Source organism: Chrysemys picta, chromosome 1 (genome assembly GCF_011386835.1).
Source record: "Chrysemys picta bellii isolate R12L10 chromosome 1, ASM1138683v2, whole genome shotgun sequence".
Lineage (NCBI taxonomy): Eukaryota > Metazoa > Chordata > Testudines > Emydidae > Chrysemys > Chrysemys picta.
In genome coordinates, this window is record NC_088791.1 from 267482861 (window position 1) to 267627039 (window position 144179).

General features: G+C 40.8%; 1 long non-coding RNA gene across 1 annotated transcript; it reads right to left on the bottom strand.

The window, feature by feature from the left end:
• Nucleotides 1–26717: 26717 nt before the first annotated feature.
• On the bottom strand, nt 26718–93153 carry LOC135983982 (uncharacterized). The gene is made up of 4 exons (XR_010601878.1): nt 93059–93153; nt 47999–48086; nt 39672–39866; nt 26718–27761 (listed from the first exon to the last, which is right to left on the bottom strand). It is a non-coding gene; the product is annotated as an uncharacterized LOC135983982 (long non-coding RNA).
• Between the last annotated feature and the right edge of the window lie 51026 nt (nt 93154–144179).

Here is a 144179-nt window from a genome sequence, read left to right on the forward strand (position 1 = left end):
GTAATTTTAGTGCCATGCTTGATGTTTTAACAATGTTGTAGCTTTTCTGTTTCTGTTCAGACTATTAGAAGGATATAGGCTTTAAAATTCAGTCTTATATCAGGACCCAAAGTATGGTATAATTTCCTAGACTGTACTGCCTTTCTTCCCATGCTGTGCAATTCTGTATCTCTTTTTGACTGCTGCTTGCTTTTCCAGGGGATGCTACAATAGGCATGTGGCCAAATTCTCAGTTTTACAAGCTATACCTACAGGTGCGCACACACATACACATACACACACACACACAAACACATGAGTGCATTGCACCCCAATTTTATATTACACACACACACAAAGTAAAGGTAATTTTGCATGCAAACTAGGCACATAGTTACTTGAGTGCCCTACGTACAACTGAAAGATTTTGAGGGGGAAATTGGGTATGCACTTTTTATTTTTTTGGCAGATTTATCTTCTTCAACCATGTCTAACTATTTGGTGCATAATATTTTGTTTTGTGATATACCTGAACTATGATATGACATTTTTAAACTACTGAGTATTTTGATGAGCTCATGCATAACAGTAACATTTCAATTATATAGGTCTCAGTCATGAGCTGCCATATGCACTCATGCAGATAATTAAGGTATCCCCTTTCCCGTTAAGTGAATTACACATATCACTAATCTGTACCTTCTGGGAGAGAAGAAGCAGCCTCCATGCGACTGGAATCCTTTACGTCCATCACAGTTGGGCAGACAAGGCACAGCAGGAAGTTAGCTGAAGGAAGTTAGTTATGCCACATAGGTACAGCTCAACATAGGTTGATGTACTCAGTAGACTTATTGATTCTACTCAGTATATGGGTAGCAGAATCAGGTTCTTTATAAGGACGTCTTTCAGGAATGAGATGGAGGTAAAGGATTATCTTTCTCTAAAGAGTGAGTATCTCATTTTTCCCAGAGATGCCTTCACATCTCATTTTGAGGCCCGCGGTGTTCTATAGCAGTGGTCTCCAAAGTGGGGTGCGCAGCGCCGCTTCAGCTGTTCAGGCGGGAGTCCACGTGCCTTTTTTTGTTTTTGTTTTTTTCGAATGGTGCGGCAAAAATGGTAGAGCCTGCCCTGTGGCACAGCAGGGGGTGCATGCTCAATTTTTTTTTACTGATAGGGCTGCGCGATCAAAAACGTTTGGAGACCACTGTTCATAGAGTAGCCTTCTCAAGGCTACAAAAACTAATAATAGCATCCCCCAAGCATCAATTCATTATATTTAACTAACCAATCTTCTTTAATGCACCTATATTATGTGACAGAGAATTTTCCTGGTAGTTTTAGTATGCCATCATTACCCACATATCATAAATACTGTAATGCATTAGGTTATGCTGTAGATTTTCTTCTTGTTTTCATTGAGATTTTTTACATGGTAATTTGGATAACTAATCTGTTTACCTTTGCATCTAAAGATAGACTGACCTCTCCTCTGTGTTATAGAGTTTACATCCATCAGCCATCTGAATGAAGCCTAAACATTCAAATTCCAAAGAATACTTACACTTCTACTCTTTCCCCACTGTGAATATGTAGCACTTATTCACATCAATAGGAGTTATGTTTTCAGAAGTTAGCCATTTCCTACTATATTAAACAGATAGCATATGTTCTATGATGACATGGTAGAGTAATGTGAGTAAGGATTTCCTCAAGGAGTAGGCAAGATGGATTTGTCGAGACCAGGGATTGGCAACCTTTGGCACGCGGCTCGCCGGGGTAAGCACCCTGGCGGGCCGGGCCGGTTTGTTTACCTGCTGCGTCCGCAGGTTCTGCCGATCATGGCTCCCACTGGCTGCGGTTTGCTGCTCCAGGCCAATGGGGGCTGCGGGGCGAGAGATGTGCTGGCTGCCACTTCCCGCCACCCCCATTGGCCTGGAGTGGCAAATCACGGCCAGTGGGAGCCACGATCGACTGAACCTGTAGATGCGGCAGGTAAACAAACTGGCCCAGCCCGCCAGGGTGCTTACCCTGGCAAACCGCGTGCCAAAGGTTGCCGATCCCTGGTCTAGAACAAATCATACCAAACCAAACCAATTTCCTTTTGTAACAGGGTTACTACCCGAGTGGACAGGGGAGAAGCAGTAAGTGGACTGATTATATCTTGATTATAGTGAGGCTTTTGATGCAGTGCCACATGATATTCTCAAAAGCAAATCAGGGGAATGTAGTCTAGATTAAATTATTTAAGGTGGGTGCACAACTTGTTGAAAGACTGTACTCAGATTAGTTATCAATGGTTCGCTGTCTAAATGGGAAGACATATCTAGTAGGATGCCACAGGAGTCAGGCCCTATTACATATTTTCATTCATAACTTGGATAGTGGAGTGGAGATTATGCTTATAAAATTTGCAAATGACACCACCCTGGGAGGGGTTACAAGCTCTTCAGATGACAAGATTCAAAGTGATTTTGATAAGTTGATAACTTGGTCTAAAACCAACAAGATGAAATTTAATAAAAACAAGTGGAAAGCACTAAGCTTAGTAAGGAAAAAAATCAAATGCACAATCACAAAATAAGGAACAACTGGCTACATGGCAGTACTTCTGAAAAGGATCTGGGGATTACAGTGAATCATAAATATCATATGAACCAATAGTGTGATTCAGTTGCAAAAAGGCTAATATCATTCTGGACTGTATTAATAGCAGTGTCATATATAAGAAGTGGGAAGTAATTGTCCCACTCTACTAGACACTAGAGGTAATTGTCCCACTCTACTAGACACAGATGGAGTACTGTGCCCAGTTATGGGTGCCATACATTAGGACAAATGTATACAAATTGGTTAGAGTCCAGAGGAGAGCAACAAAAATGATAAAAGGTTTAGAAAACCTGACCTATGAGGAAAGGTTAAAAAAACGGGGCATAGTTAGTCTTGAGAAAAGAAGACTGAGAGGGCAGGGGACTGCTAACAATCTTCAAATATGTTAAGGTTGCTAAAAAAAGGATGTTGATCAATTGTTCTCCATGTCCACTGAAGGTAGGACAAGAAGTAATGGGCTTAATTTGCAGCAAGGGAGATTTAAGTTAGATATAGTTAGAAAGAGTTTCCTAATAAGGGTAAAAAGAAGAACAGGAGGACTTGTGGCACCTTAGAGACTAACAAATTTATTAGAGCATAAGCTTTCGTGGACTACAGCCCACTTCTTCGGATGCATCCGAAGAAGTGGGCTGTAGTCCACGAAAGCTTATGCTCTAATAAATTTGTTAGTCTCTAAGGTGCCACAAGTCCTCCTGTTCTTCTTTTTGCGGATACAGACTAACACGGCTGCTACTCTGAATCTAATAAGGGTAGTTAAGCTCTGAAATAAGTGTCCAAGGGAGGTTGTGGAATCCACATCATTGGATGTTTTTAAGAACAGGTTGGACAAATAGTTGTCAGGGATAGTTTAGGTTTACTTGATCCTGCTTCAGTACAAGGGACTAGCTTTGGTGACCTCTGAAGGTTCCTTTCATCCCTATATTTCTATTATTCTAAATGGGGCACTGTTAATTTTTTGGCTATTAATATTTGTAAGGGTATATAATGTTCTCAGCTTTGTAAAAGATAGAGGAAGATACTCTGTATATGCAAATAACAGTAGAGCTTGTATTCCAACAACAGGTATTACCCATGTAATTGTAGTGCAACTGTGAGCTTCTACTTTGAGTTTCTCCCTCAAACTTTTATCAGGAGTAAGGGAAAGGTTTCCCACCCATGCAAATAGCAGGATGCAGACCCACAACTCACTGTGATTGTCTCAAAAATGTCTCATGATGCATTTCTCATCTGCATGGAGGCCCCATGCTTCAGCACTGGAGACTGGCCAGCTCTAGTGACTTTATCACCAGATTTGTGATATTTGGTGTTTTTCTTAATGCCCCAGCTCCTGGAGGCTAGTGATAACATGAGAATTTCAGATCAGCTTTCATTAAAAAAGGGGGGAACAGATTTCTAGCCCTAGTTTCTAGCCCTTATTGTTGGGGAGAACAGTTTGAAGACATGTCCTGAGAGCTCATTAAAGGCTAAGGAACCAGAAGGCAAAAAATGTACTGCTCAACAAATTATTTTTAATTTTCACAACTTTTAAGCCAATCTCATGATTTTGGCAGGGCTGACTGGATTTGTACCATGATGGAACCATGTCCGGGCCTGTAAATGGGGCAATCTGACCTAGTGGTCAGAGCTGCGAGGGGGGAGGAAGTCACGCCAAAGATCAAAGCCAGAGTCAGAATACAAAGTCATGTGAAGAGTCAAGCCAGAGTCTGAAGTTACACGAAGGGTCAAAGATGGAATCAGCAGTGCAGAGTCAGGGCAAGGAAGCAGGAACCAGGAAGAAGGAGCAAGGCATAGTAGCAGGAGTGGGGACAAAGCGTGGTAACAGGAACAAGGAGTAGGGCAATCAAAGGTGTAGGAGCAAGTTAAGAAGCAGGAACTTGGTCTCTGGGGTCTTGGCAGCACCACCCCAGCAACTGATGCCTCAGACAAGGACGGGGTGGGAAGGAACAGGAAGTTTTATGCCCAATTACTTTGAGTCAACAGTCTGCTTCTAGTCACCTGATCCATCTGAGTCAATAGGCATAGCCTCTTGTCAATGAGTTTTTTTGCTGCTGTTCCCTCATCTAAGCCTGCATCACAGTGGCACAGAGGGTAAGTCTCTCACATAACAGGTCTGGATTTGAGTCCCACAGCACCTGACAAACAGCTCCTGTAGCACCTATACTTCCAAATGGGCTCCACATGATCAGGGGCCCCAAATCCATTGTAACCTGCAAAAGGGGAACACAAGCATAGTCCTGTTAATCAAGTCAGTGTCAACTTGCACCAGGATTTTCCATGGAACTAAGAAAGTAAGACAGTGCTATGGAGACTGACCATTGCCCAAGCACTGCCTGTTCCTACCTAGCTTCCTCACTCCAAAAGGGTGGAGGCCATATGTTGAGGACTGATGTAGGATTTAAGATGTCCATAGGCCTTCTGCTGATCTTTCTTCTTCTTTCCCCCTTACTCCATTATTTGGGGTTGGGTCATCATGCATGCATCATTGTCTGTCCAAGGTGGCACTAAGGTCCACCAGCTTACCATCTTCTTACATGCAATCCATCCATTGCTTCTTCATTGTATCTTTCCTACCACCTGTTCTTGCCATGCTATCTTCAGCAGTTCCTTTTCACTCACCCAGTGAAGTTGCACTTCATAGATTTTGTCAGGCACATCACAAAGTTTGACGTCCATCCTAATGCTTTCATTTCATAACCTGTCCCTTCATGTAACACTTTGGATTGTGCAAATACATCTCATTTCAAACACCTTTAAGTGTTGAACCTGCTGTCTCTTTACTGCCCAGGCTTCTGTGCCACATAGCATTGTGGAAGGCACCATTGTTCTATATAATTGGGCTTTCAGTCTCAGCAGCTTGTCAGGCACAACATCTGAGATGTTATTCTACACTCTTCCAGTACTCCCCAATCTGGACTGTATCTCAAATTGAATATCACCATTTCCTGTAACCCAACTGTCCGGGTCCTCTAGACAGGAATGAATTTCACCGAACATGATGAAGGCTCTATGTTCACCAGTGTGTAGATTTCTGATTTTGTCCTTTGAAGTCAGACAAATTTAAAACAAAAATGAAAACAAAATCTGATTCTACAGTTCTGCTCTAAGATTCCAAACTGAATAGGCACAAAAATAAATATTTCCAAGGTCTGAATGAAAGAAGTGCACCCATCACCCATTTTGCAAAATAACTTGCTATTGTGTGTGTGTTTTAAGACTGAGTTCAAATGTAGAAAATGGGAAACTAAGTTGTTGCTAACCAAAGCTACACTGCAACCACTGGCAGCAGTGTGTAGGGATGTCTGTCTACACACCACAGTGATAAGCAAGCAGTGTGTAGCTATACGTGTCAGTGAAAGGCTCGGTCAGGAGGGAGGCACCAAGGAAAGTCTTCACAGTGGGGAAACTAAAAATAGCAGTGAACGCAGTGGAGGCACTGTTTAAGAATGTAGAGAGCCATGTAGGGTACATATCCCCAGTGTTCAGGCATGTCTTTACTCTCCTAAGCAGTACCTCACAGTTTATACTGCTATTTATACACATAGTATGGGTGTATGTGTGGTGTATGAACTCTACACAACACCAAAAGCAGTATGCAGTGTAGATGTTTTGAAAAGTTTATAACTTGGCCAAATCTGGGTGGGTTTTCATGGGAATGGCATAAAGGCCACACCCTGCCAAATTTCAAATCCCTGCTGCAAAGCATTGGGGAGATAGAATTTCTCAATTAAAAGGTTTCCAGCGTGTTCTAACATGGGCAAAAAACAACATGTCTTCCCCAAAACCTGTTCTTGCAAACAGCTGACCAGTTTTGGCTGAAAGTTTCCAAACACTATCATAAGTAATAAAATAATAAAAATAATTAATAATTCAGACTGAGGCAGACACCAACCATGGAAAATTTCAGTCCAAGTGGTTAGAGTTTGATTCAGCAAAGTTATAAGCAACTCAAAATGGAGTCTTATTAAGGGGAAGTTTCAGGCAATCTTAAAAATAGGAAGTGACATCAGCCCTATATATATTATATAATGTAAGCCTTCACCTCCTAACTGCAAGCATCCTCAGATGCCTGCAAATTTTAATGTACAAATCTACTAAATAAGTGCATGGCTGGCATACATTATACCTTCTTAGCCTAATTCCACTTAGGAAAAAAAAATAAACTTCAGTTTCCAACCATCATGCTCTTTGTAAGCTATAAATTCCACATCAAAAATGACATTGTTTGAGGACTAAACAAGCATAATATTAACGATGAATGTTTGTGTTCTCTCTCTCTCTCTCTCTCTCTCTCTCTCTCTCTCTCTAACAGTTGTTTTTATGACAGTGTGTTGATTACAAAAGGACAGGCAATCATTTTAGTACTTCTGAACTAGCTCATGCTGTTAGATAGTCTGCATTAACTCTCTACTTCTAATATACACTGCAGTGCACAGTAGTTGTTCCACAATTAGCTTATGATATACAGCTTATGATTCAACAGAGAACAGAAAAAGTAGGCGAGGAATCAAGATTAAACATGAGCTACTGCAGAGAATGCTGATATTTGCTACTAATATTTGTTACCAGAGGTAATTGATTGAAACCAAGTTAAAATATTGACTAGTGAAGCATATGTAGGGAAATTACATACAGATAAACCATCCATAGTTGATTGGAAGTAAGTACTTTCAGCATTTCATGCATCTGTTCAAGTAAAGTGTGCTTAGACTGTCCTTGAACACATTTGGAGGGGAAAATAAACTACTCATACACCTTACAAGGTTCTAAAATAACTGTATCAGCTCAGAAAAGGGAGCTGGATGTCACTATACATAGCTCAATGAAGACCTGTGCTCAATGTGCAGCTGTGCAAAAAAACTAAGATGATATTAGGATGGATAAGGAAAGGCATAGAGAATACTATAAAGCCATTATAGTCATCAATATTGCAGCCTCACCTGGAATATTGTGTTCAGTAATGGTCACCCCATCTCAGAAAGGATATTGTATCATTAGATGTGGGTTCAGATAAAGGACACAGGAATGATCAAGGACATGAAAAAATTCCCATATGCGGAGAATTTGGGAAGACTGGGGTTGTTTACCTTAGAAAGGAGATAAGAGGATACATGGTCTAGAGAAGGTAGATTTGGGAGATCTGTTCTTCCTTCCTAAGAACACAAGAACAACAACACTAAGAGGAAATAAAGTTAAAAAAATGAGAAAAAGAGGACTTCAAAAACATAGTTAGACATTATGGGCTTGAGCCAAAGCCCATTGAAGTAAACAGGAGTATTTACATGTCCTTCAATCAGCTTTAAATCAGAAGAATAAATCTCATAAAAACCTTGAAAAATGCCAATCTTTTTTAGCAAATGGGCTGCCCATCAGCTGAATACAGAGTGACCTGTTGTAATTCAGGTGCTGGTTTTATTAACATCAGAATCGAGAATGACATCAGTGTCAGCATATTTCACCACATGCTATTCATGTGGTTTGAGTTCATTCACTCATAATTTATCTACTCTATTATGAAGAAACAGTTACTGTGGAGAATTTCAGTCAGTTCAGTTGCATTCAACTATACAATAAAACTGATATAATAGGAAAAGCAGTGGTTCTTTTTATTATTCCATAATAAAGAAAGCATACTTTTCATCATAAAATCCCTCAAGCGGAACCAAGATCTAAAATCTAACTCTGCTATAATTAAGGGTCTGTCAGAGTTCCCAGTATATAAATCCCTATTATCAGGGGCTTCCGCAATTCAATTGTAAAATATTCTCATTGGTCTCATTGGACTGAACTTTGCCATTCAAAGTTCCCAGGCCGAAGCAAAGACATTTTACAGTTTTGTAGAACATCTGTTTTGCCATAGTTAAGAAAGAGGAGTTATGAAAAGAGATGAAATGAATACTTGCCCCAGTAGAGTTTTCTAAAAGAAACAGCTTGCAGATGTACAAAGGATAATTATATATTAAAACATATGGGCCAGCTTCGGGTCCTTGTAACACTTTATGGGCAAAATGACACCATTGACTCCAATGTTTATTGGGCAAATTGTTGATATCTGAAAACCAACTACTGTTTTTATTCATTTTAAAATTCTGTGTTGCTTTTCTCATTATTATATAAAACATTTATTAAATGGTGAATGAAATACAGAATTTACCTATTTAACCACACATGGGCATTGCAAAGATTAATAGGTTATTGTTTGTACAGCACTGGAAATCTAAAGTGCTCTATAAGAGCTAAGTATTATTAAAGACCTGACTAATACTATTTGTATCTATAGAAAGACATAAAATGTTGCTTTTAGTTGAATAGAAAAGCTGTACAAATTGGGAATTTATGCCATCTCTGTCACAATTTTTTCCCCAGTTCAATAGAAACTATGCAAGATCACAGTAAATGCTACAAACCAGCGCTACTCATTAGCGGAAGACATTAGGTTTTGTAATATCTCCAAACCCAGCATGGAAATATGTTAGGCTGTAATGACTCCTTTAGATTCAACAGAGCCTAACATGCTTTTCCTCTATAGTGTTTAATTTAATGAAGTATCATAATATTTGGTAATTGGTTACTCCAAAAGGTTTGGTTGCACTTGGATGCTTATCTGAAGTTTATCCAAACTCACTAAAACTTTTGAGATTCCTCATAGCAACCTCTCTGGCAGCCAAAATCCCACTTCTCAGAGAACCTGTCGCATTTTATTTGCTCATATATATGAGTAGGGCAGTACCCAAAGAGTTGCGGCATTACAGAAAATGGATGGGGGAGCAATGTGTGACAACACCGGCAGCCAAGATGTTGGGGTCAGCTTGAGGTTTCCAGTGATAAACCACATTGCGGTATTCAGCTGGACATCAATAAGTCAAGTGTGGCTACTTCTGGTCCATAACAGGGCACAGTACTTGGCTACGGAGAACGCAAGGGCCATCACTGATGTCCGTAATACTGATACTGATACTCCCCAGGTTGTGCATACCAGTTTCTGGACCTTGTTTTTGTCTTGGTGGCTACCTTCTTCAGATGGTCATGAAAGGTTAGTGTGCTCATGGGCAACCCTAAAGTGCATCCACACAAACCATGGCAGATGAGGATACATGCGCCACAAATGGAAAATTAAAGCCTCTCCAGTGTGCGACTGTGGTCACTCAGAACAGACCATGGAACATATAATAACTGAATGCCTGAGTCACAAATATGAAGGAGGCATCACAGTGATACACTGTTATTCCTGACACAATTATCTGGCTTAACCATCTGAATGTAAAACTATAGTTGTTGCTCTAAATCTACGTCAGCCATACGAAGAAGGGTAATGACACAAGTGTCACCACTGAGTTATGCTAGGTACATCAAATCTAGTGTAATGTATTCAAACCACACTATCTCTGTACAAGGGTGATGATAGGACCCTGAGCTCACACTACCTCTGGTTTTCTATATCCAGGAGGTGAACACTGTTTGGGTAGATTCATCCCTCTGTCTGAGTCCATAGAAGCTGATCCACTTCCAGGGCTGCCAAAGTTCAAAAGGACTATTAAACCCAAATCAAATCACTTAAGATTGTGGCAGGACTGTTTTCCTTCAGGGAGTCTCTGAAGAGCCATAGTCTCATTCAGGGTTCACAGGCAAATCTCCATTATTGGTGTCTAAGGACTGTTTGGTGTTGGGACTCTCCTTTTCTTCAGGAGATGAACCAACATCTCCTGTGGTCATCTGAGGAACTCCAGCCTTCCACCAGGTCCTCCCCATGATCAGAGGACTGAAGGTCTGCTGCCTCCTCAGTCTACCACCAAGTGAACTGGGTTCCTGCCTTTTACAGCCTCCCTCCAGGCTTGACAATGCCCTGCAGATGTGGAAGAGTGTGGCTGGTATAGCCCAAAGCAGATCCTTAACCCTTGTCTGGGCAGCGTGGAGTTTGTACACTCCATCTCATGCATACCCACTATCCTTATAGCTAGGCCATAAAATTGAGCCCTTTTTCATGTGGGGAAACCTGAAGGAAGACAGCCATAGGACTCAGATATGAGGGTACATGATCCTCACCCTGACTTTTGCAAAGTTTAAATCTGAACAGAATCCAAACTTTTCAAGGGGTGGACAAAATTCAGGAGGGTGTTTGTCTGTTGAACCAAAAGACCAATTCTTGCTGTTAAGATTTTAGCTCATATACTCAACGGGACTTGAACAGATATATTGCCTTTGGTCAGCTTTACAATATTTATAACTGAAAAAAATATTTTATTCAACTATCATTTTAAAGGAAGTGAGTTAGTATGGGAATTATGATTTAGATTTACAGATCCATTTTTTCCTATCACTGAGTGAATTTCATCCAGTTGCAGAATACCACATTAAGCCCTTCAGCGCCACCTCAGGCCTGTGGCAGGATTGCTGTGGGGATTGGCTGCCGGTACGGTGGCACTACAGAGGGTTCTCTGCAGCCCTCCACTCTGCAGAATGGGTCTCTTCTCTATCCCCAAATACACCAGTGCAAGGGTGGGCACTTAGAGACAGTGCAGGGGAAGGGCTATGGAATAATGGATATGGAGAGACTGTGGTGCATCCCGGCAGGCTGCTCATGGGTTCTGTGTATGCTAATTTCATCTAGAATACTGCAGAATCTCATACTCAGACACCAGGTAAATGACTTTTGTGTAGGGAAGAATTAATTTCACTCCAGTGTGCCTAGATAATACATCTACCCTTGTCCTATATCATGGGCTTCTTAACAGTGTGTGAACTTTTATATCATACTGCATGTATTACAGCACATCAGCACAGTAGAAGGAATAAATGATGGAATTCAAGTCTGATCTCTGGATTTACTAGCTTTTGTTAATTTAAGCCAGATGCTCCTTTAACTTAGCTTTTATAGAAAATGTGAGTATTCCCAGCTCCTTCATAAAACTGTGTTTAAGTGGATTTCCATTTGTGTTTCAAAGAAATTGCTTAGACCGTTCGTGCTGAGTTCTGCTGCTGCCTCAGAAACACGCACTGGTCCTCAAGGCACAGTCAAGAGAACAAAGTATTCCCAGCACTGCTGGGAGAATATACAGAAAACACTCTTGAAAGAGAACAAGGAGGTAAGGTTATTAAAGCACATGTAGGGATATATTAATCTGTAACCATACGCCTGTTTATTACTATATTCTCCATAAATAAAAGTAGCCATATAGTTTGATGAAATAAAATCACCCAATAGATTAAAATGCAGTCTACCCCCCCATAACACTGAGCAGAACTTTATTTCACAAAGAGATTGAGATCAATGGGTTTATTCAGAGAATAAGATGCTACACAGGGGAGTTTCTTATGTTATACACAAGTGAGAGGAGAATCAGATCCACTGCATTGGATGATAAATGGAATATGAATCAGAAAAACGGTGTTGCAAAAAGAAAACAAAAAGAAAACAAAAGCATCTTATTGAGATATATAGTAGGAGTATTAAAACCAGAAAATCTGTAGCAATTTTATTTTCTGTTTAAGTGCCAGACCATTGTGTTCCATTTGGGCCATATTTAAAAAAAAAAAGTTAAAGTCAAACTGCAGAGAAGAAAACAACAAAAGTTAGAAAAGGTTTGGGAAAATGCACCCTGGGAAGAAACATTAAGAATAGTGGCCACATTCATTCTGGGAAAAGGAGAAAGGAAAACTTGCTTCAAATACATAAAGGTGAATCATAGAGAGGACTTCAATCAGTTATTCTCCATGGTCAGTGAGGACAGAACAATAAGGAATGGGTCTCAGAGGCAACAGCAAAAAATTACATTATGTAATCAGTAGGGCTGGCTGGAAAACAAGAATTCCATTTCAAGAAAAAAGTCAAGATTTCAAAGTCTGTTTTAATACCACATTGGAATAAGAGTGAGACCTTTTGAAATTTCTCATGAAGAGACCTGGGAGAGAAGGAAAGAGTGAGAGATCCACCCCAGAATTGCCAATCACCCAATTGTTAGGACACTCACCTGGGATATGGGAGACCCAGCTTCAAGTTCATACTCTGCCTGATTCTTCAACCTGGAGCTCCCACATCTCAGGGGAGAACTCTAAACATTCAACTATTGGCTATTCTGATGTATGTGTGTGTGTGCGCGCATGTGCATGCACACAAATGCTCTTTCTCTCCATCCACCATCCCCTCTTGCACCCCAAAAATTCACCCTGAGAAACCTTCCTATTGAAACTGATACAAATCTGCAAAATGTTACAGTTTTGATGTCATTTTCTGAAGAAAAAATATTTCATCAAAAATTTCCCAACCAAGTCTAATAATCAAAAACAAAACCCCTAAGAATGGTTTGATAATGAAATATGCTGATGAGGAAAAGTGTGGAATTACAATAATAGGAAATATTCAAGGCTGAACTACTCTAATAGGTACGCTCCAGGAATCATTTAATCAGTCCTATCTTAACGAACAGGGGTATTCTTAAAGTCTCAATTCCACCTAAGGTGTCTGTCACCATAGAATTAAGTCATCTGTAATTTAAATGATTCTGTGATAGGTTTATTTGCATACAACGATGTTATCTTCATTTCCAGTGATTAAACAGGATATACTATTTGAGTTATGTTATAGACCCCAGCTCAGTAAAATATTTAAGCACATCTTTAACCTCAGGAATATGCTTATATCCCATTGAAGAAAATTTAGCTTTAGCACATGTCAAAGTACTTCACTGAATAGGGATGGACTGCTGAAACTTGGGCATAGACAGCAGTTATGTAAAAAAGGAGTAATATTTACTTAACCTCATAAGGGTATTGCGGGGATTAGCTGATGTGCTTAGAGCCTTTTGAAAGTGAAGAATTATGATTACTATATGCATCCTTTCATACAAATGTACAATTGTAGACATACTGTATGTTCACATTGGAATAATGAATTAATCAGGCCTAATCCCATAAGGTTTCAATGCTAACTATTAACCAAATCTGTTTAGCAGTATAACACACTGTATTTAGTCATACTGCAGTCAATTCACTGTGTAGACAATTATCTCTTTACTTAATCCATTCAAATTCTTATAGACTTATAAAAATAGTCTCTGAACAAACTAAGAATTTGTACATAGTTTTAAGTGAGTGAAATATATACATCCAGAAGGCCAGCACAAGGCCTATGCATAACTTAAATCCCTTTGAGAGTTTAAATCTCTTGATGATTACCTGATTCTCTATGAAACATCTGGCATTGGCCACTATTGGAAGACAGGATACGGGGCTAGTGGACTTTAAGTCTGACCCAGTATGGCCATTCTTAAGTTCTTATGGTGCTTAGGACTTGTACTGGCTCTCTACAAAGTGGTGAGTTGCAGCCATTATGTGATGCTCCACTGAGCTTTAGAATTGTATCCTCTGTTTAAATAATAAAAAAAACATGTAAGACCTGTTGAACTGTCTTCACTTTTTAAGTGCTGAAAATACTAAATACAGGCATAATATAACAAGCAAATATAATTTAGCAAATACCTTTGGCCTGTCAAGGCACTTACTTTGATCTTAATTTGTTAATTTAACTTAGTATTAAAAGTCAGAGGAACAAACAGCTTTTTAAAAATGTCTTCCATCTTTTTCTTTAAAAAAAAAAAGATTGGAATCTTACTATCTTGATTATTTATAATTTTTACATTAAAAAAAAATCAAGGGACCATGTCTAGTCACTAACTGATCCTGGATTGTCAGAGATGAGGAGGGTTCACATAGGGCTATCATCTTTTAAATAGAAATCTCCATCAGTCTCAATGGGGAATTCTGCTTCAAACTGATGGCCTGGCCGTAAAGGCCTAAACTAACTCCTAGTGAAATCAATGGGAAGACTCCCACTATCTTCAGTAGGACTTGAATCAGGCTGTTAAATGAAAACAAAACTGACTTACAGTGAAGGTCCTTTCCACCTCTAACTTTTATGACTATTTGTGTGGGGCCTAGGCTTTGAAAACTCTCAGGCTTTCACTGGCTGGTAAGACATGTGGCTGGTGAGACGAAGGCAGCTGGTAGACAAAAGGAGTTAGCCAGTTGAGTTTTGTTTTGTTTCCTTAGTACTCTACAAGGAAGAACCTGCCCTGGGAGGAAATTGGCTTGTCACCAACACCACAGCTAGCTCTTCCACTGCCTTCACCTGTGGAGGTCCCTGCCAAACAGGCACCAGAACCTGGAAGCTTCCACCCATGTTCTGGTCTTGATTTGCTCAGAATGTGGCCAGCATATTCCCGCCCACAAAAGCCAAGCAGGAGGAACCACCAGGTATAAGAGGTGTCTGTTGGTGTAGTCCCTTGGGAAGCAGGTAAGAGAGCTGCAGGAGGAGGTGGCATCTGCACATCATCCAGGAGCACCAGGACTTGGACGTGACACACATAGATATATCTGGTATGAAGGATGTTAGCCGATTACAAACGACTGCAGCAGCACCAGGCCACCTCGGTCAGTAGACAATGCTCCGTCCCCCACTCTGGTCACCTGTCCATCAAGGTCAAAAACCGTTATGCTGTACTGACAACAGGAGGTGAGGACCAGATCCTAGTGGCTGAGGAGGAGGAGCCATTCACTCCCAAGCCTGGGAGGCTCACTGCCATGGCACCTGAGAGGAGGAGACATAGGGTGTTGGTGGTCAGGAACTCCCTTCTGAAGGGAATGGAGGCATCCATCTGTGGACCTGACATGATGTCCTGGGATGTGTGCAGCCTGCCTGGAGCCTATGTCCAAGACATTGCATAAAGGTTGTCAATGCTCATCCATCCCTCTCGTCACTACCCTATGCTGCTTATCCGTATGGACACTAATGATACTGCCAGGTCTAACCCTGAGCAGATCAGCAGTGACTACAGAGATCTGGGAGCCAGGGTGAAGGAGTCAGGGGTGCAGGTTGTGTTTTTGTCCATCCTCCCAGTTGAGGGTTAGGGCCCAGGCAAGGACATGCACATCCTTGGGATGATATGGTGTATATGGTGTCGCCAGGAGGGCTTCAGCTTTTTAAGCATGGGATGCTGTCCTGGGAAAAAAAGGTTTTCTGGGAAGAGATGGAGTCCACCTGACCAAGAAGAAGAAGATAATCTTCATGCACCGACTTGCCAACCTAGTGAGGAGGGCTTTAAACTAGGTTCAATGTGGGCCGGTGACAAAAGCTCACAGGTAAATATAAAAACCTTAATAGAGGGTAAGATGTTGGGGGGTGGGGGGAAGATATGGAATTACAATAGGATCAAAGAAGTAACAGGAAGGAAATCAGTGTGGGAATCTGATCAACATTGAAAATGTCTCTACACAAATACAAGGAGCATGGGGAATAAACAGGAAGAACTGGAAGTATAAGTACATAAGTTAAATTATGATTTAATAAGTCTATGACTGGAATATTGGTATAGAGGTGTATAACTTTTTCAGAAAGGAGAGGCAGGGAGAAAAGGCAGGAGGGTTGCATTATGCAGAAAGGATATATACATTTGTCCTACCACTCGATGCTTGTTCCCAAGATCAGAAACAGTGCACAACCATGTTCAGCTGATGTGCAACTGCAACCAGCAACTGCAAATTGTTTTGCTCTATGGCTTGCAGCAGGGCTGATTATGAGACATTGCTATATTCTGTGCAGCGGCTCCTATCTCAGCTCTGGAAATAGTGGAGGATAAGGTGAAAAGTTTTTGTAATGCTCACAACAAGAGTGCATAGCTGAGCGGGTCCACGCTTCTCGGGATGTGGTGTACTCAGTGGCTAAACCAGACTTTTGAAAAAAAAAAGGTGTGAAAAACCTTGGTTTGTTTGCTGTTGATATCAAGGAGGGAGGGAGGAAAGTGCATCATGAGAGGCTAAGGTCATGCTCCCATTACCACCAATGACAATGTTTTGGTCCCACGAGGCATTGCAAGCCCCACCCAAAATCCCATTCAGCTATTTGCACTGTGGGATAGCTACACACAATGCAGTACTCCATGCATCAATGCAAGTGTTGCTAGTGAGGACACACTCTGCCGACACAATGAGTGTGGTGTGGACATAGAAGATGGACTTGCTTAATTCGGAGACTGGATGTCGACGTACATAAAGTCAACTTAACTTTGTAGCGTAGACATGCCCTTAGATAGGGGGTGCCAAAGGGCACAATTTAGCATAGCATTTCCTGAAGTGGTGGATCATTCTTCCTTAATGCATCAAGTTAAAATGTTCAAAAAGTCAAAGAAAAAATTAGAAGGCTTTTTATTATTTGAGAGATAAAATGTGAAGCTGAATATTTCACAGAGGATGCAAGTCAGAACTGCCAGCATCTGCTAACAACACCAGCTGTAAGCATTAAGGTCACATTTGTCGTTTATTTCATTTACATTTTAACTTCAAGAATATTGGCTTCTTTTAGGCCAAGATGAGCAAATACCATTAATCAAGCATGTAACACATGACAGAATCTGCAATATCCAACTCACAGAAGACTGAGTACTCTTCATGATGTTGGACATTTAAAAACGATCTGCTGCATCTGTGAAGTCTCATGACATTGCAGTGTTTACTGAAGATGCAACTTTAAAATTAAACATCTTGAGAACTGGCGCCATGCTTTGTGATGTACAACCATATTTCCCAACATTCTTGTTTTCCATGTGGAGAGAGTAGTTTATCTTCTAGTTTAACAAACACAAGGCCTTATTCTTCTCCCACTGAAGTCAATGGGAAAAAAAAAAACTCATTTAAAAAAGAGTAGAGTCAGGACCATAGTAATTCACTATTTAAATGTTTACTTTAATCTTTTCTGCAATTGCAGACTCAGAAGCAAAGGCTATCAGTGCCATGGATTTCTACTATCAAAACTGAAGGATAATTAGCTGAATTTAATACTCTCTTATGTGGATACATCATATATTGACTTCAAAAAATAACTGCACTAACTTATGGCAGAGTGCAGAATTTACTACGCAACAGAGACGAGAGTTTAGTGAAAGGTTTAACATGCAGACTCATTTTCATCATAAGCAAGCAGTAAGGTTTTGTTAATAAAGTTGTTTAATTTTAGGATAAGTTAGACTAGGGACTCCCAAACTTGGTTCATGGCTTGTTCAGGGTAAGCCCCTAGCGGGCCGCGAGACGCTTTGTTTACCTGAGCGTCCCCAGGTATGGCCACTCGCAGCTCGCAATGGCTGCGGTTCGCTGTTCCCAGCCAATGGGAACTGCGGGAAACAGTGGCCCAGCTTCCTGCCAGGAGCTTACCCTGAATAAGCTGTGAACCAAGCTTGGGAACCCCTGAACTAGACTCATGAAAGTTGTGGGTTTATGAGTTTCCACAAGACTTCTGGGAGCAGAGGTTTAACATGCTATTCACCTGAAAGTCAGAGCCACAACCAGTACTAGATAGGGAAAGTTCCAGTAAATCCAGGTCCTGCTTAATTCTATACAATCTCACCTTGCTATCATGAATACAGGGAGCATGGTCAGGACAGCAGAACTAGGGGCAGTTCTCCTTTATGGGAGGTCCCAACCTCATCATTCCTTCCAACGAAGAAATCCCCTGTTTCCTGGCCAGAACCAGTGGGAATTTGAGCACCATGCTTATGGTGCTTCTGTATGTGGATTTCCAGTATCACTGCTATCATACTGAGAAAAATCAAATGAGAATAAGAAGAGATTTCAGGGAAACAAACCCATAAATTAAGCTGCATGAGGGTTTCTACAATGTTTAACTGAAGTCTTTTTTGTTGAGACATTATGTCAACCCTAACAGGGATTAGTGGTTTTTCTCTGTAATCAAAATAGATACCACAAAACAGACTATGCATTTGCCTGAGTTAAACCACCCGGTTTAATATATACAATACATATACACACACAAAATATATGGTTGTTTCTCCTCAAATCTCTCCATATTCCCATTTGATTCGTCTCAGTGTGACAGCAGCAATACTGGGCATTCACGTACAGAAGAGCCATTAGGACGGTGCTAGCCCATCAGAGACATAGCATTCACAAGAGTTCTCTCTCTCATATTAACAACTTAAACTGAAAGGGAAAATACTCTTAACAATGGAGTCCCTTTCATGATCATCATAATCCCAACAAAACCCAATATGCTAGAATGCCAATTATGCTCTTTGGGATAACATTGCTATGCTATTCAGGACAGCAAGCTAGCCTTGAAGAGGAATGGTTTTATGATTTCTTTGTGATGGGAACATGTTACATGATATCTGGAAAACTGTTTCAAAGGGTTCAGTGTAGATAACACTGATTGCATGAATGAAAATATCACTGACATGTCACAATTCAGAGTTCTTGGGGGCACAAGAATGAAAAATAGCACTTTGTTGTCCCCAAGTTATTAGATAATCAGGTGCTTGAAGCTACCCATTAATGAAGTGAATAAAGTCAATCACAGCAGCGTTGATAATAACCTCTGGTAAATGATGAGCATGGATGTTTTAGTTAGTACTGATAGGCTGTCTCTCTCCCCTAGTTTTCTGCAAAACTTTTATGATCATTAATGCTAAATAATGCTTGACCTGAGGCTTAGAAAGAGAACAGATCTGTGATCCAAAAGGACAGTATGAATCACAAAAGTGAAAAGAGAATTGTTTGTAAACAGGGAATGAGAGACGGCAATATTTATGGTTGATGAAAATGGAGAGATTGGCCTATTAATTGTACTTACTGGGCTTTATGCTTTGTTATGCATTCCAAAGGTCAATAGCTTTTGGAGAAATACCTGATATTTTCCCCAGTATTTGTATTTTCCCATGATAGAGGGAGCAATCTTTCTGAGCTCTGTTCAGAAAGAAGAACACTAATATTTCATCAAGGTCACCTCTAGGCATTACCAAAATGAAGTTGCAGCTTGCAGAGTTTTTAAAAACGTAAATGCATTTTCATTCATGGTGTGTTACAGATATATTTTTAGGAGCTAGATTATGGCACCCTTACTTATGATGAAGAGTATCTTCCACTCCCAGTAGTCTCATTGAAGTGAATGGCACTGCTCACCGAGTAAGCTACTACTTTACATGAGTAAGGAGGCAGAATTTGGCCCTAATAAATTGCACATCCATTGAAATTTTTGAGTGAAGCTGTGCAATAATATAACATTAATACACAGAGAGAGAGAGAGAGAGAGAGAGAGAGAGAGAGATGCCAAGCTGCTCATGAAGTAAGAACTTGTCAAAGCTGTAGAAATATTTTTTTTCTTTCTAATCAAAGTTACCCACTGTGGAAACTAACAGTTAATTAAGATAATAACATATTGTAAAACAGTCTAATGTGCCAAAGTTCAGTGTTTTTATTTATGAAGGATTGTGCGAAAAAAGCATAAAGCAAAAAAAAAAAAAAAGGAGACATGATTTAATGTAATTAAAATGCTTTAGACTCCTGAGAAATTTGGTTCAAATCTCTTTTAGATTACAACTGAAACTGATTTGATTTTTTGGACCCAGTCACTAGTGGAATTTATCTTCATCAGAAAACTGAACAGTCAGTTTCTATTGAAAATTCCAGCATCAGAACAGTAGCAGTAGCATGTCACAGGAGTGGGATGCATTGGCAAGACTGAGAAGCTAATAGCAGTTTCAAGCAATCTGTCTCTCACAGGCAGTGTTCAGCATATTGCAGATCCAAGCCCCTGGTGCTCAGCTTTATTTTATTTACTTACTTTTAATTGTTTAATTCAGTGTCCCCACATTTATTAGGTAGCAAGAAATGGACAGAAGGGAGAACCCTACTATGGAATTTACAATCTATAGTCTGGACTGAACCAGTACTATCCCTCTTCAACTACAATTCACAAATATTTTAAAATAACTTCAAAGAATAACTTGAAAAAATTATAAGGATTTTTTTTCTGAAAAGTTTTCTGCATTAGTTCATCTCCCCTAAAACACAACAACCAAAACCAGCAGTTTACACATCATTGTTCAATCCAGTCACATTTGGTTTAGCTTGATATGTTGCCAGCTCCTCTGGATTTTTTAAAAGTTACACAACATTGTTTTTTTTAAACTTACAACTTCAAAAGGTAATAACCTGCCCCCACTCCAAACCTAAACTCTGCACAGCATTTGAACATATTGGCAATTGAACAGGACAAGACCTTCTGTTGGCTGATGTTCAGATGTCTGTGCAGAAAATTTCTGCTGACCTCTACAATGTCAATCTTGCTGAAGGAATTTTAGCTTAGTAAATCAAAAGTTTAAGAGTCCACTCAGCTGAAACTTCTTTGGGTAGAGGTCAGTTAAGATACACTGAAGATAGATATAGCATGGAAAAAATAAAAAACAAAAATCAAGTACAGCCTGCTGTGTGTTTGATGGCAGGATGACCCAACCCCACCACTGTTTTGATTATCATCTATTTTTCAATCAGAACTATGTGGGGATAACTCCTTGCCCACCTGGAGACCGATTAAACTCAATGGGGTTCCAGCTAAGCACAAATCCCCTGGCAAGGAGGAGCTTGCAGGGTCATGTCTTCAGAGTCTTTGGATGATCTTCCTTGTGTTTCTTCTTTGTGTTCTCTTTCACAGTTTATGAAATAGTTCTGAAATCTCTACTGAAAAACAATCAACAGCTTTGCATACAATGAACCAAGTGCACAGCTCGTTGATTTACCAGGGATCCAGGCCAATGGGGGCTGCGGGAAGTGGCGTGGTCTGAGGAATGCACTTGCCGCGGCTTCTCGCAGCCCCCATTGGCCTGGAGCGGCAAACCACGGCCAATGAGAGCTGCAATCAGCCAAACCTGTGGACGTGGCAGGTAAACAAACCGGCCCGACCCTCCAGGGTGCTTATGCTGGAGGGCCGTGGGCCAAAGGTTGCCAATCCCTGATCTAGGCCCTGCCTAAAAGAGCATGTAGATCTTAATTCTATGATCTTGCAGACCTTTTACATGAAGCATTCCAACTGTGGTCAATGAGTGTTGTGTGTGTGAAAAGACAGCAGGATTCTCTGCTAGCAGCCTTTCCTCAGCCACATTATGGCTACACTGTGCATAGCAGTAATAGAAGAAGAAGGATCTCCTTTTGTCCTTTCTGCAGACATCAGTACTTTTGGCATACTTGAGCTAAAGAGTTGTCTAATATCCTGGGACCAACATGGTTACAACACTGCATACTTGAACTAGGACAGTCATAATATGGTCTGAAGTATTTATACCCTCCTCCAATTATTCGGGCATTTTGTGGTAAGAATATGCAATAAAACTGGCTTTTGATGGTATTTTCAGGGAAAAGATCAAAAAGCTGGTGCTGAAAATGGCTATATAATAATATTTATAGGGGAAAAGAAACAGACACAGGAAAGATTTGTGAAGCCTCATAAATAAGACTAGAAAAAAAGTTATGATAAATTAGGAGTGTTCCTCTAAATATCCAATTATTGTTGCATCTAGATGTGACCTTTTTCCATTTAATCATATTTTGCAAACCGAATAAAAATGCTTTTAGTGTAGCTTCACAGGAAGTTCAAACCCTTGACATAATTGCTGATGCTATAAAAAGAATCACTGCTACTATTAGCAAATGTGTCTGAAAATAAAACTTAAATAGTACTTTCATATGAAAAATGTTTTGCACTAACCCACTGCTTCACTATTAACTACTTTGTTTCAGAATTATAAATATTTATTTGAACCTTTGTGCTTCATACTGGAGCATATGATAACAAAGTTCAATCTAGTGTAATATGCTGCCATTCCATTTAAATCAATTAAAATTTTATCATTGACTTCAACGGACCCAAAAAGTCACCTAGATTGTTTGTGCCCATGTACATTCTCACATGAATCTACTCCTGACAATACTTTCTGCTTCAAGAGTAAAAGATTGACCAGGCTAATGATAAAATTAGAGACTTTACCCGTTCTAGCCCTACACATTTGCCTGCTCTAAATTCTGCCCTCAGATGTACACATGAGACTTCTATTTTAAGACACAAAGCATCACCATTGTGTCAGCATGGAGGGAAAAATATGGTCTATTATTCCAAACTTAGCTGGATTCATCATTCTTTTTAAAAAAAAAAATATCATCTGCCAATATGCACAGCCCTTTTTGTCAGTTTTCAGAAATATGCATGTTTTTACATGTACCATGGCAAAATTGTGTGCAGGAGTAGAAAGGAAAACTGACAGAGGTTTACAGGGACTTGTATTGCCCAGGAAATATGGTCTAGAGAAGCATGAAAATTTAATTGGGATGCCAGCCAACAAAATCCTTCGGTTCTGTAAAGTCTGTAGAGCAGAGATTTTGGTCCCTACTGTAGATTTTGCTGTGTTCTGCAATCTAAGTGTATAATAAGCAATACTTCTTCTAGACTGTCTGGCTGTAAAAATAGCTTTAATACAGTATATCAATGCACTGCAGATTTTTTTGTTCTGGTGCCAGACACAGGGTAGCAACATCACACCAACAGAGGTGTGCACCTCACTTAATCATCATAACAGTGTTGGCTTCAAAGCCTGGTTTTGCCCATGTAAATGCTTACAATTTTATGACAATTTCTCCAAAAATGGAACAGTCAGCTCCAGTCACTGAATGTTATTTAGAAGATATCTCCATTGAGGTTGCTATATATCACAATCCAATGTTAACACTTTCAATCTTGTAAATTACAAAGCCCATGATGCTAGTAAAGGATTTCATACATACGGAGGCGCACAATAAATAACGTCCTTGGTTTTAAAATTCTTCCTGTCCTTCAAGAGATTTTGTGCCCTCCAGGTGATTGCTGTTAAATAACACTGAATTCCTTTTAAATAAGACACTGAGGCCAGATCCTCAAAGGTATTGAAATCAGTGGGAGTTAGGGGCCTAAATACCTTTGAGGATCTGGGCCTTAGTTCCTGCTGGGACATATGGAAATGTAAGCCTCCATCAATTAAGAAAATGAAATTCTGATGCCATAGGCATGATGCTATAGTGCTCAAATATTTACATTTTTGGTGTTTTTTTGTTTTGTTTTTTTGTTCTTCACAAATAAGTCTGTCAATTTAAGTCTATATATTCCTCTCCATTTTGTATATTGAGGCAACAAAGAGTTATAGTGCCAAGGGGAGTAGGAGGGATTATGCCCCAGAAGAAATAGAGGAAAAGTACTGCAGCTGCATTGTCCCTTATGCTTCTTCTTGGTGTAGGGACTGTGACTTTGCTTAGTCTCGGTGTGATGGTGCACAAGGAGGGAGAAATGATTCTACCAAGGAATAGTCAACCTATGATGGATGAAATAAAATAGATGAGATGAGCCAGAAAAGGATTCAGGGAATATGCTAATCTGTGGGGCATTTTCCCCTTTGAACATACTATACCGAAGGGAAGACAGTATGCTCAGAGCATCAATAATATATCCTGTATGTTATGTGAATCTCATCACAGGGATCACATGGGCACTGGTGGCAGTGAAGCAGGCATCAGGAGTGTGGCATCTGTACCAACTGTACTGCCATTGCCTGAAGAGATAGAAAAAGAAAATCTTATCATGTCAAGCTAATTCTGCTGATCTTTGGCCTCTGTGCATCCTGCTGCTCAACCTCCAAGCTGACACAGGTGAATTTTAAAAACAGATGAGCTAACTATTTATTAAAATACTACTTCATATTATATGGGGACGAGTATTTCTGGTGTGGGGTTCTTTTTATAATATTGGATGTTATTTAGGTTTCTACATAATTCTGAAGGAACATTTTACCTCAGTTTTCCCAGTCTTAAGGTTTTACTCACTGCTGGGTTGAATAGTGGAATTTATGAAACCATCTAAGTGAGTTTCAATGGGACTTGTGTTCCCAACTTACTGAGGGAGCTCTTGAAAACCACACCTTAAGCTAACATATTTTTTAAATAGTCCCTTTATTCTTCCTTTGGGAATTACAAATAGAAACTTTATTTTACTTATGAAATGTAACCTTAAAAAAAAATCAAGGAAGGAAAATAAAGAAAAGAAGATATGGAATGTATGTTGGGCAGCTGTAGTGAACAAGTTCTATATTAAAAATCTTCCACTGTAAACACCTCCACATTACAGAAATGGGCATATTTCCCCAAATTTTCAATCTATAAACAATATTTCTGGACACACTTAAGCTGCTCAACTGAAAATAATTCAAAGGTCCCATGTGCTGGAGTTTGATAGTCAACAATAAAAGTGAAGACATAACATCCTAACTGAATAAGTTTGACTTTTACACTCCAGCACTTTGGTGTTACGAGAAGTGTCAAGTGATACTGTGTGATAAGCTAAGTTCAAAACCTGTATCACACTCTGTAAAACTATCTGAAGAAGCAGCTGAGATTGTCTAATTCACTGGAAACTCTTGGAAAACACGAGAATTAATTATGAAGTGGGTGATAGAAAGATGCTGTCAAAGTATAGAGGTTATTACAGGCTTGATTATTACAGACTTGATTTTCTACCACATTGCACATGGTGTAACAATTTTCTGAGTACTATTTTACACACCCTTTAGATTCATTGGACCAAGTTTACAGATACATGTCTTTGTACCACATCAGCCAGGGGAAGAGGTGAAAGCCTATTTTATGGAGCCAAATCACCTGGACTTCAGTTCAGAAAAGCACCTAACCATGTGCTTAACTTTAAGCATGTGCCTTAGTCCTATTGACTTCAATGTGATTTAAGCATGCACTTAAATGCTCTTCCTAAATGTGTGATGCTTTCTTGGATTTGGGCATCTGGCATTCATTGGGGAGAATACAGAAACCATGGTAGTTTTTTTGGTACAATCACCAAAGTGGACAAACAGGAGAGGAGAAGCACTGTTACCATGACAGTTGTACCTGTGGGTGAGGGAAGAAGGGAGAGAAAGCACAGCCAATAGGACTAGCTTAAGTGCAATTTGCACCTGTTTGCACCAGCTTTGCTGAATATGGGCTTCCATTCATAAAGGTCCATTGAGTCCTCATTTTGACTGCTTCATCCCTCGTTGCTGGCTTGGGACTGCAAATTCCACTTTGATGTGAGAAAGGGAAGGATGTGTTTGTGTCTGGGAGGCAGCTTTGAGATGCACTCAGGATTCTATAGAAGTCTCAACAGTGAAGGCTACCAGGTGATGTTGCATGTCCAGTTGCTGGACAACTCCACCCACTTTTAGGTCAGTGCTAAATAACACAACCCACGTCCCGAAGGATTTTATGCCAACGGGCACTGTGTGTCCTGGTTTATATTAGCTTGAATTATGTTGGGTATGGCCAGTCTAGTCCTGCATGTTTTGTTTTGTTTTTTGAGTAGTTTTTCAATGCATTATATAGCCAGACATTTTGATGGTCTATTCAGTCTAAGGGAAAAGAATGAGAGATGTTCCCTCATATATAAAGCAGCTTTTCAAAGACTGCATGGAATTACCACAGAGTGACAGGTAAAAATGGTGTTCCAATAACTAAGAGTACTGTTATAGATTCCTTAGGTTGAACAGAAAGTCAATGACATTTTTTTTCTAGGAGAGAGAACTTTAGTTTAAAGTCTCAAAATCTCTTTTTTAACAGCACAGTGCAATCTGCTATACCGGCAATTTAAAGAGACCAGCATAAAAAGCAATGACTGGAAGGCTGAGTAATACAGAACATAGTCTCTGACAGACTTTTGGAGTAGCTGTGAGGATTCTGATTAAACAAAAAATGCAGGGAGCCAGTACACAGGAAAGTAGCCACTACTTCAAAATATTTGCAAACAGAATTTCACTAGCACTTACAAGAGGAATTTATTTTCCATCTGTGAGGGGTAGAGGTAATCACCTTTGGGGAAATCCCCAGGCCAGGGAGGAAGTGCACAGAAGCATGGATAATGACTAACTGTGGAAGTGCTAAGCTTGCTCTTTCACTCTCTTTGTTCTTTCTGACTGTTCTTCAGGCTAAATGCAGGTTGAATGGCTCTTTACAGGATTGCCTGTTCACAGCATTACTGTTCTTTAGGCTTCTAAAGACTATTAAAATGTATACCTACCAGCTACTTGTGCTTCTTTGTGTGTCACTGTAGGAAGGCTCTTCCTCATCCCCCAAATCCCATCCACTGAGGAACATTATGATGCCAGAAAAGAAATTGATTGTGTAACCTCTAAAGGATAACCCCCCACCCAAACACACAAAAACACAATGCTGTTGTCTAAAAGACATTAATTTACTTGTTCTGGTTCAGTGGAGATCAAATTAAACCCTGAAGAGACACAATCTTTGCTTTTAATGTGATCTTTTGCAACAACAACAAAAAAAAAAGGAATATACAATATGTGGTAAACTATTGTCTAGGGGCATATTACTTTCATATTGTAGCAGCTGCAAAACCTTTCCCAATTCCAGTAATAAGAAACCTATCATCCCTCTTCCTGAGGCTGATAATTTTTTAGATCTGACAATAATAATTAAATATATGTAGAACTCATGAGAAATTAGTAATGGGAAACCTGAAAAACAGTATGTAGTTATCATACCCAGACCTCTTGACAATCTTTGAAAATCTAGGAATTTGGAGATTTTCTATGATTTCTGGGTGTCTTCCTGATTCCCCCAATAGAGTTGTTTATTTTCACTGTAGCCACTGGAGTCTGTGGAAACCCACACTTACCAAGTACCAGGGTATTATACTGGAAAATGACATATTGATAATTCCATCCTGAGGAAACCAATAGATTGCAATAAGGTTACCTCTATTGCTCAGGCCAAAATTTCTTCCACTGTCCTTATACAGATTTAGTTGAGTAGTGTCTCCCTCCTCCCCACCCCAATCACTTCCCCTTTGGTCATATACACACACCACACTAGGGGCTGAAAGTCTCTTCTGCTCAACTCCTAATGTTTGTGGGCAGAACTATATGGTAATATCAATTAAATGGTCCCATATTAGGAAGTTTACACACTTTTGCCAATTTTTTGAATGCCAGCAGTACTTGGAAGCCACAGATAATGGCTTTAAGTTTTTCTTACCCAACATTTTTCTTAAAAATATTCAGTGCAAAAACATCAAAGTTGCAAGGGAAAGACTGAAAAAAAAATCTTCCCCCTTGTGCACCTGTATTATAATACAGTATTTAAATACTTGTTAAATAACATGATGTAACACAATTTGAAACAACATTTTTTTCTTACAACCTTAGATACTCATATGTAGTATATATTGTATAGCTGTGTTTATGGGATTCAATCCTGTTCCTCATGTTGTTGGTGGGAGTTTTGCCATTGACATCAATGGAAGCAGAATCTGGCCATATCTGAAAAACATTCATAAATTACTTTAAAAGAAAAAGCACACCGTCATATTTAGCAAATGTACTAGATCATTTCTAAGTAGAGAGTCTAGAGTAATGTTTGCTGCCATGCCATCTAAGTTCACTAAGTAGTGTATTGTCTCATAACTGCACATAAGGGAAGCTATGATATTGACTGAAGAGAAATTTCTAGTGTGTGGCTGCTGGCAAAATATTTCAATACATAAAGAAAAAATAACTTATTCAAACAAGTCTGAGCCAATAATGGTATTGTATATCCTTGTCCTGGTCACCAAAGGAGGAAAGACAAGACACCAGGATTGTGGTTACCTGTGCTTCAGTCAGCTTCCCACCCCTTTAACCTGCTCTCAGCATGATTGCTGGGCCCCCACTGCTCTCTCTTCACACAGTTAAGGGGCTGGGGAAAGTGGGTTGTTTCCTTGCAGTGCCAGACATTAGGAGCCACAATCCCATCCCCCACCTTCTTTAGGAGATGCCTTCTCCTAATCTGCTTCCAATTCCAATTTATCAGTGTCCAGGATGCCTGGTGAATAAATATCTACCCTGGTCCCTGCCAAGTTGTGACAACATTAATTTTACATCTACCTACCCACTGGCTCCCTAGGCTGCTGAATTGAAGGCAAAAACCCCAAACCAACCAACCAACCAACCAACCAAACAAGCAAACAAAAACCACACACACACTCTGCTCAGCCCAATCTGGCAGTGAGTACCAAATTTCTTCCCAGCTCCAAAAGGGTGACTAGCATGATGCCTACAGCAAGACCCCCCAAACACCAGTCCTACTCTAGTCCCAAGAGGGTGGGTGAAGAAAGGAGGGAGCTTTTCTTCCTGGCCTAGAAAGACACCCCGGGCAGTGGGGAGGGTGTGACACTCTGTACCCCAAAGCAACACCCTGGCACCCCATATTCACCACTGTCATATAATTATGATATATTTTGTACAAAGTATGCCTTGTGAGGTATCATTTCAAAAGTCTTGATCTGTTGAATATTAATATTCTGTTGGATCGTATGTGCTTTCATTGTATGGGAAGTTATGGAGTTTTGCTATGTGTCTGTTACTGAAATATATTGTGAAGTTGAAAACACCAACAACCAGCCTTTCAGATACAACAATGGAGAAGCCAGACAGCATTCATGGCCTATTAAGGAGAATGCATATGACCCAGGACTATCACAGGATCTGTATATAATGAAGACACAGACAATGGACACTGCCTGACTCACATCATAGCAAAAGAATAAGATCTTTCCAATAAGCTGAAAGAAGCTATAAAAGGAGGAAGTGACATCATCATGGGGCCTCCCTCCCCCCACAAATCAACACATGGAAACATGTCTGGAGGACAAAGACTGAACTGGGGAGGTAGTCCTAGGCTGGAAAGGAGAATCTCAGTTTCTGTATTAAGGAACTATACCATCACGGTGAGACACCACTTGATTCAAATTCTGTCTAGTTTATAGAAATCAGATTGTTATTTTACTTTTATTTTTTTTTAGGTAACCAACTTTGATCAGTACACTTTCTACTTATAATCAGTTAAAATCTATCCTTTTGTAATTAATAAATTTGTTATATATTTTACCTAAAACAGTGGGTTTTGCTTGAAGTTCCTGGGAAAGCTGCTCAGTGTACAAAAAATGGTGCATGTCCTCTCCACATTAAGGGCAGTGGGAAGTGGCGGCCAGCACATCCCTCGGCCCGCGCCACTTCCTGCAGTCCCCATTGGCCTGGAGCGGCCAGTGGGAGCCGCTATCGGCTGAACCTGCGGATGCGGCAGGTAAACAAACTGACCCGGCCCGCCAGGGTGCTTACCCTGGTGAGCTGCGTGCCAAAGGTTGCCAATCCCTGGACAGGGTAATAAACTTACAGTGGTCAGGCTTCTGACCAGGGCAAGATGGTACAGCTCTGGGGTCCTAGGCTGGGGAGCTGTGGGGAATTGGCTGGAGCCTCTCTATTGTTAGTTCATGAGTGGCTGTTGAAAGCATTCATGTAAGTCAGTTGGGTGTGTCCCTGTCTGTGGATGCCTGTACAAATATAGTACCTGGAGGGGTTTTTAGCTTGTCACAGCATCACAGTGTGAGAGGGAGACCAGGTTGGTAAGACAGAGGGCTCAGCTGCGTCTCAGTTCCAGGTTGCACCCTGGGAAACCCAACACAGAGGGCTTTTAAGTTCTCCTTTTGTTTGTGCAGGAGCCAACAAACTTATTCTGGTTCTTTTATCCAACCCATCAGCTACAGAGCCACCTTCCTCAAACCCATGAAGAGGAGAGAGGGTTATAATCCTTAAAATAACCAAGGGTTTTCTTTGCCCTGCTGGCCCAGAAAAAGCCTACCCACCTCTGAGGCTGTGGGGAAGAGGGCATTATGGAATTAGTTTAAGTAAAAATGAATTACAAGATGGTACACATGTATTTTTACACAGCAGCAGAGATGCTTAAGTGATCAGGTAGATAAACATTTTGTGTCATAAGGAACACACACAGGGTAGAACCTTAATTTAGCATTTCCTGAGGTTGGAGTGCTGAACTGTACAACTTGAATTTTCCCTTAATGTAGGGTTTTTTATGCAATTATTCTGCATTTTATAGCTACATACTGTTCTGACCCTGAAATAGTTATTAGTTTAAGTGGGTTTCTTTGTATATGCTTCTAAAAGCGGGGATAGTGTTAGATGAGAGAGAGGTTCATGCTGTTCAGGGAGGCACCTTAATTCAGTTCAACAAGAGTGAACCTAAATATGGTACCTTTTGCCATTTATATCTGGGCCCTGTTAAGGATTAAGATCTGTACTCTGCTGCTTTAATAATAAGCAGTGAAAGTGATTTAGAACTAATTTCCATTAAAGGCTCCCTATGTCTACACAGATCACTGAGTATTTTACCTTCATCATCCCACATTACTAATTTATTGAGTTCATTCAATGTGTGTACAGATAGCTGGATTTTCCTTTTATGAAGTCCAAGTCTCTTCAATGAAATATAAGCTATGATTATGCTGGAAGATCTAAAATTCATTGTGTTTTTCTGTAGACTTGTCTTTCACAGATTAATGGAGAAACTGACTTTCTAAGTGAGCCATGCACTTCAAGACCAGAAATTCAAGGAGAATTTAAAAGTAAAAAAAGTGAATAGGTACTAATGCTGGCCTTTTCAGATGAATATTTATCTTCTCATTGGTATATAGTTACATTGTTTGGATTATGATACATTTCCAAAATCTTTTAAACCACATGTAATATTTTTGTAGAGATGGAACAGAATTAAAACACCTGATAGCTGTGGATAGTGCCAGTCTACCACTGGATTAGGTGTCTTGCCTCATATGCAAAGCAGCTGCTGATCATTCTTAGAATGATGGGCTTGACAATTGACAATTTCAAAGTCTAATATAGGAGCTACTGAAATTTTAAACAGCCTACTACACAGTGGGCTTGCTCGTGCACCATTAAAGTTAATAGGTTTTTTTTCCCACTGAGTTAAATGGGAACATAATCATACCTACCATATTTAGGCTGCTACAAAGTCTATTGGGCAGATAAACTCTTATTTTGAAAGAAATGTTTTCTGGCCATAGCTTCGTCTCAGACCACAGGCTAAAGGGTTGATCTGCTTATTAAGGTCAAAGGTGTAGCAGACCTATTGGTTTGATTAATATCTATTAGAATAACTTAAGGGGCAGTGTTCCCAGTGACAGAAATCTCTCCTAGAAGAGAGGCATGGATTTGGGGTGCTTAAGCAGCACAAAACTCTTGCTACCCTTAATCCATTATAGAGGGCCAACTCACATCTGGCATGTGTAACACTAAAAGTAGGTCAGGAATGGGATGTGGGTAGTGAGGGGATGTGAATCCTTGAGTATCTTTCTCATGCAATGCTCCAATAGCAAGCCAACCACAATTTCTAGATGTATTCTCTGAAAGACAACACGGGGAAGGGTAAGCAGTGTAAATACCATCTGCCACCCTCCAGAGTAATTCTCCACAGTCCCATCATGCAGTGCTACACAATGGTACATGGAGGTGCAATTGTCACCACCATTGGGCAATGTAAAAAGCTCTATATCTGGCTTATTTCAAAGGCTGCCAAGCATGGTCACCTCTATCTTCAAAACATTATGGCTGCCACTGCATGAAAAGGTATGCCGAGTTTTCTTGCCTCTGCGCTGAAGCACTCATTGTAGACACATTTTGATTAAAACAAGGAAAACTTCTTTGTGCACTAAAGCATCCAACTTCATCCCCACATTTCCAATTCTAGCCTTTATTTTTCCGGATCTCTGTTGAGAAATCTAAAGTTGAAAAATTATTTTCTTTAAAATGATCACTAATGTGTTAGTTAATATTTTTGTTCCTTTCTTCCTGTGAGGAGTAGGCTTTCTTGTGTGCATCAGAAGAAAAGATGCCTTCTGTTTTCCTCATGGTAAATCTAAGCACTGCAATAGCAAGAAAAAATGAGAATTTAAAGTGTGTCAATTGCTCAGAAGATACAAAGCAGAGAAAGAGGCAGATTCAGTCCTTTGTACTTCAAGTGCCGAAACAGGAAAGGAAATGACCAGCAATTCCACATTTGGGAATTCCTCTGGTGGGTGGGGGTCCCCACATCACAGTGATGACTATGTTGGCTCTTCTATGGCCCCTCCCTGTACTCCTGACACAGGGCATGGGGAAGATATAGGGAAAGAACATAGCTGGAGTGCTCTACCCTCTGGCAATGCCTTGTTGACAGACAGGTCTTTGGTGACTGTTTCCAGCTGATGTAGCAAAGCAGCACTCAAGCTCCCATTGACTTCAGTGGAAGGTCCATATGTGGAAGCTTTACAAAATTGGACCCTTTGGGCATTAGTGTTTGTGATCCCACAAACAGTTATGCACATGCATGATTTCACTCATGCAAATAGTGCCATTGAATGTAATGGAATTAATACAAAGAGAGGAGGATCATACTAGATTGTGCTGAATGTGTAGAAACACACAATTTCTATGAGATAAGCTGGATAGAGTCCAAAGAAGGTTATAAAAATAAAGTTGACTTTGATCTGTATTCTGAAGATAATGGGAAACTAGTATTCTAGTTTGAGGATGGGGAATATTTGGCTACATTTCTTTAAATGTATAAGAAGGCAGGACATTACATATTGTGCATACTGGACACAGGTCTATGCACAGTCATCCATTAGAAGGATTATTTATTAGAGTACATCATGGTAAATTTCTGAGGAACAAAGACTTTAAAAATGTATTTTGTTGTTGTTACCCAAATAAATATGTTGTTAAGGTAAGCTGCATTTCAGTTCATGCAAAACAAGAGGGTTCAAATGCTAAGTCTGCTTTATACCTTTGTAACCACAAAAACTCACAAAACAAAGTGATTGGGCAACAAAATGGCAAATGAAATGTAATGTGGATAAATGTAAAGTAATGCACATTGGAAAAAATAACCCCAACTCTACATACAATATGATGGGGGCTAATTTAGCTACAACGAGTTAGGAAAAAGATCTTGGAGTCATTGTGGATAGTTCTCTGAAGATGTCCACATAGTGTGCAGAGGCGGTCAAAAAAGCAAACAGGATGTTAGGAATCATTAAAAAGGGGATAGAGAATAAGACTGAGAATATATTATTGGCCTTATATAAATCAATGCTACGCCCACATCTCGAATACTGCATACAGATGTGGTCTCCTCATCTCAAAAAAGATATGCTGGTACTAGAAAAGGTTCAGAAAAGGGCAACTAAAATGATTAGGGGTTTGGAACAGGTCCCATATGAGGCGAGATTAAAAAGGCTAGGACTCTTCAGCTTGGAAAAGAGGAGACTAAAGGGGGATATGATATATAAAATCATGAGTGATGTGGAGAAAGTGGATAAGGAAAAGTTATTTACTTATTCCCATAATACAAGAACTACGGGTCAAAAATGAAATTAATAGGCAGCAAGTTTAAAACAAATAAAAAGAAGTTCTTCTTCACGCAGCACACAGTCAACTTGTGGAACTCCTTACCTGAGGAGGTTGTGAAGGCTAGGACTATAACAGCGTTAAAAAGAGAACTGGATAAATTCATGGTGGTTAAGTCCATTAATGGCTATTAGCCAGGATGAGTAAGGAATGGTGTCCCTAGCCTCTGTTTGTCAGAGGATGGAAATGGATGGCAGGAGAGAGATCACTTGATCATTGCCTGTTAGGTTCACTCCCTCTGGGGCACCTGGCATTGGCCACTGTCGGTAGACAGGATACTGGGCTAGATGGACCTTTGGTCTGACCCGGTACAGCCGTTCTTATATAACCAATTTACTTGAATTGCATGTGCTCACTTATTTCTTCTATTATCCATACTATGAAAACATTGTCTTTGCTAATGTGTTTCCTGTGGTATATGGATGGGGTTGGGAATATTTTCCAGTATTGACCAATCAGCCAAAGATTTTTATTCCCTGTTTACTTTCGGTATTCATGGAAAGGTGTTTTTAGAACTCTGTAACATAATGTTTGTGACAGATGCACATTCACTTTAATCCAGTACACAAACAATAGATTACCTTTGATTTTAAGAAAAGATAATTCTCTTTCTCTGAGTTGAATAAACACACATTTTTCTGCCCTTGGACATTTCCCCTCTCGAGGCTCACAGCACCTTACATACTCATGAATTGCTAGTTAGGGGACCTACTTGTCTAAGGAAAGAATAAACAAATTAGATTCCAAAGACTAGAGGCCTAGAGGTAGCATCTGCCTTGCCTACATATTCATGAAGACTTCTGAACTAGAAAACTAAGTGCCAGCACACTGGAACTTCCTGATACAGTTATCTCAGCAAACTGTTATTTAAATGTATGTACACATAAATAATACTACATAGAAAATAGATTTTACAGAGCACAATAACTACAATACAACTTCATGGTAAATAGAGTAATGCAGAAGAATAGCAGCTGATGGGCTCAGCAGCAACACATAGAGATGCAGCCTGTTTTGATCAGGTGTGGCACCATAGATGAGCCCTGCCTCCCTGCCCTTTACCCAGGTTATAAACAGCTTTAGACAGATCTTTTTTGTCAAAAGCACTCTGTGATGGAATATACAAACCCCACACTGGGCAACGGAGGATTAAGGAATTACTTTGAGCTCAGCCAGCCCTGCCCCACTACACTTGTAGGAAATGCACTAACTGGAGAAAGAGTTAAAAGGACAACTCATTTGATGGCAGATCTGTGTAGAGAGCAGACCTCCTATAGCTGCAGCAGAGAAGAGCTGAAGGAAAGGCAGAATCTCTCCCTAAAACTAGTGCCCAACATTCCATCCCTGAGGGAAAGGAAGACCTGCTGCAGGGACAGCCTGAGAGGCGATCAGTCTCCTCTCCCTCTCATATGACCTCTGGGTTTTATTACTCCCCTTTGTTTTGTCTGGACAGCTCCAGAAGGGGAAAGCTTTAGGACTGACATGGTCCCAGGGGAAGGCCATGCTGCAGGAGGAAGCAGTTGCTGCGCTGAGAGAGGGGGAGCTACTATGCTCCATGCAGCTGCCAGGAGGTGTCTTGTGGTGAGCGGACACCTTTCACACCACCTTAACCCAGATGGCAATCTTGGGACAATTATGGGGGGAGGGGGAATAGGAAGTGGCCCAGGGAGGACAGCCTTAAGTGCCCCTGGTTGTCAGGGCTATCTGCAATCTTAAAGCACCTTGGGTCACAGCCTGGTGAAATGTGGGGGCTGGGGCTACACTACCAGTCATGGGCCAAAGCCTCTGACCACTTCTCCCCTACCCACCCACCCCCGAGCAATGACTGTCACACACTCCCCTTACTAAGGGTCCCATTCATTAATGACAGCCACAAGAATAAGGAGGAGCTTGCACACAGCGACATTAATCTTCTCAGGCTCCAGCCAGATAGAAATCTCTGGGCCCTTCCTTCAGTTTATTCTTTCTTGAACCTGTAAATAGCCTTTGTTTCTGGAGTCCTTCCCAGTTCCTTCCTGGGGTTTCTCCTTTTCAGCCCTTCCTTAAGCAGGAGCCCTCATCTCTTGTTTCTGGGTTTAAGCTCTGGCTTAGCCAAGCATGGGTACCATTGCCAGCTTCTCCCTCAGCTGTCACCTTTTCCATAATTTGCCCTCAGAATGCTCACTAATTCCTAACGTTTATTGGTGTCTGCCTTGCCATGAGGAAAAAAGGCAGCATTTATTCTGTTTTCCTTCTCCTAGTTCATCACCAATTGGTTGGACAAGAGGGGAGGTTTACTTCCACCCTCACTGCAAGGCTCCTGGCCCCAGGCCCTTAAAAAGACAATAATGGTATTTCCTCTCTAACACTTCTTATTCCTGAGACTGCTTCCTCTCCTCCAATATCTTTCAGGTCCAGATAATTATTTCTCTAGAGTGTCCTTTCACCTTGTGTGGAGTTTTCAAAAGCTGATATATGACTTGGGACTCCAAGCACAAATCCAACTGAATGTCAATGGGAATTATGGACTGAAGGCATGGGGGGAGGAGTTTGTAGGAGAGATGTTGAAAATCCCCTTACCCCCCACCTTCCCTCCCTTTTGTCAGTTTTATATAAGCAGGCTTTCAGAGAAAATCGACTTGCATATTCATGTCTACCAGTTCTCATTTTCAGTAAGCAGTTTGTGACAGCACAAGCTCAGACCTCCTTTCTCTCTTCCATTGGATCCATTTGAAATTACAATTGACAGAAACAATTCCTGCTGGCCAATAGGAAAGTTAAAACTACCAATCAGGTTGAACTGAAGTTTCTCTCTTCCCTGCCTCCCCCACTCCCCCAAAACATAGTTTCTATATAAGATTGTTCAGGTTTGTATACACTTAAACATACACATTCATACTGAGAGATTATCTAATTCAGGAGGTTCCAGTATGTTCATACGCAGAGTTTCCTAGTACAGAAGGCTTCCCAAATATGTAGAAAAGGCAACTGTTACCTTTAGGCTTCCATTCTTCAGAGTCTAACATGTTTATTCTTCTCTCTGATAAGCAGAATCTCTAAATTGCACACCATATGTTTACAGTTATGGAAACCACTGCAACATTTGATTTCCAATATGGAATCATTCCCATACACCAGGGAAATACCATTCATCTCTTTCATAGAATGAAAATTGGTGCTGTGGTTAAGAAACAATGGGTGAAATCTGTAATCAAGCAGGGTCAAAATGAAGCATGGAGAAGCCAAGAAGATTCCCAGATGGAGGAATTTCTTTAACATCAAAGAAGCAAGTGTCGATGTAATCCATGCCTGCTTGTTGGGATGCTCTGTCCCCCACCTAGACCTTCTGGAGATTGATGAGTCTGCTACTGCCTTGTTTATGAGCTCTGTGGCTTTTACCTCATGCAGTAGAGGCTCATGCACTAAGTTTCAGCGGTCCCAGGTTCAATCCTGCCAGCTGAAAACTGGGGTCTGTCGGTGTGACACTGTACTTTGCGCTAAGAATAACTAGAATAAGAGCTGGTTTGAAAGTTTTGAGCTCAGTCATGCTTTATAGATGTTGGTCCTTTGGGCTGTCTTGTTGCCAGGGGAAGCACAATCCCTAGCAATGCAGGAACTGCTTTTGTGCCCAGGTGATGTGTGTGTATTTTGTGCCCTTTCTAAACTTGCATATGAAGCAGCTGGGCACAACCTAGATCTGTGTATTTTCTATGCCCTATATTAGTGCATAGTGTGTAATTATGGATTAAAGCAGATTGGTGAGTTGTGTCTTTTAGAGTATGGCTACACTTGCAGCTGTACAGCGCTGTGAGTTAAACCTGTCTTTGTACAGCTGAGTAGGGAAAGCGCTACAGTCTGTCCACACTGACAGCTGACAGCGCACTGTTGTGGCCACATTTGCAGCATTTGCAGCGGCATTGGGAGCGGTGCATTATGGGCAACTATCCCAGCATTCAAGTGGCTGCAATGTGCTTTTCAAAAGGTGTGTGTGTGTGACAGGGAGCGTGGGGGGAGAGAGAGTGGATTTTTGGAGTGCGGACACTGTGTCAGAACCTGCCCCCAGATTCCTCCCACAAGCATATTCATATGATTATTATTCCCACCCCCCTTCCATTGGGCCATAAGAGGTTATAATGTGAGACACAAAGCATCTCTGACTTCTGCTGTTTGGGTGCAACCAGCTCCCACAGGGGTAGCTGCACTTTCTGGCTCAGGGTACTGATATGGTTTCATAAGCCAAAGCAAGAGGGGGTACATTGAGTCTCCCAGGATTACAGTGGGGCAGTAACACCATTTATGTCAATGCCATTTGGTGGGATAATGTCCCAACCTGTCCACGAACATAGACTCCTGAGTGGCAAAAAAGCTCTGTCATTGTGAACTTTTCCTGTACAGCTCACATTGGCATCCATAAATCTGCCTCTGAGTTCCACTAGTGCCTGCATAACAATGGAGTATTACTATAACACTCCGCACACCAAAGCACCCCATATTTACCCTGGTGATGTAATTATGACATGTTTTGCCTTGTGAAATATCATTCTAAAAGCCTTGATCTGCTAAACATTAATATCTTGGTGGATTGTATGTGCTATCATCATATGTAAAGTTATGAAATCTTGCTATGTGTGAGTTACTAAAGTATGATGCGAGGCTGGAGACACCCAAAACCAGCCTTTCAGGTACAACAATGGAGTAGCCAGACAGTGTTAATTGCTGTCATCAACACCCATCAAGGGAAGAATCCACTAACATAAGAAGTCTAAGTATAAGGAAGCCTCCTCGGAGGGAGCACAGAGACATGTCAAAGAATAGACTTTACAGCAAGCTGGAAGAAACTATAAAAGATGGGGAGTGACATCATCACTTGTCTTCACTCTCCCACAACTCAACACCTGAAAGAATCTCTGGAAGAAAAAGGACTTTGAATGGGGAAGGGGAACCCAGGCTGTAAAGCAGATGCAGCCCGTGCCTCAAGAATCTGTAAGCCTGCTTGTATCATCAGTCATAGTGAGACATTGCTTATTCAAATCATATCTAGTTTGTAAAAGTCTTAGATTGTGATTTTGTTTGATTTCCTAGGTAACCTGCTTTAATCTTTTGCGATCCTTTATAATCACTTAAAATCTGTAGTTAAATAAACCTGTTTCATGTTTTATCTTAACCAGTGTGTTTTTCAGTGAAGTGTTAAGGAATCTTAGCTCCGTTAACAAAGGCTGGTGCATATCTTCCCCAACATTGATGGGGGAACAGACTAATTAATTAGCTTGAATTGCACAGATCTCTGTTCAGTGGAAGATGATATAATTCTGGGTTTATACTCCAGTAGGGGTGCATGGCTGCGGAGCTAGGAAATTACCTAAGCCACTAATGGACCAACAATAGAGGCACCAGCCAAAGCACTCAGGGAACTCAGTTAGGGGTGTGGAGCCACCTGCTGTCATGTTGGGTGATAATAGGGCCCAAAGGGGCTGGATGTGTGGCACCAGCACAGCAGGGGGAGAGGCCAACCCAACTGAATAGTTAGGGGGCACTGTGATTCCAACAGCTTCCACACTTCACCCCGGGGGTACATCCCATCACAAGTACCCTTTGCAGTTTATGTACTTATGTGCTCATTGAGGAAATCAAACTATGGCCCTATAAACCCTATCAATGTCTCTGGCCGTTAGAAAACTCCATTCTCCAAACACCAGCAATTACCTCTAGAATGTCTCTAATGTCCACCAGTTTGTGGTAAACCACAAGCCTGACTGCATAGAAAACACCACCACTTTACCCACAATCAACTTTCCAACCCCAAACTGGTTGGTAATGGACAGTGTCCAGTTATAGCAACTTGCTTCTGGACCGGCAAGGGTGACCTCAGATGTGTCTCTTTATACTGGAAGAGTGCAAGCTGCTCAAAAACTCCAGTAACATGACTTTCTTCATGAAAAGTTCTGGACTTACTGCTGGTCATCCCAAGTCTGCATGATGATGTGGTCCCACCTGTCTCTGTGTGTGGTTCTGCAGCAGAAGCGGTGGTCTACATATGAGGCATCAGCATCTATGCCACTTATACTGAGCAGCATCTTCCACAGCAAGTCTGCGATGCCAGGGTACTCCTCCTCCTCCTGAAGTTCCATCAGGAAATCCATCAAGTGCCTTTGGTGGGACAGAAAATACCACCACAGTAAATAAATCCAGAGGACACTGGTGATCAGGAACAGCAACAAGGTCAATAAGACTGTGTGAGAGCAGAAGGACAAGAACTGCATAGGAAGGGTAGTTGATTTTTAGTATCAACAAATGGCATTTAAATCTTTTCAAATTCCAAGCTTCACAAATTCTATCATCTCAGGTTTGAAAGTCCTTTTATTTTAGCTATTTTCTCCAATCTATATATTATTTAATGCAAATGCCTATGATCCAAAGTATATATTAGCAATGTATTTATTCTATTTTAGAAAGCAGTATAAAAAAGTTCTTATGAAAATATATGAATTAATAAATAAAAGATTTAAAACCAGACCAAACAAAACACATTTTAAACATTTGTTTTGGGTCCTGGGCAGACTTTTCAATTTATAATTAGAATAATGACATACTGGTGAAATGTATGAAGGGTAGGTCAAGTTGAATCAGCAACCTGAACAGTGGCGGAGGGTGCTGAGCCAAGTGCAGCTTAGGATACAATATTCTGATAGCCATTTAGAGATGACAGAAAGCTTTGTAGTCTGTCAGCCCAAAACAGAAACTACATAGCAGGGGACATGGACCATCAAATTGAAGAGCTGAAGCTACATGGCCTCCAACACAACCAGAGAAAAGAGTCCAAAACACCAGAGGTGAAGCCAAGCCCAGGTGTGTGAGGCCTACTGGATTTTTTACTATTGACTTCAGTGGGACCAGGATTTCAGCCTAATACTTAAGCTCCTTTTAAACCAGGTATGGCATCAAGGGACATCTTGAGCAGTATTGGGTTTACAATGGCACCAATGGCCCACACTCAGAAGGGGCCCTGGTGTCCAGATTGTAGTCCTTCCCCCACACTCCATCCCCACTTGGCTTCTTCTCCCCGAGGCCTCGCCCGTTGCTCACTCCTCTCTATCACTCCCCACTTGAGTGAGCAGAGGGTGGGGTCTCAGGGGGAAGAGGCCAAACTGAGGAGGGGCTTCGGGGTGAAGTGTTGGCAGAGCGGGGAGGACAAGGCCATGGTCCAGGCGTCAGGGCTCTCAAAAGCTGATTTTGAGTACCTAACCCACAGAATCCTGAGATACTAATCTAGCCCTTTTCCATTCTAGTGGATAGGCGATGATGGACATAGTGAGAAATTATTCCTCAGCTACAGCTTAGAGGCCTCAAGTGAGAGCAAGCCCCATTGTGTTAGGCATTGTACAAATACACAGTAAGAAACAAGCCCTACTCTGAGGAGTTTACAGTCCAAATAAACAACATAGGCCTTGATCTCGGTTGGCGCCTCCAGGAACTACTGTAATACAATCTTTAATTATTAAAAGGTAGGAGAAGAACAGAGGCACAGAGTAGTTGACGTGACTTGCCCAACATCACAGCAAGTTAGCAGCAGAGTCGAGAACAAAACCCATTTTTAACTATCAAACCCCTGTCCTCTGTTGCATCTCAAAATATGCTGTAATTAGCCAGTAAAGTATTTTCATCCTTTCTTTTGTGTCAGGCATATATATAATCCTCTAGATTATGTGTGTAAGAGAGAGAAGGAGAATACATATAGTATTATATATATGTATAGAAATATACATATAAAGCTACTATATGGTAGGTGTACAACTGGTTGGAAAACCATTCCAGTCCTATGATTCTATAATTCTATATTAGGAACCTTTCAAGGACTAGAGGCTTATAGAGCTGCTTGCTTAGATCATCTGTTATGTTTTCCTCTGAGATCAAAGTTACTGAAAGAATTTGGTGTACCAAAACCATTGTATCAAAAGTAAGGATGACATCTAGAATTGGGATGGTTATAGTACATATCTGGCATTTAATACACACACAGAAACGTGAGCTACTCTACTAAAACTACTGTGCATAGGTTTTCATGTTCAGAGGAAAGATACTAGCTAAAGATTACTGCACAGAAGGCTTTGGCTGTGAGTTTTCAAAGCTATCTAGAGGATTTGGAAGCCAAATTCCTATTAAAATGAATGAGAATTAGGTTTCAGAAAAATCCCTCAAGGATTTTGAAAAGCCCAGCCTTCGTGGCTTAGTATCTAGGAAATTACTATGATCCCTGCACATAAAAGGCCTGATTTAACATATTTCCATAACTCAGTAGTTATACCAACCATACAAGAGATGAAATGTAAATCAGGCCCAAAGAACTCTGCCACAGAAGTCTTTATGTACACAGAAAAGCTGCTACCGCAATTGTAAGTATATACATTTTAATATGCCAATAGCTGTTGATTAACTATGAAGTCATAGAGCTTTATGGGAAAAAAATTAAGCAGTTTATCTCTATGCATAAGGTATCCAATTAGCATTAGATACAAAATTTCCCCCAAAGTGATATCTTAGAGAAAAATGGCTTTTTATTTTAATTAAAATTGATATTTTTGCAGAAAGTATCTGTTTTCATCACATTTCTGTTTTTTCTTCAAAAAGCCTGAAAAAATTCAAATAAAATTTTAAAGAAAAAGAAAACAAATACTTTGTAATTTTCACAAGCAAAAAATTCCTTAATGAGACCTAATGTTTATAATTTAACATTGAAATAAATTTCTATAAAAGATTAATTTTAATTCTTTATATCAGGGATTGGCAACCTTTGGCACGCGGCTCGCCAGGGTAAGCACCCTGGCAGGCCGGGCCAGTTTGTTTACCTGCCGCGTCTGCAGGTTCAGCCGATCGCGGCTCCCACTGGCCATGGTTCGCCGCTCCAGGCCAAGGGGGCTGCGGGAAGCAGCGGCCAGCACATCCCTCAGCCCGCGCCGCTTCCCACCGCCATCGGTTTCTTGCATTACAGCTGCGTACAATGAAAGCAGCTAAATATAATAAAGGCAAGGCAGTGAAAAAGGGCAAGCTAGCCCTATGGGCTACAAGCCTTAGTTTGTAGCAAGCTGGGGTGTGAATCTACCCCACATTAGTATGCTGGGGACTAACTGTGCATATGGATCCTGCTGTCATACATTAACAGTTTATAAATGCACTTTGATCTAGTCCTCTTTGAAATGGGATTAGATCAAAGTGTGTTAACAAGCTGGTAATGCGTGTCAGCAGGATGCACACTGACAGTTAGTGCACCACAGGCTAGTGTGGGGTAGATTCACACCCCAGCTTGCCATGAACTCATTGTAGACAAGCCCTAACATACATCTGACCCTATTAGAAATATAACTTGTATTACACACATATGAAACATTTTCCATGCAACCATACTGAGCTATTGTTTTTCTTCTCCATTTCATAGTCCCCTCCCACCTGCCCATTTTTGGCATATAAAAGAATTAGATTCTCTGTACCTGGGAGGGTGGGTAGAATGGCTTAGTCCCTCCTGAGACTGATATTAATGCTGCTTCATCATCAAATTGCATAAGAATTATGCAAATTGTAAGTGATTCAAAAGGTCACCTCTGGAATGCTTCCTGTTTATGTTAGTTCAGTGAGCAGTAAACCTGAGGCTAAGTAAACATAAACTCATGTCCCTAATAAAATAGCAATTAACCCTGCCAAATGAGTCACTAGACCAGTGGTGGGCAACCGTCAGGGTAATCTGCTGGCGGGCCATGAGACAGTTTGTTTACATTGGCTGCCTACGGCTCCCAGTGGCCACAGTTCACCATTCCCAGCCAATGTTGCTGCAGGAAGTGGCGCGTGGCCGCAGGCACATGTTGGCTTCTGCTTCCCATAGCTTCCATTGGGTGGGAACAGCAAACCGCAGCCACTGGGAGCTGTGGGTGGCCGTGCCTGCGGACAGTCAATGTAAAGAAAGTGTCTTGCGGCCCGTCAGTGGAGTACCCTGAGGACCCACATGTGGCCCGCAGGCTGCAGGTTGCCCATCATTGCACTAAACTCTATTTTTAACCGCCTGCTTTGGGAATCACCTAAACATAATATTATGGCTGACACCATCATTATTATTTGTGATCAACTTAGACACATTTTCCTGGTTCTACATTCCAGAACCTCAGAGCTGGGGCCACCAGAACCCCAGGCGAAGATGGGGTCAAGTACCATTTAGAACATTTATGTATGCTACAGGCAGTATTCAAATAGTCACAGCAAAGTAGACGTTGTTCAACTAACAGGTCTCATTGCCTCATGCATGAAGTTCATGTCTAGCTTATAGAGGCATAAAAACCTTTGCATGGAGACAAAGTTCAAAATCTACTACCTGTATTGCTATATGGGTCAGAAATATAGGCCCTATTACAGGCAGACTTGGAGTGGCTAGAGACATTCCATATGCTCTGTCAATGCCAAATCCTGAGTAAAGTGGTTTGACTTTGTGTGGGATGTCACAATCTTGCAGAGTTTTGGCCTTCCTTCAGTTGCTCATTACATTCAAAAGTGTCATTGCAGTTCTTTAGCCATGTTGCCAGGATAGGCAAAAACAGCTCAGCTCACTGTGCTCTCAAAGTCTCCACAGAGAGTGGCAGCAGGGGGCCTGAACAGGGAGGGGGGGAGGAGGGACCGGTGATTGGCGGCAGGGGAACTGAGCAGAGAGGAGTGGGGAAGGAGAGGAGGGATGCCTGTGGCGAGCAGGGAGGGGGCTAAGGGGGGGAGGGAGGACGGACTGGCGAGCAGCGGTGGGGGGGTGGGTCACCAATGGGATTAGAACCTTTAGATCAACAGCACAGACCTCTATTATTTGAGCTAACTGAGTAATTAGTAGTAATACAAGGTTGTATTCCTCTGCATGGACTAGCCACTAGGGTTACGATCCGTCCATATTTCCCCGGACATGTCTGGCTTTTGCGTCTCTAAACAGCTGTCCGGGAGGAATTGGTAACAAGGTTAAAATGTCTGGGTTTTTTTTTCTCCCTCGCCTCCCTCCCTCCCTTCCATGCAGAGTGCGGCTGCTGATTGGGTGTCTGGGCCAATTGACCCACTCCCATTGGCCTCCAGCAGCCAGAGCCCTCCCCTACTCCCCCCTCCCTCTGTCTGCAGCCCTGTGTAACACACAAACCGACCCACCGGGCAGCGTGTTTTGCAAACATGCGGAGCCAGAATGGTAAGGGGAGTCGGGGGGGCAGTCAGGGAGCGAGGGAGTGTTGGATGGGTCCCTGGCCTCCACCCGCCACCCCACCTCCGCGCACCCACCTCCTGTGGGCCCCCCATCCCTGCCTGCCTCTCCCTTGTCTGCTTGTACTGCCAGAGCCAGCAGCAACGGCTGTCTGCTGCCCCCGGGTCCTAGTGCCCCCATACACTAATGGGAAGACAAGCTGCCCTTACCCTGCCCTTCCACCCTAGCCCTGAGCCTCTCCAATGCCCCAAACCCCTCAGCCCCAGCCCTCATCCCTCCCACACCCTAATCCTCTGCTCCATCCCTGAGCCTCCTCCTGCATCAAGAACCCCTCATCCTCAGACCCACAGCCCTCACCCCTGCATCCCCTCCTATCCCCAAACTCCCTCCCAACCCCCCTCCCCCTTCCCACACACCCCCTCCTGCCCTCAAACTCCCTCCAAAAGCCTGCACCCCCTCCCTTTGCACCGCCTCCCACCCCCAAACTCCATCCCAGAGCCTGCACACCTCACCCCCTCCTGCACACCCACCCCCTGCCCCAGCCTGGAGCCTGCACCCAGCACCCAAACTCTATCCCAGAACCTGCACCCTGCACCCATCCTGCACCCTAATCCCCAGTCCAGGACCTGCACCCCAGACCTTCTCCCCCCACCCAATCCCCCTCCCAGAGCCTTAGGCAGGTGGGGGGGGGGGGTTCTGGGCACCGCCAAAATTTCTATAACCCTGCCACCCATGCGAGTGGATAAGGGTCTGGGCAGTCAGGGGACAGGTAGGGTCCTAGTGGGGGCAGTTAGGGTGGGGGGTTCTCAGCAGGGGGCAGTCAGGGGACAAAAAGCATGGGGGGGTTGGGGTTCTGAGGGGGACAGTCAGGGGGTGGGAAGTGAGAGGATGGGGGCGGGGCGGGGCGGGGCGGGGCGGGGCGGGGCTTCCCCCCCCCCTCCCCCCCAGTGTCCTCTTTTTTGATTGTGGAAATATGGTAACCCTACTAGCCACTAGTGGAGAAAGTGCTGCACATTTTATCAGGGCTTTACAGTTGAAGAGAAGAAGAATGTTGGGACTCAGGAATCCTTTCATACAGTTACAAGTTCTGGAAAGAAATGTGCTGTATTGGTACAAATTCTTCCTCCCTGTTTTCCTTCCCTAAGCCTGACCCCTTCTGTCATTTCCACCTCCAGTTTGTCCATGTCCCAGTCTTCATGTAAATCTCCAGTGAGTCCCTGCCCCAATCGCCCCAGCTCCCCACCTCACCCATAATTCCTGTCTTATCTCTTCCCTGATTCCTCATGCCTCTGTTTCCTCATTTTCTCCCACAATACATAGGCGTGAGAAGGGAAGGGTAATGAGAACACAGAAGAGACACTGTCCCCATTCTCAGTTCTGGTGCCCAGCAGCATTATAGCCATTACTGTCACAAGCAGCAAATGCTGCCCCTGCAGCTCTGGTCTGGAAAATGTTGTCAATTGTTCGGGATGGTGCATGGAGTCAGATCAGCACTGTAGCCTATAGAGCTAGCTTTATTATTTATTTTATTTAGCAGTAACACAAGGAACCTACAAGCCTGTATCCTGTAAGACATTAGCTTCAGCAGTTAGCATAATGCTTGAGGCCTATGAACTTTGGCACAGATAAATGGCTCAATGGTCACCCCTAAATTTTGCGGAACTGAGAATAAAGTGTTTAAGGGGGAAGTTTATCCATAATGACATCAGCCAACCACAGGCACATGAGCTGACACCAGGTTTATAATGGGAACATCTGCAAATGTCTGACCACAAGATGCTATGGCAACAAACTGACATATATGATAATAAGTTGAGATCATTAATATACTAACGTACAGGGGAAGGGCACCCCATTATTAGTAGGGTGAGAAAATACAAATAAGGAAGAGGGGAGAATGCCTTACTGAATGCAGTAGCATCAGAGGTTAACATATTATAAAAGTTGTATCCCAGCCTCTGGGCAATAGCAGAGAGAGATCTAGCCCTTGGGAGATGCCAGGATGATGGCCACTGGTGATGATGAAGAAGGTGACAGTGGTAAGGAAGATAATGGCTAACATTGCAAATTGTTCTGCAAGGGATGGTGTGAGTATATAGATGTTCAGATGTATGTTCTGGATTATCTCTATCTACCTTGCTGGGTTAGAGTGCTTGTGACTTTGCTAAACTATTACAAATACAGAAGGGTTCCTAAAGTGTGACTGTTGCAACTGTGCACATCAGGGTTCCTAAGTGAACAGTAATTTTTATAATACTAGGCCTGATCTTAGGACAAAAACCTGTCAAACCTCAGAGTAATAACTGGGAATTCTTAAGTGAACAATATAAAACATACACAGTCCATTGATCAGGCTTTGGCACATAGGAGCTTTCTGTGGGATGGAGTATGTTTCATGAAGACAGAATATTTGAATAATTTATTTGGGAGCCTATAACAGGCCACTCATGAGCACATGTGAACTGTGAGTTTTTTTAATATGTGGATCACTGCTATCTCTGCCTGTATTGAAGGGCCAGATTCTCAGCTGCATTGACTTTACACTTAGAAAAGCTGAGGAGAGCAAGCAGCAAAGGTGGTTCTAAACCACCTTTTTTTCTCACCAGTCCTGGGCTAGCAACCTAGAGGTTTCTTTGATCTGGTTGCTACACGGCTGTGCCAGCTCTGTTTCACCTAAGCATGCATGTCCACTGGGGGAATCCTCACCTGCCCTTTTCTTTTGCTTTGCACTGCAGCACAAAGCAGGCTGCACTGGGTGCAAGGACACTACCTAGTACTGTAGTATATAGTGATAAATCCATGGCTATCTAGAACTTTAGAGTTGTGTCTATGCTGTACTTCCTGGCCACTTGAAAATCCATTAAAGCACTGGTGATAGAATCCGGCTCTTCCCACTCTAGAAACATAGGCTCCTAATACTTATACTAAAGAATCTTCCTGGGGTGGTTGGAGTAGAGAGCCTTTGACACCACATAACAGTTCTGATTCCTACACAAACTGCTGGCTTCTGTTCAAGGAAAAGTACATCCAGGTATGGCACATCACTCTTTCCTAGAAAAAAAAAAATATTCACCTTCACAGCCAAGCTGCTCCTGGAAGAGAGACCGGCCTGTTATTCTATTGTGTTTCTTGCTGCACAGGTGCTGAAAGTTACAACAGCCCTAGAATGACAGAGAGGGAGGAAGGGAGAGAGACTTTCAGACTCCAAATCTGGATTTTAATATAATGGACATAAAAACATAATAAGTAGGAGTACTAGAGGAAATGAAGAAGCAGGGAGACTCCTACCTTCTATAACTAGACTTTTCCTTCAATGACACAAACTATTTTGGAGGTAGTAGTTGGTTAATCTTCACTCATGCGTGGTTTTTTTTTTTCATCCTTTCCCATCCCATCATCCAGAACTGACCTGCCAATAACTGTGGGCTGCTATTTCTTAACCTTCTTTCCTAGCTAAAATTCATCAATCTCTTGGATAGCCCATCTTCATTTCCTCTCATCTGAGAACTCCCCCATCTTAATTCAGTGGGATTGACTCTGCAAGGAGCTGACCACTCTGTGCTATTTTGAACACCCTCAATTCCCACCCATTTAAGTGAGATTTGAGGGCACTCAGCAAGCTTGTAGGAGTCACAGCATCTTACAGGAATGAGTCTCAAGAGTCCTGTTGCCAACTCTACCAGTGGGAAGGAAGTGGCAAAGTAATTCTTAATTGGGCATTCTACTGCCACGAGAAAAATGTATATTTGTTGTACAGCTGCCACTGGGTGTTTGTGGTTCAGTAACAGTAAATGTTGCATTCAGCTTATCAGAATGTACTTTACAAGTTCACAGCACCTCTAAAAGATAAACAAAAAGGGATTAAAGCCAAAGAAGGGTAGTGATCACTATTAAAAAGAAGTATCATCTCAGACTTTCATGTAAATCAGTGAAAGTTTTGCTACTAACTTCATGGGGAGCAGTACTGGGCTTGTGGATATATATGTTTGAAATACCTGTGGTCTTATTATCTTTAAAAAGCATTTCAAAGATTTTAAAACACCAAAATCTATAACTTCTACTATTTTGGATTTTAAAGTTTTATTCGTTTCAACATCTATATTGCAACTCTCCCTGGTCCAGATGTAGGATTCCAACATTAATATTACTTTTATTCATAGACAGCCTGTCAAGGCTGTATCCCCACTTTGAACTTTAGGGTACAAATGTAGGGGCCTGCATGAAAACTTCTAAGCTTAACTACCAGCTTAGCTCTGGTCCCGCTGCCACCATTTCCAATGGATTCCCTCCCTGGGAAGCCTTGAAAAACCTTCACCAATTCCCTGGTGAATACAGATCCAACCCCCTTGGATCTAAAACAAGGAGAAATTAACCATTCCCCTCCTTCCTCCCACCAACTCCTGGTGAATCAAGATCCAAACCCCTTGGATCTTAAAACAAGGAAAACCAATCAGGTTCTTAAAAAGAAGGCTTTTAATTAAAGAAAAAGGTAATAATCATCACTGTAAAATCAGTATGGAAATTAACCTTACAGGGTAATCAAACTTAAAGAGCTCAGAGGACTCCCCTCTAGTCTTAGGTTCAAAGTACAGCAAACAAAGATAAACACTCTAGAAAAAGGTACATTTACAAGTTGAGAAAACAAAGGAAAACTAAGGCGCCTTGCCTGGCTATTTACTTACAAGTTTGAAATAGGAGAGACTTGTTTAGAAAGATGTGGAGAACCTGGATTGATGTCTGGTCCCTCTCAGTCCCGAGAGCGAACACCTCCCAAAACAAAGAACACAAACAAAAGCCTCCCCCCCCCAAGATTTGAAAGTATCTTGTCCCCTTATTGGTTCTTTAGGTCAGATGCCAGCCAGGTTACCTGAGCTTCTTAACCCTTTACAGGGAAAAGGATTTTGGAGTCTCTGGCCAGGAGGGATTTTATAGTACTGTACACAGGACAGCTGTTACCCTTTCCTTTATAGTTATGACACAGCCATACCCCCCAAAATAAACAAAAAGGACACATGCATGCACACGCACACACAAACACACAACTCCACAGTTTGGAGGTTTCCGTTTTGGTGCCAGGTTGAAAAGTTCACTTTGGGATTTTGGCAGGGTTTTCAATTTCACCATCATTTCATCATTATAGGTATCAATTGCTTTTTTTACAGTTGTGTTGTAATTGTCAAGCTGTCCTGCTGTGTCTCAAAAGTGTAAGTGCCATCCTCAGGGTAAACTGTTAATAAGCAGGGCACAAACCCCAAATTGGCTGTGAGTTCTATACTTAGATTTCACTAACCAATTATCAGGGTAAACTCCTCAACACTATAACAGCCTTAACATGGAGTCACAGAGAGTCCCCTTGGGTACTCCAATCTATCTTGCCACCCAGATGAGTTTTACTTTTGTGATACATGGTCTCTTACACCAAAGTTCACAGCAATATTCAGATTACTCCCACTGCAAAAGGAGAGTCACTCACCTCAAGTCAATTGCACCTTAGACACCAAAGACAATGCTAATAGCCAATCCTATAATAAATATCTAAAGACTTATTAACTAGGAAAAGGAAATATGGGAGTTATTTACAAGGTTAAAGCAGGTAAACATATATATGCACAAATGAATTCCAGTGTTAAGTTTCAAAAAATAATAGAAGCTTCTATCATAAGCAAGCTTTATATGTACTTTAGGTCTAACCCAGGCCAAGCACTGGAGATCTGTTATGTTTAGTAATCCTTGCCCCTTAGAGTCCAGCCAGCATAAAAGATACCGTATTTCCTTGTTAGGACATTTTCTTCCTCTCCCCCTTCAGCTTCAAGTTACAAATTCAGCTGTTAGGAGGAATTCACTTGCACATCTCCTATTCATGGGAGTGGAGGAGCAATCAACAAAGTCTTTTATCCTCTGATGTTTCACAATAATTCATCTGGTGTTGATGGGCTTTCTTTGTTGAGCAGGAGACAACACCTTCTGTGGCAAACTAGTATTTTACATTCATTAATGTTTCTCTTCTGGCTGGTGAAAGTGCTAAATTACTCTTTTGTTGCAGATTTCACAAAAAGGTTAGTAGCAGTTAGGCATCTAACATAGTGAATGCCAGTAAAAATGATGTAGGATCTGAGGCTAAAATACAGAAAAACAAGTTAGAAATTACTTAGACAAGTTAGATATCTTCAAATCACTAGAGCCTGATGAAATACATCCTAGAATATTCAAGGAGCTGACTGAGGAGATATCTGAGTCATTAGAAATTATTTTTGAAAACTCATGGAAGACAAGAGACATTGCAGAGGACTGGAAAAGGGCAAATATAGTGCCAATCTATATAAAGGGGAATAAGGACAACTGGGGAATTACAGAACAGTCAGATTAACTTCAGTACCCAAAAAGATAATGGAGCAAATAATCAAGCAATCAATTTGCAAACACCCAGAAGATAATAAGGTGTAAGTAACAGTCAGCATGGATTTATCAAGAACAAATTGTGTCAAATCAACTTAATATCTTTCTTTGACAGCTTTCTTTCTTGCGGAGAGGGGAAAGTGGTAGATGTGGTATATCTTGACTCCAGTAAGGCTAGTGATACTGTGTTGCATGACTATCTCATAAACAAATGAGGGCAATACAACCTAGATGGAGCTCTTATAAGGTGGGTACTAATCAGTTGGAAACAATTCCCAGAGAGTAGTTATCAGTGGTCCACAATCAAGCTGGGAAGGCATATCAAGTAGGATCAGTTCTGGTTTTGGTTTTGTTCAATATCTTCATCAATTACTTAAATAACGGCATAGAGACTACACTTATAAAGTTTGTGAAAGATACCAAGCTGGGAGGGGTTGGAAGTGCTCTGGGGGATATGATTAAAATTAAAAGTAATCTGGACAAACTGGAGAAACAGTCTAAAGTAAACAGGATGAAATTAAATAAGGATAAATGCAAAGTAATCGACGTAGGAAGGAACAATCAGTAACACACATACAAAATAGAAAATGACTGCCTAGGAAGGAGTACTGTGGAAATGGATCTTGGGGTTATAGTGGATCACAAGCTAAATATGAGTGAACAGTGTAAGACTGTTGCAAAAAAAAGCAAATATCATTCTGGGATATATCAGCAGGAGTGTTGTAAGCAAGACACAAGCAGCAAATCTTTCATGCTGATAAGGCCTCAACTGGAGTAGTGTGTTGAGTTCTGGGCACCAAATTTCAGGAAAGATGTGAACAAACTGGAGAAAGTCCAGAAGAGAGGAACAGAAATGATTAAAAGTCTAGAAAACATGACCTATGAGGAAAATTGGAAAAAATGGTTATGTTTAGTCTGGAGAAGAAAAGACTGAGGGTGGACATGATAACAGTTTTCAAGTACATAAAAGGGTCCGGTGTCTACAGATTGGTTCAGAAAAGAGTGTCATGTGAGGTATCTACTGAAAGCCGGGTCACACTAGTCCTCATAATCATCATGAAATGTATGTAAAGATAATATGTAAGGAGTTATGTATATAGTGAAAATTATGTTCTTAATGTAGGCGAGTTGGGGGCCATTCACCAGAAGCTGATAAACTAGTTTCTTTAAAGCAGAAGTTTATCTATCAGTCTGTCTAACATGAGCATTGTATACTTCACAATGAATGCCTATTTACATTCTGAGTAAAGTACTAAATCGAGTGATTGCAAAGTTTCCAGAGTTGATCCTAAACAGTGGTTATCCTGTTTGCAAACACAGGCAATGGAATTTTGGACTACAACTGGAAGGACAGAGACAAATTCTGCATCTTTCCTTTGTGGAGGCAAGAGAACAGAATTTCCATTCTTATCTCATGAGCAGAATATCATTGCCGAGCCATACATTGAAAGGATTTTTGGAGAACTTTTGCTTTATATGACATGAGCATGTTTTGTTACTTAAATTTAGGCTCTAACATATGGGTTACAATTTCATTTTATATGTAACCCTTTGTTTCCAATATTTCTGCTTGCCAGTATTTGAATCTCTGTTCTTTGGCAATTAAACTGATACTTGCTTACTCTCTGCAATCAAATCTGATTACTGTCTGTTAAGCGGAGCCATGTTCTATGATGTAACTGGTAAGCTGGGATGCACCATTCCTTTGGGAGCAGAAGATCTGGAAATTCAGTGAATTTCCAGTGGATCAGGGGCTAGGCAGTCCAGGGGGACAACTGGAGGAGTTGGGGATGGAAGGGTGCCTGTGGTTAACCTGAAAAGAGAGAACAGGGCCTGCAGATGCTTGAAGGCAGTGCCTGTGTTGCCAGAGGTTTGTGGGCTTAGGTCACTGACCCACAGCAGGCACAGACAAAGCTTTCTCACACAAAGGCATATGGTAGCAAAGTGCCTTTCAACCCTGGGTATCTCTAGGAAGCATCACACTGCTCTCGCCATCTTTACTGCATTTGGGCAATACTTGTATCAGTATACTTCCCCTCACTTTTGTTCACCGATCAAGAAAGTATCCATGTTGAAGCGTGGCTACAGTGGAAAACTGTAGAAATAATAAGAACACACATGTTTAATTAATATTAATTAATAAATCCAAAAATTTGCTGAGACAACATTGTTTGTTTTTAACCTGTAATTAGTCTGCAGTAAGTTTAGCTGCTAATCTAGCAATACTGCTTATGTTCAGGGGGAAGTCATCCTCTCTGCTTCTCCCCCTCCCCAGTTCTTCCTTCAAAGCTTGATCTGGGAGAATTCTCTCTTTGGTTGCTTGCATGTCAGCTGGAATCAAAATTTCATGGCACAAAACAATGAATTGTTGCTGTCTAAGGCCACTAATCTCAATAATTATTCTGAAACACTTTGACAGGGAGGTCACTTGAAGAGGCCCATAATATGGAACAATATTCTGTGCTCCAAAACTATGTGGTACTACAAAATACATATTTAAAAAAAACACCCTAAGTTGTCATTTAAGAACTCAAATGTAAGAAATGACAGATTTATGGTTAACCATGCAACCTAAACTTTGCACTGTGTGTGTCTACCCTATGCACTAAATGACATAGAGGTGTCATTATATATGCGATAATATAATTACTACTGTAGCACAATGCATGTACTTAAAGGGGCAACTGTAAATCTGGCATTTCATCACTTTCAAGTGCTTGACATTTCAACTTAAATAACAGGTTTTTTTTTTAATTTGGGTATAAGAAATCAAGAGAATAAAATCAGTCATTTCTAATAGTTTGTAACTCAGCTGCACCTGAATGTAATATCATAGGACAAAGAAAAAGCACGTCTTGATCCTGTGGGCTTTCAAATTTCATATACCATCTGCAAACAGAGCACATATTCAATCTTTGCTAAAAATCTGTTACAATGGAAAATATTAAATAACCTAAATGTAAGGATCATTACCAGATCCCCACATAAAAAAACAGAAGAATGCTACTGGGTTAGCTCTTCAGCTAGTGTAATTAGATTTCATTATACTGAGGCCAATGGATCTGTGCTGATTTACAACAGCTAAGGATGTCCACAAATGAGCATATACAGAGGGACAAAGGATAGGTCTATAGGTAATTAAACACTATGAAACAACTCTCATTACTTCAGTGGGCCTTAGATACTACAAATTAAATATTACTACACTATAAAGGTAACATAATTGAACAGGCTACATATTAAGACCACTGGATCAAATTTTGCTCTCATTTATACCTATTCAGTTCCATAGAAGTCGGTCCACACAGAAGAGACAGTTAGGCGAATATGTCCAGCCCTTCATCACTATTGAAGAGCTCTGAATATATAAAACAAAGAGTGGCAAAAGGTAAAAACATTCAAATGAAACTCAATCACTAGAACCTATTATAAATGTGTTACATTTTACTATATGCACAAAAGTAAAGCTAAAAACCAGATCCACAGCTTCCCATACCTAGGGAAAAGCAGTACAAATAACTTGGAATAATAGGCAATTGGTCAGCTTTCCCTGCTGGAGCAATGCATACAATAATAAACATGCAAAAGGATGGAAATTAAACAGTTCTGGCCAAATCATAATAATTATCGAGTGTTGACAATCATATGGGAGGACATGGTCCCTCTCCCAGTGAACTCAAGTGATTCAGACATAAGCAATGTAAGAACCTAAATAAGAACAGACATAGATTAAACTGCTCAGTACAACAGTGTAATATCAGTATAAGGACAACACTTTAATGGCTACCAATATAACTGCTACATTGTCCCCGTTAAACAACTTTGCAGAAGATGTGTTTTAAAGACAAGAAGGAGGAAGATATTGGCCTGATTGAGGCCTTGTAGCACTATTGCAATGCAAACAAATAAATAGTAATAATAGTAGCTAATTTTATTGTAAAAGTGAAAATGTTACCTTTTTACAGCACAAGCATGTACATTTTTTTTTCAAAACAATTCACGATTTCTCATGGGCCTATTAAGTAATAGCAGCTTACATTTTTATAGCACCTTCCATCTGAGGATAACAAAACGCTTTACGAACAAAAGTGGGGTAAACTTAAAAATACCCACATGAGGAGGATATCATAGTCACCTTGGAGATGGGAAACTGAACCAGGGGGTGTAAGTGACTTGCTCACTGTCACGTAGGAAGTCTGTAACAACACCAGATATGGGACTCATATCTTCTAATTCCTACCTCTGTACTTGAATCACAAAGCCATCCTTTTTTCTTAATAGCTGTGAGACAAAGAATGGTTCCTATGGGACTCCTGTGGTGAGATCTAACAGTGATGGCGCATAACCCCTTTGTACAGATATTATTGCTGCTTCATCTCATTCATACACATAAATAATATCTGGCTAGTTCATGGTAGACTATGGCAGAACACAGTCCAGGTTTCAGCAATGATCCAGTCTTTAAGCTTTCAAGCATGACAGTTTCCTTTCCATACTATTTTTGATTAGCAATTCTATTTCGTAACCAAAAACACCCAAAACACATTTCACAGTCAGGCATTTGGAGCTATCTGTTATTTCCTTTCATACAAAAGAGTGTCATCAGAGCCTGTAAAGATAGAAGCTGAAGAAAAAGAAAGCAGTAATTGGAGATGGCAGATTTGGTTCATTAAGGATTTATTTATTCTCTAAATGCCAATGCTCCACAACATCTTCACCATATGTGCTTTCTCTTTAATTTAATGTCCACTCTCATAAATGTTTTCTTTTATCCCCACTGAAAAATAAATAGAATGTCTGACAGGATATGATGGCAACAGAGTTGATTTCACTTTTGAAAATAAAATAATTATGTTCAAGTTTGATATTTTTAACTATTTTCCAGACTTCTGGAAACAAGTTCTTGTTCAAAAAAAAAAAAAAAAATACTGCTCTGACTTTTCCTTGCCTTTTTTATTGGTTGATCAAAGATCAAAACTGTTTTTTTCCCCCTGATGGCACCAGAGTGACAGCCTTGTAAAATGAAATCCACTATTTAGCCACAAAATTGATGCAAAAGAAACAGGAGTGGTACATATTTTAGTATGTTAGAATTTTAGGTTACAGTTGTGACAGGTTGGATCACAGAAACCCCCTTGGGAACTGCCAACTGAAGTGCCAAGACTACCTCTGCCCCTGCTTTCCCTGCCAGCTTGGGATTCCAGCACCCTGTCTTGTTGAGCCAGAATGCCAGTCTGCTCCAACACAGACCCAGGTCTGAACCACATGCCCCAAAGCTGCAGACTTAACTGAAAGCAACTTACAGAAGTGTCCCTGTCTTTAACACTCAGATGCCCAACGCCCAGTGGGGTCCAAACCCCAAATAAATCAATTTTACTCATAAATGTTTAGCCCTCTATAACACTGATAGAGAGATATGCACAGCTGTTTGCCCCTCCCCCCAGGTATTAATACATACTCTGGCTTAATTAATAAGTAAAAAGTGATTTTATTAAATACAGAAAGTAGGATTTAAGTGGTTCCAAGTAATAGCAGACAGAACAAAGTGAATTACCAGGTAAAATAAAATGAAACACGCAAGTCTACATCTAAGAAAACTGAATACAAATAAAATCTCACCAGTTCCAGTAAGCTTCCTTTTACAGACTAGTCTCCTGCTAGTTTGGGTCCAGCAATCACTCACATCTCCTGTAGTTATTGTCCTTTGTTCCAGTCTCTTTCAGGTATCCTTGGGGGGTGGAGAGGCTCTCTCGTTAGCCAGCTGAAGACAAAAAGGAGGGGTCTCCCAGTGGTTTAAGTAGACTTTCTCTTGAGGATGAAAACCCCTTCCTCTCTCCTATGCAAAGTCCAGCTCCAAGATGGAGTTTTGGAGTCACATGGGCAAGTCACATGTCCATGCATGACTGAGTTTCTTACCAGCCAAGCCACATTCCTGGGAAAGCTCCTATGTCGATTGGTGTCTTTGAGATCATTGTTGGCTTAAGTGGTTCTTGATTGGGCACTTAATTTGCACATTCCTTTCTCAAGAAGCTGACCATATGCTTTACTAAGACTGTCAACCAAGTATACAGCCAATATTCCTAACTTCAAGTACAAAAGTGATACATGCATACAAATAGGAGGAATGTATTCAGTAGATCATAACCTTTACATAGATATGTTACACGGCATATGTAGCATAAATCATATTCCAGTTGTATCATATATACATTCATATTCCCATGAAACCTTATGGGGTACACTGTCACAACAGTTTGATCTCCTAATGGCACTATTGCTTATTCTGCACTCTTTAAACCCCAATCCAAGCAAAGCACATAATCGCATGACTAGCCCCACTGATTTCAGTGGGGCTATTCATGAGTTTACAGTTAATCACATGTTTAAGTGCTTGGCTGGATTGTATATTTTGCCTATCATTATGAAAAGCAGTTCCTCCAGCAATGAGATCAAACATTACTTGTGTGTTGTATGAAAACTTTAGAAGAAAATATACTGTACATGTAAATCCCTAACTCCTTACAGATTGGGTGAAGAAAATACTGTGCAATCATTTATATATTTACAACATATTGTCAATTTCAGATGTAAAACAATTTGTCAAAAATAGCTTTATTTCTGTAGATCTGAGATCCATGGAACAGGCTAAGTTTGAAAAATATGTATGTTGCCTTTGTTGAGTTATACAGACAAAACTATTTGATTGGAACCGATAACCGTTTTTGTTTTTATTTTTTAGACACTTGCAACATAGGATTTTGCTGTACTTTTAAAAGGAAAATAATTTCTTAGCTGGGACCACACACAGAAAAGTTCAGCTCATAACATTTTTCAGAAGAAAGTTATGAACCACAAAAATGAGGGGTTGTAACTTTAGTTGCATTTCAACCTTAAGTGTAGCTAAGTTGTTACTGCTCATATAAGCTATATATGGTGTGAGCTCACATAAGCTCTTACTGGATGTGCACCCAAATACTTCTATCTAACCCAAATATTGACATTCACTTCAAAATGTGCTTACCAAGAACATTTCTGCCAATAAACAATAGCTCGGAAATCCTCATAGATAGAGAACAAAAGGGTACCTTAACATTGCCAATGCAAATTAATTAAAAAATTAGACCAGATATTTGAGGGAAAATATTTGTAATTATTCTTCCTGCTCTACTGTATACAGAGTAAACTGATTCATGCATGGGATGTGGTGAATTTAGATTAATAGAAACTGGTGATGTTTGAACCTCAAGGGATATTTACAGGAAATGTAGTGTGGATAAGCAGCCAAGATTTCAGATATTTAAATGAACCTCTGTTTTGGAAATACTATAAGAACAGATTTGCACTGAGGATTTTTGGTGATTCTTGGTTTTAGGTGGATGAAATACGTAACAAAAATTCTTCCAATTCTATATCAACTCCATCTGAAGCCAGGAAATGCACAGATGTGAAATGAAGAAACTGAAAAACAAACCAGAGCCACTTTTTTCAAACAGCAAAAAGGGTTTATGTTTAATTCAGGCATAGAATAAATCTTCAAGTCACTTTTTATTTGATTAAAGCTATTGTTCTCTATTAATATCCCCTGAGTTATTCAGATGTTTCAAAGGGAAAGTTGCATAGTAACAGCATTCTTCCACCTGCACTCAGAAAAAAGATTCCATCTGCAAACACAAACAACTAAACTCTGTTAAATCACCAATTAGATGTAATTACAATGTAGTTGGCATACAAATCAAGCTACCGGTATATTTTTCCCAATTTTAACAGTGATTAATAATTCATAACATATCAGAGAAAAATATAGTGAAACAGAGCCTGATCCAAAGTCTAAGTCAGGGATCGACAACCTTTGGCATGCAGCCCATCAAGGTAAGCCCCGTGGCTGCAGCGTCCGGAGGTTCGGCCTATTGCAGCTCCCACTGACCATGGACTTTCACAGGATTTGTGTACGATCCACAATGGTTTTATAATGAAAAATACATAATACAATGCATAAATAAAGCTAACTGCAAATGAATAATATGCTAAAATAATATATTGCATGTTTGTATATTTAGAGCTGGTCAGATAATTCAGAACTTCTAGGTGAAGTGGGTTCTCTCTTCCTAAAGTGTTTGCAAACTAATTGCAGAATTCTTGAAGTTAAATTGTTGTACAGAAATATTCATGAATTCCCTCACTAGATAATTCTTGATCAGCAGGCCTTACGAATACTTCTTTGTGAATCACTATATTTTAAAATTTGTGCTGTGTTGGATTAGTTGCACAAATCAGATAGTAAGGTTTCTGTTACATGATGGATAACTTGCCCGTACATAGCCAACTGTGCAAATTTTAAACTGCAAATTTGAATGTAAAATCTAATAGTTAATTTAAAATCCGCACAAATGGTTTTATGGTTTCAACAAAAAAATTGAGTGTCGAAGCTTATATTGCTATTCAACCACATCCTTAGTAGGAAAGCTTGTTTACTAAAAGATAATGGAAACAAAACACCAAGCACGCAAAAAAAAAAAATCAGTAGAAGTGAATTAGTTTAAAACAAAACAACCCCCACACACACCCCGCCACACACACACATATTGTGTGCATGTGAGAGAGGTTTTTTGGGAACCAGGACAGTAAGGCTTCTGGCCCTGCCAGACATGGGACAAGGGATGCATATTAATTGTCAAGGGTGTATTTGTGTGAGATATCAATGGTGCAGGACTTTGTGTTTATTTATTTCTGAGTGTGTGCATAGTCTGTCAAATATGTGAGGTCTACATCAATTGTGTTTGTGTATTTCTGTGTGTGAGGGCCCTGTATCAATTATGAAGCTCTGCATTGTGTAGACATCTGCCCCAACTCCCTTTCAGCTCTAAGCTTATTGAACATACTGTTCCTCTCCTCCAATTCCATCCTAGACCCTCTCCAATCCAGCTTCCAGCCTTTACACTCACCTGAAAGGAGCTCTTGTCAAAGTCTCTAATGATCTCTTCCTAGACAAACTGAGAACCAGTACTCCATCCTCATTGTCCTTGACTTGTCAGTCACCTTCAACACAATCAAGCACTCTTCCTTAAATTTTGTCCTCCCTTGGCTTCTGTGATCCTATCCTCTCCTGGTTCACCTCTAACATTTCTAATAGATCTTTCAATGTATCCATCAGAGCATTCTCCTACCCATCCCTCCAGCTTTCTGTGGGGTTCTACGGGGCTCTGTTCTTTTATTTCTCATCTCTGGGGAATCTCATCCTCAAATACAAATCCAGGTCCTTGTCTCCTTCTGACTTAAGTAAAATCTCAGCCTGACTCTCTAACCTCTTGCAATTGATATGAAACAACCAGCTCAAGCTCAATGTGCCTAAGATAGAGCTTTTAAACTCCCCTCCGCCCCACAATTCCTTCCTCCTGCCTCCTTTCTCAATCACTGTAGACACTACCACCTTTCTACCTGGCATTCAGGCTCATAACCAAAGTGTCATCTTCAACTTGGACCTCTATGACCTCACATCAAGCTATGTTCAAGCCTTCAAGCTTCTTTCTGCACAAAAGCTTTAAGATATGGTCTTTCCTATCCATTACTATCAACTAAAACTCATCCAAGGTCTCATGATGTCACATCTCAATTACTGCAACATCATTGTCTCTGACAGAGACAAGGTTGATGAATCCAACCTTTCTTCACTCATATGTATGCAGAATGTTGCTGCAAAGATTATTTTCCTATGTCATCACTTTGAATATATCAACTCTCTCTGTGCTTCCTTCTGCTGGCTTGCCTTTCTATACCATATCTTTACTTTCAAGGTCTTTCATGGCCTATTCCTACCTACCTATCATCTCTCATTCACTATAGAGATGTCTGATCCCACCTCCAACTGGCATTTGATTCCAGACTCCATCACCCACTTGTGAAATTTTCAAATCTGAGTCTTTGTGCTTCCTTCCCTACTGCCCCTCACACTTGGGAGTATCTCCTCTTAAACATAACTAAAACATTATATTCCTTCAAAACCCTCCTCAAAATTCTCCTTTTCCATGATACCTCTAAAAAACGTGACCACAACTAGGCTGCTGGTGTGCTGAGACTACTGTCTAGCATCACCTGGATCGATCGGTCTTCAGCTGTCATTAAGACTGCACCGATCACAACACGTCCGCCATTCTTCTCGCACTCTTGCCTTTCTTCTCCACATTCATCCGAAACGTTTAACAATGTCATCTTCCCATCTTCTTGGAGGCCAACTGGGTGGTCTTTTCTGTTCTCGTGGGTACCATTCAGCAATGATTGTGATCCACCTATTGTTTGTGAGCCAGGCTATGTGGCCCGCCCATCGCATCTTGTTATATCTGCTTTCCACAACAATATTTTGCACACCGCTGCGTTCTCTGTCATTTCATTTGGGATGCAATTCAGAAGAGAAATTCCCAACATAGCTTGTTCCATTGCCCTTTCAGCTACCAACAGCTGCTGCTCTTCTTTCTTCGTCAGTGCCCACGTTTCACTGCCATACAGCATGGCTGGCAGCACTGTTGAATTGAAGATATTTGTACGTGTGGTCTTGTTGATTTTTCTTTTGAGGACGTCCTTGATGGAATTAAATGCACACCATCCTGCCCGAATCCTTCACGAGAGTTCTCCCTTTAGGTCTTGGCACATATTAACTTCTTGGCCCAAATATATGTACTGTTCCACTTCTTCGATTTCTTCTCTTGTTACGTTATTTGGGCTTTTCGTAAGACATCTGATCGCATGTATTTCTTTTTGCAGCGGTTCATCTTCAGGCCAACCTGACTGCTATTCTTGTTGAGTCTTTGTAGCATGCTCTGCAGTCCATTGGTGCTTTCGGCAATTAGTACGATGTCGTCTACAAATCTGAGATGAAATAATCATTCTCCATTTATGTTGACCTCCAATTGACCTTGTTCATAACTATTTTGAGGTAGGCAGTGAATAGTTTCAGTGAAATCGTATCTCCTTGCTTTATGCCTTTCTCGATTGGGATGCAGAGGGGAGTTTCGAGGAGAGTAATGTCTGTTGTACATCCAGTATTCACTTCCTTCAACAAACTGATGTACTGCGTGTTAATTCCCTGCTCTGTGAGTACCTTTAATATTGCATTAAACTCAATGCTATCAAAGGTCTTTTCATAGTGGATGAAAGCAATGCACAGTGGAAGTTTGTATTCCACTGTCTATCATACTAGTCAATATTTTTTCCTTGTACTTTCCCATCTGTCTGTCAGTATCCCTCTGTTATCTCCACTCTTATAATCAGATTGTAAGCTCTTTGGGGCAGGCACTGTATTATTGTTCTGTTTGCAAAGTGTCCTAGGACAATGGGGTTCTCTTCCATGACTGGGACTCTTAGGGACTACAGTAATACAAACAAGCAATAAATAATAATAAATAACAACAACTAATTGGTGTTGGGCGGCAATCAGTTAGTCTGTTTTCAGCTGATAGCTTCAATAATGGGGAGGGCTTTGGTAAGAACCATTACTTTTTGTTGTTGTTGTTTCAATCTGACTCCTGCCACAAGATCAAATTTTTTAAACATTTCAGGGATCAGGAAGATAAAAAAAATCAACACAATGCACATTCTAGAACAGAAAGCACAAAAGAATACTGTAGCCAGCTGCAACTGTATGGAGCATTAGCCCAATCATCTAATGTCCTTTGTTGCTACTTTGAAAGAGCAAGTACTAATATCCAAATTGAGTGGATAACAAGTTCACAGGGAGGAGTACTTTACTCATGAAAAGCCATTTATCTTTTAAGCCATACCCAAATTATTTTGAGGTCCTTTTGTGCCTGAGTGGGAAGAAATAATAAAGTTACATTTTTCATTTTTAAAGTTTCATTTTGCATTGCCATCTAAACACTTTTAAAGAACATATTTCCAGCATCCACTTGTAGCTCCTTGGGGTTTAAAGACAATGCACCTTTAAATCTTATCCTGAGGCAGAAGTTTTTCATCCTGAGGCTTCCCGCAGCTCCCATTGGCTGGGAATGGCGAACCGCAGCCATTGGCTGGGAATGGGAACTGTGAGCGGCTGTAACTGCGGACACTCAAGTAAACAAAGAGTATCTCAGCCCGCCAGGGGCTTACCCTGAACAAGCCATGAAGCAAGTTTGGGAACCCTTGCTCTAGACAATTGGGCTCTTATACAGCAAAGCAGCCAAGAACCAGCCCAAAGCCTGGGAAGAACAGAGTGGCCAACTGCAGACATCACAGGACAGGAGCCAGGAGGATCAACATACTAGGAAGGAATAACCTGAGGAGGAGAAAGCAGAGCCAGATCCAGTATCACCATCACCAAAAACTGTATGGGACAGCGAGCACTGGAGCTTGTGACTTTGCACTGGGAGCAAGAAGGGAGGTTGTAGCTAGTTGCGTAGAGAGGGTTTTGTTCTGTTTGTGTTTGTTTTGTGGGGATCAGCAGAAGAGGCCACCAGAAGGGACAACTTTACTGGCACTAAAGATGATCAGGAGCACCCAAGAATCTCTACTGGACTGGAACTCAGCCCAGGATTCCCAAACTCTGAGCCTAGATGCATTCCTCTGCATTTATCCTTTTATATTGTGGTACCACTGGGCCGATGGGTCTTCATATTGGATGTGACCCTCTTTTATTGCTCCCTCAATTTTTCCCCCTGCTGTATTTCTCCACTCATCCCTCTGAAAAGAACTATTTCCCTTTCCGATATTTGTTGTACTATTCTGGTGTGTGTGTGTGTTTGTTTGTGTTTACTCTGGAGGGATTGAAAGGAAATTTCCCTGTTGTGTTCCTGTGCATACCTTTTCTTGGCTGGATCCACCCTACAGAGCATACTCCATCTTTGCCACAAGGGCACTATAGTTACATATTTGTAACACTTTGTATACACATAACACAAAGATTTTAGGGACCCACATATTACCAGTTTGCATATGATAATTTACACAACATCTTTTCAATACAGATTATGACAACAGTGTGTTGGGGCAATAAGTGGGTCATTGTAGGGGGTCTCCTTTGCCAGGTGATATTGAGGGGCTCCAAGGGCTCACAAGAATGTAGTGACAAAGGGCAGACAGAGAGAGCAAATTATAACTCCCTGATCATCACATACTTGTCCCCTCTCTAAATTAAAGCTGCAGGGAACCAGATGTTATTCTGGACATTGCAGAGCTCTGCTTCACTCTGGCCCCATCCCATCCTGTGCACACCCCACCCACAGAACATCTGACACAGCCTCTCCCAGGTGAGGGATGTCTCTGGCATCTTATTTCCCAATGTTCCCCAGTGCTTGGAAATTCTCCAGCAGTTAAAAGTGATGTTAGCAGAAAACAGAAACTGGCCTATATGGATTTTATTTATACTTTAAAATTGTATTTGATTTTACAAAAAGAAGATATAGAAGACAGCAAATTTCTAGAAAGTGCTAATGAACGTTATTAGAATTAAGATAGCCTGAGAGGGGAATTGAGATAAGGGGAGATTAAAAAGGCAATATTTGGTTTTGAAATTAGAGGAGTAAAAAGAGATTACAACACATATATAAAACAATTAATGTTTTAAGGAAAACCTATTTTGTGCTCCTTTTAACCTTTTCCACAATGAAAAAAAGTCAATTGATGATATTAAAAGGCATTAAATTTCACATAGATAAAAGGTAATACTTTTTTATGAAATAGAGTTAACCTACAGAACTCAATGCCACAGAACATTACTCAACCAAATGGCTTATTATATTCAATTTCAGAAAGTGTCAGCATTTATATCAAATTATAAGAAGGGAGGCTGCAGGTATACTAATGAGGAAACAGTTAAAAGAGATTCTATCTGGACACCTCCGAATGCTGACTACTGGGATCACAAAAGTATATTTACTCATGGAATCATATTGAAATATAGGAGTATTATGATGTTTTTGAAGTATTACACTGGTCTACAATTTTTGAGAAGTTGTCTGCTTCAGAGATAAAATGTGCTATTTATTATGTATTTTGATGTGCTGAATTCAAATATGACAATTAAAACAACTGATTGGCTACTGTTTCTAAGATATTTAAGTTTTTACATTTTATGTCTATGTATATTGTGTAGATAATAGAGTTTTAATCATAAATTGTAAACCTAGGTCTTTTCATGTGTTTATGGTTGCTTTACATGATAATATTTCACCTGTCCTGTTTATGTAACACTTTAAAAATCAGCAAAAGGGTTATATAAATAAAATTTATTATGAAACAAAAGGCAAAAAACTATTATGTACATAATTTAGTCCTATTCAGTGTCTACTCGGCGCTTCTTGGCTTGTCTCTTGTATTCATTAAATGGAGCATCTCTTGTCACTGTCCAGCAATAGTCTGCAAGCATTGATGGGCTCCATTTGCCCTGATAGCGTTTCTCCATTGTTGCAATGTCCTGGTGAAATCGCTCGCCGAGCTCGTTGCTCACTGCTCCGCAGTGCGGTGGAAAAAAATCTAGATGAGAGTGCAAAAAATGTATCTTTAGTGACATGTTGCAACCAAGGCTTTTGTATGCTTTGAGGAGGTTTTCCACCAACAACCTGTAGTTGTCTGCCTTGTTGTTTCCGAGAAAATGTATTGCCAGTAACTGGAAGGCTTTCCATGCCGTCTTTTCCTTGCCACGCAGTGTATGGTCAAATGCATCATCTTGAAGAAGTTCACGAATCTGAGGACCAACAAAGACACCTTCCTTTATCTTAGCTTCACTTAACCTTGGAAATTTTCCACGGAAGTACTTGAAAGCTGCTTGTGTTTTGTCAATGGCCTTGACAAAGTTCTTCATCAGACCCAGCTTGATGTGTAAGGGTGGTAACAAAATCTTCCTTGATTCAACAAGTGGTGGATGCTGAACACTTTTCCTCCCAGACTCCAATGACTGTTGGAGTGGCCAAACTTTCTTGATGTAGTGGGAATCTCTTGCACGACTATCCCATTCACAGAGAAAACAACAGTACTTTGTGTATCCAGTCTGCAGACCAAGCAAGAGAGCAGCAACCTTCAAATCGCCACAAAGCTGCCACTGATGTTGGTCATAGTTTATGCACCTCAAAAGTTGTTTCATGTTGTCATAGGTTTCCTTCATATGGACTGCATGACCAACTGGAATTGATGGCAAAACATTGCCATTATGCAGTAAAACAGCTTTAAGACTCGTCTTCGATGAATCAATGAACAGTCGCCACTCATATGGATCATGAACGATGTTGTGGGCTGCCATCAAACCATCGATGTTGTTGCAGGCTACAAGATCACCTTCCATGAAGAAGAATGGGACAAGATCCTTTTGACGGTCATGGAACATGGAAACCCTAACATCACCTGCCAGGAAATTCCACTGCTGTAGTCTGGAGCCCAACAGCTCTGCCTTACTCTTGGGTAGTTCCAAATCCCTGACAAGGTCATTCAGTTCACTTTGTGTTATGAGGTGTGGTTCAGAGGAGGAGGATGGGAGAAAATGTGGGTCCTGTAACATTGATGGTTCAGGACCAGAAGTTTCATCCTCTTCCTCTTCCTCGTCAGACTTAAGTGAGAATGATTCTGGTGCATCAGAAACCGGCAGTCCTTCTCCGGGGGGTACTGGGCATATAGCTGATGGAATGTTTGGATAATGCACAGTCCACTTTTTCTTCTTTGACACACCTTTCCCAACTGGAGGCACCATATAGAAGTAACAATTGCTGGTATGATCTGTTTGCTCTCTCCAAATCATTGGCACTGCAAAAGGCATAGATTTCCTTTTCCTGTTCAACCACTGGTGAAGATTTGTTACACAAGTGTTGCAGCATATGTGTGGCCCACCTCTTGTCCTGATCTCCAATTTTGCAGCCAAAATAAAGGTGATAGGCTTTCTTAACCATAGTGGTTATACTGCGCTTTTGTGATGCAAAAGTCACTTCACCACAAACATAGCAGAAGTTATCTGCACTGTTCACACAAGTACGAGGCATCTCTGCTCACTTTGGCTAAACAGAAATGTGTCCCTTTGCAAAATCCAACACTGACAAATAAGAGAGCATGACACTGTATGATTTCTAGAGCTGATTTAGGGCAATTTGTTCAGCAGAGTGATGTAAGCTTCGTTATGATTACATCATCCATGACTTCTAGGAATAAGATGATGCAATTCACATCATGTATGACGCAATACCAGCTTCAGATTGCATCATTCATTGTTTTGCCTAAAAAGCAAGTACTGTCCACACCCAGTCATAGATTTATTCATAGATCCAGTCAAGGATGTATTTTAGTCATTTCTGGTTTAAATTGAGATCCCTTTTCTTTATAACTCACTTATCCTCCACCATTCCCAAGTCAAGGATCGTATATACTGACGCAATAGCATATCTTGAAAACTAGAGCCAATCAACAATTTCAAGCATCATTTTCATTCTCAGTGACCCAGAATTAGTAAAGTTTGACTACATTTATTTCAGAAGCATTTTGGCTGTAGAGCAGTGTTATCTGTTCTTGAAGTATTCAGCATTGGTATTGGTACCACTCTGGTATTCATAGAAATCATAGAATATCAGGGTTGGAAGAGACCTCAGGAGGTCATCTAATCCAACCTCCTGCTCAAAGCAGGACCAATCCCCAACTAAATCATCTCAGCCAGGGCTTTGTCAAGCCTGACCTTAAAAACCTCTAAGGAAGGAGATTCCACCATCTCCTTAGGTAACCCATTCCAGTGCTTCCACCACCCTCCTAGTGAAAAAGTTTTTCCTAATATCCAACCTAAACCTCCCACACTGCAACTTGAGACGATTACTCCTTGTTCTGTCATCTGGTACCACTGAGAACAGTCTAGATCCATCCTCTTTGGAACCCCCTTTCAGGTAGTTCAAAACAGCTATCAAATCCCCCCTCATTCTTCTCTTCTGCAGACGAAACAATCCCAGTTCCCTCAGCCTCTCCTCATAAGTCATGTGCTCCAGCCCCCTAATCATTTGTGTTGCCCTCCACTGGACTCTTCCTAATTTTTCCACATCCTTCCTGTAGTGTGGGGCCCAAAACTGGACACAGAACTCCAGATGAGGCCTCACCACTGCCAAATAGAATTATCACGTTCCTTGATCTGCTGGCAAAGCTCCTACTTATACAGTCCAAAATGCTGTTAGCCTTCTTGTCAACAAGGGCATACTGTTGACTCATATGAGACAGGACACTGTTCTAGATGATGTGTTCATATGAAGGAGACAAACACCCAAGAAATACCATGGATAGATGGATGGACCATTGAACTGATGCAGCAATCCCTGTGTTACTATGTAATTAAATTGGTTCTAACTTCAATTTACTATTTTTTCTTACATTTTCAACAGGATTCATTAAAAAAACAAAAAAATCCTATGATAATTTCACATATAATCAAAATATTACACACACACCCCATTGCAGTGACTCTGTCAACGTCTCCCTTATTTTTCTCGCACACACTTTTCGTTAATTACTTCTGTCTTTTAGTGCTACATCTCTTTGAGTAACCTGGATAACATCACGGGCTCCTTTTGTTGTCTTAAAAATTAGCACATCTTCCTCCTGCCTCTGTGTATTTTTCTTAAACTGTCCCTATTTTTCCTTCAGTTGTCCTGAGTTTCCACTAATTGAACCCAGCTGTCTTGTTTCTTTGGAGTTTGTTGAATTCTTTGAGGTAAATTTATCCTTGGTGCAACATTTTTGAGTGATAGAGAATGGTGTAATTCTATCCTGGTACAACTTAGGAGTCTACGTATTTTCTCAGAGAAAGTGCTTTATTCTAGCTACAAAAGTGACCATTTTTCATATAAAAAAACTGAGATAAAAATATCAAAGGCTCAGGGGGAGGGATAGCTCAGTGGTTTGAGCATTGGCCTGCTAAACCCAGTGTTGTGAAGTTCAATCCTTGAGGGGGCCACTTAGGGATCTGGGGCAAAATCAGTACTTGGTCCTGCTAGTGAAGGCAGGGGGCTGGCCTCGATGACCTTTCAAGGTCCCTTCCAGTTCTAGGAGATAGGATATCTCCATTAATTTATATTTATTTACAAAATGCTTCAATTTTCATTAAACTACCAACAACGCTAGACAAAAGTGTGACACAGACATGCCCAGACAGATATAATACCCCTGTGTCTAACCATCATCAATATTTTATTGAAGGGGGCCATGTGTGTTCTCTGTCAAAAGCTAAGAAATAGCTGATTGTCACGGTCATTGTGAGATGTTTGTACAGGAAACAATGTTAGAGTTTTGGAACACATTATCCTACTTGTTACGTAAATGTTGGAAATGAAAGTTGTCACCTTAGCAGGGCCGGCTCCAGGCATCAGCTAACGAAGCAGGTGCTTGGGGCAGCCAATAGCAAGGGGCGGCACTCTGGCCACTATTGAGGAGACATGTCCAGGTCTTCAGTGGTGGGTCGGTCAGTCGCTCTGGGAGCGAAAGACCTGCCGCCGAATTGTCGCCTAAGGGTACGTCTATACCCAGCCGCTAGTTCGGCGGCTGGCAATCGAACTTCTGGGTTCGACTTATCGCGTCTTGTTTGGACGCGATAAGTCGAACCCGGAAGTGCTCACCGTCGACTGCGGTACTCCAGCTAGACGAGAGGAGTACCGCGGAGTCGACGGGGGAGCCTGCCTGCCGCGTGTGGACCGAGGTAAGATCGAACTAAGGTACTTCGAACTTCAGATACATTATTCACGTAGCTGAAGTTGCGTACCTTAGTTCGATTTGGGGGGTTAGTGTAGACCAAGCCTAAGAGTAGCAGTGCGATCGCGCTCCCGCGGCTTTTTTTTTTTTTTTTTTTATGCCGCTTGGGGTGGCAGAAAACCTGGAGCCAACCCTGCACCTTAGGTAGGGAATCTCAGAGCTGATTCAATCAAAATTGAGAACAATGAACATCCATGGAGCCAGCCTTCTGTTTACTGTCTGGATCAGGTGCAGGCTTGAGCATTTACAAAGATAAAAGAATCCCAACAAAAGTATCTGAACAGAGGATTCTCCCAGGGCTAAGAGCCAATAGTCTGTAAATGTACAAAGGAAGAAGAAAGGCCACACAATGTCATCCATTACAGAGGGATATACTGCCAGCAGAGCTATCTCACGAAAGGTGGATCCCAGCTTTCTGATTTGGAGAAGTACTGTAAGGACTGACCATTGGGTGAGAAATAGCTTATTAGACAGGGAAATAACTTGTTTATAAGAACAGGCTATAGACTGCATAGTATGTTCTTCTTTTACTTATAACCTTATGCTTCCAAACCCTTATTCTTGTTTTCATTTGAGTCTCTGTCTCAAGCTTGGTTAAATAAACTTCAAATTGGTTTTACTATAAATATGTTTAAGTGCCTTGTGTTAAGGAGAATGTGGAACTAAGGTGAGGTTGGTAAGCTACGGTGCACTGCTTCTATGGTGGGAGAGAATTGGTATATATTGCTAGTGTCCTCTCAGATGGGGCTCACCTGGAAATCAGGGTTGGCTTTGACTCAGGCTATATAGCCCAAGGGCAAGGCCAGCCTGTTACAGTACCTAACTTGCACAACTTATATGGGGCTGATTTTCAGCAGGTGGTTGCCTAGCCCTTTCGGCAATCAGATCCCAGTAAAGTATCAATTTGGGTACTCAAAATTTGAAGTACACAAAATCAATAGTCACTTTTAAAAAATCTTGGACATAATTTTTACTTTTGCTAGTCCATCAGATATTTGGACATCAACCAGTATCTTTATTAATGTATCAAATAAGGGTTCTGAGCATGTAGTAGTTTTATCTCTACCATAAATTGCCGACTTTCATTAAATGCCATATATATGGATTATTATGCCAATTCCTATGGGAATCTAACAAATGTAAGTTTTTCTGTTTACATATGCTGACATTTTCATTTTTTTTTTGCTTTCTGTTCTATACTATATTGTTTAAAGATGAGATTATCAGAGTTGTCATATTTCATTGACTTAACTCTCACAGAAAGATAAAATTGTACTAGAGTTAGAAAGAATGATCAAAAGAAGTTCTATTTTGTGGGTGATTTTTCTGGTAATAAGCAGTGGCCACAATTGCATCAGACAATGGGTTTATTTTAGTTCTGATTTCAGCTAACAGTGTCTGGCAGCATTTTGCATAGACTCTCGTTCTTAATTGTGCTACAACTGTGACTCTACTTTTGTCCCAGCAGGCATGATATAGATATATTTTAAATGTCCAAGTAATTACATTAATGACCTTGGGCCACGGCTAATTTCAAATCCTGCTTTAATCCAAGTGCACTTCATTATAAAAATAGCAACCAAGTACAGCTTCCGATTGTTTGTCAATTTAAAACGTCAATCCATAAAATATTGCCTATCATATCCTTATCTATACAAGTTCATATTAAAGGCATCATTGAAATAGTTTTTCATCAATGCCATTTTCCAACAGTGCAATTCAAAATAGATTATTTGAAACTAAAATATTATACATGACTACAGTTAAAGCGTACTCAACCTGATCTTCTGTCAGCTTCTCTCCACTTTGGTTACAAGAATAAATCAATAGGTGTAAAAGTGACCTTGGATTTTAGTTCTCTGTAGTAGGATACTGGACATTATAATCCATTTTGTGACTCTGGGAATAGATAACCCAAGACTAATAGATACTGTGTAATGTCACACATGGCTTGGACATACAGGCCAAGATTTTCAAAAGTGACTTACAAATTTGAATGCTCAAATTAAGACACCTTAGAGGGGCCCCGTTTTCAAAAGTACTGATCATCCACCCACTGGAAAAATCAGCCCCCTTTATTGTGTTTGAAGCTGGGGATCCAAAAATCCATTAGTCACCTTGAATAGCCTTGTTGGCCATGAAAAATACATGAGAGACAGTAATCCTTTCCTCCTCCTCTCTCCATTTATTAGAGGAAGAAACGTTTATTTGCTAAAGCTATTTAAAAGATTCCAAAACCTTTTTAAACTCTAGAACTTTACAAAAACAAAAAGCTTGAAAACCCAGTTCCAATTAACTTAGAAAGCAGAAGCAACGAACTTGGCTGGGGTTTGTAAAAACACAATGAACGATTATTTTTGGGCAGCCGAACATGTACCTGTGCCAATAGTGTTTGCTTTGCTTTCTTATAATAATTTAATTGCTTTTTGCACTGATGGTCTTGTTGACTGTCAGGTGCACTTATTTATAATAAAGCAAAAAGAGATCTGCTACATTTCTGGGAAACTGTAAGAGTTTGTATTTTATTTTTTAAAAATTCAATATGTTCTAAATTTGAGTCTGGCATCCTATGATTTTTCTCTCTACATAATAAAGGAAACAGATGTAGAAAAGTGTTATTTGTTGTTCCACATAAATGCCAGCTATGGATTTCTATGCTGAATTACAAAGAAAAGAAGTGAGACAAGGTGGGTGAGGTAGTATATTTTATTGGACCAACTTCTGTTGGTGAGAGAGATAAGCTTTTGAGTTTACACAGAGCTCTTCTTCAGGTCCTTCTCTTCCACCAACAGAAGTTGGTCCAATAAAAGATGTTACCTCACACATCTTGTCTCCGTAATATCCTGGGACCAACACAGCTACAATAACATAGCATCCGAAAAAATTGAGGGTAGATTTTATGCATAACTTTAATCTGTGATCACTTCCTATGTGAAAACAGTGTTCTATACGGATAGAGACATCATGAGTTTATGTAGTAACTACCAGGTAAAGTTTTATCTCTTTCTTTTGACATGAATATTATTCTGAAAATTCTAAACTTCAGTGTGGCCTAAAGCACCTTGCAGTCTCCTCTACAACAGCTTAAAAGACACATTGAAGAGGAGGAGTGAAGAGAGTGGATTCAGTGATATGCTGAGAGGGGAGCCCTCAAGGAGTGAGAGCAACATATATATGTGTGTGTGTGTGTGTGCGCGCACACGTATGCATGCACACTCACTCACAAACTGCTTTTGCAGTGGCTACAATTAAGGGCCATCATCCTGCCAGTGAAGAGACCATTCACATGCTTAAGCACATGCTTAAATCTTTGCAGGATCATGATCATAGTGTTAGCCCTCATGGTTAAAATAGAAAAGAGTAGACCAATTGTAAACCAATGTAGTGATGTCTTCCAGAGCCCACACAGAGCCTGGAGTAATAGCTCTCTTTCATTTCAAGGAACCATTAACTCTGAAAATTAAATATGGCACACTAAGAATCAACATTGTTAATTATTTCTCTACTGAAATGTCAGCAAAAACATCCATCTACTCTACTTATCCCACGATCCCAAACTGCTTCTCCATCCTCACAGATTCCAAAAGCCTGACTGATATTTAAAATTCAGTTATGCAGTACCATTATTCAAATATGTTATTTATCAATAACTGAAAATATGGTCATATTAGACTGAGTTAAATAGAGAAGTAAACATAAAATTTGCCTACCAAGGAGGTTTACTTTGCACTGAGAGGATGTACAGTAGCTGGTGTGCAGTATGTAAACCTCACTAAGAGCACACAGGACAGCTGATCTCTCTTTCAATTTGCATCATTGTGTACACACAGTGGGGACATGGTGCGCACTAAGCATACAGTTTATTGGGCAGTATCCCATGTACTTTGCTTCACTGCAGAGCTCTGTGCATTCTGGGATTTTTCTAGCTGCACATTGTGGGGTGCATGGTGGAAGCCAGGATAAAGCCAGTGGAATTCTGGGACTTGGGAGTCAAAATCCCATGATTCCACTCTGTCTCATCTGTCTTTTCTTTCTGGGCAAGCTAGGACCATTTTTGAATTGCTGTCAGCCAGCAGGAATGCAAAAATTCTTTGAACCACTATACTGGCAGCTGTGAATACATGAGGCAGTTTGCACTTTATTTGAGGTCTCAGCACTGGGGGTGGTTTTGGTTTTGGACTTCAACTGTCATACCATTGAGCAGACGATGTTTCTACAATAGCAGCTCCCCAAGCAGCAGCAATAGATGAGGAGGAGAAGGATGACAAAGAGGAACTGCTACTATATGAATAATTTTCACATATTTCAATGGCATCATTTGCCATTGTTTGTTGGTAGAGAATTTTCCTGTAGACTTAATATTAGGAGCAGTTGTGTCAGGAAGGTGAAAGTAACTTTTTTTTCCAAATCTGCACTGAATTAGCCCTGGAGCTGCAGCATGCCAACATGCAGTGTCCCATACCTGTTGAGAAGTGAGTCATCATTGTTATCTGGAAGCTGGCCACCCCACTGTTACTGGTTCACTGTCAACCAATTTAGCATGGGGAGATTGAATATTAGTGACATTGTCATGTAGGTTTGTGCTACCATGACGAAGGTAGTACTGTTGAGCAGCATTCTAAAGCTTGGTAATGCTCAGGAAATAATTGATGGCTTTACATGCATGGGGTTCCCAAACCATATTGGAGCAATTGATGGGATACATGTGCCTAACATTTGTCCCCGTGTCAGGCATCAGATTTATGCACAGAAGGGGACATTTCTGCATGGTGCTCCAAGACCTGATCAGCCACCAGATTTAGACATAAGTTCACATTTAAAAACATAAATGCAAGGTGGGTCTGGACAGGTCCGTGATTTGGATCTCACACCTGTTTACTTAATCAATAATGGAGAGTTTGCCCCCAGGATCACTATGAACATTAATGGTAAGGAGGTTGGTCTGGTTAGTTGAGGGGACCCATCTTATCTCCTGCTTCCTTGGCTATCAAGCCATTTATAGACCAATTACACAGACAAAAGTGACAATTTAATTATTACCTCATTAGCTGCAGAATAACAGTGGAATGTACGTTAGGCCATCTAAAAGCAAGATGGAACTTTCTCATAGCTAGGTTTGAACCTGCAGAAGAAAACTTACCTAGGGTTATAGCTTTGTGTTTTGTTTTGTACAGTATTTGTGAGAGTAAGTATAGCCCACAGGGCTAGCTTAGCCTTTATTATATTCAGCTCTAACACAAGAAGCCTACAGTCCTGTATCCTGTAAGACAGTGGTGGGCAACCTGCAGACCGTCAGGGTGGTCCTCTGGCGGGTCACCAGATAGTTTGTTTACATTTGCATGGCTGCCCGCAGCTCCCATGGGCCGCGGTTCACTGTTCCCGGGAAGCGGTGGCCAGCAGTGGCCAGCCTGCCAATGCTGTAAGACATTAGCATAAGCAAGTTAGCATAAGTATTGTAGGCCTATAACACTGCTCTACAGCCAAAATGCTTCTGAAATAAATGTAGTCAAACTTTACTAATTCTGGGTCACTGAGAACGAAAATTATGCTTAAAATTGTTGATTGGCTCTAGTTTTCAAGATATGCTATTGGGTCAGTATATACGACCCTTGACTTGGGAATGGCGGAGGATAAGTGAGTTATAAAGGGAAGGGATCTCAATTTAAACCAGAAATGACTAAAATACATCTTTGACTGGATCTATGAATAAATCTATGACTGGATTTGGACAGTACTTGCTTTTTAGGCAAAACAATGAATGATGCAATCTGAAGCTGGTATTCCGTCATACATGATATGAATTGCATCATGTTATTCCTAGAAGTCATGGATGATGCAATCATAACGAAGCTTACATCACTCTGCTGAACAAATTGCCCTATATCAGCTCTAGAAATCATACAGTGTCGTGCTCTCCTATTTGTCAGTGTTTGATTTTGCAAAGGGACACATTTCTGTTTAGCCAAAGTGAGCAGAGATGCCTCGTACTTGTGTGAACAGTGCAGATAACTTCTGCTATGTTTGTGGTGAAGTGACTTTTGCATCACAAAAGTGCAGTATAACCACTATGGTTAAGAAAGCCTATCACCTTTATTTTGGCTGCAAAATTGGAGATCAGGACAAGAGGTGGGCCCCACACATATGCTGCAACACTTGTGCAACAAATCTTCGCCAGTGGTTGAACAGGAAAAGGAAATCTATGCCTTTTGCAATGCCAATGATTTGGAGAGAGCCAACAGATCATACCAGCAATTGTTACTTCTATATGGTGCCTCCAGTTGGGAAAGGTGTGTCAAAGAAGAAAAAGTGGACTGTGCATTATCCAAACATTCCATCAGCTATACGCCCAGTGCCCCACGGAGAAGGACTGCCGGTTCCTGATGCACCAGAATCATTCTTACTTGAGTCAGATGAGGAAGAGGAAGAGGATGAAACTTCTGATCCTGAACCATCAATGTCACAGGACCCATATTTTCTCCCATCCTCCTCCTCTGAACCACACCTCATAACACAAAGTGAACTGAATGACCTTGTCAGGGATTTGGAACTACCCAAGAGTAAGGCAGAGCTGTTGGGCTCCAGACTACAGCAGTGGAATCTCCTGGCAGGTGATGTTAGGATTTCCATGTTCCGTGACCGTCAAAAGGATCTTGTTCCATTCTTCTTCATGGAAGGTGATCTTGTAGCCTGCAACAACATCAATGGTGTGATGGCAGCCCTCAACATTGTTCACGATCCAGATGAGTGGAGACTGTTCATTGATTCATCGAAGACGAGTCTTAAAGCTGTTTTACTGCATAATGGCAATGCTTTGCCATCAATTCCAGTTGGCCATGCAGTCCATATGAAGGAAACCTATGACAACAAGAAACAACTTTTGAGGTGCATAAACTATGATCAACATCAGTGGCAGCTTTGTGGCGATTTGAAGGTTGTTGCTCTCTTGCTTGGTCTGCGGACTGGATACACAAAGTACTGCTGTTTTCTCTGCGAATGGGATAGTCACACAAGAGATTCCCACTACACCAAGAAAGATTGGCCACTCCGACAGTCATTGCAGCCTGGGAGGAAAAGTGTTCAGCATCCACCACTTGTTGAATCAAGGAAGAGTTTGTTACCACCCTTACACATCAAGCTGGGTCTGATGAAGAACTTTGTCAAGGCCATTGACAAAACACAAGCAGCTTTCAAGTACCTCCGTGGAAAATTTCCAAGGTTAAGTGAAGCTAAGGTAAAGGAAGGTGTCTTTGTTGGTCCTCTGATTCGTGAACTTCTTTGAGATGTTGCATTTGACCATGCACTGCGTGGCAAGGAAAAGACGGCATGGAAAGCCTTCCAGTTAGTGGCAATAAATTTTCTCGAAAACAACAAGGCAGACAACTACAGCTTTTTGGTGGAAAACCTCCTCAAGGCATACAAAAGCCTTGGTTGCAACATGTCACTAAAGATACATTGTTTGCACTCTCATCTAGATTTTTTTCCACCCAACTGCGGAGCAGTGAGCAACGAGCACGGCGAGCGATTTCACCAGAACATTGCAACAATGGAGAAACGCTATCAGGCCAAATGGGGCCCAGCAATGCTTGCAGACTATTGCTGGACATTGACAAGAGATGCTCCATTTAATGAATACAAGAGACAAGCCAAGAAGCGCCAAGTAGACACTGAATAGGACTAAACTATGTACATAGTAGTTTTTTGCCTTTTGTTTCATAATACATTTTATTTATATAACCCTTTTGCTGATTTTTAAAGTGTTACATAAACAGGACAGTTGAAATATTATCACGTAAAACAACCATAAACACATGAAAAGACCTAGGTTTACAATTTATGATTAAAACTCTACTATCTACACAATATACATAGACATAAAATGTAAAAACTTAAATATCTTAGAAACAGTAGCCAATCAGTTGTTTTAATTGTCATATTTGAATTCAGCACATCAAAATACATAATAAATAGCACATTTTATCTCTGAAGCAGACGACTTCTCAAAAATTGTAAACCACTGTAACCTTTGGATAGATAAGTAGTCTGACAGTTACCCTCAGATTTTGGGGAACATAGATTGCTCAATGGCAGGAGTTGCAACTTAACAGTAAACGGCAACTGCAGGAACATGGAAGTAATAACTGTAAACCGGCTTAAGCAAGGAGTGACTGGTATGATAATGAGCTAAAATAGCTTTCATTTGTACTAATAAATATTATGTGGGTGAGGAAGGCTGAGCATTATCATGAATATTCGTGAAGGTGCTCAGGCCCTATGATAAGGCAAATCTCCCCCTGGAGTTAGCTTTTAAGCTTCGAGCTGCTTTTTATCATTGTTAGCTTTCCATCATTTGACCCTTCAACTCATTGAGGAATCTGGATCATCGGATTTATTTGGCATGCCAGAGACAGGGCTGCTCCTTTGTCTTTTACCATCAGGCCCTCAAGGAAGGGTGTAGGTATGTAAATGGAAGAGCTTATAGAAATAATGATAGCACAGATATCCCCAATACCGTATTACTCTTGTTTGTTCATGTGACTTGGAACTTTTCCAGCTTTTTCACTGATTTTAATAAAAGTTTCTAAGGCTTTACTTTGTCCTCAGTGTGAGTGTCCTTGTCATACACCCTGCGGCTCCCGACAAGATATTGAACTCCTCAGTTTTAGTTCTGTGCAGCCTGATTCTGGGGCAAGAACCTTATTACCTTATGATAAATTATTAACATTTTAAAGGGTCAGGCAACATAAGGGAGAAAGTCTTAATAATGGGTGGGAAACTGAGGTGCAAAGACTTGCTCAGGGGTATGAGAAGCCATCAAGGGATCCACTGAAAAGTGCAAACCAGCAGGGCAGTGCTGTCAGGAATGCTTTTGTTCTTACTTTGAGTCTGTGGCCTGAAAATGTGTACCTATAGGAGTGATTTTAGCAGGGCCGACTCCAGGCACCAGCTTGGCAAGCAGGTGCTTGGGGCGGCCACTCTGGAGAGAAGCGGCAGGTCCAGCTATTCGGCGGCAATTCGGCGGACGGTCCCTCACTCCCACTCAGAGCGAAGGACCTTCCACCGAATTGCCGCCGCAGATCGCGATCGCTGCTTTTTTTGTTGTTGTTGTTTTTTGGCTGCTTGGGGCAACCAAAACCCTTGAGCCAGCCCTGGATTTTAGTATTTGATTTTAATTCACTTAATAACATCTAAACCAGATACTCAACTTGTGTAAATGAATCTGTAAGATAATGTTTCAATTAAATCAAGTTAATTGATCATAAAGAATACAGGGATCTCCCCATACAATTTAGATGCAGTAGACAAAGTATACTGGGCCCTTGACTATAGCAGTATGAATTGTGCATTTGTGTTAGTGTAAAAAGCCTAAATGCTTATTTTCTTGTCCTTTTCTGCAGCGATTTCTCATTGTATTCTAAACAATTGTTGCAGTTCTGACTTCATAAGTCCTGAAACTACAACTCCTCTCAGTACTTCTGTTATATCTTTTACTTATTAAACTCTGAATAATGACTACCATCTTTATTCTGCTTCTCGGTTACCTCATAACAAAAATGTAATAACTACAATCAACAGCAACATATTATGTTTTCATGTATTAAAGAAACGTTTCTGCAGCTTTTACCACCTTTGGCAGAATTACAAGGAGATGCTGTTACTAAGGGATAAATAGACAAACACAAAATCGTAATTTGGGTTTTTAAGGGGCATGTCAAGATTTGAAACATAGCTTATGTTATTATCACATTCCAGTCAGCTAACTCATAAAGAATTTCTATCAGCTTTTCAGGACGTAGAATGCTGTGGAACATGCCATTGAATGAAGAGCCTGATTTAATTAATTTGAGCAATCATAAACAAAATGAAGGAGGGATGGATTGGACTACTTTATGATATTGCTTTTCAACTATCATTTGAGGGTCCACATATTTCATTATTATATTGTACCTATATAATCTCACCGAGCCTTCTATTCCATAAGTAACTCTGTTAGTGTTATCAATAAATCACATGCTGCAAATATAGAAGACATCAACGTAACCATGATCAATTCTGCCCAGGAAAAATATAAATGTAATAACTAAACTTTCTCTTTCAGGAGAGAACTAGAACTATGTAAACCTTTGGTTTTGAAATCATCAAATCATGCTAAATGTGATTGGTTTCAAAGAGAGGAATGTAGCTAGCCAGGTTAAACATAAAAGATTTTTTTGATCTTCAAACATTTTGATGAAACTGTAAGCAAATTTTTCTGCTGAAGTAGGAGTGACACACATTTAGAATGTGAATTTCATAGTTTTGCTTTAATTCTGTTATGAAACATGGTAGCTGTCACCTAAGTCTTTTTGTCCTTGAATGGCTGATTTTGCCCTCATTTGATTGAGATGGGCAGTTATGCCACTTGTGCTCAATTTTCCACAAAAAGAGACTATGTTAAATTGACATCTGTAATTTCAATATCAATAGGTATGAAAAAAAAAATCATCTCTGTGTTAGCAGTGAGGCAGGGACAAGCTTTTAGCTTCCATTTTATTTTTGGCAAAAAATCCAACATGAACCCTTTAAAATTCCTAACAAGATCATTGTGGACGAAAAAGCTAAGGATAAAATAATAAAGTTAAGGACCTAAATCCATATTTATGCATATGAATTATTGGTTTGATTTTTAGAGATGCCAAATACCTGCAAAATACTTTACCTTTCCGTACACACAACTAAGTATCTTGTCCAGGCCTTCACAATTTTGACTCGTACAACCTCTTTCTCTCTTACCTTGACAAAATGTAATATTGTTCCATTAAATCTATTAAAAATGCTGCTGTAAAGATAATTTTCCTGGCTCATCACTTTGATCATGTCACCCCTCTTGTCATATCCCTCCACTAGCTCCCCCTTCTCCATCACATCAAACACAAGCTACATCCAAAGCCTGTCATGGGCTATCCCCATGCCTTATCTATCATTTCATCTATACTATCAAGATATCAACTCCCCCATCTCTGCTCTGCCTTCATCACCCCTGAGTTAAATGTTCAAACCTTTGAGCTTTCTTCCATACTGCTCCTCATGCATGGGAGGAGCTCCAAAGAAACATCTGCCAAGGCAAATCATTGTCCTCTTTTGAATCCCTGCTTAAATACCTCTGCTATCATGCTTACCAAAAACTCCACAACATTTAGACAATTGGTGTGCCTTTACATGGTGACCAGTTTTGTCTCACTGTTACCTTGTGTTCTCGTGGCTGTTTTGTCCAGTTGTTGTCTCTTGTTTTGTATGGAAATTGTAAGCTTTTCAGGGAAGGGGCCATAACTTTGTTCTGTGTTTGCATGGAATCTAGCACAATGGCACCCTATTCCAGGATTGGGGTTTATAGGCACTACCACAGTACATGTGCAATATGTACTCCCAGTGAAGTCAAAGGAAGGTAAGTTAGTTGGACACTTCTGAAAAAAAAAATCAGGCAACTTCTTCCAATGACTAAATATGGGATTATGTGCCGAAGTTTCAATGTTTTGGCATGAATTATTGGTAGGCCTCGACCCATGCAACCAATACAAGCCTCCAATTTTATTATTTCTGCATGGATATATAGTTTTCATCTGTATTTATTAAATGGTGAAAACAGCCAGGAACAGCAGAAACTGAGGTGGCTGCTCATTCAAGAAGACTTCAAAGGATTATTGAGAAAGAGGTAGCATACTGAGACACTCTTGAAAGACAGTCCAATGGGAATGGGAAAACAGAGATAATTGAGATTCAGCATTTGTGTCTTGTTCCCAAACAGACAACTAAATTTCTGATAGCTACAAATATATCAGACAGCTGCATCTGTCAAAGTTCATGTCAATCTGAAAGCCACAATAGGAATAAAGGATACATCAGGAGTCAACAGGGAATTGATGTAGTTCTGTGGTGCAAAAAGATATTAGTGGTGCTGATTCTGGCCATGATAATAGCAGTGTCACATATGCAGTGTTGTGTCAAAAGAAACAAGATAAGGAAAGACTTCTGGGTGTGTTAGAGGTAAAATTATGCCAACCAGACTGACTTTCACATGAGAGTTTTTGTAACTTAAAATGAAATTCCCATGGAGACACACTTAAAAACCCAGATCATAAACAATGGTGCTAACTCACCTCAAAAAACAAAACCCACCATGCTTCTCACATCACTAATATCTATTTAGATGAGGGGGGAGAATACCAAAATTGCAAAGAGATTTAAGAGCACAGGTCCTATTGACTTTGAGTGGGACTCCTAAATCCTGTCAATGCTTCTGAAAATTTTCCCTGAGAGTTTCAAAACAAAGATTTTATTTTAATACAGCAAATATATAAGGCAGAAGAAAATAAAATGATTAGTAAGAAAAGTCTGTCTTACAGAGATTTAAGATGTGTATTGAAAGAATTTTCTTTTTGCTATCATCTAAATGTGTTTCTTTCTTTGCTATAAGTAATACAAATGTAAGCCATTGACCCTCAAATGTGCATTTTTGTGCTCAAAGCAAAGGAAGAAGTACAAGGTTCCCTTTGTCTTTAAAGCAGCATAGTTGTAGCTGCAATTCTGGGAGGAAATTGATCATCAGTTACAGGGACAGAGATGTAAAGGCTCGTGCATATATGTGGTTAAATTTAAACAACAGTTGAGACTATGACATTGGGTCTTTTTGATATGTAATACAGAAAGACACAAAGTGGGACAAATAGTTCAGTCAGCAACCTCAGCTGACCAAATCAGAATTTCCTATGTTCAGTTTTGGGCAGACGCCTGTTGATATTTGTGTTTTGTCATCAACACTTCTAAATGTAATATCACCTCATTCTACCACATACTACAGAAACATCTTATTAGGATGCAAGAATTATTTTGTTCTGCAAAATGTTTGGTGAAGAGCAGATCCTCCATGTCTCTTGTTCAAATGCAGCCAAAGTTGGTAGTAATCAAAACTTGTTACAAATACAATTTTGTGGACTCAGTCCAGTCCCTAGTGGACAAATGACTACATCACAATAGCTATTTTACCTTCTAAACTAGCACTATTTTGCAATCTTGTTGGTAATCTTAACCAGAGATCAAAGGAAATGAAGACTGAACCAGTCTCATCTCAGCATATTATCCCGGCAGATCAGGTTTGAAACACATGAGGTAGGAAAATTCAGGGAAGCTTGTACTACCAATGACTGTGCTGCACCTCTTCAGTTAACAGAATCAAGAAGTCTTCAGTCTCTAAGACCATTAATCGAACAACTTAATGATCATTACGTATATAATAAAAACCTTACATAAAATAAATCACAACCTCTCTGCCACAGTGACCTCTATGTGATACACCCTATGTAGTTCATCTTATTACAATATAATACAGAAATAATCTCCTGGGAATCTGGGAACAAATGTTTACTGTTTATTATTATTCACAAATAGGTTTCTAATTATCAGAAGGTGGCAACGCATGGCATGTGAATGATACAAACCAAATCAAGGCAGAAAGGAATTTGACAGGTGTCACAACTAGAGTACAGATTCACAATTCTATCATGTCAAGTAAAATGCCTCCTTGATTTCTTCCTTCCCACTCCCCCAAAATTTCCACCCTGATTAACCTGATGTAAGATCAGTGCTGCTGGTTATTTGAACCTCTGAACCCAGTAAAAAGTTCATTAGATAGTGTATAAACATTAATTTAACTGGCAGGTTTTCCAAGCTAATATTTCAATTCCCTAGTTTTCCATCATATTTACTGATATCGGGATACCGAAGAACTACCCATCCACAATACCCACCCAAAATACCGAAGAACTACCCATCCGCATCCTAACTTTCATTTATTACCTCAACTAGGCTTTTCCAACAAGACAGGGAACTATGTTAAATATCAACCATCATTAATTGGCTGCTCAATTTCCAGTTCTATTTCCCTGTGGCAAAAGTCCCTCCTTATCTCTAGAATGATCCTTTCCAGAAAGACTGTACCTAGCAATCACTGACAAGGAACATTGTCTCAGCAGTGCAAATTCAGTAAAATCACAGTGAGCAGTGGAATAAGACTAATATTTCAAACCCTCTGTCTCGTCTATCTCCTTTGGAGTCATCCATCTATAGCAGTGGTGGGCAACCTGCAGCCCATGGGCTGCACGCAGCCCATCACGGTAATCCACTGGCGGGCTGCCAGACAGTTTGTTTACATTTGCATGGCCGCCCGCAGCTCCCAGTGGCCGTGGTTCATCGTTCCCCGCCAATGAGAGCTGCAGGAAGCGGTGGCCAGCACCTCCCTGCAGCCCGCGCTGCTTCCCGCAGATCCTATTGGCCGGGAGCAGTGAACCGCAGCCACGGGGAGCTGCAGGTGGCCATGCAAATGTAAACAAACTGTCTGGCAGCCCGCCAGAAGATTACCCTGATGGGTTGCGTGCAGCCCGCGGGCTGCAGATTGCCCACCATTCATGTATAGCCATGCATTTCTACATAGGGCTGTGTCTATGTGTGTTAATGCTGCAATCTTGTGTCCCCCTCCACACATTTCACAAGCCATAACCGGTCTGGTAGTTTCATAATGGTGCTGGGCTATGAGCTGGGTGCATTGATCAACATTCAGCTGGTCCTTGCCTTGTATGGATCAACAGAATTGAATACAAACCAGTTTATTCAGCATTTAGGCATGTTGACCTGCAGTCATGCAAGCTGCTTTCTCTCACAGGAAAGGTTAGCAGATTTTTTAGTGCAATTTGTCACATTGTAAAATTCCACAGACTTTTCAAACATGGGAGCGGGAGTCTATGCTCCAAAGGATGCTGCCTTAAACTGAAAAAGTGTGAGGCGCCTAAGTCTCATTAGTAGTCAACCTTTATTCTGCAATTTGCATGCAGTTATGAATGTGAAATTTCTGTATATCTACTTCTCTGAGAGTACAAAGTCCAAATTGAAATAAAAAGACTGGTGACTTTGGGTGTCTTGAATCTTGGGTGCTCAATTTGAGCCACCTTATCAAGGCCTGATTTTCAGAGGTGGCTGCTCATCACTCTCTGAGAAATCAGGCTGCTTTAAAGAGTCGCAGGTTAGGCACCCAAAGTCAGTAGTCTCTTCTAAAATTTAGACCTGTATTCTCTTAATCAGAGGAATTTTACAATGAATTATTTGTTGAATTCTGCCGTCCTTACTATTTTGTTTTCAGTGGGAGTTCTGACAGATGAGTGCAGAATTTAGCTCATTATTTTTTAATCTCTCACCTTCAAGAATCTCATCTTAGAATGAATGATTCATTATCACACAACTCACTAATATCATCATAATGAAAAGTTATTACACTTTATTATTTGAAAATGTTTCAGATTGCTTTGAAAGTGTCTCAGAAGAATCCACTGGGAAGTTTCAAACCTTTGTACAGGTTTAAATTAATAGTGGATATGTTGGCTGGATGCAATCCAGCCAGACCATTAACAAGGAAACAGATGCTGCTGTGAACAGAGAGCCTGAGTTAGAGTTAGGGATTTCAGCATTTCTATTCTTTAAAGCCTTTTGTCTGTTTTCCTTTTTCAACTTACAGCTACTGCTCTTGATCCGGTCTCAAAACCAAGCTTAATACCACTTCCCTGGCCTCAAGCATAAAAGATTACTAGTAGAATTGTATCTCTACTCTGGAATGCAGCATTTTTTTAAAATATGCGGATGTAAAATGACCCCAAAAAGATCAAAAAGACAGACTTTATAATGAAGATTTTTTTCTGTGGCAAAAAGGGTAACTGAAAAAGTTTGATACTATTAATGCTTTTAATTAAATTTTATTATAAAATGGTCTGAAAATGTCCCCCAGTTAGTTGCTTTCATGAAGATACTAAACATATGTATAGTTAACATCTTCAAGAAAGCAACTAACTGTTTCATATATTGAACTAGATAGATAGATAGATAGATAGATAGATAGATAAAAGACTCCAAATTATTAAAGTTATCAGTAATAATTTTAAATGTGAACTAGTGGTCATGAATATTATGGTTTCATTAGCCTGTTTATACCAAAAAAAGACTTGTTATTCTATAAGCTCCTTACCTAGAACTGTACAAGTCTGAAGATGCCCACGCATGCACCAATCTTACCATATGCAGGTATAACTCAATGCCTACCTGCGTTAGTGATTGTTAAGTGCAAATGTTTTGCTAAAAGTATCAAATTACAGTAAGAAACTATTGAATCTGTGACTGCTTATTTAGTTTTGGGACAGAAGCTTTAAAGCATACATGTATATAGGCTTTTTGGTTTTGCTTTGTTAAGTATGACTGTATAGCTTTTTCTACCATAAATTGGTTGCATGGCAGCCTAATTGTCATTATCAGTTATTAACAGTACCTCAAGAAAAAAAAAGCAAATATAATATGGAGAAGATATTCACTGAGTGATCCCATCTGAAACAAACTTAGACAAACTCCTAGCTGAGCCTCCCTATGGTGCCAATCCCATATACCAGGATAGCTTCAGAGTAGACCTATTGAAGTGAGCAGGACTACCTACATGAGAAGAGTGTCTAACTTGTGTCAAGTGCTTGTAAAATATGCATCCAAGCTTAAATCTCAGATAGTGTAATAATATCCAGGATACATACAGCAAATCCAGCCACTAGATAGGGGGCTCTGTTAATTTCTGTTCACTTTAGCATCTGGCCACCAGCTGGTAGACACAGCAATCTTTACTTTCAGCCTGCAGACTTCCAGAAAACAGAAGTTCACAAAAAGTTTAAAAGTAAAGCCAGTCTGGTAACACTGCCTTGGAGGAGACTCAGTTTCAATACCCACACTCTCTCGCCTTCCAGCTGGAAGTGCTGTGGAGGAAGCAGTTCAATGTTAGGCTACTCCGTCGTGTGGGGGAAGCGAGGGTGCTCAGAGCACTGCCCCCGCAGCTCTCATTGGCTGGCAAGGGGAAAGTTTTTAAAATTTGTCCTAATTTTTTAAAGAAAGCAGTTTCAAGGCCTGCATGCAAATTGAGTGATTATGTGTGCAAATACTCAATTGATTCATGACCCAGTTATTTCCTGAAGAGATTACATGTGCAAATACCAAGGCAATTGTGCACATATATATGTGGACACTTGTGTAGATAGCAGGCCTCCTTTAAAAAAAGTGGCCTGAAGGTTAGAGGAAATAATGTTTGCAACAATTGAAGCAGGCCTTGTGGGTAGGTTATATAGTTAGAAGCCTTAAACATTCTACTTTATCCTGTATGTGGTTTCCTGCTCTGCAGTGTTAATTCCTTGGAATTTTCCTGTGATAAAGGTACTCTCTTCCCATGGGTCAGATAAAAATCTCAAGGCTCTAGAATTATACATTCCTCTCTTTAATGTAAAGCAGGATCACACCATATGGAAATAACTGTGTATGATGCTAAAAGAAGATCAGTTCATGTTATGAAATGCAGTTTTATTCAAAAATGGCAAATGATGAAGGGGCTGCAGAGAGTGGCTGGAAGGATTTTCCTTTATGTACCAAATCCAGCACCAATTACAGTCAATGGACCACTCACATTTGACCTCAGAATGGAATCTAGATCATTAATATTTAACTAAAAACAACTTTAAAGAAATCAAGATTATTTTTACCTATGTAAATAAAATATAAACCCCTTGAAGCAGGAGATCAGACTAGATGATCATGATTGTCCCTTCTGGTCTTAAAGTCTATGAGTCTAAATATTGTAGAAAAAAAATATTCTAACTCAAAAAGTACTGCATCCAACATGGGGGGAATTCTATATTAGGCTTTATCTTGAGTGATAAAGAGGAACTGAACACAGAACTAAAAATGAATGGTAACTTAGGTACAAGTGACTATAACTTTGTGCTTTAAAAGGCCAGATTTCACAAAGCTGAAAACAATTGTGAATCAAATAATCTAGGAGGAAGAATTTAATCATGTGAATGATAATTCAGAATTGTTTAAGAAAACTTAACTTGATGCAAAAATGGCCACAATCGAGAAAGAAGGCCATATTAGTGAAAAAAAAAATCAACCAGGTTTAGAGAAGAAATGAAGGCAGATATAATTATAATTATATATATATATACACACACACCCCACATGGAAGTTGATAATAATGAATATAAATCAGAAGCCACAAATTATAGAAAATTGATAAAGAACACAAGCAGAAATGACACTCTGGCTAGCAGAGTTAAGGATAACAAGTTTTTGTGTGTGTTTCTTTTTACAGTATATTAGGAACAAAAAAGAATCCTGACAATGGTATTGGTCCATTACTAGATGGAAATGGTAAAATTATCAAGAATAATTCAGAAAAGGCAGAAGTATATAATAAATGTTTCTGTTCTATATTTACAGGAACAAAAGCAAGATGAAGTAGTCATATCATATGACAATACTCTTTCTATTCAACTAGTATCTCAGAAGGATGTTAAACAACAGCTACTAATGTTAGACATTTTCAAATCAGCAGGTCCAGTTAACTTGCATCCAAGAGTTTTAAAGGAGCTGTCTCAAGAGTTCACTAGACAATTAATGTTGATTTTCAATAAGTCTTGGTATACTGGGAAGTACCAGAAGAAAGCTAATGCTGTGCCAATATTTAGAAAGTATAAATGGGATGTGTAGGTAATTATAAGTCTGTCAGTTTGACATTGGTCCTGGGCAAGATAGTCAAGCAGCTGATACTGGACTCAATTAATGAAGTCTTAAAGGAGGATAATATAATTAACTCCAATCAACATGGGTTTATGGAAAATATATCCTGTAAAACTATTTTTTTTTTAGTTTGGTTGGTAAAGGTAGTAGCATTGATATAATGTACTTAGACTTCTAAAAGGTATTTGACTTAGTACAGCATGACATGAAAATTTTGTGGGCCCGTATCATCATACTTTCAAGGACTGGCTCAAACATATAGACAAACTTAAATATAGTGATCTCAAGATATGCTTGTGTGCATTCTATCTGTCACAGATAGGTCTCCCAAATACTAGTCCCCATACAAACACCCATCCTTCTTCCTAGTGTGTCCCAATACACTTCAGTGCAGAACTCATGAGGAAGGTTTTGAATTTAGCCATTGACTATATTGGCAAAATGCTTTAAAAACCAATAATGCCTATTTAAAATGAATGGGGCACTATAGCCAGCCAATGTAAAAAGCATGCAGAGATGTCTATTATGTAATATTCAACCAATGAGCATTGGCTAGCTACATAAGATTCTGAAGGGAGAATTTGGCCAATTAACATTCACATTTCTGCAGGGCACAACACTGTCAAATGTAGCTTTTTTGGGGGGGAGAGGGTATGCAAATAAAATGGTGCTCCAAGAGCAGTGGTCTGGAAACCTATGTAATGATGTGATTGTGGTCGTGCATGTGAGCAGGAAATAGAAACAGGATGTCAATACCTCTGCCTCTACTTTGAAAACCACAAATGGAAAAACTAAAAGTAAAACAAGCTGCCAAATTGGTGATAAAAAAAGTTGACATGCAAACAGAAGTAATTTTTCACTATCTAAGGTGTTTTTAGAAACAAAGCAAACTAAAAAAATGAGGAAAACATGTTAAGGTTAACACTGTCCCTCGAAGCAAGAAGCGCCCTCAATCTAAAACATCTACGCTCAGCCATCAAAACACAGTATTTCAAAAATTCTGCACAGAAAAATTATTTGTCAGTTTTTGCAAAACTGTCAGCCTGATGAAAGTGTTTTTTTGTTTTCCAAAAAATAGTCAGACAGCATTATTCAAGTTCTTTAAGACACAAGTATTGTCCAAAGCTTAAACAGCATGAAAAGAGTCTATTTTAAAAGTACAAGTCATCTGACTTACTAAATAGGTTTTCTCTCTCTCTCTGTATTCTGAGCAGCAGAGGAAAATTATGCAAACATACACTCAAAGAAAAGGTGCATTTGTGTACCTTTGTCTCCACGTCCCCTCCTTTAACCTCTTTCTGTACCACAAGCACAATACTGCATGTCATATTCTCAGTTCCATGCATTTTGAAGGTCTTCCCATAGTTGTTCCAGTGACAATGATAATGAAGACCGATAGGTTGTGTCATGCTTGTGCCCCTGTACTTAAGCACTCTTAGGTATGTGGTTTATCTTTTACATTGCAGGAGAGAGAGAAAGCTATAAGACTTAGTGCTGCAAAATCTTTAAAATAATGTGTCTCGTGAGCCAAAAAGTTTCTTGCTTCTTAGTTTTCTGATCCTCTGAATATTTCCTAGTCCAATTTATAGATCGCAAGGTAGACAGGATGAATGGCCAAGATGAAGGACAATTTGTTTTGCCTCCATCTGAGAGAGCAATGCATCACTTTTCTATCACTGTTATATCTTTTCTATTCAAGTCAATCTGTTATATTTCTGAAGAAGACTGAATTGTTTCCACTTGAACGGTAAACACATATTATTAGTAGTATGGACAAAAGCTGTTATATGCAGCCAAGTACTCAGATACCACAGAATATACTCCAAGGAGAAAATCCACACACCTTAACAAATTTAAAACCACCTTCATCAAACAAGGGTACTCCATCAGAAAAGTACATTGCATCATGGAATGGAACATCCAGATACCCACTGAGAACCAGCTTCAATAGAGTTGGGGGAAAAAAAGAAAAAAACACTGGACCACATATACCTAGTTGTCATCTACCACCACACACTAGAACCCATAGGGGGTATCATCAGACAATTAAACCTATACTTGATGGAGATCACATCTAAAATATTTTTTTCCTCAACTGCCTTTTCTGGCCTTCAACCTCCCTCTCTCACTCAACTTCACCAAGCTCATCATCAGAAGCAAGCTCCTCACAGACCAAGACATATGGACTCAAAGTGGCATGGGACCATGCCAGAAAAAAAACCAGATGCAAAACCTGCAGACATATTTCTTCTGCAGTGATGATCAATACCTCCCACAACATACCTTTCAAGATCCCGTATACGGTGTACCTCATCCAGTCCATCAAATATCTCAACAACAACTATGTGGGTGAAACTAGACAATCTCTATGCTCTCAAATGAATTTACATAGAAAAATTACAAAGACAAAAAATACCCTATCACCAGCGGCCAAACACTTTTCACAAAGTGAGCACTCCATATAGACCTATCAGTCCTTGTCCTCAAAGAAAACCTGCAAGACACCTTCAAAAGATGAGCTTGGACATTTAAATTCATAATTCTGCTAGATACTGAAAAACATGGTCTCAACAAAGACACTGGTTTTAGGGCTCATTGCAACATTTGTGATCTACTAACTTTCCTCTGGCCTATGACTGAAGAGGTGTTAATTGCACTCTTCATTTTCAGTGGTTTCTTGCTATATGTGTTAACCCCTTCTGCTTTACAATCTGTCCCACCTTCTTTTTATCTGATGCATTCCAGTTACTTTTTCCAAACCTGAAGAAGAGCTCTGTGAAGTTTGAAAGCTTGTCTCCTCCACCAACAGAAGTTAGTCCAGTAAAAGATATTATGCCATCACCTTGTCTCTCATTAAACAAAGGAAATGTTATCTGTAGTTAGTGAATTGAACTGATTATTTTTGGTCACTATGCACGTCAAAATTTTAAAACTAGAAGATCTCATCCTTTCAACCCTGGAGTTTATTCAGAGACTGGAAGAGGAAAATAAGTGTTCCTGCTTGTTCAACTCCCAACTGTTTTTTTTTTAATTTTCAATGAACTAGTCATTGAACTAAACTAGATCAATAAACTGAAATGAAGAAAATATTCTCTCTACACCTGCAGAAGAGTCTACGAACGCCAAAAGTTCATTTAGCACTTCAAAAAACCCTGGTTCCAGTTGCTTAACCAGTGACTGCCGCCTACTCAGTGGTTGGACTTTCCTTAAAGTTTGGTAGCAAACATGTACTACTGCCTACTACTTTTTAAAGTTAATTTAAATGATTTAAATAGATAATAGTAAAATTAGGCCTTAACATAGGTTTCTTTAAAAATAACAACCCATATTTAATGTAAACACAACAACAAATCTGATTGAAAATCAAAAATCTGTTTTTAAATAGATTTTTTTCTACCTGATGGGTGCCACCATGGGTATATGAGTCACAAATACATGCAAATTTACTGATTCTCCAATTAAACAATATAATATTATGTAGTATTTAAAAGAGTAGGGGGAAAACATGAAGAATTTGACCAAATATGCTTTATAATCGCTGCTGCTCATTTTTTACCATCCCACCAGACTCCCTTCAGGCCTGTAGAAATACTAATGCACCTATAATCTGATGTCAGAATTCATTTCCTTTGCTTGAATTTCCTGAAAATCCCCAGGTTGGAATAAATACACAACAGATCAGTAGCCAGGATTTGGTGTTTAAATTAAATCTGAGAACACAGTAGGTAGAACCCTGCATTAGCTCTCTGATTTGTAGCTAAATGTGTGTAAAATGTGCTTTGTTCAGTTGGTCACACTTCAAATTAATTATTGTAGATAAGGATGTGAATGTAGAGGGAAATTATTGTATCTGATATTACATTAAGGGCTAGATTATCACCAAGGGCTTGGCTAGGAAGGCGAGTAATCTGCTTCATCATTATTTATTCTATTGTTAGGCTGAGTAAACAGTACTCAGATGGCAATTCTGGCCGGCTGGGGGAGGAAGTGAAACAAAAACTGTTCATCCAGTATTCAAGCAAGTACAGGATGAAGAGGAGCAGATATTGGGGGGAGCCTTGGATCCTCTCATTGAATCTTTCACTGGCTGGCTGGAGTTGAAAGGGGGAGGAAAATACGCTGCTCTGCAGCAAGGGGTGTAATACATTATTCCTTCTCATCCCTCAGAGGAAAGGACTGTTATGAAGTCACAATTAATTCTCTGCTATGCTCCTGGGATAGTGCAGAAGCACATTAGCCCTTGCTTTGGGCAGACCATCATTTTACAATCTAGTCCTAAATAATCTCACGTCATGTGTTTTTGATACTCAGTTTGCATATGGTAAAAACCCACTATAACTTCTGGATTTAATAAAGCAGTTATTTCAACATATCAAATAATTGATCTCTTTCCAATTCTTTTTTTAAAAATAAATATGTTGAAAATGCTCACAGTTCAGCTGGTATCTTGTAGAAATCCTTTAGTGTGTCTTCCTTCAATCTTGACTGTGTCCTAATTGTACAAGCTAAACATCTGATCCTTTAAATATACCCAGTTAAGAAATAAGTTGTCCGACTGCCAGGCAAGGTCTATTTTTATGTAGACGGTGGGGGGGAGGGGAGAAATCAATGCTCTATTTGATGTTAAAAATACATGTCTTGTATGTGGCAAAATCAAAGTGAAACTAGTGTTAGCAGGTTTTTCTCTGAAAACCCTACTGAGAAATGAGGAAATGTATTGTCCGTAGGACTAGAAATAATGAATAAGAGTTGAGACAGCAAGAGTTCTTCTTCCTATTAAACTTCACTAAAAATGTGCAAGACCATTTTTTTCTAAATGTCATGAATTATTTCAATTACAGCCCTTCCATTTTTTCATGCTTTTGGAAGCAGCAGCACATCACCAAGTTGAAGGTATTTTTTATTTAATAAAAATAAAACAAAGTCTCAAAAACTGCTTATGAGCTTTGATTCTGCAGATCAAAGAGCAAACTAGTTGCCCTGGTATCAGATATGAAATGCCAAAAAAAAAAAAAACATTGGTTCAAAACCCAGTAGTGTCAACTCAGTCCTTCATTATTTTGTAGTTGAAGAATTGAGTTCCAAGCAGTTTATTGTTTGTGGGGTTTTTTTGTCTGATAAAAATCTTTAAAATCCATTACCTTGAAATTCCTGTCTACAGCTTCCATTCCTCACCATGTTGTGTGGTGAAAAATCTCAACAACTGCCTGACTACTGCCCTTCCCTTTGGAAGTACCTACATCATGCTGTGTGAATTATTATAATAATCAGCAATTATTATAGTTAAGGTTGAAATGTGACCATTTCCTCCTGTTTATTACATTCTAAAAATAATCAGGTAGCTAATTGCAGTGACTTAATGCAAAACAGCTTTCTTTATAATGGCATCTGTATGTGTTGACTCAAGGTTCACTATGGGAGAGACAATCCATCTCACAACAAGTTGACCTACCTGTCAGACTATGAACACTCTCCAGATCTGCAGCGGGTTAAAGTGTCATAGCTACATTGAGTTCAGTGAAGCTATGTTGACTTACATTAGCTGAGGATCTGGCCCTATATGAGTAAATGAACCCCATGGGTCAGGGAGAAGTGAGGTTAGTACTGTGGCAGCACCCAGGAGGATTCCACAGTGTACACGTACAGTTTCCAAAAGTCACATGTTGGGCCAAACTCATTCCTAGTATGACTCCAACTGTGCAGTAACACCAGGAGAAAAAATGGCCTACTTTGTGTAATCTGTTGTTGAAGGAATGACTGCCCAGCTTCTCTCCCTTGGGATTATAGCCTCAGATGATGGGCTAGTGAAGCACATGTGGTATAGGGTTGCCATGAAGCATTCGACATACAACTATTAAGTGATTTGATCAAGGATCCTGATACAGTGGATGAGGTAGGAGACCTGGGTTCTAATTTCTGTCTCTGATGGCTTGCTGTGTGACATTGAGTCACTAAATCTTTATTTAGTCATCTATATATTGTAACAGTTCTGAAGTACAAACACAGAAACATGGAGATTTAATTAGTAATTTATGTACGAGTTGAAAAAATAAGTACTTTTAAGAGTACCCATTAGAAACACTGTTGAAAGGTGAACAGGCTGCTTTTTCTGTATCCTAGCTCTATTGCCTCCCTCAGAGCCCAGAAAGGCATGTGGCATGCTGAGTTATATGGCCACAGAAAGAAAGAAAGAAAGAAAGAAAGAAAGAAAGAAAGAAAGAAAGAAAGAAAGAAAGGGGAGGGAGGGAGTTAAGAGAAGAAAATCTTTTGGCTAAACTGTTTTCTGCAGATACAGAAGCAAATTTTAAAATGAAAAAAAGGTTACATAAAGTAGCAGTGAAACATTTAGGATGCTACCTGCTACCCTCACCCCTTTTAAGTCTATCCTCAGGACAACCCACTTCTTCCATGATGCAAAGCCTGGCTGACTGCTAACTATACTCTATAAGCCTTTGCAGTTCAGTAAGGTTGTATGCACATACACCTCTCTATAGATCACCACCTTGTAGTGGTGGAGAGGCTTGTGTGTCTCATTGACCCCAAGAGCGATACTGCCTGGAGTCACGTACTCCCTTAGGGTCACCCATGGCAGAACGGTCAAGGGCGAGGCTCCAGACAAAGTGTGATCCAAGAAGTCCCTAACAGCAGAGCAGACAGAGGATAACTGCACAATGGAGGTGAAACTGTTGAGTAATGTTACAACGGCTGTGAAGGTGGATGAAGGCTGCAGCAAATGGAGGATTTCCAATTGTCATAGAGTCCATGCCATTGGTTTCAAGTTCTCTATCTGTCAAGGGTAGTGTGGTGACTGTTGTGCACCAGTTTCCCCACTTTAAAAGAAGTCCCACACAGGCTCCTTCCAGTTCTTGGGAAAATAACATTTGCACAAGTCAAAAGTCCAGTAGCGATTAGCGAGTGGCTACGGGAACAGGACAGTGAAATCCGGAAGTTCCTATTCACAGACTGACACACAGGCAGTGGGTGTGTGATACAGTCATCTTGCTTCCTCTCTGCTCATCCACATGGGGAGGGGGTTAGAAAAGGTACCCTAAAAATAGTCTTGCCTCTGTTTTTCCCGGCTAGATAGCCGCATCCAGCAGGATCACCACCTCAGCGGTCAAAAATGTAAGAAACTTTTCAACTTTGGAACTTGGAACGTATGTACCCTGATGGACAACTCAAACAGCGACTGACCAGAGCGACATACAGCCATTATTGCTCCTGAATTGAGTCGGTTTAACATCGATATTGCTGCTTTGTCTGAAACTAGAAGAGCTGATGAAGGACAAGTGAGGGAGGAGAAAGGAGGAAACACCTACTTCTGGAAGAGAAAATCTATAGATGAACCCCGATTGCATGGAGTGGGCTTTGCTATAAAGAACAATCTCGTCAGGTGCCTCTCTGAGGTACCAGTTGGCATCAATGAGCAGTTTATGACACTAAGACTGAGGCTCACAAAAAATCAACAGACAACTATTGTGAGTGCCTATGCACCAACATTGGATGCTGATGAGAATGTAAAGGAAGTTCTTTATTCTCAGTTGGAAACCATTTTATTGGAGACCCCTACAACAGACAAGATCATCCTTCTGGGGGATTTCAATGCACCTGTTGGATGAGACTCAGACCTGTGGAAAGGAACAATCAGGAAAGAAGGAGTTGGCAAAAGTAATTCAAATGGAATTCTGCTCCTGACCAAGTGTGCTGAACATGAACTTATTGCAGTTCTGGAAATTAAAATATTCTTTTGCCTTGTAACTGGAGCAAACGTGTTGTTGAACAATTAAGGGAGAAAGTTATACCTGTGCAGGGGGCCTAAACAAGACTCTTCTGAGTCATTTAATCCCCAGAAGGAGGCATCATGGTCCAGAGGATAGAGAATGGGACTGGCAGAGGTCAAGAAATGGTAGTTCCGTTATCAGTTCTGCTACTCACCTGCTGTATGACCATGGGCCTGAATTTCCCTATCTGTAAAATGTGAATAATGATAGTTGCCCATCTTTTTAAAGAGTTTTGAGATCTATGGAAGCAAAATGCTACTATTGATGCAGAAGGGCCTTGGGCAGGACTTCTGCCCACACGGTATTTCCACCCTAAGGTTTCATTCTGACTAGGAAAGGAGTCATATTTAGGTCACAATCAGCTAACAAGAGCCAGCTAATCCTGACGTAAAAGTCTACCACTTTTCCCAGTCAGGATGAAGCCTAAAAGACTAATAGATAGATTGATCCCTGTTTATACTGGTGTGATCTAACTGTAGGACCTACTGTGGTGGAGTGCTTGCAATGACACAAAGCAACAATACCTGCCTGTTTGGTAGAGGGCTAAAGAAGCGCAAATATTGGGTGGGGATGGTAAGGGTCAGGGTAGGATGACAGTATTCATTCACTCTTTAAGCTTATCCCTATAGTAGCTTCCACCAGCCACCTGTTAAAGCTGCCCTCCCTCGTATAACTCTCAGCACAGAAGGCCTAGGACGCAGAAGGTCTCTTTGGCACGGGAAAGTCTAAATAACACCATATTACATGAGCGAGAATGACTCTAGCCATCGATGAATGAACAAATCTCTCAGTGCCATTTTTAGAGTTGTTGACTATTATTCCAGTGTAAGGCTGAAGTTTTTCAGTCTGACACGAGAAACAAATGCTAGCTCTCTGAGCCTAATTTGGATTTTCATTTTCTGCTGTCTTTTACGGTTGAACATTGTTTAGTTCTAAGTGACCTTTTCCGTTTAATTTAAACATTTATGTATGAAGGAATTAATGCCCATTCATTGGATACCATCTTTTTATAGTATTCAGTATGTGTTTGTTTTATGGAGAGTAAAAAGAATCCATCCATCAGAGCAAACAGGTACTATATGGAACACATCAATCTGTATAATTTTAATGTTAGCCTGCCCTCTGAACAAACAATGTGAACAACGTCTTTTTTCATTTCTTTCAAGGTTTCATAACAAAGCAAATATGGCTACAGGAAGTGTAGATCTAACAAGAGAGGTCTTACTTGATAATAGTCCAATGTGGTAATCTTGAGCACTATAATACATTTTAAGATTAAAGCTGGATAACCTATCTAATGTTGACATATATCAATTGTATCACTTTCAGAGACATCTATAGATAATGAATAAGAAAAAGAGAAAGCAAGAGACAATGATAGTGAAAAATAAGGAAAGATAGCTTCAATTAAAGCAGAGGTGGGCAAACTATGGCCCGCGGGACCATCCTGCACAGCCGCTGAGCTCCCAGCCGGGAAAGCTAGCCTCTGGCCCTTCCCCTGCTGTGCCCCCTTCCCCACAGCCTCACCTCGCCGTGCCTCCAGCGCTCTGGCCTGCCGCTCCTGCTGGGCAGCATGGGTGGTGTGGTTGGCTGTGGCAGGGCTGGGAGCTTCTGCTGTTCTGAGCATCTTGGTAAGGGAGTGGGGGGTTGGATAAGGGGTAGGGTGTCCTAGGGGGCAGTCAGGGGATGGGGAGCAGGGGGGGGCTGAATGGGGGTGTGGAGGGCGGTTGGGGTGGGAGTCCCAGGAGGGGGTAGTCAGGGGACAAGGAACAGGGGGGGTTGGATGGGTCAAGAGTTCTGAGGGGGGCAGTCAGGGGGCAGGAAGTGGAAGGGGGCAGATAGGGGGGTGGGCCAGGCTATTTGGGGAGGCACAGCCTTCCCTACCTGACCCTCCAGACAATTTCGCAATGCCGATGTGGCCCTTGGGCCAAAAAGTTTGCCCACCCCTGAATTAAAGTCTTATCATAGCTAATTAAATCCATGTGAGTTAGGTGGAAAGCGGATGATGACAATAATAATAATATGGAAAATGAGAAAGAAAAAAATTATCTGAACAAGAAAAAAATCAGGGGATGTAGGTGTTTAGTAGCATGCAAGCTTGAGAAAGGGAGTGATATCAGATTGACATTGCATCAAAAGATCAGCTAGAACCCAGATGAATGATGAAATGGTTGAAATATTCCCTAAAGTGTGTTTAAGATGCAGTGTTACTAACCTGACCCTAACTTAACATTTTTAAAATAAATAAATCTTTATCAAGCACATTTTATCCCAAAGCACTTCACAAGTTTTTAGTGGTAAACATTTCAAAAGCTCCAAAGACACTTAAAAACTTAGGTTGCAATAAAAGTCAATGGAACTTAACTTTAACTCTCTAGTCATTTAGACACTGTACGTGCATGATGATGATGATGGGCGATCACTTGTTTCCAAGTATGATCATCTTCTATGGGAGTTATTGGTCCTCAGGTGGCTAATAAGGCCAATCCTTGAACCACAAGTTCTATTACAATGAGGGCAGATGTTTTCAGGCTCAGCAGGAGGTTGTTGACTATGATTAAATGATTAGGGGTCTGGAGCATATGACTTATGAGGAGAGGCTGAGAGAACTGGGATTGTTTAGTCTCCAGAAGAGAAGAATGAGGGGGGATTTGATAGCAGCCTTCAACTACCTGAAGGGGGGTTCCAAAGAGGATGGAGCTCGGCTGTTCTCAGTGGTGGCAGATGACAGAACAAGGAGCAATGGTCTCAAGTTGCGGTGGGGGAAGTCCAGGTTGGATATCAGGAAAAACTATTTCACTAGGAGGGTGGTGAAACACTGGAATGCGTTACCTAGGGAGGTGGTGGAGTCTCCTTCCTTGGAGGTTTTTAAGGCCCGGCTTGACAAAGCCCTGGCTGGGATGATTTAGCTGGGAATTGGTCCTGCTTTGAGCAGGGGGTTGGACTAGATGACCTCTTGAGGTCCCTTCCAACTCTGATATTCTATGATTCTATGATTCTATGACTGGAGAACAGTCTCTCCTTCCTCCTGTGCCTCTTGTCCTCTTCGGCTTGTCAGCGAGCAAGTTCAAAATGCAGGGGACCATCACTTAGGACTTCACTCCATTTTAAACGATCCTGGGCAAGTGTCTCCCAGGTATCAATGTCCACATTACATTTTTTAGGTTGTCCTTCAGCAATTTCTTATAATGCTTCTGTTGTCCACCCACTCTACGGTACCCTTCTTTCAGCTGAGAGAACACGACCTGTTTTGGGAGGCGATGGTCTGGCATCCGGACAACGTGACCAGTCCAGAGGAATTGCTGACCGATGATCATTACCTCAATACTGGCGGTCTTTGCCTCTTCCAGAACACTAATATTGGTGCGCATGTCTTCCTATTTGATCTTCAGAATCTTACGAAGGCAGCGTTGATGGTGCCTCTCAAGGACTTTCAAGTGGTGTCTATAGGTTGTCCAAGTTTTGGACCCATACAACAGTGTTGGGAGAATAACGGCTTGATAAACAAGAAGCTTGGTGTCTGTTCGAATGTTGTGATCTTCAAAGATCACTTTTCTTGCAGCTGCCGTGCTGTGAAGAGCATATCCGCAGTTCCATGACATGGTTGGAAACCACTCCATGACTATGGTAATTTTTTTTCTGACAGGGGCAGAAGGTGGGTTGCAAGGATTCATGCCAAAGCAAATTGAGGGTTTTTTTTTTTGCTTTTTACATCCTTAATATCGATGCTGCATTGGTACTCTCATTACTCAACATTAGGAGAAAGAGGAAGGGAGTTATCTTGAGTTTATCCCGTCCCTGACTGTTCAGGAGCTGTGAAAAAAGGACATGTTTTATAAGCCATCCAACTCCTTTAGGTGTAATTTAGCCAGATAAGTGACAACAGCTCATGTTAGTGCTGATTTCCCTCACCACTGGGCCCAACTGCTATATATGATCGTCCTAAACCATGTATCACCAAAAATGATAACTCACCTGAAATATTAAAGGTGTTCAAATTTTTATTTTAAAAATAGGGCAGAGCCTTTGCAGCTCAGGAAATTACAGGAGCTTCTGTTGGACAGCCCCTCTCTTCTTTGTGACTCAGCCCTTTGGCCAGGTCACTATAGGGTTTCTCCTTCTGAGGTATACTAAGAGAAAAATGGACTTGACATAACTGCAGCCATTTTGTGTACTCAGACTCAATTATTTGGAAGTGAAAACACCATGCAGTCATGAATAATTTGGCCTTGCTAGCATAGGCAAAACAGCTGCACAGATACAGTGTTGCTAATAAGAATACATAAAGTGACAGATTCATGAGAATGGGAGGAAGTGTGAATAGCTAACCTTGGATCTGTGTGTCTATGACCATGAGTTTCTTGCTGGGAATTGCTTTGCTGATAACTAAAAATCTTTGCTGTTGCTAGGGAAATTGTTAGCTCTCTAGTGGTTACTATAAATTATATGCTTTCTTTAGAGCAACTTATAAAAAAATAGTTAGAATGTTCAATTTGGATAAGTTCAGAGAGGTTTTTGATGAGCTAGGAGAGTGACATCCAACTCCCTAGTGGCTAGGAGAAAGGCTGGTCACTGGAACCCTGCTGCTGACCACTTGATACCATCTCAGACTTTGGGTAACTCTATCTGGGGTGATCTAGACAATTGTTATTTTAGCTATGTGCTTTAGATTCAATAAAAACAAGGATTTGGGGGTGAAAGCACTCTTGTGAGTACTAGTCATTTATGAGACAGAGGAGCTGAATCCGCTTTGACTTATGTCCTGAAACTGCCTGGAAAACAAAGACTAGTTACCATAGTTTCAGGTTCAGAAAACCCTAGGTAACAATAGTTTCAGGTTCAGAAAACCACAGGTAACAATAGAGTCTCACTGGACCAACTGTCCAGGCAATGCCACTCTATTCATGACTGGTAGGGGAACCTAGGGCTGCCCACTACATCAGGTTCCAGCCCAGCTCAATCCCCAACCTTGCCATTCTCTCCTTGGGCTTCTTCCTACTCCGCTTTCCCCAGGCTTTTTTCTCCATCTTACTCACTTCTGGATATGCTGTTATCTAAGAGCCAGGCCACAACCCATTCCATGAGTTCCCTAGGTCCACTTTTCCCCAGTTCCACTTCTCCCCTCTCTAATACACAGAGAAGGGCTATAGACTTCCTCACTGCAGCCATTTCTGTTGGCAGCTTCCTTTATACTGGCCCAGCCCACACCTGCTCAGCTGAGCTTCATCTTCCACCAGGAGTTATTTCTCCAGGATAAGCCCCTCATGTGTGGCCTATCACACTAATTGGCCCTTTCTCCGCTTCCTTGAGCCTTTCAGAGCAGGTGTGGGGTGAACATGCCATCATACTTCCCTCCTGTCTGGAAGGAGCCTGTTTCTCTTTCTTTGGTTATTAATTTTAAAGCCTAATATTAGTAGGTATACATAATTCCACACATACACTTGACAATGATATTAATTGCCAGTGCATCACCAGTTTTCACTTGATATCTTACATTGTATATTTTATAGCTAAGTACTATGACAGCAATGTGTTAGGGGTACTGAATTTGTAAGGCCTGATAGGAGTTGCTGACAGAACAGCGAACATTTTGCCAATTGGCATTAAGTGGTTCTTAAGGTCACACATTTATTACTGCAGTATGAAGACAGACCACAGCTTGTGTTCAGCCCTAAGGAAATTTTGAGTACAGTGCGATCTATATTCATAAGAGTGTGAGGTTACTGATGAAATTCAGTCACTGTAACTGAACAATAATTTCATTTCTGTAGCGTACATATATGGCAGATAAATGTATAAATTACAATACAATATGGTCTTACAAAATATGGTAACTACAAAAAAGTCAAATGTTTCTTTGAGGTAATGTTGACTTTCATTCACCAATGATCTTTTACAAATATATGGACATTATATAGTCTTAGAAAAAACGTGATCATTGTTTTATGATCTACACAAAGCAGTGGCACATAGTTTGTATAAACCCCAAACAATATTCCAAAACACAAAAAGAGGAAGGATATTCAAAATATGGCAGCAGTTAACTTAACTAGTGGTTTTGAAAACATGTCTGTATTGAAAGGAAGATGGAATTTTTCAGGCTAGGCACCTGCTCCTGGAAAGACTGAAGTACATGCATAATGTTATGCTTATTAGTATTCCTTTTACTTCCCTTGGACTCATGTTGACTTCAGTGGAGCATTTCAATGCATAAAGTTACAAATGCCAACGTCTTTGCAGTATCAGGGTGTCTATTTTGGTTCATCTCTAACAGTATCTTATTAAAAAACTAATGATTTTCTGATTTTTCATAGTTATAGATCCACCTGCATACACATTGTTGATGGGAGGTTTTTTTTTTTTTTTAACAACACAAGCCACATTTACATACTGTAACTAGTTCTATCAGTGTAACTAGTTGACCAGTTCTATCACTGATCAAATTGCATATTTTATTAGATATTTTTTCATAGAACTTGATGAATGACTTGCATTTTACTAGCAGAGTTTTGTTATACTTCAGCTGTTGAATTTCACCTACTATATTATTGATCAAGCTACACATTTATTAGCAAAATCACCATTAAAAAAAATTGGATACAATACTAGTCGATATGTAGGGCATGATTTGGTAACTCTTACATTGAATATCACTTATGCAAGTTAAATTAGGGTATTCACACAAATAAAGATAGCAGAATTGGGCCCTTAGTGCTTTTTTAAAATGTTATGCTTCATATTTCTGCTGTGTATTTACTCTTGATTCCTTTATCTGATTTATATTGCTGCTAATGGGCATAATGCTTTCAATTCAATTACAGTTTATTTTTGTTATTTTATGTATGTATATTTTCCCTGCAAAGTAGATATTTCTTCCCGTATACAAGTGAAAAAGATCACTCAGAAGCACTGACATCAACTTATTGCAAAGGTGTGTGGGGGGAATAAGATATATTTTATGACTGGCTCCTGCTTCCCTTGAAGTCATAGAAAAACTCCCATTAGATGCATTTATTAGAAGGATACCTGATTCTATGTTTAATAGAGATTGTTAAAGCTAGTTGATAAATAGCATAGCGCATTTTGCAGTTTTAATATTTAAATTATGGGAAGTAGAATTTTTTTACTTCAGAAACGTTAGACTGGATTCAAAAGTCTGATTATTAGGTAAATGTTTAATCTGGCATAATTTTGCTACTTTAAAGAGAAAGAAACTTTTCACACAACAGAAGATGTAGGGATTGGAAGTTTACTCTCATATCTAAATCATTAGTATCAGAAGACTCTACTAACTCTGAAACAGCTGATATGTTTTTATTTAAATTATATGACAACCTTATTAATATTAAACATCATATACACCTGCAATTTGGGAGCTGTGGATGGTCAATGTAAACAAACTGTCTTGCAGCCCGCCACCAGATTACCTTGATGGGACACATGCGGCCCGTAGGTTGCCCACCGTTGGTGTACGACAAATCTGAAGCAAAATCCTGGATGCAATGGTTAAAGCACAGATTTCTTTATTGTATAGATCAGGTCCCATTGTGGAATTCAGGGAAAGAGCACACCTCTGCTGGCCTTACTAGACCTTTTTATAGGACCACAGAAGACCAGGCAGGAGATCACAAGTGGCCAAAGGCTGCTAAATGAGTAGCAAGTCTCTACTCAAATAAATAAAAGGTCCAGTGTGGCAAAAGGTCTTCCCTTTAGAATACACGTAATTAACCTTGCCACCAAGGCCCTGAACAAAAAGTAATAAACACTCAGAGGTGACTGCTTCCTCTCCTGAGGCTGTAGTCCCAGATGTCAGAGTGATGAAAAGACTTATTTTCTGAGCTAATGGAAGGGGTTGCCAGACACAGACATAAGGTGAGGTCCTTGCTGTCATCTGTGTTACAACAATCCTGGCTGATTGATCTGTGAAGCTGCATTAGTTTGGAACGCAGAACAAGGTAAGTGATAAGTTTTTTTTAAAAAGACAGTAAATCAGGTTGGTAATCAAGAAATTGGGTTTAAAATTAAGAAGAGATGTGACCATATCTGGGATTATTTCGTACTCTTCCTAATATGTTAGCAGGGAGAGGCCCCCAATGAAGGGTCAGGACCCCATTGTGTGGTTACTGTATACAGATATCATACATAATAACAACAACAATAATAACAACAGTGCCTGCCACAAAGATACTACCAGTGGTAAAGTTAAGGTTGCCCTACACTTCCCTTTATAAAACTGTGTTTTCATTTGCTTATAACATTGTCATTTTTAAACCATTTAAGCTGGAATTTTCCATGCAGGGTGTCTGCCCAAGGCAGATTTTTAGGGGAAATTTCAGATAAGATGTTTTTGCCATTTCAGAGAAATATAACTATTCAGTGAGCACCTTTCATCCTGGGCACTGAATGAGGTAGGTGTCTTCTGTGGAAAAAATAAAATGTTTGTGAGCATGTAATTAAGGATTATATCATAATGCATACACACAAATGATGCTGATTTGAGGTTGTATGGACAAACTTAATTCTGTATGTATTCTTAATTTCTTATAGCATACAAACCTTTGCAACACTGTAAATCTTTACAGTTTACAAACCTTTGAAAAAATGACATAATTTAAACATAATTAAATACAAACAGAGGTGTTTTATGTAATGAGATAACAAGTGGCTAAAAAAGGATGGGGTAAACAGTGAAACAATTAGCTTAATAAGAAGAAGTTTCAGCACTGTCACTGCCTTGCTATTGCCAAAGGATAATTCTAACCTTCCTTTAGTATGGCAAGTCATTGCCTCAGAAAGGCAACCCAGAGCAGAGCACTGAGTGAGAGGCATATTTAGTTACTTGGGTTACCCATGCCAAAAATGCATGGCAATACAAGGTTATTTTGTTTTATAGAGACTTTCTCTCACACACACACACACACACACACACACACACACACACTGTTTTACAGAATGTAATGATCTCCACTCAGTGTCTGGTTGGGAAGGATGGTTTAATAATCACAGCCATAACCCCAGATTGCCAAGGGGGTTGTGGGGAAGGGATTCCAGGCCCACCCACTTTACCAGGCTCTGACCCAGGTCCCTTTTAGCTACCAGTAACCTGGCAACCACAACTACTTAAGGTTGTCCTCCCTAGACTTCTTCCTCTCATCTCCCCCCCGGGGTCACCTCAGTCCAAGATCTTCACCTGATGGGAACATCCAAATCCCAAGAAAGCAAGACGGGGTCACCACTGTCCAGGGCCACAGAATACTTCCCTCTCTGTTTATCTCTGTGGAGGGTCCTCCCTTTCCTAACAGAGGACCCCTTTGGACAGATGTATCAGAGCCTTTAGGTTTTGTTTTGCTCTGCTCTGCTAGAGCTGTGGGCTGCAGGTCTGCTCACCTTCAGCACTGCCCCCCAACTGAGCTCATTTGCTGCCTTTTAATTCCTCCAGCAGATGGAGCATTTGCTGCAGGTGTGGTGGGGTGGGGCTGGCTGAGCCCCAAATGAGATCTTGTTGCTCAGTGTGTGGTTCGTACACTCCATCACACAGAACTAAATAGTTACAAAGTTAAAATAGAAATAGCGCAAAAATATGAGGTAAGGAGGACAGCAAAGTACACTTTGAGATGAGATTTCGAAAGAAATGAAGATTTTATGGTGGCAAAAAGACTATAGAAGATGACTAGAAGCTACAGAGGAGAAAGCTCTTGCAGCAATAATGATGAGATCATGTGAAGGGACAAATGGGAAGCCAGTGCTAGAGAATTGGAAGGAGCATATAAGAGAATAGGACCTGATCTAACTCCCATTGAGTTCAGTTGGGATCAAATTGGTTTCAAAGCAAGAAATAGACTGAGGTTTATGGAGGATTTTAAAAACAAGAATTGGATCTTGAATGGAATGGGGAGCCCATAGCACAAGAGGAGTTTGTGATCTTGCCTTTATATATATGAGAGGATGAGCAGTGACACTCGGGAACTTGAGAAGTTGGAGGTAATGGAAAAAGGAGATGCAATTTCTGAGAGAAGATGAGGAAATGGCTGAGGATTTGATCAAAAAAGTAGTTCTGCCATTTAATGTATTTCTTCCAAATATGTATGGTGTAAACTAAAGCCCAGATGCTCATGTACATCAGAGCTCCAGTCAGTGCACAGGAGCAAAGCTGGTTTATAATCATTTTAACATTTCCCCCCAGGGAAAGCCAGAGGTCTCTGGCACAAGCTAAGGCTGCTTTAGGGTTACTCTAAATTGCACCTACCTTAGGGGCCTTTATACAAGTGAAGCTTGCAGCACACTCATCCTCTTCTTTATTTATCATCACCCCATGATATACCCTATGCAGGTAGGAATGTCCCTTAAATCCATCTTTATCGTCCTTTTGCATCTTTCAGAGACCATAATCTGTACCAAGATCTGGGTATGTTTTTTGATATATTTCTATGTATGTGTGTTAATGTTAACATCTTTAAACTACAGTTTCAGATTTACTGCTCAGTTTGGGGGCTCTGATCTAGCATTTAAACATTGGTAATAATGATATGTCCTGAAAATAGAGTACAATCAATAACTATAGTGGCTTCTGGCATGATGAAATCAATCTTAATCAAGAATCAATTATCTCAGCTTTTTTGATATAACATAAATAGATTTTGCTAAAGCAAAAATGAAGTAGCTGAGAATTTATGACAAGGTCATAATCAAAAGTGTTAGAAACTTTCCAATCCTGCATAGGACATTGGTAGAACTCTGATGTGTGCACGTTTCCTTTGTTTGTGCCATTTACAGCCTGTGGAGTACAAAGAGGGGGAAGGTAGAAAATTGAAGTGTAGGACAAATGTCACAGCAAACAATCCCTAGTGTATGATTTTGTCAGACCAATTTCTAGAAAAAGTGATGAAGTGAAAAGGGTCATAGTGTAAAGGACAGACGTCGTAAAACTATAGTACAAAATTCAGTTAAAATAGGATAGGGAATGTTTTGTAACTAGAATCACTTATTATATTAACTTGCTCTAAATAAAGAAGAATACGTGTGCTATGATAAGTATTTTCAGTAGCCATACTTCTGCCACTGTTTGTAAACCTAATTTGGTTCTCCAAAATGACTTGCACCGAAGAACCATTTCTGGCAGAATTCTCTTATAAAGATCCAGAATACCACTGAAAATAGTAAGTTTTTTTAAGATAGTAGCTTTTGTAAGTGGACTCTTTCTAAAGAATAATAAAATAGTGCCGATACTGTCTGTCTTGGCCACTACAGGCACTCCATCTTTTCTTGGCCAATTTGAAATCCTTTGACTGCAATTACATCACCAACTTTTCTTGAAACCACATGATTTCAGGGACAGGATTGCTTAGATAGCTGAAAACTTTAGGTGAATACACATATGACAGAAAAAAGGATAATAGAGTTTGATCTGTATCCATAGTAGACTCGCATCAGAACAAGGAAAATAAAAGGACTCCCCCATTCATCTCTAGGGTGATCACACCCAGAATGCTGCATAGTATTTCAGTCTTTCCGGTTACAATGAGACTAAAAACCTGGAGGTAGTTCAGAGTAGAGACCTAAATTTTTATAAATATGGGGCTGGTAGAATTGGTTCATGGTTGGAGAAAGATTAAAAGAGCCACAGAAGTATAGTTTGGCTAAGTAAGAAAGAGGGTGGTGAAGGGGCAGGAACTCATAATAACCATCTATAAACATTTAAATGAAGAAATTACCAAGAAGTGAGAGCAATTATTTAGGATAATTCTTGTCCGGGGGAAGGAGAATAATAATGAGTATTAGGAAAACATCCTGATTGCAACATCTAGTAGGCTGTTTGATGAATCAGATGAATAAGAGGGTGCCCTCTTTACCTAGCTACCTTTCTGACCATAAATGATTTTTAATATTTGAAAGCGTAAATTAATCTTCTCCTTTTACCATCTGATCTTCAGCTAGAGGCCAACAAATACGAATGTCAAGAAGTTTTAAAAAATACACGTATCAGGTAGATTGTGATGAATCCTTTTTGATTACAATCCAAATGTAGGATCATTTGTTAATAAAAAAATAGTTTATTTTCTGAGAACATTAAAACTACCACAATATTTAAGGTTAAACTTAATTTACATTTATCGATGTATTTGTGTCCTTTATCAGTGTTAGCAGAGAACCCATTAGTGAATTTACCCTCACAAAATTTTGGAGAGACAAGAACGTATTATGATTCACCATTTTATACATTGGGAACAATGACTCAGAGAGATTAAGTGACTTGCCCCTACTTTACATTTTTATCCTGTCTTCATTGGCTATACTAAAAAAAAAAAAACTCACACAAAACAAAACATTACTTCAATCACACATCTATTTTGCATTGCTTTTTATAAGAGCCTGATTATCAGAGAGAGACCCATGAGATTAAAAAAAAAAAAAGAAAAATGTGTACTTTTCCCTATTAATTTATTCAGGAAATGGAAATTGATCATGGATGTCAAAAAATGCAGAGTCATTGAGTAAGTGGGATATTTGTATAATTAGACAGTACTGGAAACTAAGATATATTAGGGATGGTCTAGATCAGTGGTTCTCAAAGCCAGTCCAAAGCTTATTCAGGGAAAGCCCCTGGCGGGCCGGGCCAGTTTATTTACTTGCCGCGTCTGCAGGTTCGGCCGATCGCGGTTCCCACTGGCCGCGGTTCACCGCTCCAGGCCAATGGGGGCTGCGGGAAGGGCGGCCAGCACATCCTTCAGCCCACGCTGCTTCCCGCAGTCCCCATTGGCCTGGAGTGGTGAACTGCAGCCAGTTGGAGCCGTGATTGGCCGAATCTGCGGATGCGGCAGATAAACAAACCTGCCCGGCCCACCAGGGGCTTTCCCTGAACAAGCGGCAGACTGACTTTGAGAACCACTGGTCTAGATGCCAGGAGTGCAGGGGACCGGACTAGATGACTTTTCAAGGTCCCTTCCAGTTCTACGATACTATGATTTATATAGTGAAATTGTTATGTCCATGTAATATAGCAATGTAATCAAGTATAAATTATAAGTAATATATTACATTAATCTTAATATCTCAAGGATTTTGGTCCACCCAGTGAAGTTCTCTGCATGGAGTCCTGAGGATAACCCTTCTGTTCACTTGTTCACTCACCTCACTTTATGGATCTATGCCTATAACAGTGCAAAATAGTTACAGCTATATTGGATATTTGTTGTTTCCTGATCTCCTTTCTGACTGATGAAGCTGAGTTTGAAGATCATTTCTGTAACCAATATGCACGTCTGCATGCTGCAGTCACCCACAAAGTTATATTCCTGCTATCAGCGAACAAGAGTGCAGACTTATTCCATTAGAAAGTGTAAGCAAAATGTAAACTTATATTGCAGTAGATATTGACTGTCGATATTGCAATAGATATTGACTGTGGATATTCGTCCCACTTTTGAAGGAACCACCAGCTTGGGTATCACTCTTCCACTGATTGCTTGTTTAGATATTACTGCCAACAATACGGTTCAAAAATCACCAAATCCAATACAGGAAATCATCTGTGAACTATAGTAATAGATTCTAATATCTAAGGCCTATACATAGTCTACAAATTGAGAGATTTAGCTCTATAATCAGAGTATAAGCCAGGGTTGGGTAAGTATTGCCTACTTGCTAGCCTAACCATATGCAATAACCAAAGTTTGGGATAGTTAGTAGCAGATGCTTACCATATGTGAACTAGCAAACCAAACAGTGAAAATGACGCATTTTGATTCAATTAAGGAAAATACCTTGCTTGGGAAATGTCCTTGTATTTTATAACTTGTATATCATATCTGTACATTTGAGTGTATATATTTTGCCACAGCATTTGCAGAAAATTATTTAGGAACCAGAACATTTGCTCCATGTAGAGAAAAGGATATTCCACAAGGTTCCGCTTCAGTAATTTCCTAAATATTCTTCCCTCTGGAGAAAGGGAAAGGTTTGCTCCCAGCAGAACTGACTTGGGGATAAGGAGTGTTCCACACACAAAACCACCAGAGGCCAGGACAAACAAGGGAAGTTCAGATACCTCCAAAGTGCCTCCATCCCCAGCTCTTTCTCTGCCCCCATGGAAACAATCATTCATTCTACTAGGGGCTCCTCCATTCCTGACATTGACCCAGGAATCCCCTCAGGTAGACTCAGATGTAAAGCCCAAGCAAGTTACTGAACTATGAAATTTCTGAATGTATGTGTGTGTGTGTGTTGGGGAATGGCTCAATCATCACACAGCGTGGCTGTCCCTTCCTCCCACACTCAACTCACTCCTTATAAACTATAGAGGGCAGTATCCATAGAGAAATATCCATGGGACTGGGAGAAGAGGGAAAATAAGCAATGAAGTGGAGGTGGCTCACCTGTTTTCTGGATTCCCAGATGGATGCGCTGGATCCCAATCACCACCATATGGGAAACTATATGGCCCTAAAACAGTAGCAGGTAATGTTTTGGATCAGAACCAAATCCGCCACAATACAGGATGAGTAATGGGGTATGAAATGCATATGTAGTAGCATAGCAGAGGTTTAATTAGTACATAGTACTCTTTTGATTTATACTTTCTTGTGAATCAGGACCCATTATTTCTCTGCAGTCAACTTAATTAGCCTCATTTCTCTATGTGAAAGCTGAAACATTTGACTTACTACATTATATAAAGTATCAGACTAGTTTTGGCACCAGGAATTATTTGTTCACTTTTTCCCCATCAGACACTGCATGTACATTCTTTGTTCAAACCTATGTAGCTAAATCTCCTAAAGCTGAAACCATCTATGTGAGGCAACTTTTGAGGTAACAGCTGGAATCAAACGATTGTTTCAATGGGACAGACTCCATATGGTTTGGCTAAGAAACTAGTCATATTAAGACACCCTTTCATGTAAAAAATGAACTGGAATTCAGTGTTCAGTATAGCTCTCTCTTGTTTTATTTTTAAATATTGAGTCCCCGATTCTCAGTTGGTGGAAGTAAAGAGTTATCAATCTTAGGGTATGTCTACATTACGGGATTAATCCGAATTTGCAGAATTTGAATTTTGGAAACAGATTGTATAAAGCTGAATGTATGCGGCCACACTAAGCACATTAATTCTGCGGTGAGCATCCATGTACTGGGGCTAGCGTCGATTTCCAGAGCGTTGCACTGTGGGTAGTGATCCCATAGCTATCCCATAGTCCCCGCAGTCTCCCCCGCCCATTGCAATTCTGGGTTGAGATCCCAGTGCCTGATGGAGCAAAAAACATTGTCGCAGGTAGTTCTGGGTACAGCCTCACCCCTCCCTCCATTAAAGCAACGGCAGACAACTTTTTTGCGCCTTTTTTCCTGGGTGAACACAGTAGACGCCATACCACGGCAAGCATGGAGCTCGCTCAGCTCAAGACAGCAGTCATGAACATTGTAAACACCTTGCACATTATCGTGCAGTTTAGGCTGAACCAGGACCAGAAAAATGAGGCAAGGAGGAGGCGGCAATGGCAGCGCAGCGACGAGAGTGATGAGGACATGGACATGGACACAGAATTCTCTCAAACCGCGGGTCCCGGCACTTTGGAGATCATGTTGTTGATGGGGCAGGTTATAGCCGTGGAACGCCGATTCTGGGCCCAGGAAACAAGCACAGACTGGTGGGACCGCATAGTGTTGCATGTGTGGGATGATTCCCAGTGGCTGCGAAACTTTCGCATGCATAAGGGCACTTTCATGGAACTTTGTGACTTGATTTCCCCTGCCCTGAAGTGTCAGAATACCAGGATGAGAGCAACCCTCACAGTTGAGAAGCGAGTGGCGATAGCCCTGTGGAAGCTTGCAACGCCAGACAGCTACTGGTCAGTCGGGAATCAATTTGGAGTGGGCAAATCTACTGTGGGGGCTGCTGTCATGCAAGTATCCAAAGCAATCATTGAGCTGCTGCTACGAAAGGTAGTGACTCTGGGAAATGTGCAGGCCATAGTGGATGGCTTTGCTGCAATGGGATTCCCTAACTGTGGTGGGACGATAGATGGAACCCATATCCCTATCTTGGCACCGGAGCACCAGGGTACCCAGGACAAAAACCGCAAGCGTTACTTTTCAATGGTGCTCCAAGCACTAGTGGATCACAGGGGACGTTTCACCAACATCAACGTGGGCTGGCCGGGAAGGGTTCATGACGCTCGCGTCTTCAGGAACACTACTCTGTTTAAACGGCTGCAGCAAGGGACTTACTTCCCAGACCAGAAAATAACCGTTGGGGGTGTTGAAATGCCTATAGTTATCCTTGGGGACCCAGCCTACCCCTTAATGCCATGGCTCATGAAGCCATACACAGACAGCCTGGACAGGAGTCAGGAGCTGTTCAACTACAGGCTGAGCAAGTGCAGAATGGTGGTGGAATGTGCATTTGGCCGTTTAAAAGGTCGCTGGCGCATTTTACTGACTCGCTCAGACCTCAGCAAAACCAATATCCCCATAGTTATTGTTGCTTGCTGTGTGCTCCACAATCTCTGTGAGAGTAAGGGGGAGACCTTTATGGCGGGGTGGGAGGCTGAGGCAAATCGCCTGGCTGCTGATTAAGCGCAGTCAGACAGCAGGGCAATTAGAAGAGCACACCAGGAAGCGCTACACATCAGAGAAGCTTTGAAAACCAGTTTCATGACTGGCCAGGCTACAGTGTGAAAGTTCTGTTTGTTTCTCCTTCATGAAAACCCACCCCTTTTATTGACTCATTCTCTGTAGGCAGTCCACCCTCCCCCTTCGATCACAGCTTGCTTTCAAAGGAAATAAAGTCACTATCGTTTAAAAATCATGTATTCTTTATTAATTGATTATAAAAAGAGGGAGAGAACTGACAAGATAGCCCGGGTGGGGTTTGGGAGGAGGATTGGAGGGAAGGAAAAGGCCACTAAAAAAAGGTTAAAATAATGACAGCCTTTTGTTTGGGCTGTCCACTGGGGTGGAATGGGAAGGTGCACGGAGCTTCCCTCCCCCCCCCCCCCGCGTTCTTACACATCTGGGTGAGGAGACTATGGAACATGGTGAGGATGGAGGGGGGTTATACAGGGGCTGTAGCGGCACTCTGTGATCCTGCTGCAGTTCCTGAAGCTCCACCAGATGCCGGAGCATGTCTGTTTGCTCACGCAGCAGCCCCAGCATTGCATCCTGCCTCCTCTGATCTTCCTGCCGCCAGCTCTCATCTCGAGTGTCTCTCCTCTCCTCACGTTGGTCCCTTCTGTCCTCATGTTGGTCCCTCATGTCGGTCCCTCCTGTCCTCATGTTCACTGGCATCTTTCCTATACTTTGAAACTGTGTCCTTCCACTCATTCAGATGAGCTCTTTCATTGCGGGTGGATTCCATGATTTCTGCAAACATCTCATCTCGCGTCCTCTTTTTCTGACTCCTTATCTGAGATAGCCTTCGGGACAGAGGAGGGAGGCTTGAAAAATTTGCAGCTGCTAGAAGGAGGGAAAAAAGGAGAGAATTTTTTAAAAAGATACATTTTACAGAACAATGCTTATACTCTTTCACGGTGATCAACACTATTCACATTACATAGCACATGTGATTGCTGTGCAAGGTCGCATTTTGCCTTTTAATATTGAGTGCCTGTGGCTTTGCTGCTAGATATCACAGACACAGGTCCGGGCAACAGAATTCGGCTTGCATGCGGCCATAGTAAGCCATTGTCTTTCGGCTTCTGTGTCCTCCTTTCCCACATACCAAGCAAAGCCTGTTGAGTGCTGCGGTTTTCCTGTTAACCTTCAGCAGCAGAAAACAAACTAACCCCCCACAATCCAATTCTCTGGGATGATCGCTTTATCCCTCCCCGCACCGAGTGGCTGGTATCAGGGAAGATCCCTGCTAGCCACATGTGAAAAGCTTAGCGCCAATCCCCCACAACCCCACCCCATGCTTGCCTTACTAGAGGGAAGGATTTTTTTTCAGCCACAGGCAAACAGCCCAGTAGGAAGGGCCACCTCTGTCCCCTTAATTAAATTCCCATATTTCAACCAGGTTACCATGAGCGATATCACTCTCCTGAGGATTACAAAGTGAGATAAAGAACGGATGTTGCTTGAATGCCAGCAAACACCGGGATCATAGGCTGCCAGGCTTTGTCATGCAATGATACCAGATTACTTGCTACTAGCATGGTGTGGTCAAGTGTCCTACCATGGAGGACAGAATAAGGCTGCACTGCTCAGAAACATTCTGCAAAGGCTTTTGGAGTACCTCCAGGAGAGCTTCATAGAGATGTCCCTGGAGGATTTCCGCTACATCCCCATACACGTTAACAGACTTTTCCAGTAGCTGTACTGGCCGCGAATGCATCCCAAGTCCTCAGGGCAAATTAATCATTAAAAAACGCCTGCTTTTAAACCATGTTTTATATTTTAAAAGGTAAACTCACCTGAGGTCCCTTCCATGGGGTCATGGTCTTGGGTACTGGCTTGGGAGGCTTGGGAGGGTACTTCAGTCAGGCTGAGAAAAAGATCCTGGCTGGTGGGGAGAATGGAGTGCTGTGTGCTCTCTGCAAGCTCGTCCTCCTCCTCCTCTTCCCCGTCCGCAGAATCCTCAGGTTTGGCTGATGAGATTACCCCCACCTCGGAATCCACGGTCAGAGGTGGGGTAGTGGTGGCGGCCCCCCCAGAATTGCATGCAGCTCAGCGTAGAAGCGGCATGTCTGCGGCTCTGACCCGGAGTGACCGTTTGCCTCCTCTGTTTTCTGATAGGCTTGTCTGAGCTCCTTGACTTTCACGCGGCACTGCTCTGAGTCCCTATTGTGGCCTCTCTCCATCATGCCCTTGGAGATTTTTTCAAAAGTTTTGGCATTTCGTCTTTTTGAACGAAGTTCTGCTAGCACTGAATCCTCTCCCCATATAGCGATCAGATCCAGTACCTCCCGTACGGTACATGCTGGTGCTCTTTTTCAATTATCGGCCTGCATAGTTACCTGTTCTGATGAGCTCTCTGTGGTCACCTGTGCACTCCTGTGCTGGGCAAACAGGAAATGAAATTCAAATGTTTGTGGGGCTTTTCCTGTCTACCTGGCCAGTGCATCTGAGTTCAGATTGCTGTCCAGAGCCGTCACAATGGTGCGCTGTGGGTTAGCTCCCGGAGGTCAATACCATCGAATTGCGGCCACACTAACCCTAATTCGAAATGACAATATTGATTTCAGCACTACTCCTCTCATCGGGGAGGAGTACAGAAATCGATTTTAAGAGCCCTTTATTTCAAAATAAATGGCTTCTTTGTGTGGACGGGTGCAGGGTTAATTCGATTTAACGCTGCTAAATTCGAATTAAACTCATAGTGTAGACCAGGCCTTAGACACTTATATGGACCCCATTACCTTAATATCTGAGCACCTCATCATATTTAACGTATTTATTCTCACATCACCCCTGGATGGGGGGGGGGAGGTAAAGTACTATTGCACACACACCCACACACCTTTGTAAAATAGGGGAAAGAGGCACAGAAAAGCTAAGTGAACTGCCCAACACACACAGGAAATTTGTTACAGAGCAGTGAATTTAACACAGCTCTGCTGAGCTCAAGGCTAGCACCCTAACCACCTCCTGATTGACTTCTGGGGGGTTATGACAGTTTACAAAAGCTGAGATGGTGAGAAGTGAAATAATTAATTTTTTTTCACATACTGTGTTCAGAAAGTGGACAGCAATATAATTTCATTGAGGTTTAGATTGCATGCAGGAAAGGATGAGAGTTGTTTTAAAAAAGGAGAATAAAAGGACGCCTGAAGGTGCTGTTTTAATCCTGTCTGTCCTAGTCTCTGCCTGCTAAGAGTTTCTTGCCATTGTATGTAGTCATGCCAAGCTGTGGAAACGAAATGCTGGAAAGACGAACTGAAATTAAGTACAAAAACTAGAATACAACTTTTACCAAGCAAAATCAAGAGACAAGCTTGAGAACATGACCCATATCTTATGGTGTTGTCATGGCAAGTATGTTCAGGATGAACATAAGAACGGCCATACGGGGTCAGACCAAAGGTCCATCTAGCCCAGTATCCAGTCTACCCACAGTGGCCAATGCCAGGTGCCCCAGAGGGAGTGAACCTAACAGGTAATGATCAAGTGATCTCTCTCCTGCCATCCATCTCCACCCTCTGACAAACAGAGGCTAGGGACACCATTCCTTACCCATACTGGCTAATAGCCATTAATGGACTTAACCTGCATGAATTTATCCAGTTTTCTTTTAAACGCTGTTTTAGTCCTAGCCTTCACAACCTCCTCAGGCAAGGAGTTCCACAAGTTGATTGTGTGCTGTGTGAAGAAGAACTTCCTTTTATTTGTTTTAAAACCTGCTGCCCATTAATTTCAAATGGTTTGGTTTTAAATCACTCCTTCTGTGGAAGTGCTATAGCTAATTGATTTGTTGGTTATATTACATTCTAATAGAGCTGTGCATAGGTTCTGGGTCCCCTTGTGTGGAACTCTTTACTGAACTGAGGCCTATGGAAAAAATTATGCAGTTGTAGGTGTTTAAAAGTCCATTGGCTTTTTCTAAAAGTCCAAAACTCCCATTGGCTTCAAAACTTGGGAACTTTTTAATTGTTGTTACTATCCAATAGAATAAAAATAGCAAGTATTTTGTTTCCACAGCCCATACAGCTCCCTACCAGCACTGATTATTTCTTCACTCTGATATTCCTTAGTACCAAACATAGGTATTACAGACTGAATTCCAACACTGGCTACATTACAGGCAATTAAAAGTGAGAATTATTCTGTATGCCAACATGAAAACTTGAAGAAAGATTTTGAAAATCTCTTTGCTGTGACCTCTGCCTTGCTTCATTAAAGTTTAATTTTATTGTGCCAAAAGCCAGTTGCTTTATTCTTATTAAAAGTTAGGCCCATTCATATCTAGGGCCAAGTGAACATTTTTTTTCTCTAATTAATCCTAAAAATTGTCTCTTGCCTACCTTTCTGTTAATTCTGTCAAGTATTTCATACTGAAGAGACAAAATTCCCAGAAGGACTAGAAGAAACAGAACTATGCAGTTTTACAAGTTAAAGATAAAAATGACGTGTTTTTATGTTTCTTTAAGTCCTGAAGTACAATAAGACCGTCTTCAAGGGAGTTTATCTTGGCAGGCACCTTCACCATTAATCTTTGGGCACTTATAAAATCTATCAAGTATTTTAACAAGTTTATGGAAAGGTTTTGCTTGGTGTGATAGCAATTTCCACTTGCAAAGAGGATAATTAATTCAGAAGGAAGTAGAGTAAGAAATATTCAAAATAATTATTTGAACCAAAGCACAGGTAATGCTTTTTGTGAATGAATGGATTCCTTTCTACTTCAAGAATTACAGGTTCGCCAAGAGAGCGTACAGATATTATCTTTCCTATTCTCCCCTTAGCAACCAGTCAAACAAGAACCATTTTGGAGGAGACAGTCTACCCTTCTGCTCTAAAAGGTCTTACAGGTAGGTAATACAGCTGTTTATGTCCTTACTATAGATGGGGATGGAATTATAAATATGAGAATGATTTCTCTGAAATAGGCAAGTGGCCTATCTTAACAGCTAGAGGTATGACTCAATCCATAGTATATTATACTGGACTTATCCTATGGTATCTGAGCACCCAATAAACATCCTTAAAGAAGATACGGCCCACTATACAAACATGAATCCCCCCCCCCCAAATGTGTTTAGGGTTAGATCTGCTACATTTACATACATTGAGTCAATGGCATCACTCACAGTACCAAGTACCCCTTCACCAAAGAAGGGCAAAATCTGGACCACCGATTTTATAAAAATGTAACTCTCTCACTCTCTCTCATTGTTTTTGGTGCCCTAAAAAGGAGAATATTTCAAAAACTTCATATACAGCATTTTAAGGAAATATTCTTTGTCAATGAAAGGCCAAATCATCAAGGGATCTGTACATGGGTAGTATTTAATAGTAATCCACTTAGGGAACTCAAGCAAATTGTGAAATGGAAGTAAACTGAAACAGGGCAGGAAATGTGAAGGTTTTGTTGTTTTATGAAGGGCTCACACTACTATTCTTTATCTTTAGGATGGAATTAGAGAATGTCTGAAGGGAATTATTTATATTGCTGTTGTAAGAATGATATTCCAAGTTTGTCATCAACAGTGACATTTTGTGTTGGCTATCCATTTTAGGATACTTAATTCAAAATTCAATACCGGTAGAATGATTGCATGCCACTGCTACATAAATGACATAACTGAACTATCTAATGTAATTACTCTTATTGATCCTTATACTTAGTTAAAAGCATCTTTACTGATTTTAAATTTTTGAATATATATTTTGCAAACAGAATATCTGCTTATGCGCTTAGATAGATAACATCTGGTAGATACATAGGGTTTGTAGTTAGTTCTAGTATGTACCTACTTCAAATAAATATAAACTAGAAAACAAAAACTACCTCTAGTGGCAGTTAAGTTTGTGGCTGAAAACACTCCATCCACCCAAAACCTTAAAACATCTTCCCACCTTCATAAAGTCTACCACTGTGATACACTCCAATGCTCCATAACATTTTCACTTTTAACTCTGACAGATACTACATAGCATATGTACCCCCAACTTTATAAAAATAGCATCTAATGCAAAGCCTGATGACCCCCCACCCCATGTATCAATGTTCTCCTGAGTTGAAAGTATGAGTCTTTAAAGCTTGTGCAAAAGACCCAGGTTCTCAAGCTAAGTATTGTCAGACTCACATGCTCTGTAGGTTATGCACAAAGGGAGACATGCAACACATTCTGACCAGTGGGTTAGACAAACAAAATGTGTCAAAGGAGAAGCCTCCACAAAGGAAACATTCTATTTGTCTGCTCTAGGTCCTATCGCTGGCCATCCATCATCACCACCGCTGCCCCAGCTGCCTGTGCTATGATCCTGGGGTGACTTCAGGCAGTTCTCACTAGGACCCTGCTGGTCACTCTGGGGACCCCCCTATCCCAGATGGGGAGGCTCCCCTGTGGCTTTATATAACCATGGCAGATTCCTCTGCTGCCTCTATGCATTTGCTGATCCAGCAGTGACAGCAGGCTTTGTTGGGCAGGTCAGGGTATGTATACCCTCCCTGTGGTCTGCAGGTGGCCAATGCTTTACCTGAGCCCCTCCAGCCAATCCCCAGTTCAGATTAAACCCTCCCCTCCCTGCCCTGCTCCCAAACTGAAGGAAGGAATCCTTAAAGGAGCCACTCTTCTGATTGACCAAACAAAGCCTTTGGATATGTCTATATGGCAATGTAAGCCCAGGATCAGATTCAGGCTGATGGCCAAACCTCACTTCCATCTACATATAAATCTCTCACACTCAGGCTTGGACCCAGGGTCCTAGGACCCTGAGGGCTGAAGGGTTAGAGCCTGAGTCAATCCAGGATTCAAGCCCTATTGCTTTGCAGAGTAGACACAACTCCCTGCCCTACCCTCCACTCCAGTCTCGGATCCTAGGAATCCCAATAATTGCCAATTGGCTCCACGGAAATGGAAGCAATCCCTCTTGTTGTACTCCAGCAGCTCAGTATTTAACTCTTCCATTGTTTTCTGAACACCATTCTGCAAAAATGCCTTTCGAAAACTTTCTGTGATTGCAATGGAGACTGCTTTATGGATACGGGAGCACAGCTGGATTTTGATGACTCTCTGGTTTGAGACCAGTAAAACAGTAAATATTAGTAAGAGTACCATGAAATAATGAAGAAGCTGTTAGTGTTACAAATTTACCAGATTGTTGACCAGTGGAGGGAGTGGATTAAACAGCTGGAGACCAAGTACCAGAAAATCAGGGACCAGAACTTCACTTTGGACAACTCACCAACATCATGCCCATTTTATGTGGAGTTTGACTGGGTACTGTGCTGAGTGTGGCGCCAACTGTAGTGCATGATGACCTGGTCAACTAGGATGGTGACCCGCTGGGCCCAGAATTCAGCCTCGGAGGCAGCGGCAGGTTTTGAGTGAGACCAATGAAATGACTTTGTTCCAGAGGAAGCTTTGACCCAGGAGGAACAGGAGCACATTCTGGGACTCTACTCAGAGGAGCTATTTGCTGTCCCCCCCCCAAAAGGAACAATCAGCTGTGGAACATGCAGCAGACACAGAAGGGACAGAAGAAATCCCACAGCCTGGTTAATTTCTGGCTCTATTTTACTGCTTATTAACATAGCAATGGGAGGCATTTCCTTTCTATGAACCAATGCAAAATGTATTAGAAACCTAGGCTAGCAGCATGATTCTACTTATTGTGGGTTATATGCCAGTGCCTTGGTATCTCCCTGCTCACTCTCTCCCTCTCCTCCAAATACCATGTGGAATTCAAAATGGCACCTGGGAAATGTAAACAGTAAAAATTCCTCAAATGTTATTTATTTTTACTGGAAAAGAGCAGAGTTTTGCTATGGCATTCCTTTTTCTTAAAAATATTAACCTTACATTCCCATGCCTATAAGAATGATACTCTGTAATCACTCAATGGTTTAATGAGCCACTAGGAAACAGTGAATAAGGGGAGAGGAGATGGAAATGTGTTTCATTCACAAATCTAATCAGTTAAATGTAGTCTATCAGTGACAAAATCATGTGTCCCAAATTCGACTGGGGTTTGAAATTTTGTCCAATAATATGCATGTGTGCTTTTTCAGTGCAACCCACGCTGACATTCATAAATTGACCTCTGTGGTTCCACAAGTGCCTTCGTAACAATGGAGTAGTAACCTTTGTGATTTTTGTACTCATGCACTCCTTAAGGAAGACAAACTATGGGCATGAATCCCATCAATGATCCCAGCAAAGTTTGGAAACCACATTTTCTCAAAGCCAGCAGTTTCTTCAAGAAAATCTTTCATGCTCACTACCTTGGGGTAAGCCACATTCCTGATTGCCCCAGAAATCTCACCCATCACTTTACCCACAGTCGATTTTCCAACACCAAACTGGTTGGCAATGGATCTGGAACAACCTTGGTGTAGCAAGCTTCAGATGGTTATGGAAACCCACTTCTGGACAGGCCAGGGTGCTCTCATGCAGGTGTCCATACATGAAGGGTCAGAACAAGCTGCTGACATAGAAATGTGGCTTTCTTCATACAAAAGTTCTGGACCAATTGTTGGTCATCCCAGGTCTGCAAGACGACATGGTCTCCCTAGTCTATACTTGTAACCCATCTCCAGACGCACCAGCCTACTTAGTGGGCATCAGTGGCTATACTGAAGCCATGTTTACCTTATCAGGGATCGACGCTGCTGCGATCAAAAGCAGGGGTCAATTTATTGGCTCTAGTAAAGACTGCAGAGTGCTCTCTGGTCGACTCCGGTATGTTGATGCAGCACAGTGAAGACACCACAGTAAATCAACCTAAGCTACTTCGACCCCAGCTGTGTTATTCACATAGCTGGAGTATTGTAACTTAGGTCAAATTATCCCAGTAGTGTAGACAAGGCCTGAGTGTCATAAGCAGCATCAGCCAGTTTAAGTCTGTCATCTCTGTGTCCTCCTCTTCCTTCTCCTGCTCTGTGATAAGATCCATCAGGTGCCTTCGGTGCATCTGAAAATGCAGCTAAAATGTCCACCAGCATCTCACAGACACTATGCCATTTTCCTTAAAGAGGAGTGAAAGTGCAAGTGAAAGAAGTTCTTCAAATGGTACCTCCATCATGTTGCTGGGGCATACAGAACAAAATGACTGCTCTGAAGGACAGGTTGTCAGGCTGCTCAAACTTCCTATAACTTGGTGGGCAGACAGTCAACTTTTCCCACAGTTCGCTGCAGTCAAAAGGCTAGAGTGGCCACATTTCAGAAGGGCACTAGGGAGTCTGAGATATGGTTGGTTTGACTTCAGTCTGCATGCTGCAGTGTAGACACCAGAGCCCTAAATTCAAACCCAGGTTAGAAAATTCTTAACCTAGTGTTGACAATCAGAGAAGATGCTCAAGCCCTGAACTCTCTACCCAAGGTCTGCTGACTTGAATCCCGCTAACCTTGGGTTTACATTGAAGTGCAGAAACACTCTTTGCAGTTATGGGGGTTGCAATGTTTTATGCATCAACCTCTGTTCCCATGCCTCCTGGGGAGAAGTGTCCAGTGCAAGTACTCATTCCAAAGGAGGTCTGGTTCCCTAATTAATTGGAATTGGAAGTAGGCTTAGGGGAAGATATTCGGTAAACAAGGCAGGGAATGGGATAGGGGCTCCTAAGCCTGATACTGAGAGAAGACAAACCCCGTTCCTCAGCCCCATAATCCTTGTACAATGGGAAGGCATTGAGGGTCCCAACAATAGGCTGGGATCAGGTTTGGAGGATGGACCAGGGTGGAGAGCTGATGACTGCCCTTCCGAAGTAGCTGGGAATGAATGATGACCTGCACTGTGTGTGAGTTATTTCCAAGATAAATGACATGAATAACCTTGCAGCCTAATGAAATCACATCCCTCTCGTCTTGTCATTCTTCCTACATGTTTGGGACAGTGGCCAACAGGTTACACAAGCAAAATGTGAGAAATGGCTGCAATGTGCATTTTGGTGCTTTATTCCCTTATTATGAGATCATAGTTTTTACATACAAAATGTTTTTAAAATCAGTCTTCTCACTTTGTGAGTCATATGCAGCCATAGCATCACCTCACATAGATAGGTGGCAGAGTATGAACCCATTGATCTTAAGATACCTAGGATAAATTGCTAACCCCTGTCTAGACCAGCCATAGGTGAAGGACTTGACACATTCATACACAACTATTTACTAGTCAGAATACTAGTGCCTATCCTTGGCTCTCAGAGAGGAGTTTGGTTTATAGAGGTTAGAGGTAGGATAATGCATACTGGTTGAATCACTGAAAGGCAGTGTAATGAAGAGGCTAAGAGTGGGGTTTGTGGTGTTGGAGCTATGGGTTCTGAAATGAGCTTGAATAAGCTCTCTGTTAACTTAGAGGGGAGGGGTGTCCTCTTCTCTTCATAGAGAACTGCAAGGGAATTTAAACAGCAATTAAAAGAGGAAAAAATTGAACTCCTGGTTTGCTCATTCCCATCTCAGGGGACCATCCCCTAAGATACAGAGTATTCGACAAGGAATTCTCTCATTGAGTGATAGTGTGTATAGTGCAATATATTTTTGTCATGGTTAAAGTGTTATGAAATGCTATATAGACAAACGCTGCCAATATAGAACTGGCAGTCTAGTAATGCAGCAGCAATATGGCCAGAGGACTTGGTCCATTTTCTTGCAAAACGATTACCAAGAAAAATGACACAATCCAATGAAAATTGCTCAAAGGAGCAATTTTTAAACTTTTAGTATTGTCTCTGAAACAGCTCATTTTTCATCAAATGACCATGAAACATTCAAATAGTGCTCAGAATTCATATTCTATGCTTTGGTTTGGGCCATTTCAATGAGATTTTTACAATATAAAAGGTATAAAGCTTCTGTTGCACTGAATTCTGTAACACAACAACCTTAATGATGGTACAGCTCCTGCTGCACCACCCTTCTCCTGAAAACTTGTTTGCATTGCAGTACTTCTGCATGACCTTTTACATAGTTATGATCATAGGGTTGAGTTCCTAATTAAAGACTGAATAGGACAAAACTTGATAGGGTCTCACAGTAAACTGATTAGCTGAAAAGAACATTGTTCCTGCAAAGGAAAACCATGGGTCACCTCAGCTGATGTAAATCAGTGCAGCTCCATTGAAGCACATCAGCAGAGGATCTAGCCCCATGCCTCTAGCCTTTTAGTGTTCTTTGAAAAAGTCAGTGAAATGGCAAATAAGGGTTACCCAGTGGACATAATTTATTTGGGTTTTCAAAAAGCTTTCCAGATAATGTCCCTCATAAAAAAGAATACTTTAGAAAATAAACAGACATGGGAGAAAGTTCAAAAGTCATCATAAGAATTAGTTAAGTGATCTTAGTTAATGGCTGCTTCTCTGAATGACAAATGATTTAAGTCAATTACCCAGGGGTTGTACTAAAACTAGGTTCACTTAATATTCTTATTTATCATTTGGAGGAAGGAGTAAACAGCAAGATGGCTAAGCTCTTGCTTTCACATGAACGTTTGATACATCTCCAATCACTCTGAGCTTGCCCATGCAGCAGGTTGGAGGATCTCAGTAGCTCTCATCTCTCTGCAGCACCACTTACTTCCAAGAACGTTTAGAAGCATTGCAACCATCTCTTTCAAGATTGAAGAATTCAGGTGGCTTCATTTGTTTTCTTTTTACAGATAATTACATATTATTCTGACACTACATAATGAATGTGTGAGATCAGAGTATTGGTAGGAAATTATCTTTACTTTCTGACCCCAGTTCTATGTCAGATGGCAGGGGTTAGTATCTTGGCTCCTATTATCCATGCCTTTGTAACCTCCAGTATTGGAATACTGTGATGTGCTCAAAGATCATTGGCAAATTATAGCTAGGTCAGAGTGAGACTGTCAGCCTGTTAAGCAGTATCTTCTACAGGGAGCAGATTAACCTGTGCCCCATATTCTGCATTGATTTCTTGAGGAAATTTAAGCTGTTATTTTAAAAACTGTTAATTCATAATGTTTTGGACCTTGCTTACCTTAGAAATTGACTCTTTCCATATGTGTTTCTATGGCAGTTTATACTCATCCAAGACACCAGTGCTAGTGTTTCGTTGGTTAAAAGAAGAGGGAATTGTTGGCAATGTGTTTTTCCTCCCCTTGATATGCCTGAAATATGAATCTGAGGACCCTCAGGGCCAGATTTAATAAGGACTTAGGTGCTAAGTACCAGTTTTGTGAAATCCATAAAATACCCACTCAGCTGCAACCTATCCCTGTAGGCACCTAAATTTTCATTGTAAAAATTCCATAAGCACCCACATATCTGCTTCTGGGCATCTGAACTGCTTCCTCAGGTAGTTGCCTGGATGCCTCTTTCACACCCTAGCCTCAGGGCAATTTCATACCAGGTGACATTAGGTGTTCCTCAGACTATCTCATCTATGGATCCTGGTCTGAGCACACCTAGCTCCACACACAACAGCGAGGGGAAGGGGGCCTTCCTTGTAACCTTTAGCCCAATGAGTAGGGCACTCACCCAGAATGTGGGAGACCCTTTTCAATTACCCTCTTTGCCTGAGAGGTAGAAAGGATTTGAACAGAGCTCTGCTACCTCTCAGGCCAGCATTCTTAACCAGTAAACTATAGGATATTCTAGATGTTCTGTTGAAACCATTCCACTTATTACATATGAATTGTGCCAGAGAAAGAATGAAAATGACTCTATAGTCAGGGTTAGGCACTCAGCTGAAAGGTGGGGAATCCCTGTTCAAATCTCTTCTCAACAGGCAGAAAGGGGAATTAAACAGATCTCCCACATCCTGGGTGAGCTTAAGCACCACAACCACTGGGCTAAAGGCTATTAAGGAAGCCTCCTGCCTCCCAAGAGTATTTTGTGTGGAGCTGGGCTGACACCAAAGCCATTCTCACACAAAATGACTTAGACACCTAAGCAGCCTGACTCCAGGAGAGGAGGTCTCAGCTGTAGATCCCAAGAAGAGATAGGTATCAAACTCCATGAGAATGGCTTAGGACATACCCCTCTCATCAGCATCTCCCATGTGCTGGATTTTGTGGATCCCTATCACTCCCCATTTATTGTGTAGGGAGCCTATCTCTGGCTTTCTGGATCTGTTATTTTCAAGGCATCTAAAACCACAGGCATTGATATGCCTATTTCAGTTTATGGACCGGGGTTTCAGTTTCTCTATTCTTTAGGAAAAAGGGCTGTAATATAGCCAGCTCTAACAATTTTTTCATGAAGATTGATATTATTTTCTTAAGGCCTCATCTCCCAAAGTCATGAAAATCTCAGCTTTCATTAAACAGCTCTCATGGCTGCAGAGAAAACTTGAAAATATGAACCATCAAGATTCAAAATCCAGAAGGCAATTAAAAAAAAAACACTATTGCTTTTAAATCTCATGATTCTGTTTGGGTGGGGTGTGTGTGTGTGTGTGGGGGGGGTCCTCACACATTTTTTAACACCTGGGGGTTGAGAAGTGTTCTGGAGTTGACAGGTGAGAGAGGCTTTTGATGGTATGGAAGATGTGGATTAGCACATTTTAAACTTATGGGGCCATTCATATAAACCGACATAGCTTCATTAAAACCATGGGGTTTGGTCTATAGCAGCTGAGGAGCTGGCCCTGGAAAATGATTGTGGGGAGGGGAGAAGAGTGGGGATCTAACTAATTATCTAACTAAGTAGGAAATGAGAAAACTTAGTGAGGACTTGATTGAAGCATTTCAAATCATAAGGTACAATGAAAACTGATTCCCCCCCCCCCCCCCGCCCATTTTACCATCTCCCATAATATCAGAAGGAGAGGATCACTTGAAACTTAAAAGCTGAACATTTAGAACAAGTAAAATGACATGCTTTTATACAGAGCACATCTGTTGGATTCACTGACACAGAAGCTCAGCATGCCAAAAAGTGTTGGATTTTAAAAACTGCTGACCAATAATTGTGTAGCTATAAAATCAAAGATAATAAGGATAATAAAACATCATGCTTCAGTAAGCTGCTCATTTTCTGGGGTCATGAAAGATTCTACCCCCTTGCACCACTGAACTGCATATTATTATACAGGTAATACATTGCTGTGGGGAAGAATGTGGCCTCCTTTCTTTTCCTGCACCTGTTATTTATGCTTATGCACTCTTACTATAGTAATGGGGACTACATAAGTACACACATAGATATTCTTCCCACTGAAGTAAATAGAGTTATTCACATACAGATGGACTGTAGAATAAGTTGCTTGCTCTGTTCTGATCGACTATGGCAAATATTATGGGACCCAATAGGTCAAATCCTTACTTGCATGATCAGTTCTTATATACATAAGCAGGCCAGTCCTCAGTGAGACTGCTTATATGTGTAAGAACTGTAGGATCTTCATATAGTGCATGTAGGGGAATAGCAAATACAGGGCATAGCTGGAAAATGCTAGCAGTTGGTCTCTTAAGTATCTGATCACAGAAGAAAATCTGACCTAGAATTTCCCATAGTTAAGATGGAGATCTGCTAAGGTCACTGCAGGGACAAAGATTCCTGAGCCATACATCATAGAAATATAGAATTTGCCATACCAGATCAAATAAGCATCCCAACGAGTCAAGTGTCCTCTCTCTGAGAATGGTCAATACAAAATGTTTCAAAGGAAGGTTCAAGGAACTCCAGAGTGGGCAATTATAAACAAGGAAACAGAAGTTTATAATAAATTCAGTAATCTTTCAATCTTACACATGAATATATATGTGCACACTGCACAGCTGTGACTTTGGAAGAATGTCGTTAAGTCCTCAGGTAGTAGGGTGACCAGATGTCTCAATTTTATAGGGACAGTCCCGATATTTCAGGCTTTTTCTTATATAGGTGCCAATTACCCCCAACCCCCTGTCCCAATTTTTCACACTTGCTATCTGGCCACCCCATCAGGTAGAGCAACATGTCTACCTCCGAGAACTACTTAATTTACTGCTGCAACTACCAGTAAACCAAAGAATCATTCTTCAAATGATTTTTCTTCAGAATAATCAGCTAGAGTTTGAATAGTAATCTTGATTCAGAACTTAAAAAACCCCAATCACTTTAATGTTTGAAATAAAAAATGGTGTCTGAAATTTCAACCTATGCTATATAAGGAACCTAGGGAGAAGGTTAATGGTGTATTGTAAGTATTCATTAATGTATCGCTATAGTGATATGGGTTTTTCCTCTAGATCCGTATCTCATGTTTTCCCCAGCTCTATTATTGTTCAGCAAGACAAACTACTACACTACTGTATTTGCCTTCTGGGTGGTTTTGTAAAATCTGTTCTTTCAAAGCTGCCTTTTTAGATTTGGTGGATAAGGCAAAGAGCAACATTCCATGTTCCAGAAGAAGGGAGTTTGCATAACTGATTTATTGAAACATACTGAAGCAATTGGCATTGTAAAATATTATGAGTACTTAAAGTGCTTTTTTCATTAATCACTGTAAATGGTTCTGACATTTTCTAAGGGCCAATTTTGTTTGGAAATTATTCATACCCTTTAGGTAAAATGATTTGTTATTTAAAATCTCTTAACATAGTGAGGTGATACCTTCAATTTGTTTCAAGAGAGAATTTATGTAGCCTTTTTTGGGGGGTGGGGAATCCTCTTTCTAAATAATGTTTTTATTGCATTAGCTGTTGGTACAGTAGTTGCCTTTATTAATAACAATTAACATTATGGGTGTACTTTTTAATTAAAAAGTACCATCTTTAATGGTACAAACTGGCAAATGTCAAGGGACAAACTTAAATTTCAAATACTTATTTTAATGACCAACTATTGCTTAATAAGAAGCTAGAAATCCAGAGACTTTCTACTCTATTTTTTAGCTTGTTGGAACTTTATTTTGGAAAAAAAAATGAAGAACCAAGGAATATCTTGTTTATAACTTAAAGCACATTTCAGCAAAATTAAACACAGGTTTTGAATTTTCTACTGTATTTGTTCATTCTATTACTTTTTGTGCAGAATTCTGTACAAAGACAAATGCTTCGGTTTTACGCTCTTTCACTCATCACTTGGCAGTGCAGCATAAGATTACATTTACATGGCTCTTTCTGAACTTGCACAAGACAATGCAGTACATGTCAGATCTGGAAAGTGTTCTGGTGTAGCCTGTCAGGGATGATCTAGATAACACTTAGTCCTGCCATGAGTGCAGGGGACTGGACTAGATGACCTCTCTAGTCCCTTCCTGTCCTACAATTCTATGATTCCAATGATGACTTGACCTTATCAAATGCTTCATTTTTTTCCTAAACAAAATTTCATCAACATTGACGTTCTCCTGGAATATTTCAATGAATCAGCATTTTCCAATGGAAAAACATTCCATCAGAAGGTTTTTGACCATCTTTACATATCTTCTATATTTTATATTAACATGTGGGAGTCATTCATTTTCTTTTATCCATATTACGTAACTGTTTCTTTTAAAAAATGAGAGCATTGGGTTTAATTGAGAGAAAGGTTCTCTCTCCCTGCCGTATGCAGTATTATAGGCATAGTCCAAAAATATCAGGCTACAGCAGGCTAGTTGGCAAACAGAAAGTCACATACTTATGTGCCAAATCATGTACAGCTGTGTTTGCCAAAGACAAACCATCTGTAATACATGCCCTTTGGGGAGGCAATACCTTGTCTTTCTGAATGCCTAGTTTTTTACTGGCACCATAATAAAGATGGAGAATGGATGCAAAAGGTATGTTGGAATAAAAAGGTGGGCAGCTTACCATGGTTGCATGCCTGAGAATTCATGTAGGTAGACACAGATACAAACACAGTCTATTGAAAAACAGAAAAAGTTTTGCTTAAGAATAACATTTTCTATATGAAAAATATTCTAAAAATAGATCTCTACTACAACATAAGCATTTTCAGCAATCCAGGTATTGTTTTATTTTTCAATAGAAACTATTTGAAGGCTCAGGGGCCTTTTTGTAGATTACACAACAGCAAAATATTGGATGAGATTCTCAGTGGAGGAACAGTAATTTAGTCAGATAACAATCTAACCTATTAATTATATTTTCCAAAATGTCATAAATGGGCAGTTTAATTAATTATTACAAACACTTAACAAGATAAAAATAAATTCCCTCAAAACTTTGGCAAATGTCAGAGAAAAGAGGTGATTTTGCAGCATTTCTGGTAGTTTACCAAATATGGGGAAGATACAGACCAATCTTTAATGATACCTAAACTCCAAAGTGATTAGGTGCATTATGGATGAATGATCTCAGGTGAGTAATAATGCTCAGTAAAACCATACTTGAGATATGGATTTGGTTCTTGCTTGCTCATTCTCTAGCATAGAACACAAAATATCTCACATTGCCCATGATCAACATGTGCCCATGTCTAATTTTGTTTACCACCTACTAGCTCTGATCCTTATACCACCAAGAGGTCCCAGTGAAGTGAAATAGGACTCTAGTCTGGGACTAGTAGATGACAGTACAGCTCTAGGGTTTAAAGTAATACTTCTGAGAAATTCCAAAGACAGCTCCATTTAATCTTCTTAAAAAAGTATGGATATTTATACACAAAGAAATAACCTTTTAGAGAGGCTGTCTGAAATAAATGGACAAGTAACTGAGGGAAAGAGAGACTGCATTTGTTCTTGTGCCTCCCAAATATATATATAAAAAAGGGAGACAGAGCCTTCTTTAAATCAAAATATTCTGCATTCCTTTTATAAGTTTTACCCAAAATGTAATATGCTTTCTCAGATAACAAGCCATCAGAGTTCTCATAAAATCATATTATCTTCATATAACTATTCTGTCAATGGGGTTGATTGATCAGAATCTTATACATTTGAATATTGACAACTAGAAAAGTGAACTATAATTATATTAAAATCAGAAAGAGAAAGTTTCATATTTACACTCACCTAATATATGACAAGTATTACAAAAAAAAGTTATTTACAAAGTGCTATAAATGAAAGCTAACACTTTTCATTAAATATCTTGGGCCAAACTCTGTCTTCATTCAAGCCTTGCATAGTTGTAATGGATGGCAGAAATTTGGTCCATTGGCATATATTTCATTTAGTTTTAATAAGATAGCTATATGTTGATTATCTAAAAGGAATATGATTTAATACGTATTTAAACAGTATTTTTAAAAGGCACTGCAAATGGATACTAAAATTTAGACACCTTATGAATGAATTGCAATTCACATATTGTGCAGTAACTCCTTAATTGAAACATTATATTTAAATAATTATTTTTGACCATTTATCTTTTAGATGGTGCTTGCTGCTCTGTAATAATACTAGATATATTTCTCAGTTTTAATCTGAATATAATTAAATTCTGCAGCCCTATGAATATCACTTTCTCACTGTAGTGTCATATTGACTTCAAAGATTAAAGAAAGCCTGACTTAATGACTTGAGACCCAGTACACTTGCTTTCGTTTATTACTGAAGCATGTAATTGTTCCAGTTCACACTAGTTTACTTGTTTAAATCTATTGCATTCTGTATGAATCAATATAGTCTGACTTTTCTCCATCCGCCTGGTTTCTATTTCTCCAGCACATTCAATGACAGAAAGCCATATCCAGTTTTCAGATGGCCATTTCTTAAATAATTTACTAATCCTGCCTTGAAGACTGCCTTGTGCATACATTAGTGTTAAAATCTCATCTACATAAATTGTCTAATTTATCTCAATCAGCATGTATAATGTGATTATCACTGTGTTTTTTCAACATTGTTAATGGATTAAAAAACAGAGAATTTGCCCTCAGGCCATCAGTAAAGCATACACATTTTTATGATGTAATATGATTTAATTGGGCTGACAGAAGGACATAAGAACATGGCACGTCTCACAAATTTTTTTTAAAAAGGAATCTGTTACCATTTAGGGGACAGCTGTACCTTTTTAACTGTGCCACCCTTTTCAAGGGACAGATCTAAAGGTACAGTTCTCTCAGAGTGGAATCCCATAATTCAACCCACTTTTAGACTGTGCTGATCTAGTGACAGCACTTCCTGTATACAACCATATTACCTCAGTAGGTTCAGATAGCTTTGGCACATGTTATATATTTCTTTCTGGGAGCTTGTGACCAGTGTGAAATTGCAGTGACATAGGACACTTAAAAATAAGCATTATTTATTTGTCCATAGGGACATAGAGGGAAAAAAAGGGTTAAAATAATGAAAATCCTACACATGCATCGTCTTACCTAAACGTAGATTTCCTTGCCAGTTTAAGTAGGTCCCTCTTGACTGTCCCCCTATCAGTGCATGTCTCCCTCAGGTCACAAGCTGTCTTTTATCTATTTCAAAGTTTCTTTGTTCAAGAGTTCCTTCCCAAAAGATTTCCTGAGGTTTTGAGCAGGGCTCCTGAATCTGGTTTATGTGTGATGGGGTCAGAGGTAGTCTTCAACCAGTATGTGCACTGAACTGTCCATTTGAACACCAGGAAAATGAATTTGTCATTACTGGGTTCCCCAATACTGGAATTAACCCTTAGGATTTCCTAGAGCCAGCCATACCACAATAACCACCAAGTCCACAGAGATCTATATAAAACATTAAAAAATAATACACATATATCCCACATTCTTCACGAGCCAATTCAAAGTCTTTTAATCTCAAAAGTATTTGCACAATTATTCAGAATGTCCAGAACAAGCTGAACTTGTCAGTGAGACTAAGGGCTTGTCTTCACCTACAGCGGTGCAGCTGTGTGGCAGTAGTGTTTTAGTGAAGATGCTACTATGCCCACTAAATTTCTCTAGTCAAAATAGTTAATTCATCTCCTTGAAAGGCTATAGCTATATCAATGGGAGAAGCACTCTCTATACCGGGCGTTAAATTGGTATAATGACACCACTCAGGGATGTGGATTTTTCACACTCCTGAGTGAAGTTGTTATAATGATATAAGTTTGTAGTGTACACCTAACTCTAAAAATATGAAGGCACAAGGATTTTATTTTGGGGGCTGGAGCAGGGGAGAAGTAAGAGGGCAAATCACTCTTATTATGGGCATCTGAATCAAATCAGAGAAATAAATAGAACTGCATAGGTTTATGCAATAAATGACTGGTGAATGGTTGGTGAATGATGCCAGGATGTAAAGTGGAGACCAGAGGATTAAATCCATTCACTTGGCAGATATATGGAAAAGTCTGTGTATTATGTGAAACGGGGGGAAAACAGCAGCTCCTTATAACATGCTGGCTAGGAACCTGGCACAATCAAAAATTATTCAGAAATAGTCATGTGCATGCCCACACAATTACTTGATGTGAGTGTTATAAGAGAGAATGGAGTGTGAAGCATGCAGCCAATGACAAATATGGCTTATATGTCTTTCTCCCTCAATCAGGAACACATGCATTTTAAAATATGAGATTCATGCACACAGCCATATTGAAAACATGAACAAAAAGATTTGATGTGTCCCGAACATTACATAAGCTTGTTTATCTCCGTTCATTCTTCCTGAAAGTGCCTCTCAACTCATTCTGACAGCATCAAAGCCTCAAAGTTGGGTACCCCAACACTGAGGCACCTTAAATTACTAATCATGTTTGAAAATCTTGGCCCCTGTACCATAAGAGATCCTGGTAAAGGCAGTTTCAGTAGAGTGAAGAGAAAACAGAACTGAGGGCATCAAAGGAATAGTTGGAGGTGAAGAAAATCAAGCCAACATGAGAAGGCAGCATGCTGAAGCATCCTGAAAACAAAAGGGAGGAAGCAGCTAGATTGATATTTATATAGGCAGGCACGGTCAAAATAGGCAATTCCTCCCCTTCCCTCCACCCGAATGAGGGATACAAAATCCTGTAAACTAAATTCAGATTATGTTTATATCAAGGCAATTTAGTTTGTTATTCTTTCATTTGAAGACCACCTTCTTGGAGACAGCAATTAAGTCTGGAAATGTATCAGCACTATAGTTTTGGAGCTTGATTGAGGTTTGATTTTAATTACTTTGTTTTTGTCAGTCTTTTTAATTCACCTTGTCATGTTTATATTTTTCCTCTTAGTCCATTTCACTTTTCTTTCCAGTAGTTAGTTTTTATGTTCTCTTGGATATGCTTCCCTCTGTTCTCTAGTCCCACTCCTGTATCCTATTAAAATAACCTCTCACGAGTACATAAAGATTGCTTATCAACTTTGAAATGAGATAGAGTTGGATAGCTTTTTTTCCCTCCCATCCCAGTTCCATGTATACTGTTCCAAATTTCTCTTAATGACCAGGATCCCAAGCCTATAGAAATCAGTTTTAAAACTTGGGATGGATAAAGTAGTTTGGATAAAATAAGAGCCAACCACAGCATGCACCTGAAACAATAAACATTTTTTTGTTTAGTCTGGAAAAAACTTAAGATTGTTTTAAAGTTACTTTTGCCTTAATTATAGCTGTTTATTTTGGGTCACTCCCATTGGCAAGCAGTTAGTCATACAAGTCCCACTGAAATCAGTCACACTTTGGAAGTCAGTTGCAATCCGGACCTTATTTGGCAAACTATTGTCTCAACAACACTTCCTAGTTTGGGTTGGGGCTGGAAGCAGATGTGCTAAAATACAGTCAGAAAAGCAGTTCCAACCAGTTATCCAATACATATTATAATTCATTTTTAATTGAAGCAAGTGCACAGACCTATACAAGGTTGTTGCACTTGTCCTTCCTCACCTTCCACTGCTATTTGTTACCCTTACCATTTGGATTTATAAAATCCTTGAAGTAGGGAGTACCTATGTGTTTTTACTTGTTCTGTGAAATGCCTGTGGGGATTTTTCTATTCTCAGATGCAGCCATACCTCAGTTTCCCTCAATCAGTAGGTGTTTTAGTCCTTAAGCCAAAATAAACGCCACCACTTCTGAGGAAATGGAAGTCCGAAAGCAACCAAATAAACTATTGCTCCAACACACATTCATAAACTTAGCTCCTTAGTGCAGCACTCACCAGAAGTTATTTACATAAAATCTTCTCTCCACAAGTTTCCTTACTGTCTTGCCTACCTCTTGGGCTTCCTCCCAAGCCCTTTTCACAGATTGCTTCCCTAGCTCCCTCTCACAAGTCTTCCCCATTCCCCACTCATTTTCTCACGAGAAAAACAGGCTATAATTTTGGTCCTGTGCCCAGAAAGCCATGTTGTCAGTCTCATGGTTTCCAAAGTGCCTAGCATGCTTTCAGGCACTGTGAACATAAATAAAGGGCCAGATGGTGATTTCCTGTTGCCATAGTATTCAGTGGAGTAGAATGGTGAAAGGCCCCAGGATGTGGCTTAACCACATCACCAATCTGCACATGGCAGGTAGAACAGGCTCTCAGAACTGCTACTCTCCCCCTGCAAAGGTAGGCAGGGAATGGAAGGAACCTTTGCTCCCTCCCCGCCTTCCCCAATAATGCACTGGCCAATGTAGCTCTGCCAGAGGACAGGGATAAAGACAATTGATCAGTGACTGTTTAATATCAGTAGATTATGCTTTTCACCTGGGGGGAAAAAAAAGCCTGTCTGAGAATCACAATTCTTCCCTGGGCTGCTCCAGGAGGTGTGAAGTCTCAGGACATGAATTTCACACTAAAACCCTGTACACGGTTTTGGCAATATAAAGAGGCCTTAGTGTAAGAAATAGGTCCCCAATCTTGTCCTACATAAATTAAAAATAAGTAATTGCTTGTAGTATTTCTAGTCCAAGTGGAAACAGTAACTAGGAATTTCACAAGAGAGCCTAATCTATGAGAAATCCCAGCCAAATTATGCAGACAGCAAGACTTATCTACTTTGGATAAAGTTCAGATAAGTGTCAACACTTTCAGAACTGAATCCCCAGCCTTAATGAATTTTTTACATTACAGTTTAGAAAAGAAGTTAGGAGTTTCTGAAACTGACGCCGATCCTGCAGTCTGTACACCAATGATTCTCTCCTTGATGTTAATGGTGGTTTTGTGTGAGTAAGAGCTAGAGTTTCAGGATCAATATTTGTATGTCTATTCCTATGCCTGCCTCAGCATCTAAATTTATTTTGACTTCATTCACTTAATATTGTGTAACGCCAACAGACCTTGGTTGTCGGTGAGGGGGATTGAACCTGAGACCTCTAGAGCCTCTATTACAGTGTTTCCCAAACTTGGGACACCGCTTATGTAGGGAAAGCCCCTGATGGGCTGCGCCGGTTTGTTTACCTGCCTTGTCTGCAGGTCTGGCCGATTGCGGCTCCTACTGGCCACAGTTCGCTGCTCCAGGCCAATGGGGGCTGCGGGAAGCGGTGACCAGTATGTCCCTCAGCCTGTGCCACTTCCAGCAGCTCCGATTGGCCTGGAGTAGAGAACCGCAGCAAGTGGGAGCCGCGATTGGCTGGACCTGCGGACGGGGCAGGTAAACAAACCAGCCCGGCCTGCTGGGGGCTTTCCCTGAACAAGCAGCGTCCCAAGTTTGGCAAACACTGCGCTACTGCACGAGTATGAGCCTCTACTGCATGAGCTAAAAGCCATATGCCTGTTAGCTAAGGCTATAGAATACACTCATTAATCTCTCTCTACGTGGTCTTGGTGCCACTAGATGGGCCAGAAAATCACACCCAGGCGATGTGTGTGTTACAACTGCACTTACTTTTAGCTCTCTAGTACGTAACTGAACCATAGAGTAACAGTAGTAATAGTAATAGCAAAGTCTATTTATTCATGTCTGAATACTGGTGACATCATAGCAGAATTTTCAGAAGTCTTGTTGTTCCATTGTTAGTTTTGCACACTCAGCAGTTGTCTTCCCAGTGACCTGCCACACACCATCTATCCATCTCCTCACCAAATACCCCAGCTTCAGTGACCCATCACCACTCCTTCCATGATAACTTTCAAGGTTATTTCCATCTCTATGCCTGATGTGACCTAAGTACATACGTTTGCACCTGTTGGTTTCTGGAAGCAGAGTCTGCTTCTCTCCAATCATACTTCTCACCTAAGCATTAATCTTCTTTCCTGTCCAGGAGATATGCAAGAGCCTATGCCAGCACCACTTCTCAAAGGCTTAATTTTCTTCTTGTCAGCAACATGTGTTTCCCAGGCTTCATATCCATAAGTCACTATGGAAAAAAAAAATAAGCTGAAAGGTCAAGCCTTTACACGTTTCAAGAGACCATGGTTTTCCCACACTTTAGTAACAGAGGCCATGGCTGAGCAAGCCATCCTATCCTTCTTCCTATTTCTTCAGAGCAGCCTCTTTTGTTGAATATGTATAATCTCAGATAATTAATTTACTGCCTCTATAGCTTGACTGTTAATCAAGATGTCTGCTTGCATCCTATTATTGATCATGTCAATGTACATGCATTTTGGTTTTGCCACATTCAGGAATAGTTTTCACTCACTGTTTTCACAGACTCCAAAAGTTGTTGAATTTCATTGATGCTTGCAGCAAACAGTGTTGTATCATCAGCATATCTGACGTCAGTTAAGAAGCACCCAGCAATGGAAATCCGAGCTCCTTCCCTTTAATCAAAAAATGTCAGGGCTTGTCTCATAATAAATTTTGGCATATATGTTGAAAAGACTGGTGAAAAGAATGCACCCTTGTTTCACACCTTGCCCAATAGAATGCCACTTGCTGTCACCCACTGCTGTTTGTACTGTGGTCTGCTGTTAACGGGAGAGACTTGCAGTGAGTTCAAAGAGAGGATTTGGCATCCCCATGACACCACGTATCCTCCAGAGATGATCACGGTGGACAGTCTCTTTGGAGTAGTCAATGAAACATATGATCAATGGGTGATTTTACTCATGGCATTTTTCAATGGTATGATGGATATTCATGATTTGATCACATGTGCCTTGTCCTTCTCTGAAACCAGGTACTTTAGGGGATAGCTCTGCTTCTGTCAATTGCTTCATGAGATCCTGAATTATGAAGAGCAGCACTTTACTTGCATGTGATATCAGGAAGATGGTCTGATAAGTTACTGCACTCTATTATATCCCTTTTCTTTGGTAAGGGCAGAAAAATTCCCTTCATCCAGTTGTCTGGCCAATTTGTAGTTATCTATATGTCATTGTAAATTTTCCATGGGTGATTGATACCACAGATACTAATTGCTTTTAGCACTTTTGCTGATATGCTATCTATCTCTGGTGCTTTCCAAGGCTTCATTTTCATAATAATATGCACCGCTTTCTCTCTCAGGATTGCTGTACTCTCTTTTCTATCATCCTGTGTTGTATGCAGTGGTGCAAGTGGAATCCATTTCTTACCGGTACGGGAGGAGGTGCAGCAGATAATGGGGGGGGGCATGTGACCTCCTCACGTGACCCTCCATGTGACTGCTCCCCACCCCCAGCCCGGGGTCCCCATGCTCTCCCCGTCCCATCCCCATGATCCACCCTCCTTACCTGGGGACAGGGTGGAGCTCTGTCCTGCTCCTGCTGTGCCAGAGACTTCGGAACCGCAGCAGCAAAAAGAGCAGAATGTGGGGCCACTGGGCAGCCCTAAGCCGCAGCTCCTCTGGTGATTGAGGGCTCTCCCAGGAACTGCAGTGGGGAAAGGAGCAGAATGCCGCCAGCTCCTACGGCAACTGTACCACCCGCAGCCCAGACCTCCCCAGCCCTCTCTTCTGGCAGGACTGCCGCTGTACAGATGGAGCTGGAGGAGACACAGCTCCATGGAAGGGCAGGGGGCAGGGCTGGGATTCTGCTCCTTTAACCGCTGCAGTTCCCGGGACAGCCTTGAACCACAGGGCTCTCCTGGGAACTGCCTGAACCATAGGGCTCTCCTGGGAACCGCAGCAGCGAAAGGAGAAGAACATGAAGCCACTGGATGGCCCCATGCCAGCGGCTCCTCCAGCACAGCTGTACTGTCCCCAGCCCCGCCCCGAGCCCTGTCCTCTGCCAGGTCTGCTGTACAGATGGAGGAGACCCTGCATGGAAGGGCTAGGGGCTAGCTGCCGGTGTGGGGCCACCCAGCAGCCCCACTTTCTGCTCCTCCTATGTCTTTCCAGTACATCGTATCAGCTATAAACATCTTGCTGATATGGTGTACCGTACCGCCTTCCTTGCCCTGCTGGTTGTATGTGGCTCTGAGATATTACAGATTGCCACAGTAATCTCTCCACCTGTGTTTGATATTATCATTTTGAGTAAGAATTCTGCCATCATGGTCTTTTATCAGGTTCAGTCATGGCAAACACTTTTTAGTAACAAGTCTGCCCACAGTGAACATACCTTTAGAAATATCATCGTCTTTATAATTCTCAAGTTCCTCACATTTTGCCCTCATGTATTTGCTCATCTCATCTAATCTGATTTTGAATCTGTCACTTAAATTCTTTTTATTTTCTCTTGTGTTCTTGAGTCTACAAGACACCTTTTCTTTCACTTTGTGTCCTTTTTTTTTTTGCCAGCTCAAATACCTTCTCTATTAACCAAGGTACAGTCCAACACTGATGTTTCAGCATATGTGTCTAGTAGGCTTTGAGCATGATAGTTTTCATTTGATGGTCTGATCTGCATTTGGGAATGTCTTTGTCCATAGAACACTCAATTTCCAGAGTACTTGTATCATCACATAGTCAATTTGATTCTTTGTCATGCTGTCAGATGGCCTCCATGTATATAAATGTTTAGGATGCCAGGTGAAGCTGGTGTTTGAAGTGAGCAGATAATTACAGCAGCAAAATTCAATTAAATTCACTCCTCTCTAATTTTGTAAATCCAAACCATTGTATCCCATTACTTCTTTATGATAGCTTAGAGATCCAACTTTTGCATTCAGATCTTCAATTACAAGGGAGATGTCTTTTCTTAGTGTCTTGATGAGTATCTTTTCAAACTTTTCATATAACTCAATCACCGTGGCAGCAACTACAGTCATAGGAGCATAACCTGTATTATTGACATATTAACTGACTTTGCTCAAAGGTGAATTGAAAAGATTCTATTGCTGATTGGATTATTACCAAGAACACACTTCAATGTTTCCTTGGATATGATAAATGCAACTTCACTTTCTCAAATCCTAAATAGTACCCTACATACCCATGCATAGTCATGAAATGACCCCTACCGATCCATTGCAGCTCTGAGATTCCACATATACCTATCTTACATCTTTCCAATTCTTTGGTCACAATGGGGAACTTCAGTTCAGACATACTCCTCACATTCCATGTTCCTACTGTGATGATTCATTTATGAAGGTTCAGGTCATTCTTTTCCTTGATGTAAATAAATATCAGGCATTATACTTCCTGAAGGATTTGATACAGCACCAGCATAATCACAAACTGGTACTCTTGATGGCCAGAACCTTCTGCCCAGGATAATTTGTCATGTCTTCTGGCCTGGAGGGAGTCTCACCATCCAATGTCATACATGAATCGTATTGCCTTTCTTCTGCCATAATAGTTTTCATGGGAGAAAATACAGATGAAGTTTACTTGTTGACTTCCCTATAGTTTGTGGCTGCAGTTAGTTAACTATTGGTTCTGCCTTTTGATGACATTTCCTCCATTGTGGGTCCCATTACCCTCTCCAGGCATTCATCTAAAGCTCTTGGAACTTCCTTCGGCATTGGCCAGTTGCAGGTAGGCACTGTTTACTGTCATTGTGGTAGGAGGCTACAACACATTCTGGACTGACCTGCAACAATGCAATATCAATATTTTCTATATTTAAAACCATTTATTTTATCTTCCCATGGTGTTCTGAGTTCCTCAATGGAAACAACAAACTGTAAGTAGGATAAAGTGATCAAAATGCAGTCACGTCAAATACTTTTACAAGTAAAAGTACATTTTTTAGTAGTAAGAACTAAGAACTTGGGATTTCTGAGGAGGAATTCCACAAAACCTAAGATTTCCAGAAGTGGCTAGTGATTTTTTGGGTGCCTCAGTTTCTGAGTGTCCAACCTAAGACATCTCAAAGAAACCTGATTTTTCAATGATGATAGCTCAGCACTCTCTGAAAATAAAGGTCTCTTTAAGTCATCTCATTTTGCATGCTGTAGATGAGTGGACTCACCCCTGTGGCACCTCCTGCTGGTTACTTCCAGGAATTACCTCTTCCAGCGTCCATAGCGCCCCCTGCAGGCTGGTGATCCACCTTACCTATGGCCACGTGTCCCTCCCAGGACCCCAGTGCCCTTGTACCTGTGGTGCTGTCTCCTGGCAGTAACCCCTCAGTCTTAGGGTCTTCCCTCCCTGGGGAACCCCCACCCACTACCCCCACTTCACCTCAGTCTTGGCTACTGCCCAGTCTCCATCTAGCCCCATTTTTTTCACTAGGGCAGACTGCAGTATCAGCCACTCATCATAGGCAAAGGGGTTCGGACCTGCTGCCTCTGCCTACCCATGTGCTGCCCCCTGCAACCCAGTAACTAATAGGCCTTACCAGGCCTGCAGGCTGAGGCTTTCCTAGGCTGGAGCCTCTCCGGCTCCCTTGGCCTGTCCCCACCCCTGCTCCACTCTAGGCACTTAGTTAAGCTCTCTGCAGCCAGGCCCTTCTCTTCCTGAACGCAGAGAGAGACTCTGAGCTCCTGGCTCCCAGCCTTTATATACAGGCCAGCTGTGGCCTGACTGGGGCGTGGCCCAGCTGCAGCCGCTTCCCCAATCAGCCCAGCTTTTAGAGCTGCAGCCCTCTGCAGGGATGTTTTTAACCCCTGCAGCCCTCTTTAAGGGCTGATTTCAAGCCCTTCAGGGCGGGAGCGGGTGACCACCCCGCTACACATACCGAAAAATGGCACCCAAAATCACTAGTCTCTTTTGAAGGTCTTGGCTAAAGTTTCTTGTAAGCCAGTATCTAGTGCAGTGGTGGGCAACCTGCAGCCCACGGGCCACATGATACCCATCAGGGTAATCTGATTGCAGGCCATGAGACATTTTGCTGATGTTGACCGTCTGCAGGCACAGCCCCCCCGCAGCTGCCAGTGGCCGCGGTTCACTGTTCCCAGCCAATGGGAGCTGTGGGAAGCAGCAGCCAGCATGTCCCTATGGCCTGCTGCTTCCCGCAGCTCCCATGGGCCAGGAACAGCAAGCCACAGCCACTGGGACCTGCGGGGGGCTGTGCCTGTGGACAGTCAACATCAGCAAAATGTCTTGCGGCCCACAATTAGATTACCCTGATAGGCTTCTGGTTGCCCAGCTCTGATCTAGTGGCTGTGTTGTATCCCTGCAGCATGTTTTCAAAACTGCAAATCCTACCCCTCTCAATCTTAAATGAGGATGATACTGTATACTAGGAAACAAAAGGTTTGAAAGAAACTTGGCAGACAGTCCTTTTAGTGCTTTACATGTTCTTTTCTATTTTTGGTAATGTAAAATTCCTTACATGTATCTTGTTTTTCTGCTTTTTTATAAACATTATATAATTTGAACTTGAAAATAAAACAAAATATTGAGTGAATACAGGGTGCATGAAAGGTGCTCAAATTTTCATCTATAATCCTCTTACTAGCCACAGGGTAAGTACTATAAAGTATCGACAATGGTGATGCAATCTACCCTCCATTGCTCTGATAGTATGCTTAACCCCCAACCTAGAAGGCATACCTCTAGAAGTAAGAAGCTTATTTCCTCCGTAAACCAGTTAGTGCCTTATTTCTCTTCTAAAATTGCTAATATGTGGTAGTTTATGTTGTAACTACTTATCTAATAGTACCTGGACTAAGACCATCAAACCAATTGCATATAGGTTACTGAACAGCTATCAGATAATTTTCAATTTTTATTGGTTTGGGCTAAATTTTGCGATGTTTGGCTTGGGATATTTAAAAAAAGATATCTGCAGCCTCCATCCTGGAATGGCATTCATGTGAGCAGATTATTGTGATGTTATGTAGCTGAACTGCATACAGTGCATCTCAGCATAATCACATAGGTGTGGTGACAACGCAGGAAAGGAAACAGAACACTAGGTCTGTGGTAGCCGAAAAGCCCCTCTATTTTTAGGAACTTTTTTGGGGGCTTTTATTTTTTACACTTTTTTGCTTACAACGCTTTTTATTGGTACAAATCTTGCGCATAGAAAAGCCAGGCAGTATACATGCACATAAGATAACGAACCCATCTCTTGAGCGCGTGAACACTAGCTGCAAGGGTACAATCAAATCAGCCAAATAAGTTTCCCAAACACAAACGCTGGATTGAAGGTCACTCCTGCCTCGTAGCCATGGGAGCAGTTTGCTGCGCCTGTGGGCTGACGATTCGGGAGCTATGCATCCCTACACATAGGTACACCCAAAAAGATGTAATTGCAGGATAAGGGCCCTAATCTTTAAACAAGCTATGCATACCACAGGGATGTGCAGAATGTGAAGCAGCAGGCAAACAGTAACTGGATTTCTCTTAGCTAATATTTTAACCTGGAATCCAAGACTATTCTACAAATCTGAGTTAGGACTGATTCATAAGAATAGACATACTGGGTCAGACCAATGGTCCATCTAGACTAGTATTCTGTCTGTGACAGTGACTAGTGCCAGATGCTTCTGAACAGAACAGGGTAATTATCAAGCAATCCATCCCATCATCTAGTCCCTGCTTCTGAGAATCAGAGGTTTAGGGACACCCAGAGAATGGGGCAGGGCCGCCCAGAGGATTCAGGGGGCCTGAGGCAAAGCAATTTCGGGGGCCCCTTCCATAAAAAAAAAGTTGCAATACTATAGAATACTATATTCTCATGGGGGCCCCTGTGGGGCCCGGGGCAAATTGCCCCACTTGCCCCCCCTCTGGGCGGCCCTGGAATGGGGTTGTGTTTTTGACCAGCTTGGCTAAGAGCCATTGATAGACCTATCTTCCATGAACTTACCTAACTCTTTTTTGAACCTAGTTACACTTTTAGCCTTCACAACATCCCCTGGCAACAAGCTTTACCTGAAACTTTCTGACTGATTTTTCTCAGGGAAGTTTGAGAAGTTTTGACAGAAATATTACATATGCATTTGTTCCCGTCTTTAATGCCTGGATTTTAAAGTTTGGTTCCATTTGGATATGTATCCAAAAAAACCCCCACAAAAAAACCCAAAACAGATGGCATCCAAAGTTTAACAATTTTACATGGAAATAGGACTGGGGAAGTTCTGAAAAAGTCCAGTGTTTTTGCCAAATCTCATTGTTTCCCGTTTCTGTCCAGCCCAGAAACATAAAAACAAATGAACAGCTTTTTCTGCAGTATTTTAGTAGTGGTACATATAGTACCAGCCAA